This window comes from Falco punctatus, assembly GCF_963210335.1.
Source record: "Falco punctatus genome assembly, chromosome: 6".
In the NCBI taxonomy this organism is placed as follows: Eukaryota; Metazoa; Chordata; class Aves; order Falconiformes; family Falconidae; genus Falco; species Falco punctatus.
The window spans coordinates 83662433-83806611 of NC_137585.1; the positions used below are offsets into that span (position 1 = coordinate 83662433).

Here is a 144179-nt window from a genome sequence, read left to right on the forward strand (position 1 = left end):
TATTGTTTCATTAAACTGCCTTTATCTTGACCCACAAGGTTTTTTCCATCTTGTTTTCTCCCCTGCGATTCTGTTGAGGAGGGGAGTGATAGAGCAGCTTGATGGGCACCTGGTATCCAGCCAAGGTCAGCCCACCACACCAATATACAGACAGCTTCTCTTTCAGCACTTTGTGACTTTGCAGCTTGTAGTTTAAGGGCCCTTAGCGCAGCCTCCCTGTGGGGACAGACCAGATGAGAGAGCACAAAGCTTGGATGGAAATCCTTTGCTAGATGCCAACAAATAGCCAGGATTTGGTAGAAGATTTTAAATTTTTTTTACATTATATTTCGTCTGTATTGGCAGAAAAAGATTGTGGCTTTAACACCATCAAATGTGTGCAGGCACATTTACCTATAAACAGGCCAGAAGGCTCAGCCAAATATTCCTTCCTTCCTTCCTAGATGAGGTTGGGATGTAGAGGCAAGACAAGTGGCTGGAACATGCTGTTAGGCTGAAGGTCTGCAGGAAAGAGCATTTCCTCTCTTTTTATCATCCCTATTTATCTGTTTTAATCTTGGAGACAGAACAAAACAATGTAAGTTTCACAGGCATCCCTAGCCTATCCTGCACTTGCTGCATGTTTCTCTTTAGCATACTGAATGATTTTACACATTCACATCCTAAAATATGTAGGGAACAGCTCCCTCCCCTGCAAAATAGAAGGCACTGCTGCAAGGCATAGCTTGTACCTATTCCTTACGTGTTAAAGGGAAAATAAGCCTGTTTAATTGGATTACAGTAAATTGCACTTGCTGATCCACTTGTACACTATTTCCTGTATTCAGAGTATGAAATTTTGAATTATAGTCAGACATCTAGGTTGTAAATTCGTTTACAAATATAGTAAGATTCTTCAAGAAACACAATAGAAACAGCTCATTAAGGAAATTTTTTCCCTAAGAATAAACAAAATTTGCATTTCTCAGACTTCTCTTCTCTGATTGGAGGGCTTACACATTCTTCCAAATAAAAAGAAGGTAAAAGAAGCATCTGTTTCATAGTCAGCATGTAGACAGCATAGTAGTGTAAGAATTCAAATACTGCAAGAACTGAAGATACTGGCTCTGTTCATCTATCATAATTCTCTCAAAAACTATTTGGTATCCAAGGCTGTGAGAGCAATGTAAGGCTAGCATATACAGAGAGCAATTTTTTTCCTGAAAAAAAACTCAAAAGCCAAACCCCCACACACACTTTCCTGCAAGATCAGGACTCGATGATTTAGAATTAATTTTCATGAATTCTAACACATCATGTGTTTGCAAGAAAATGCATGAAGTAGTTTAACAGATTATGCATCCTCTGTAAGAGTTATGGCCTAAGAAGTAAATTAATGGGTTTACCAGAGATGAGAAGTGTTTTAGGTAATATTTTCTCCTTGCATTTGCTTAACTGCTATTTGGAAATATCCGTACTAATTGGGACTCCTGGGTGCAACAGCAACACGAATAATAAACACAATGTAAGCATTGATCAAAGTCCCCCTCTTCCCCTAGTGCTAAGATTAAAAGTATAAAATTACAAGAAACACTAGAATGGAGGTAAAAAACCTGAAGTAATATCTACAATAATAAGTGTTGTTATCCAGCAAATTTGTGAAGGTATTTTAATGCTCAGCAAAAGATGCCAAGAAAGATTCAGATCAGCAGGTGAGAAGATGCTGTTTCCAGAGATTTGCCAGTCAGAATACAGCAATTCTTTTTCTGTCTGTCCCTTTGGTCACAACATATTTCCCCATCTGTTTTTTTAAGGTATATCTGATCTTGGACACTGGTGCTGATATTATTAAACATAGCATTAAGTGTCCATTTCTCCTCCCACAGGCATTAGTTACACTATAACATCCCACAGCTAAATTCAGATCCCCAGTATGCAGTCTGGTATGGCCAAGAAAGTTTGTAAGGTTATTAGCAAAGCACTTACCTAAAACTACTCTAGTTCAGTTTTATTCTTGATCCAGGCTTAGTGCCTCATATTAGAGACCTTCCCGGAATGATGAAAATATAATCTTGAGCATACTTCACTGATATCTAGGGAAGTTTTGCCATTAGCTTCAAATAACACCAGGAGTAAGATCTTAAACAGTCAAAGCCCTGGTGTAAATGGGCAAGTTGAGCTGTGTGGCATGAAAGCCTGCTCACGCCAGAAGCAAAATGGTCCCCTTCTGGTGCAGAGTGGGTGGAATGAGTGAGACACTTGGATTTTAAAACTTAACAAAGTTTATGTGTTGACCTTAGTTAAAATTGACATTATCTTGTAAGTTTACAACATCCTATGTATTTTGCAGGCCAACAGTTGTAGAACTATTAACCTTTATAAAAAACACCTACTGATGAGTCCATTGTTTTTACTCCCACTAACATATTTCTTTTGATTCCAAAAGTATGATTGTAAAGAGGCATTTCTTTACCTTTAGAAATTTATACCTTGGCTCTCAAAACATCATCCTCAAGTTACACAAGTGGGAATTGAGTCTGCTTTATTGAAAACAGTTAATAAATGCCAATTTCAGACCCTTTTGCTTGATTTTCTAAAGAGAATCTTCACAGTGATTATATGCATCATTCTCAACATATGCTTAATAACAACTAATGTGCAACCCACTAGTACTAAAAAAGTAGATCCATTAATAGAAGCCATTAAAACTGTCCGTCAAATAGGAATGACAATCATTTTCCAGCACGTGATCTGCAAAATATCAAGGCACGTTTAGAGCAAAAGCAAACTACTAAGCTTCTTTGTTTTGACCATGATATATGGCACAAGATTCCTTGTGAAATCCTCACTCTGCAATTTATGGAGAAGTTGGCAAAAGGAAACTGAATATTTTAAGAACAATAAAATGATGGCGCTGAGCTAACTGGTTTCATCTCTACTCTCATTTCCATGAGAACTGGCTACTAGTCAGGGTGCAGGATACATCACTTTAGGCCTCCATCTGTCACTGCTGACATGTAACATTTTCTGACTTTTCTTTGCTTCCTGATGAATCGTCCCAGATGACAAAGATGCAATAGGAATTAAGATTGGACAAATTATTACTGGAATAAGAGAAGTAAACCTGGCAGAATTAGTGACGTGGAGTTCATGATGCACTTTCCTTTGTTTCCTTTTTGTTTTTTCATCCAGCAGGTGTTTTAAAACCTATAATTACTCTTTGGTGTTGCTGGTACTATTTTGGGCTGCACATCATATTTCTGGAGTCTAATTTGTTGGCCACAATAAGGGGCATAATCCTACTGAGGTTAATTATGTTGTCCCAATTTCTTTCAAATGGCACTCTGGCCCATAGCTGAGGAAAGTATGTAAATATATAAACATATATATATAACTTGCACTGCTGCATATCTGATCTTCCAAAGATATCCCTTTAGCAAAGACAAAATGGTGAGAATAGTTATTGACACAAGAAGCCAAACCCATTTTATAAGACATAGGAAGGCCTTTTTTAAGAAGATTGAATGGGTGGATGCACATTTGGTTTAATTACTGTTGAATAAATACGTTATAGTCCTGTAATAATAGTAATAATGACAGCAATATCTCGTTAAGAGTATTATCTTCTTTTATGTTAGAAGACCCAATGGTAAATTATAATGGAGTACGCTGAGACTTATGAGAAGCAGCTGAGGTCACTCGATTTGCTCACCTTGGAGAATAGAGGGCTGAGGGGTGACCCCATGGCAGTCTACAGCTTCCTCAAGGGGGGCAGCAGAGCAGGAGCTGCCGATCTCCTCTCTCTGGTGACCAGTGATAGGACAGAGCAAATGGAATGAAGCTAAGTCAGAGGAAGTTCACATTGGACATTAGGAGAAGTTTTTTTCACTGAGAGGGTGGTTGGTTGCTGGAAGAGGCTCCCCGGGGAAGCGGTCACAGCACCAAACCTGCCAGAGTTCAAGAAGTGTCTGGACAATGCTCTTAGTCATATGGTTTAGTGTTAAATAGTCCTGCGAGGAGGAGGGAGTTGGACTCAATCCTTATGGGTCCCTTCTATCTTGAGATATTCTATGGTTCTATGATTGTAAGAAAGTTGAGCTAAAGGAACAGTTGGTACACTCATCACAAGGTTAAAAGGGGAATTGTAAACTCTCAAACTTTTTCAGTTTTCCTCCAGATATAATTCCAAGACAATTTTAAGTCAATTAACTGTAAAAATCTGGCAAGATATAACCCTGTCTCTTCCATCTGACAAAAGCTGAGAAGGACTATAAGAAACAGTGCTGATCAATAATGTCCTTTGATGTTCTTTAGTGGTTTAGGGATGCGCTATGCCAGAGTTCATATTTCTAATTAGTCAAGAATAGCCTGGAAGTAGGAACTCTTAAGCCATTAACTGTGGGCACAAATCCCGCCAGGAGTTAAGCACTGGCAAGCTTTTGGTGAAATCCAGCCCTTCTTGAAATTGAAAGCAAAACACATCTATTGATTTCAGCAGCATCAACAATGTATTGACTCATCATTTACCAGTTCATCAGCCATTTTGTCCTCGACCTGTTTGCTTTTCTCATCCTTGATGCATCCAGTGTGAAATTCAGTTCCCATTTCATGCTAGAAAGGTGGCGTGACCAGCTGTTTTTTCAATATATAAGAGAAAAGCGTTGAGAGTTTCAACTGATGGCCTGAAACCATGGCTAAATTCATCTAGTATCTCCTGCAATGAGGTGGTGTGGCTGCGGTGGTGGGTTAACACCAGCCCTGGCTGTGAAGAAGTCTACATTGTTTGTGGTCTTTGGAACTGAAAAAAAGTTAAAACCAAAAGCAAATGGGTGACTTTAAGAATGGTGTCACCTCTGGTGCGTTGACTGAGAAATCATTCCCTGTGACACTGCACAGACTAAGGACCTTGTTGTACTGGGAATAAAGTGACTGGTGTGTCTGTGTCATGGCTGCATTCAACTAAAAGTTGTTGTCTTCTAGTTGCTGTTTATAGCAACATCCAGAAAGTCCCTACATTTTTCAAGGAAGAAGAGTGAAATGTGTTATAGATTTTTCACAGTCTTTACGCTAGGAAGAGTTATGTGCAACATTAAGCTTAAATTGATTTTCAGTGTTTAAGAACCAGCCTGAACAGTGGCTTTAATTAGTATTTGCAGTTATTTAAATAGCAATATTGAATGCCTGGGTTGCAACGGTTCCCATCTTGGTTAAGAATTATGTTTTCTTACGGAAACTCTTCCTGTGTTATATAAATTTGGGTTTATTATTTAAGCTGTGATAGTTTTGCCCAAGGACTCAGAAACAAACGATGAAAACAGAAGCTTAGCCACAGAAAAACCCATCTGCCATAAAACACATCTCGTCGGAACCATAAATCTATATTTATAGAGGGTTTAGATGTGCCATGATCCTTTGTTAATAAACTTGGTCTTTGGGTGTCTTTTCTATCAGGTTTGTGTAAAGCAGGCAGAAAACTAGCCTCAGTGGTACCTGTGGATCATCAGAAAATTCAAACCCACTCTAGTTTAAAACACAACTTCTTTCTCCATTGTCTGTAAAGAAGGTATTTTGAGACAGAAAAACTGCTGAGATGGTGCCTGGGAGGGCTGTGGGTCTCTATATTCACTCAAGAAAACACTCCCAGAGGATCTGGCACATGTTAAATGAACCAGTTGAACCAGAGAAGACAGACACCTGTCTCACACTGCCACTACTTTTACTTTTAGAAAATATTTGAACATGGCTATTACCTGCTTACTGCCTTTCAGAGTGGGGAAACAAGACAGATTTACAAATTCTTATGACAGACTTCTCACCTAACCCTTCAGCTTCTGAGTACTCAGTTTCCATTGAAGGCATGTGAAGTACAGGAGTGACAGCACCTTGCAAATGCACGTGAGAAAGAGTGTTCAGGGGCTGGGTACAGAGGAATAACACCAGGGATGTCACATGATTTCCTTATGTTGTGCTTACATTTATTTTCTGAATGAGTCATAGTTAGATATTTTTTTTTTCTCCTCTCCACAAATCATTATGGAATTATAATGGTAGAAAAGTGTAATTTCAGCCTCTGTGCTTTGAGTGATGGTACTCTAATTTGCGATCACTTAATTAAGGTCTGACATGGCTCAGCTATTCTTTACGCTTAGAGTGGCTGGCCATCTGGGCTTCACTAATAAATAAGCACTTTAATGGCTGAACTACTTAATAAACTTTCCGTGAGAGAAGAGGGAAATTAAGTCAGTTCTTTCATTATGAAAATATGCTGTGCCATCTAATTGTTCAAAAGCAGATGTCACTCAAATTCAGTTAAGCTGTTTAATGACCTGTGTGCTTGTTACTAACTTGACTGAAAGTTTGACACAGTTAAAGTAAATACAAATGGCTGATAAGATTTCAGCTTCTCACGTTTCTGCTTTTTGCCACTTCCCCAAAATATCCACTTCAATCTGTGGGGGTTTTCTTATGATACATGACAAATTTGCACTGTCTGGTCTGAAATCAGGGTTTATGCAAAATGTTAACAAACATATTTTTCTTATTTTCCCTTCCAAATATGTCATTTTGGTCTCATAAAGAATGTGCAATCATGAATGTTGGTGGTTAGATAGGCAGTAAAGCTCCTAAACAAGCCCTCTGTTTAGCGATTTAGCTTTTTTTTGTTTGTTGTTAGTGACAGATTGGGAGAGATATTAAGGCTACTTTTTCTCTGTAAACAATTTTTCTTAATATGCCAAGGTTTAGAACATGTTACTGAAATCTATATATAAGTTCCTCCTGGATTATTAATAAAAAGACATGCAATATTCACTGATTATTAAAATGTTATTCATCACTTCCGTTTTTATAATGTGCTTTCTTCTTCTCTGTTTCCCTCATCCTCCTGACTTTTAATTAGCTAATTATTGCATAGTAGTTATTACTTACAGAAAATTCAGAGTGGATTATCTCTGTTACAAACTTTAATCCACGCTGCAGATTTCACGACCACATACGCATTGTGGGGCTCACCCAGTCTTTCGCAACAGAAACATGAGGTTGTGTTGATCAGACGTAGGTCATCCTGGCTATGCAGTGGTGTAGACTTAATGACATTCTACACATGCTGTGCCTCCCACAGCAACATGTACATGCTAACTGATGCTGTGCTGCATAACTTAACCTGACAGTATCCACTGTCAAAATCCTTTTCTTGACCTTGCCATGGGCAGTAAGATACTTACAGTCAAAGCAAACACTGATGGGAAAGGTCTAGGCATAGCTAGTCCCTCCTGGAGATGGGAGAAGGACTAGATGGCCTTTTAAAGTCTGATTTTCCACTGGACCCTATACAAGCATCTATGTATTATAAGCAAATCAAGTTTTTCAGATGTGCTGATAATTCCAAAACAGTGACTTAAAAACAAATAGAAACACTAAAGTAAACCTTAAAGCAGATGCTGTGGATGGATAGCTTCCTGCCAAGGAGCAAGAAGCCTGTCCTGCAGACATTCATCTCAGCTCAAGGTTCTCCTGATTTCCAGACTCCATGATGGGAAGCAGATAACCTGAGAGCCCTGGAGGCCCAGAGCCATCCACATGGTGATGCAGCCCTAGAGCAATAGACCCTGAAAAACAAGACTCTTCAGCATCTGGTGCTGGGAGGCAGCTGACAAGCCTCCAGCTGAGCACTGTCTACATTCCGGCAGAAGGGTTTGAATAGGATGCATTTTTGCAAAACATTTGCATTTAGACTTAGTTGTCATTTTTCATTTTACAAAGCAATTTTTAACCTGCTTTTGCAACACCACAGCTCACTTTTTTGTTGGGTCAACAACCCACAGCAGCACTTTCTTTGTCCAGTTCTCTATCCTTGTGGGATTAAAGGGCTACCCGGAAAGCACTGCTTCACCCTCCAATTCTTAAATGCGTTTGTGTGTTTCAAAACATAGCCAAAGGTACTCTTTGAGTGAGGGCTTTGCCACATGGATTTTGAGGCCACTGTAACTGTATATTTTTTTTTAACTGGCTGTAAACAGTTTGGACTGGAACTCATTTAATTTGTGCTTTCCCATGTTCAGGAGTCATCCATTTGTGTTAGGAAGTAGGTACATTTATTTCTCTATCAATGTGTTAAAAGCAAACTTGTAATTGTGAGGGTTTTACAGTTCAGACATGCTAAAACCTGTGACATGGAAAATGTTTTAAGTTACTCTGGAGGAAAATACAGAATTATTTTTTTTTAATTTGGCAACATGAAAGAGCATAGCCAAACACAACTCGCTTGACAATGAAGTACCAGAGATTTGCTAGAAACCCTTCTGTACTGCTAGAAAATGCAACAAAATCAAGAGCAAGAAATCCAGTGGCTCCATCGCTGTATAATATTTTCCTTCACCTTCTCACCTCTGTGGCTATGGCCATCAGCTGCAATTCACACGGTTTTTTGGAGGTTGAATCACAAGCACATAAAATAGAGTGTTCTCTTTTCCTCCTTCACCAGTGCTTTCTTTATTTCATACAGTTAATAGTTCAGTGAGCTTCTCTGACATTTGGCTAATACAATCCTACTAGATTATTCTAGGGCAGAAATGCTTCTTAAGAAAGTTGCTTTTCTTTCCTTGGTTCTGTTCTTCTTACGTGGACTCGTCTGGGTGAAATCTCACTCTGCCTGCTTTGGAGTTCAGTGTAACAAGGGTCTTTTCCTAGGGCAAGGGTACCCACATCTTAAAAAAAGATAACGTTTTCTGCACTAAGTGCTGTAATTATTCAGCACAGGAATCAGTATTTTGCTTGGGGTATTTTATAGGAAAAGGTAAACGTGTCCTGCCAGTGCTCAGAGCTGAATTAAATCTATGTTGGCATGCTTTCTGAGCTTTGTCTGATAATTCGGTGTACTGACATATTCCTGTGGCTTTTGTCCAGCTCAGAGTAAGGGTGGTGTATAGCCTGTGAAGCACTGTAAAACACTGTGTTTTTTCAGTCTGAAGAGAAAGGCTGATATTACCAAAGAAAATTATTTTTGAAAACCACTCTGAATAGAGACAATTCTGAAACTTGAACAGCTCTCCAAACTTCCTCCAATGCAACAGATTTTATGAACTAACTACGAGTTAAAACAGAAAATAAGTACAAATACTTTGTGGTACACTACCCAAGGATTGCTCTGCCTCCTTGGTCTTTTTAGCTGCGGTTAAATGTCACTATACGCTCATCAGCATATCCAGTTTAAGAAGTTACCTCCACCATTTCTATTACTTATTCCCACTCCTTCTAAATTCTGGTAACTCAACTTTTTGTGTGACTGGTTCCACAGCTGCACTTGTGGAATAACATAAACTAAAGTTATCACTTTCTAACATTTCTTTTTAAGGAAATATTGGTTTAGGCCAAGACATTTAAAAATTATTTGGAGAGCTGCCATGTTCAAATCCAGAGGAGATTATAAACTTTTGGAGAAGGGATGAACACAGCTGGGTACAAATATAAATCTGGAGTGGATTTGCTGCAAATAAAATCATAGCTTGTGTGAAGAAAAAGATGCTTTCCCCTAATTAGTAATTCACCGTCATTTAAAAATCAAAATTTCTCATTTAAGCTCTTTCTTTATCAGGTTTTGATAAGTAAGAGCTGCCAGGCTCTTAATGGCCTCTGGAAGCAAGAAATAATCCAGCAGGTTCTGCTGATGAATGAACCCAAGACCTATTAAAAGATGAAACCTCTTTCTCTGCGTATTGTCAGGAGAGCCCTACCTAAATAAGAATAGGTAAGGAAAAAAAAAAAAAAAAAAAGTGTCACATTTTTTATTCAACAGTGAAGGAAAGTGCACAGATTTTCTAAGTGTTATTTTGTCTTCACTGTGAAGCAAAGGAGAGGAGATGAAGAGGTAGAAAGAAAGAAGATTCAATATGAAGAAGCTGGAAGTCAGACAACAAGGACTAGACTCAATAAATAACTTCAGCCCCTCAAGATTAGCCCTGTATAAATACTTGCACTCCCACAATCTCAACTCGAAACGATTCATGGGGGGTGCAGCACTTGCATCCAGCCAACGAGAACCAGGTTACATGTGACCTCCTGCTCTCCTAGTGCAGGACCAAAAGCATCCTAATCTCTGCTCTCTGGACTGTTTCTGGTTTTTATGTAACACTTGTCAATATAGATGTGTGCTCAGTGCTAAACTCCTTACTGAATTCAGCTGTAAAATATTTGTGTTCCTGTCTGCAGGTCAACTTTGAATACAAATGTTTTCTCTGAAATACAGTATCAGGATGCTGATGAGTCTCTAGCACAGCTTTGCTTTTGGCCTACAAAAGGAGTCTTTGTATTAGCCAAATTTTCTCTTTATGTTGGTGACAATTTTCAGAAGGCTCTTCTTCAGGTGTATTGTATGTATCTAAAGATATTGTAGAAATTAATTCAACAATGTCAGTGCTGAATCTCTTGCAAACATCTCTTATCATTAGGAGAAACACCTTAGCTGGTTATGATGTCATGAATGAGCAGCTGGGATGGTAGTGAAAGGTTTGCTGTAGGTTGAAACTTTGATTCTGAAAAGCAAAAACTTGATTTGATTTTGAAAAGTAAAACTTGAAGCTGCGTGTGTACTGGAACAGGACTTCAAGAGCACAGATGGCTTAGCAGGTAGCTGCTAAAGACATCGCAGGACATGGAGTTGCTGTGCAATAGCAAGGACAACGCAAGCAGAGTCTTTTCCTGCCTGGCATGCTCCATAATTTACATTCTTCTCACTATCCCAAATCTAAATACATCAATAGATAGATAGATGTTGATGCTTTCACTGGTGACAGCTTATACATGAGTTTAGAAACAACTGATAGAAGAGCAGAAGACAACAAATTAAAAAAACGTGCTGTTCCTCACACTCTTCCCTCTATATAAGTATGTCTGTAGCTGGGAAGCAAAAGCAGGATGAATATAAAGCAGCACAGGAATTGTTCCCTCAGTCTGCAGGGAGACAACCCAAAATAACAGTCCCAAGACATGTAAGCTGCACTCATTCTTCATTATGACAAGTTAATGAAAGCAATTTATGGTCATCCTCTTAATGACTTTACTGTTGATCAAATCACCTAAAAGGAGAAACCATGTTGTGAAAGTTTGCAAAGGAGGGCTTGGGAGCTTATGACCAGAGTAAAATGCAGGACTCCTCTTTTTGATGGCACCATGGACTTGATGGGGCTTAAGTGACTTATGAAGTTGCATCTTCTGAAAAAGTTGTATCTATGCAAAGCCTGCTGGTGTACAGGACCTTCCGCGGAGATACTAGAAAAAGCAGCAAGTGTTTTCAGGATCCAGTGGCAACATTTCAGGATGTTAGTGGTTGTGTCTGAGAGCAAACCAGCAAGCTGGATTCACAGTACTCAGATGAAATTTAGAGGGCTTAGCATCTAACATTAACTAAGCACTGTCAGCGTAGGATCCTTGAACCCGAGGATCCCACACTATCCTTCCCAGACTGGGGAGCGACTGCTACACTTCTACAAAACGAGTTCCCAGAGTGGAGCAGCATTTCAGAATGCAAACAGATAAACCAGGCACAAGGCAGCTCCATGGAGCTTGGTATTAAGCCCGGGCTGCCAGCTCCTCTTGCGTTCAGGTGCACCAATTCCATCCATGTTCTTGTTACAGATGAAGAAGCAATTTTAAATGAATTCCTGCAGGAGCCCTAAACCTATTCAATATATACACACAAGCTCCTTTTCCTCAAAGAGGTAGAATGTAATGGATGACTTAGCTGTCAAAGGAGTAATTCTGTTAGAATTTTTACCGTGTACCATATCAACACATAATAAACTAAAAGGTTTGAGATTTAAGAATTGTTTCCTATATTGGAAAGACTTGAACTCTAGCCTTTTGCCAATTAAATAAGTTTCAAAGTTCTTTTGCCTGTATCAGTATAATAACTATACTTTCCCATGATAGTTTTGGTAACTGTGCGACTCTAACAATCACAATCACGACAACTTTTCTGTGTGTTCACCTAAAGTTTTGTTTTTAAGGCCAAATGTCTAATTCGCAATCAGCAGGAGCACTCTGAAGCCAACAGTAAATCTTTGCTATGAAGTGCAATATGTTTAAGCCTTCATTCCATTACCTAGAAAGAGTCATATATTGTGGAATCTGATTCACATAGTTCAGCCTATCTGTTCAACCTAACTGCTTTGAAATTGCCTTAATTACACAAGGGATGAATAAGGCTCGTTGAGTTTAAGAAAGCAATAAGAAGACTCATCTCCATATTTCTAAAGATGAAATGTTAAAGATAGCGATCACTCATCAGAATTCAAAAAAGAGCTATGTCAATCTCAACTCAAACTCCAAGAGTTCTGGCATAAAAAAAAAGTGTTCAACTGGCTCAAGAATGAAAACCAACACTGGATACATTAGCTGAATTTTCAAAAATTGACTCCTGCCTCCCTTGGATGTGCAAAAAAAATGATCATGAAGTTGTAAAGATCCAGTTCCTACCCGTTGCAGCACTCTCCAGACTACCAAGCTGCAACAAGGTCTTTTACCATCTCTTACCAGCATACTCTTCATGCCAGTCCCTCTGCTGCCTTCTCTTAGTCTCACCTCATCCAGGGCATGTGTTCTCTCTTCTCTTGATTCTTCCTCAGCTGCTCTCTCTTCATTGACTCTCAACCACTTAACTTCACCAGCCACAGCTGCACCTTATCTACATCGGCCAACCCGCCGCCCCTGAAGCCAGCCCACAGTTCTATATGATCAATGCTAATTAACCCAGCTTTGTTCCTCTACACTTACCTACTTTTCATACTCACACAGCATTATGCACAATATAAAGACTGGTGTATAATCTCAGAAGGCAGGAGCTTTTTTTTAATTTCTTTTAGAAGTATTGTAATATACTTTAATCAGACCTGGTTTTCTGCATATACAATAGTTTTCCTGCTATAGTTTTAATACAGAGGGAAGATCTATTTCATACTTTGTGCATGATGCTCTGTTGCTTTGAACAAGCAAGGAGTTTGTTTCTTCAAATATTTGTGTTTCCTTCTGTCCTGGTTTTGGCTGGAATAGAGTTAATTTTCTTGGTGGCTGGTGCAGTGCTGTGTTTTGGATATGGTATGGGATCAGTGTGGTCTGGGACTTTCTGGTTTCTCAGGCCCTGCCAGCGAGAGGGCTGGAGGGGCACAGGGCCTGGGAGGGAACACAGTCAGGGCAGCTGAGCCAGACTAGCCAAAGGGATATTCCATACCATGGGACAACATGCTCGGTATATAAACTGGGGGGAGGTTTGCTGGGACCTGCCGATCATTGCTTGGGAACTGGCTGGGCATCAGTCAGCAGGCGGTGAGCAGCTGTATTGTGCGTTACTTGTTTTCTTTTCGCCCTTCTTTTTGGATTTCATTCCTCTCCCCCTTCTCCCTCCTTTTCATTATAACTGTTATTGTTACCATTACTATTATTCTTTTATTTTATTTGAATTATTAAATTGTTCTTATCTCAACCCTTGAGTTTTACATTCCTTTCTGATTGTCCTTCCCACCCCTCTGAGGGAGGGGGGAGTGAGAGCAGCTGCGTGGCACTTAGTTACTGGCTGGGGTTAAACTAAGATACCTTAGGAAAAGAAATAACTCACCAGCGTTTCAGAGCTCTGAATGAAAGCCTCTAACAAAGTCATTGAACAAAACCCTTGCCAGCTTTTCAAAAGACAAGCTGAACAGCTTCTCAGAAAAGTGCTTTTGAAAAACTAGTTACTTGCTGAAGTGGGGGATGAGCAGTGTTTGGAACCTTGGCTTGTAGCAAAGCTAGGAAAGGAAACTAAATCTCTTGTATTTGGTGAACTTCAAATGGGAAGACACCCCTTCTAGTAAAACGGGCACAATAACTGGCCTGTAGCAGCTATGCAAGTTTAATTGCACTGTTATCCTGACATCCTTTCTTTCACATCCCCCCCACTCATCTGTTTCATTTCTGTGTTGCATCCGATCATAAATGTGCACAATCATCTACAAGGACTGTCTCCATATGCCTGCCTGCGCGGGGGTACACACATGATTCCCAAATCTGGCTGTGGTCCCTGGCTTGACTGGCTTAAAAATGATGGTCTCAGCTAAGTTTGAAGTATGACCACAGCCAATTCAAACAGTGCTCTATCACTAGGCTGATGCAGGTAAAAAAAAAAAAAAAAAAAGGGGGGGGGTGGCAAGTAAAAATCTTACTTCCCAAATAGTATTGTATCTAACACATTTTTCTTTCACAGCTGTGATTGTTTACTTCAGATAGCAGCAGTCACTTCAGATACTGGGGAATAGCTTCACCTACCCGCTTGCTTTATTCAGCCGTCCTGAATGAATATCTGTACTTGTACACCTTAAAGCTTCTTCAGTTTCACAATGCTCTTTGTATATCACATGACTGCAAAAGATAATACCTGAATAAATGTGCTGAACTGTCCACACGAAAGGCACTGCCCCAAGAAATACTGCATAGGTTTTGACTTTGGATTTTGCCTAGGTGGACACATGGGTAGACAAATTTATGAGCCTATGGTAAAACTTTCAAAACAAAAATGATGTCATATTCTTGTTGGACAGTACTGCAAAAGGCTTACTAGGATTGTGTCTGTGCTTGTCTCTTTTCTTCTCTAAAGACAATTTTCAGTCATCATCCTCAATTTAGGTACCTTTACAGTGGGTTTCCCTTTGAAAGCATCTTGATGTGACCAGAACAATAAGGGTAAAGAAGAAAAGCTTAAACATCTTCCAGATACATGCTGAAGAGATTCCCATTACAGAATAAAGGGATGAGTAAAAAGCTCATGCTAGAGGGTTTGTCATGAAGATCTTACATGGAAAGCATTTATATAACATCTGAAAATAAGAATAAAATTCAGATTAAGATAATTCTGTGAATAATTTCCCAATTCCTTCTTTTAGAATCATAGAATCATTTAAGTTTGAAAAGAACCTTAAGCTTATCAAGTCCAACCATTAACCCAGCACTGCCAAGTCGTCCACTAAACCGTGTCCCTAAGCACCACATCTACACCTCTTTTTAATACCTCCAAGAATGGCAACTCCACCAGGTCCCTGGTCAGCCTCTTCCAATGCTTGACCACCCTTTTCCATGAAGACATTTCTCCTAATATCCAGTCTAAACCTCCCCTCAATCAACTTGCAGCCATTTCCTCTTATCCTGTCACTTGTTACTTGGGAGAAGAGACCGATGCCCACCTCACCATAACCTCCTTTCAGGCAGTTGTAGAGAGCAGTAAGGTCTCTTCTCAGCCTTGTTTTGGTTTGGGTTTTTTTTTCTTTTTTTTTTTTTTTTTTTCCTCCAGGCTAAACAACCCCAGTTCCCTCAGCCGCTCCCCATAACACTTGTGCTCCAGACCCTTCCCCAGCCCCGTTGCCGGTCTCTGGACACGCTGCAGCCCCTCTGTGTCCCTCTTGCAGTGAGGGGCCCAGAGCTGAACACAGGGTTTGAGGTGCGGCATCACCAGTGCCCAGTACAGGGAGATGATCACTTCCCCTGTCCTGCTGGCCACACTATCTCTGACACAAGCCCGGATGCTGTTGGCCTTCTGGGCCACCTGGGCACACTGCTGGCTCATGTTCAGCCGGCTGTCGACTGACATCCCCAGGTCCTTTTCCTCCAGTCAGCTTTCCAGCCTTTTCACACATATTATAAGTGAAACAACACTTTCTTTCAGTAAGTACATACACCTCTGGGGGCTGCAGTAGTTCCAGTACCATTAACAGAAGAGATGTGTTAATCATTTGCTCAATTATTCGAAGCCCTTTCCATCCACTTGTTTGTCACTTAAACTAGATGAGTTAATGGATAATAGTACCACTGCCTGGAGCTCAGCTGGGTAGAAGTGGCAACAGCTTGTCTAATTTCTAAGGTGTTGATTTAGCCTTAAAAATATTGCTCTGGTTCTGCACTATACAAGACAGATGGGTTATTTGTACAGTCAGGTCTTAAGTGTTAAATTGTTCTCTTAAAATGCCCGAGTCCTCCCTCTGTTGCCAACTACCATTTAAACTGTGTGCATCTAGTTCAGGGAAGGATATACTCTTAAGTATTTAATTATGTTTTTCAGATAGCTGGGTACAGAAGGGTGGAAGGAATACTGCGCATTTCTGTTCCACATTATTTCTGCTCTTAACTTGGGAAATTGAGCTATTTGTGGATCATAACCAAACTTATTTGTGTTTACCAAAACCTCACATCTCATCAAGAGGCTGGCTCTGCTCCATCAGTGAACAGATTCAAATTTTTGGATTAACAGCTTTTCACGTTATTTATTATGCTGTCAATTTTTATGCTGTTGTCTTTAACTAGAATCAAGACATCTCAGCCATCAAGGGCAAGACATCAGTGTCTTAGTGTGCATGAGCCTGATCCTGTGCCTGCAAAATCAGGCCTCATACGGTGTGTCCATGCCCCGGTGCTAGCGGTGGGGCTGGGGTGGCCTATGTGAGGGGGGGCCGGGGCTGCCCCAGGCCGGGCACAGCCGGTTCCAGCCGGTTCCAGCCCACCCACCACAGGGCACCGCTGGGCACCGCGGCCATGGCGCCTCAGGGAGAACAAAGTTAAGAAAGGGCAAAACACGGCATGGCAGTGAGGAGTGAGGGAAAAAAGTGTGAGGAACAGCCCTGCGACACCAGGTGTGATAAGAAGGAGGGGAAGAAGCCGTTGGAGGAGACCATGGCAGAGAGATTATCCTCACTGCAGACTACGTTGGACCCTACACCGCAGCAGGCAGATAGTTCCTGAAGGATCTGTGGCCTGTGGAGAGCCCACGCTGGAACAGGCTCCTAGTGGAAACTGCAGCCCATGAGAAGGACCCACATGGGAGCGGGTTTATCCCAAAGGTCTGGAGCCACACCGGAGCAGGGGCAGAGTGTGAGAAGGAAGCAGCAGCAGAGAGAATCTGCTATGGACTGACCACAGCTCCCATCCCTCATCTCCCTGTGCCGCTCAGGAGGGGAGGGGGTTGAGGAGCCGGGAATGGAGGACTGAAGTTGAGCCTGGGAAGAAGAGCGTGGGATGAAGTTTTAGTTTTTGTCTTTGTTTCTCATCATCCAACTCTATTTTTAATTAGCAACAAATCAAATTAATTTTTCCCAAGTCAAGGCTGCTTTGCCCATAATAAGTAATGTCCCTGTCTTTACTTTGGCCCATGAGCTTTTCCATCTTTTTTTCTCCCCTGTTCTGCTGAGGAGGGGGAGTGAGAGAGCAGCTGGGGGGGGCTTGCAGCCAGCCAAAGTCGAACCACCACAGCCAGGCAAGGGAATGGGACCTCCCCGCCCCTTCCACTGTGACAGCAGCACAGGTGTAAAGGTGTGGAAATTCATACAGGTGCAGATTTGGGTACTCTGTATGCAAAGGTGAATAATCCTCTTCTTTCCTAATCTGGTTAAAAAAAAAAAGCCTCATGTCATCAGAGCAGGGAGGCTGGGCCATCAGGAAATCTCACTGTCTAAATCAAATAACTCTGTCTCATTTTCCACCCACCTCTCCAATCTCCATCAAGCAACAGTGTCAGTCAGACTGCTGTGCTGTTTGCAGGTGCCTTTGCACTTGCTGTCAGTACTATGCCCCTACACCTCATGCACATCTACCACTCCAACTACAAGAAGCTTGAGAAGCTTTGATAGTTTTTTAGTTAAAAAGGGTAACTGCAGTGTAGTGTGAAACAGTGGGGAAACACTTGTTCTTTCAGCCAGGACAGTATGCTGGCAGAGAGGAAGCACTGGTCCGTTCCTGGCTTGAAATAAATTTGTTAAGAAAATACATCTAAGTCATAACATTGTTGGGCCTGAGTTTCACTTGTCTGCAGTGAGAATGCTGCCTGTAGCCCATGCCCCTACTCCAGTCTGCAACGACATATGGTGGGACACTGGGTGGGCTTATTGAAAATATATCTATTACCACTGATCCCATCTGTTACAGCACCTAGTTCTCTACAGTCTTCTAAAAAAAAAGCGTATCAACATTCAAACAGTGCCAATTGGCAATTGTTTTCCTCTACTCTCTATGCAAAGATTAGAAAAGTAATTTTTTAACTAAGGAAATTGGTTAAAAGTAATTTTCTAACCAAGAAGAAATTTCTTTTACAACCAAATAAACGCTGGAAGTAAGCACAAATTATAAAGGAGGAATTAAAGGGCTGTTTTGCTACAGTACCACCTGGCATTATGCATACTCATCCGTACGTGTTTTGCAACTGTGCAGACACAGCTATTGTAATCTGTGATTTAATCTGCTGCTTCTATTTTGAACTTGCCAGTGTTCTCTTTTTGATTAAGACCAACTGCTGCATTTTTTTAATATTCAAGATTCATGAAAGAATTTGAGGAAAAGCAGCAAAGTACTGGCATGTTTTATAAAAAACGGTGTTTTGCACTAAGGAGGTGCAAACATTCTTATCTTTTGATAAGAAAGGCACTGACACTCAAAGCTGGTTAGATGATTTATTTAGAATGGAAATCAGAGAAAAGGTGACAGTAATTTTATGTCCCTCTTGAAGCTGGGATGCAGCTAGCACACAGCACAGCTCTTTACACACTCCTGACCACTAAGTTATGCTTAGTCACAATTCTCACTGGTCCTTACAAGTCTTGCCCCTATTTAAAGGTACGGTGTTCTTTTTTTTCACCACCATGTTCTGTGGGGAGGAGGCCTCGTTAGTAGGGGGCTCTCTTTGCTTGAGGATGGATCTTTTAGTACGACAATCATGATGGTTCACACGTAGTTCCAGTAATTTTCTGTTTAGTCTCATTAACAATTTGGTTCTCCTAGAGTGCACCTTGCTGTACCCCAGCTTAACATATTTATGGTGTCTGTTCCCTCTCCCAAGGCCATGTTTTGTTAACTGTTTGTAAGGATTTAACTAACATCCTCTGTGTGTAAAATTCTATGGTTTTCACTATAGATATTTACTTTATTTTTTCCCTCTTTTTTTTTTCTTTTTTAAAGTAAATAATGCTTATATTAGAAGCATGCTGCACAGCGTTCTGGGCAATGGTGGGGTTCACCAGCTCTGTGTTCACTGGCACTTAGGAACAGATTCATCAGTCACTGACAGCTGTCAAGTTTGGAATCTGTGTTCAGTTTTGATGAGAACCCTGGATAGTGTGTTCCAATACTCTTATCTCCATGAAGGTATGGTTCCCAAAGTACATACGTTATTTGAAGGGCACAAGCTAAGGCACTATACCTAGAATTATATGTATTGAATACATGCAAATTATTTATGCATTTATTTTTTTATATATATATACACACACCTTGATTAGTTATGCTATTGTATAAAGCAGTTGCATGGTATTCATGGTACTGATAAATACACATGAGTAAGCATGGATTACTCTGTTGGTAAGCACTCACAGGCTATTCGGAGTACACATGAGAAGGCAGCAAACACACAGATCTCTAACCCCTCAGTGATAGTCTTCCAGCTGCCTCACTACAGATAGGAAAGACTGCATGGAGGAGTTGTAAATGAATATTAGCGACATTTCTTATCACCTGATGTGTTCAGGATAGCCTCTAAGTGATGGTGTTTCTATGCTGACATAGAGGCTTAGACTTCAGTTCCAGTAAAATAAGGTGGAAAATCCAAAGGTTGGTTGGACTGGATTGGGAACGTAAGTATACTGATTATGAGGAAAAATGCCTGAAGAATGAAACTCTCAAGGAAGTCAGGTTAATCTGCAGTACAAAAAAAAAAAAAAAAAGCCTCTTCTGAGGTCTCTGCTCTATTTAAGCAAGTAGTTTTGCTACACTTTTTTATTTACTATTTGGTTTAAGTTCAGACCAGAATTCTTTACCAAAGCTGAATTACCAAAACTAGAATATACCACTGTCACACTTTTCCTTGTGTCAGTTTCAATTGGAATTGATTTCTAGTTCTGATTTGCTTTGTTGCACATGCTCTTGACAGTTTTTGGTACAGCTCTATGATTTCCTGACACATATGAGCCGATGACCTCAATATTTAAAATGAAGCTTGAGTACCTTTGCCATAGCCACTAAGAAAAGAGTTAAGAATTCCCTGCTCCATCACATCAGATCTTTGCCCAGACTGAAAATTAGGTCAAACACATTCACATTTTTCCAGACCTTACAGAAGAGGTAAATGAGCTTTGAAAACTATGGCTATTTTTACAATATCTTGGTGAGCTTGCTGTGAAAAGGTACACTTACACTGTATCATTTCATAATATTGTCATTGCCAGAACAAATAAAATAATAATCACAGAACTAATTAAGTTTGAAAATACCCGTAAGATCAAGTCCAGCCATTAACCCAGCACTGCCAAGTCCACCACTAAACCATGTCCCTAAGCACCACATCTACACCTCTTTTTAATACCTCCAGGGATAGTGATTCCACCACCTCCCTGGTCAGCCTCTTCCAATGCTTGACCACCCTTTTCCATGAAGACATTTCTCCTAAGATCCAGCCTAAACCTCCCCTCAATCAACTTGCAGCCATTTCCTCTCATCCTGTCACTTGTTACTTGGGAAAAGAAACTGACACCTCGCTACAACCTCCTTTCAGGTATCAGTACAGAGTAGTAAGGTCCCCCCCGAGTCTCCTTTTTTTCAGGCTAAACACCCCCAGTTCCCTCAGCTGCTCCCCATAACACTTGTGCTCCAGACCCTTCCCCAGCCCCGTTGCCGGTCTCTGGACACGCTGCAGCCCCTCTGTGTCCCTCTTGCAGTGAGGGGCCCAGAGCTGAACACAGGGTTTGAGGTGCGGCATCACCAGTGCCCAGTACAGGGAGATGATCACTTCCCCTGTCCTGCTGGCCACACTGTCTCTGACACAAGCCAGGATGCTGCTGGCCTTCTGGGCCACCTGGGCACACTGCTGGCTCATGTTCATCTGGTTGTCAACCAGCACCCCCAGGTCCTTTTCCTCCAGGCACTTTCCAGCCACTCTGCCCCAAGCCTGTAGCGCTGTGTGGGGTTGGTGTGACCCAAGTGGAGGACTCAGCAGTGAATCTTGTCAAACCCTCTACAACTGACCAGAGCCCTTCGGTCCAGCCTGTCCAGATCCCTCTTGACATGCAGAATCGAACTCCACAACTCGAGGAAGAGTTATAAAGCAGGTATGTTTATTGCAGCGCTGGGTGCAAGGGGGATCGCTCCTCCTAACTTGCACACCATCTCAACAAGCTGACGGCTATTTATTGTACAAAGTCATGCATATACATAAGGTTTCCGAAAATTCAGAATGTCAAGATAATACATGCCCCCTGGGCTGGTTTTAAGCTATATCTGCATGATCCCTGGGGGGGGGGTTTCCACCCTTCTCGGGGTGGGGGCCATTTGAGTAGAAGGTTGCTGATCTCCCACTACCACCATTACTCCACCCTGGTTTGTTTTCTTTTAGGAGTTAGCACAACCTTGTCAGAAGGCTCCTTATTTACATTCTTGTTGAGCTCATCTACATCATCGGTGCTAACCGTCCCTTCTGGAAGTGCTAAGCTCCCACCCTTTGCTCTTTCTGGGGTGTTAATGTCCTGTTACCTATACAGCTTGTGTCTGCAGCGGAGTTTCAGGTTTTTCACTGTATCACTCCACAGAGCCTTCCTGCCCTCAACTTGGTGTCATCTGCAAACTTAGAGAGGGTACACTCCATCCCCTTGGCCAGATCACTGATAAAGATATTAAAGTGAACTGGCCCCAATGATCTGATGTGAGCAGGCCCTGGCACTCGGTGGAGTGCAAGAGTGCATCTAATTAATGAAGAATGTTGTCATCTTGCCAGGGTTTGTTTTCTTTTTTTTTTTTTTTCCCCCACAGTTTCAAACACACAAACATACTGACCCCCCTCAGTTCAGATAGAAACAATTTCCAGTAACTGGATCCAGTGGAAGTAGACTTGTTTAGAATCAGAATTGTAAATTAGTGGTCTAGTTAATCTGTTATATACAGACGAATACTATTCAAAAGGTTATTAACTAGACTGGAAGACTATTCAAAAGGTTATTAACTATCAAATCATATAATCATGGCAGTCAACACATTTGAATCCAGATTTTTGAGTTACAATATCTGATTTTTAGAAGTGCAGTTAGATATTTAAGGGGCTTTCCTCATTCCTAACTGTCCTTTCATGTGTAACTTCTGACCTTTCCCATCTCTTTCGACAAAGCTTTTCCACCTTTCTTTTCTGCTGCTTTTTCCTACAAGAAGGACCCAAGCAGCAGAAAATTGCTAACAAATGCATTTAATGACCTGCAGGGGAAAAGCAATTTTTCACCCTTCTCCTTACTTTTAATGCTAGTTGATTTACCCTCCACAAAACACAGCAAATAGTAGAAGCGCAAAGTAATTGTCTCCCTTTAAGATGACTGTAACTTTACGAGCAGTGAGACCTTACACACATCACTATACGTACTAGGACACCCATGCACAACGAGAAACCAAAGGGCAGCATGTCAAGACGATCTGTGACTTCTCTTTATACTGTGGGTTTACCTCAGAGTCAATCAATGCAACTACTTTTTTTTTTAATGCGATTTTGCACCTTTAGCATGGTAAATGGCGATAGAAGAGTGTCCTTCGAGATGGAACATCGTATCAACGTGTGCCAGAATAACAGCATTAAACACTGCTGCCAGGTGCAAGCCCCTTACCCATCCCCCTATTCAACACAATAAAACACCGCTCTGGTAATACACATCCCTCCTGTGACTGATTGTATTTGTCATTTGAAACATTGCTTCAGAGGGGCTTTGAGTTGCTTAAGGGGTCATTTGTAGACAGAAGGAAGAAATAATGTCTGTACTTCATTGTGTCCAATCAATAGATTTCAGCGTTCATTTACGCCACTCTTTTAGTCACAAAATTCAAGCAGTATTTCTAAATTGCCGTCATTCAGAGAATTCCTTTCAGCAAGTAACACCTGCATAATTCAAAGCCACCTGATAGCCAGTCTTTGAAATAAATACAGACTCAATTATAAAGGTGTAGGCTTGTACTCACAACTATTTTAACAGTGGTAGTCCACAGGCTGTATGCACACAGAAGGTTAAGGACAAATTCATGCTCAAAGGTTTGCATGCAATAGAACAGTTTTGAGGCAAAAAAATTATTTTTTCCTCTCTAATGCATATTTCTACATAAGACACGTTTACTCCTAGTTTACTTGCAAGACCTCAAATTATAGGCAGTATCTACTAAATGCAGATTTATTCCTAGACTTTCTATTTGCTCAGTTTATGCAAATAGTAGCATTGCAGCAGTTTTATGGAGTTACCCCTGTGTGCATATATCATAGCTGTAGCAGGAAACAACAAAAATCCCCACGTTGCGGCACTGATCTGGCATGAAGTCCATCTGTAGCTTTACCACAAATATAAACTCATTAATTATAGCATAATTCTGCTCAACGTTTTTCAAGCACTTTTGATGCAAACATCTGATGGATACTTCCACAAACCATCGTTCTCACTGGGAATTTCGTGTACAGAAAATGCCGTGAACAGGACCTGCAGCAAAATGTCTTGTAGACTCTCTACCATCGCATCCTGCCTTTGCTACTGTCCTCTGAAACTGTTCCTTCCTTCTTTCATCTTCTGCTGAATTCCCTTGTTCTCAACTCTTAACATTCACTGTTCAGTACAGCTTGGAATAATGTGTATTTAAAGTTAATTCTTATTTCCATTTTTTTTGTCTCCTGCACTGCAGATTTTCTGCGGTGTCCCCACTCCATTTGAAGAACTTACTTGAACATACATGTTTGCTTAATATTTTCACAACTCCATTTCAATTGGCCTTGCCCCTTACTGCAGCTCTGGCCCATTTCACATATTAATGGAATGGCTTTGGCCAAGAAGTGACCCAATGTGAATAAATTCCTGTCATATAAACCACTGTGGCAGTGTTATCCGCTATCAACATAAACTCTCTTCCTTCTGGTGCAAACCTGAGCCTGTGGGCTCTGCTACTCTTCTTTGCCAATCCCAGGTCCTGCTGCTCAGTAACCGAAGGATTAGTATTAAGCAAAGCATGTCACAGTCTTGTCTGTAAATCTCTTCATGCTGTTACAGCAAAAGCTGATGAGAAAGTTCAATCACCACTGAACAGCAGGCCACCTATCAGGATTACCTCCTTGTTTCTGCAGTGTATGTTATTTACATTGTGTCTTTTCAACTGGTGTGTCAAGATCGTAAGGCATCCAAGAATTTAAATTCAACAGACTTTTGAGAAACCTCCGATCTTAAGTTTTTAAACACCCTTAAAAGAAGGGCTTCAATAAGCCCATTCATACAAGCACGCCTGAAAACTCTATTCCACATCTATTTTTTCTCATCTTTTTTTTTTCCCCAAAAACTTTTTTTTTATTACAATTTTGCCACTTTTATGCACTTACCTGTGTTGTGTAACTGAAGGAGGGGGTTGGTGTGTTCATGTTCCCTTACTGTTCTTTTATAGTTTTATTTTCCCTCACCGCTCCTCCTTTACAATCAGACACAACTATTTGCCCTTGCCTGTGGTGAACGTTGCTGTGTGCTGTACACTTGCACACTTCACACTCCATGCATGTTTGCCATTTAGCCAACATTTCTAGTAAGAAGCTGATGTTTTGATGCAGTTACCCTGTATGCTGGGATGTATGTGGATGGAGGAAGATGAGACACCAGGAAAACATCCCTGGAGTTTTCATTGGACCTGGTCTACCATTGTTTCAAATTAAATGTCTTTAAATACATTATGATCTAATTCAGTAATTTTTTAAACTATTAGAATAGACATTTGACCTTTTATTAATATTTTAGAAACTTAAATCACATACTTGGTCAAGAAACTGACCGAGGAAAACATGACTTTTGTTTCTATTAAGGAAATGATTATTTCTATTACTACATAAATATTATTTCTAATTTCTTCTATCTTCTATATACTGTTTTAGCTTGTAATGGCTAAAAGTCATTGCCGCCTGGGATACTCAGCTTTCAGAAACTGGAGTCACTTGGTGCTGTAAGTTTAGGACGCAGCAATCTTGAGTTTTCCATCCATTAGTCAGCTATTCCCAGGCCTCAGCGTTTACCAGGGTAAGTAACTAAAGGTGTGATCCTGTCCTCATGACTTCCATTGCTCCATATAAAGGCTGCCAGTGAGACACAGACGTTTTCGACTGTGCACTAATGCTTTCCTGTACAGTGATCGTTAGTATTGCCAAACACATAATCTTTAATTATTGATTTAAATTATTTCTATGAACTATATTCAGAAACAGAATCAAACTTGGATGTTTCAATCCATCAAACTACACAAACATTCATTTGGAGCATATTATTGGATGAAGGTTACTGACAAAATTTTCAGTATCTTATGAACTAGGAACTAAAAGTCAAGTAGAAGAAAACCTCAGTATTTGGAAAAATCTTTACTAACAATTTTAATACAACATTCAATAATAAAATAAAATCAAGTGACACATACGCAGAGTTTTTTGACAGGGACCTCAGAGAAGGGATGTGGTGAAATTGATCTAACTTACACGAAAGTTCAAAACAACAACTTACTTAGAAAAAATGTACAATATCAGAGTTGTTACAAAAAAATCCAAAAATAAAAACATTTCCTTCCAATGTTTTCATATACTACATACAAGAAATGCAAAAAAGATTGCCTTCAGCTAAATCTGTTTGTATATGGCCAGTGTCTGAAGTTTTATAATATTCATTCTGTAACTTGTTCAACTGTTTTTTGTTTATGCATTTGTTCACAGATTCAGGCAAGCTTTCATAAGCCAGTACTGCTGACTCATAAACTGCTCATCCAATTCCAAAGTGTTCCCCCCCGCCCCCCCTTTTAAAAGGAAATATCCACTAACCACTTTTAATATTGATTCTCCCTATACATCAATCAATAAAGAACAATCTCCTGGTTTATGACATATAAACTCAGAATAACTTTTTAGAACACCAGAAAGTTATCAAAGATATTTAGAAGAAATTTTAAGTGACAGAATGCATAACATACTAAACAGCCCTGAGAAATTAAGAAATAAAATGTCATCTACCATCAAAATAATAATCTACTTGCAAGTATTCCATCTTGCTTCTGAGCTTCCTTAAAAAACAGCTGTTGTAAATATTAAGTAATTTTGCTCTGATGGAAAGCATTTGATTTGACAGGGATTTCTACATTAATTATCCTTGGAGAAACATGTCCTGAATTTGTCCTGTAGACTTCTGAATGAAGAATAAAATCGAGTAATTTTCCTAACTCCAGCAGTATTTTCAAGCCATGGTATCACTAGATCAGTTTTGTATCTCTAAATTTAGTCACACAATCTGGTTACGTAAAACAGAAAAGGCAGATCTGGGCAGTGTAATCTGACAGCAATTGTAGCCAGATACGTGAAAGCCCTTAAAAACAGAGACCCAGCTAATAAATGTGCTAACAACTTTGGTATCCAGTAAGTCCCCCCTAAAAATTATTATGATCTAGTGAATGTCAATATTAATTTTACAATTTTACACTACCTTACTTTCATGGCTTGACTTTAATTTTAGTGATTATCATAACTCCATCAAAATCCACAGTAAATGGTACACATAGCAGTTACTTCAGTGTGATTAACAGGAAGGATTCTGTCTAAATGTACATATCGGTGCAAAATCAAAGAAGTCTCTAAACACAGACAACCCCCCTAACTGGCCAAGAACAAAGAGGAACATATGCTTGCACAAAGTAATCCAAGATGAAGTTTACTAAAGAGTTCCTTTTTCCTACCTCTGCTGGCTGAAGTTGTTTATTTTAATAAGGAAATGGACAAAGCAACATCATTCTGACTGTATTTTCTGAGTAAAAATCACCAGTTCAGAGTAACATTCACTGCCTTTTTGAAGGACAGATGGATACTAGATTGCTTCCACCTGCCTGAGCCAAGCAGCCTCCAGGGAAAAAGCTTAGCACCTCCACCCGCACTCAGATCATAAGGCTGTACGCCAGGAAAGCAGTAAATACATCAAAGCAACTAAAACTTCATACATACATGTTGAATTCCTAAGAAGGGAACAAAGATTTTTTTTAATACAGTCTGCTCCCCAAAACCTCTAAAATTGGTTTCTCACTGGGTCACTTCCGATACGCAACACATCACTATATAACATCTCCAGCAACTGTAGTGTCAAAAATTTGGTAATAAACTTTATGTTCCGTCGTATCTCTGACATTATAGGACTTGATGAAGCAATCCAGCCATGGCAAGTCATCTACAAACAAAACCCAAATTATTGTTTATATATAGGGGAGAAGTAGAACTTCACAACAGTTAGTAGCAAGAAAAATGAATTACTGATTTTGGAATTCCAATTTGTATCTTAAAATTTCCCACACAGTCTGAAATGGTGTTCAGTGGCAATCTTCCAAGCCTCACCCTCCCTGCCCTAGCACTTCCCCCACCCCCCAAAACACCTGGTACCCATAGTTGTACCACAATAGCACACACAAGGACTTTCCAAAAAATAAACCCTCATCTCCATGTGTCTCAAGGAGACAATTTCATTGATCTCGAAGGAAACATCCTTTACACCCTTTACAATAGGTATAAGCATGGTAAGGACTCCAGCAGGGTTGCGGTGGTCACTGACAGCTGTGCACTTAGAGGGAGCATGCTCCAGAGATCAGAGCTGTAGCAGAGACACGTAGCTACTGTCTGCCACAACAGAAATATTGAACAAGCTTTTGCTCAATTTCCATGGATGTTTCCTGAAGCAAGGGATGCTCTAAATCCACATGTGCATTCAAAAGTAGAATCTCTCCCAAAGCATGTGCTACACCCCAAATTCCCTTCCAATTTTCCCCTAACGTGCTCTGGCATTCAGTACAAGGGTGTTGTGGTTAACTTCCATATGAATACAAATGGCATGTTAGTGCCTGCATAGTGTAGACTGTATTCACATATCGCTGCGTGCTACATGAGAATTTACTGAACCATTACTCTTCTTTCTCAAAAGGGAGTTCTGCTATTAAAGAAATGTATCAAAATACATATCAAAATTTGAACTCTCCTTACAGACTCCCGCATTTCTCTGTTCTGAGAAACATGCTGCCCATGTGTAAGTCAAACTCTAAGACTCTGCATATGCAATAGCAGATTAAAAGACCCTTTTCCCTTCCCACCCCCCCCCCTTTTGAAATAACGGCAAGCTGACCTAGTTTTCTTCCTGGAGGACAGAGCATATTCATAGTCATCTGCATCTTCTGCTGAAGAAAATTATTAGTTAAAATTTCAGAGGCGGGAATTTGGAAAAACTTTTCCTGGAAGAGAACAGAAAAGTATGAGCTGTTGGAAGAGGGGTAAAAAAAGTCATTAGCCAGAACCCTGACTGCACGTTCTTTTATCGTTTAAGGAACTTAGAATTATCCAGATAGGTAATGAAAGAGAAGAATATTATTTCTAAAACCATTCAGGTACAGAAAAAGCCCAAACTGTTGGAAAAAATTAAGTCTGTACTTCAGTACCGCTGAGTATTCAGGGACTACAGCCACCTGGAAAGCACACGTGTAGGCCTGTATAGATAACTGGCAGATATTCCTCATAAACCTCCAGAACCAGGCAATGTTATGGCTGGAGAGGATGGTCAGTCCTCCTCAACAATACCTATAAAACTTTTAGATTTTTTCCCTTCATGACTTTTCCGATAAACAGGAGAGGAAAGAAAAAGAACTGAGCATTCCTACGAAAGTGCAACTGGAAGCTAGTGCAAAGCTGCACTTTAAAATAGCCCAGTTTCTTCTCAGGTGGTGCTGAAGGACCCGAGTTTAGGCTTGGAAGGTGTTGGCTCGTCTGTGAAGTACAACCAGCAGGAACACCAGCAGCTGGCACTTCAGATGAAATTGTGTTGCTTTTCCTGCAGCTAAGCTGTAGTACTAAGCAGTGTCTGATAGGAATCTGAGCTACCCTGAAGCAGAGATTTTTGGAATTCTGCATCAGGAGATGATTTAAAATCTTTTCCTCCACTTTCCCTTTGCAGTTTAATTTCTTGATATAAAAAGGAGAAAGGACAGTAGAAGAAGATGACTAGGTGAAATGGGGATTGCAATCTTGGACCTCTTTTGCTGCTAATACACAATAAAAAAAGCACACTTACGTTTTTTCCAAAATAATTTTTACTTACAGTGTTGAAATCAAATGAGGAAAAGTATTCCTTTCTAAGTTTGATTTCAAAGTCATTTAGTACAATGGTGGAAATATGCAGATATATACACATTAAATAGCACTGCTGTGGGGAAAAAATCCCACTAAATTGTTTCTCTGTCCCATTTTGGACAAAGTTGCAACACGTAAGTGCCACTACAATATTTTCCACTTGGATAGATAGATTATTCCAACTGTGTATTGTGAGATCCTGACATTCCAGCTGTGAACTGCTGGAATAACAAAACACATAAATGCACTTACAGCAGGACAAATGGTATAATGTAACAGTGATCTATTTTAGATTATAATTATCTTCTCTACCAAGTTCTCGCTTTTTTATTATTTTCCTGTTTTGAAATGATGGACATACCATCTCAAAATTTAGGCTAGTAACTAAAATGGATGTGTGCATGTGTGTGTAAAAGACAAAACAAAACTCCAAAAGGTAAAACAAGAGGAAAAAAACCCATAAAGTACATTGCAACAGATATTTCTACTGCACACAGAAATACATGTAAAAGTAAATTTACTGAAGAGGATGCTAAATATATACAATTAATCGCCAGCCCTACATTGGTGATGTAGGAAGCAATGACCAGTTCATCAGTCAGAAATCCTCCACCTTCATCACCACAAAAATTCTTAGTTAAACCATCTTTGTGTATCACACTGCTAGTGTAATAATAAAGGAATGATTTAGAGTAAAAATGAAAGAAATAAAAAAAAAACCTTAAGAGTAGTTTACTGTTAAAATGGGAGATGTCCAAAGTGGATTCTGCAGGGGATTGTTCCAAGTCTGGTGATTTTGAGAACTTCTCATTAATAACATGCTTTACAGAGTAGCAAATAGGCCCACTACATTTACAGATAAAACCAAGCTAGGGGAACTGAAACCATACAGAATTAAAGACTTAGAATGATTTTTTTATAAACTTGAAACTCATAGGACAAAAACACCCCAATACCCCCACTTTCCACCAGATACATGTATGAACACTGCTTTTAAGCAAGCCAAATCAACCGCTCAAACAAAGAACGAAGAGTAGTTTCCTAAAGCCAAGGCTCTGCTCAGAGATGAAGGGATTATACCATGAATCAGTAAGCAAGAAATTAAGCAATGACCATACTAGTTTACATATAGAAGCGTTATCTGCCAGTGCCTTGTGCTCGGGTACTGTTTTAGCACTTCAAGGAAGAAGTTCTTTTGGATTCTTCTCAGGTGGCCCACACCAGAGAGGATGGCCAGAGTTTTTGAAAAACTCTGGTATGGGAAAAAAAACAACTGATATGAAAAAAACCTCTGATACAGAAGAAGATAGAACGAACAGTGTTTTCTTAGCCTTCAGAAGGCAAAAGCATTACACAGTGTGTAGTGACAGGAAAACCATCTGTTCTTCAGTGTCTCAGGTCGCAGGAATGCTCTTAAGCTGCTCCAGAGAAAACTGAAGATAGGTTAATTCTAAGGTTAGCAAAATAGTTGAATAAACTACTTCTGAAATCAAAGACAAATATCTATATAGCTGAGTCCTGCCTAGGTTCACGGGAAGGAAGGCGTCTTCTACCTTATGGTCATATAAAACAAAAATCAAGAATAACTGAATGGATGGATTCTACTGAGAGTTAAACAAACAGGTAATAAGATTTTGAATTAATTCAGAAGTTACCTGCATTAATCCTGAAACACTCCCATCATTCACACAGCATTCAGGCTACCCAATTTAACATTGCCAGTAAAAGAGAAATTCAGCCATGGCAATATATAGAAGTCTATAGAAATACCAAATAATCTATCTACAAGCTTCAGTTTTGTCTTTATGCTTTGATATTCTACACACCGATATTTTATTGAAAAATTACATTCTGTGCATCTTCATTTATGGACAGTACCAATAACATTACAGCAGTTATCTGCAGTGTTTTGTGGGGACAGTTACACAGAATGAGTATTTCTGTACATACATTTGCTATTTTAAAAACAAATAAAATTAAATCCCACATAATCTGCAGAGTCTACCTTAACCTAGATTTACTTACATAATCAAATAGGTATGCGTTTAGTGCTCCTGTTCCATCAACCAGCGTAAACTTCATAATAAAAACATACTGGAGCGGTTTAATACCTAAAACTAAAGAAAAAAAAAATTGGTCTTTCGTAGAGTGAATATGCAAGACAAACCGTAACAACTCAAGCTGACAATATCCTTCTTTTAATGGTAACTGACTTTGAATACTGTAATTAGGAGTATAAATTGAGAGTCCAAAAAAACCCAGAGGCTCTTAATAGCAAAACATGGTTTGTATTTTGAGCGTGTTGCAATTTCCCTACAAATATTTTAATAGATGAGTCTATAAAAATGCGGGAAGATTTTAAGTACTTATTCTCATCCTAGCAAAATAAATGCTAGCATTTGCTTAGATCTTTGATCCTATCTTTGTAGGATCCTCCTACTCCTTTTATCCATAGAAGATTAAAGCAGACTTGCTCTTAATCCAGTGATAATAAGATAGCATTCCACCTGAAAACATATCTTCTTAGGAATACAATTTGTTTCATATGATGTGGTAAAAGCTACCAGGCAAAGCCTTATTCAGAAACACTTTGCTGGCAGTTCTGAAAATATTTCAGCATAAGTACATGACTACAGTAAATTCTTCTTGCTGGATGCAGTAACTGTTATGCTGCAAACATAAAATACCTTAGATATACAAAGTTACTGCAACTCTGCATCAGATGACAGAAAGCATTTAACAAGTATAATTTTCATTTTGAGAATTAATTGAAAAATAGATGTCAGTCACAGGTGCTGTATCACTGCCAGTTATGTATTACTTTACATTTATTTAATAGAATTATGACCTTTTAAGAGAACCACTGTATTGCTCCAAGATTTTTCTTTTATAAAATCCTTACCAAGCTTAGAGATTACTAGATATTCCAATTTAGTATGCTAAACATGAACTGATGAACATGAAAATATTCTCTTTCCTTAATGTGTGATGAAGTTTTAAGCTCCATTTTAACTCCAGCATTTCAATGTGCTGACAACAAAGTAACTCAAGGAACACACAAGGCATGGAACACATGTGTATGTTATGGAATAATTCCTTTCATTTGAGTATTACTTCTTGCAGAGTCTCTGGAATATGCTGAGCATTGATAAGGCTTACAGAAGATAAAAGTTTAACTTGTTCTAGCCATTACATAAGACACTCTTTAGTTCAGGTCAGAAAACCTGTACTTCTAAAAAGGAAAAGCAAGATTAACTTCTAAGATTGCAACCATATACACAGTTTTAAAATGGCATCTGCAATCAAAAATTCATATCACTAGTAACACCTATTGTAGTACAGATGTTATGTATGGTAGAAAAAATATTCAACATAAAATCCTTTAATTCATACTGCAATGGTTTCAAAAGTAAACGTTATCTCAGCTGGTAAAAGGTGAACTTACAGCTTTATACTCAAGCACAACCATGATTATGTGCTTTCTGTACAAAATTGCAACCCGGAAACTAAACTATCTCATATGAACACTTTAGAATCAAGGCACAACACTATTTCAGGACAATATCATGGCCGCTGACCTTGTGCTATTTCACTTGGTTCCCATGACGGTTGTTGTTCCGCTGCAATGGAACTTAGATTCTTGATAGGCTTTGGACTTGAACACTGCTTGCACCTAGCATTTAAAACAAGAAACTGAGACTAATCAAACATTGATTTATTTATACTAGAAGCTTTCTGCACAGAAAAAAATATAATTCTGATTTTCTTACTCAGAGGGAGTGCAAAAGTATTTCTATTGCTGTTTAAAATAACTATTTTACCAGATACACAAGCTTTGGACCACAGCAAAACCCTTAAATGCTGCTTTTGAATTATCCCTGAGAAGAAATAATATCCTTTTGGTCTGGAAAAACCACCTCAGTGAATAGAAAGGAGGAAAACCCATACATCAAATCAAGGCTGAGAGTTGGGGTTGCCAGCCTGAAGAACAGAAGGCTCCGGGGAGACCTCACTGTGGGCTTTCAATATATATGAAAGGGGCTTACAAGAAAGATGGAGACAGACTTTTTACCAGGGCCCACAGTGACATGACAAGGGGCAATGGTTTTAAACTAAAAGAGGGTCATTTAGATTGTATACAGAAGGCAGAAATTCTTCATGACTAGAGTGATAAGACACTAGAGCAGGTTGACCAGCGAAGCTGTGGCTGCCCCATCCCTGGAAGTGTTCAAGGCCAGGCTGGATGGGGCTTTGAGCAACCTGGTCTAGTGGGAAGTGTCCCTGCCTATGGCTGGTGATCTTTAAGGTCCCTTCCAACCCCAAACCATGATATGATTCTAAGATCACTACATTGCTAAACTTACATTCATATGCCACTGCTAAACATATATTCATATGTTACTACTTTGTTGTTTAGCAATACAACATCCCACTTTGTAAAAGCAGGAATGAATCTGAACTTTCAGCACACTAAAACCTCAATAGGGTTAGAAGAGAAATTTGGCTTTATCTATGTTAGCAAATTATTAACTATGAGTTATTAAAACAATCTCTTTCATTCCTGGTGTATATACACCAGTAATTATAAATCTTGCATGTGACAGTAAGAAAATGCTGCAAGTAGATGAAAATCAGTACTGAAGAATTGTTTTCAAAGTTGTTCTCGTTTGCCTCAAGGAATAAAATTACAGAACAACTATCTTTTCCAAACTAGGCTTCTGTGCTAGTTAAAAGTTAAAAATTAAAATACACATTTATTATCTTTTAGAATTACATGCAAAATGTGTAATAAAAATCAATAGCACTAGCTGCTCAAGTGATACAAAGGCAAGTTCAATGAAGTTACTGTCTTTAAAAAAAAAAACAACACACAAACTCCAGTAAAGTAACTTAGCTGTGAATTTTGGTTTTTATATGCAAATATGTGTGTGTTTAGTTTTTTATCTATATATACGAATATACATGCATATGCACACACATATGAATATTTATACTGGTATTCAGGTTCATTTCTATACCAAAATTACTTTGCTTTTCATTCTACTAGAAAATCTTTTTTAGACTTTGCTATGTATATGCTATTGATTAAAAAGCACATGTAACAAAGCTCTGAAATGTCAACATCCTTGTAAGGTTCCTTCCTAAATATCCTATAAACAATCATGGAATATCTTATAGAGCACTGGCTTTTACAATACAGCCATTTAAACAGAGAATGATATCAGAAGGTGAGTTGTATGTAGCAGGAGAAATATATGGATTATGAAAGTGCAAGGGGAAATACTTTGTACTGGTTAAGATCTAATCCCAGTAGGAATACCCATATATTGCCTTTATTTAAAAAAGCTGTGGATAACCAGATCTGCAATGGTCAAAACATCGTATGACAAAGAGAAATCATTATCTGTATTCATCTTATCAGGCCTTTACAGGAAACTTTAAGGTTCATGTGAAATGAGGTATTTCTGCACAGAAATTTTTTTACTGCCTCCAGGACTGAAGCAGTGCACCACAGTGCTCTGCTTGAACTTACCAGGACTGCTGAGAGGGCAGACCCAGTAAGCTTGCATGAAGTAGACTGACATTTCTGAGCTTAGTTAACTGCATGCTGCTATACAGTACTGGGAGAACATACCGCTGCTAGCTCTCACTAAGCAGGAAGAGTGTATTGCATAGAATAGCACATATAGTACACCTATACACACACAAAAAAAGTGTGTACCGTATTCTGCAGCCTTGGAACTGTGGAATTCAGAAACCTGTTCAAGTTTTCTCTATAGTGACTGACATTCACAAATAGGTAAGGCACTTTGTAGTGTGGCGGAGCCCAATAAATGGCAAATTGTGAGGAAAGGCTGTCCAAAATTCCTTACTGTTCCAAAACCCAAGCTTTCCCAACACTAGGAATGATTTCCCAATACTAGGAATAGAGAGAATGAGATGTGGATTGACAGCTTGAAATTATTTTCTGGGTCTCTATTTAAATATTATCTGCGTACAAAAAAATGCAGCGTACAGTTTTAACAGGTGTTTTGACTGTAGTCTAATAAGACAGACCAGAAAATGGAAGATCTGGACTAAAAGAGGAAGATTTAGGCATTCTGCAGACTAAAGAGACTCATATGTACACTTCTGTCTCTGTAGTATATTGCCCTACCCACACACAGGCAAGATGGAACCTGGGGTGCTGTGTAATTAAGGGTGTAAGATTTACAGAGCAAGATGAAGTCCAGATGTGGTTGAGTCCTTTCATATGAGGCAGCAGTATGGCATTTCATCCCTGATCTCAGTGCCGCGATCACGTTATGTGTTTTGCATCAAACAATCTTTGGGTAAGTTATCCCTTGAGTAGTGCGATTTGAATTACTGAAGAAAATGGTATCTATCTATTACTGCAACTACTAAAATATCAAAAATTAGTCTTAACCTACCCATAATAACTTATGTTCCCTTGTAAAAGAAAAGGGGCTGAAAGATCTAATAATTCAAGATCATCTTCTGTGGATCTCACAGGAATGACACATTTAAATCTTTTTGTAAGCTTCCGGACTTCTTTTAGTTTTCCACCTATTTAAAACAGAAAAACATGATTTTTTTCCAACTGTCAACAAGAATAAATTGAACAACTTGCATTTCTTGGCTGATTAGATGATGATTTCAGGATCTTCAAAAAAATGTTGAGACCCACTATTTAAAACTGAAAAAATGGTCCACAACCTTCTCACCCTTAGTCAACGACAGACTTAAAGAATCAAAGATGGACATTTAACAGAGCAGATGCTTTGGTATCTTCTCAGTTAGCATCACTTCCACTCAATTTTTCCTATGATATTACTAGCAATTTTCTTGGGGGTGGGGGGAGAGAAAAAAAAACTGCATTTTTGCAGTTGCTCCTAAGTGTTTTTTCAGCTTATAGGTGGCAAAAATCTATGCAACTTGTGTTGCAGAGGTAACTAGAGAAGAAAATAAATTTTATGAAATTGGATTATTACTGGTGATGAAAAAGTACACAACAGCATGAAACCTTCTCAATGAACTTTCAGTAAAAAAAAACCCAACACCAAACAAAAGACCAAGAACAGAGGCACAGATATTTGAAATGGCTTCCCTAAGGGTTAGAAAACAAAGGTCCTCCAAACACAGTGACACAGATAAAGCTTCTCATATACATTCGAGCTCTCATTCAAGAGATTTACACATAAAATTCAGGATAGTTTTAACAAACATTGCTAAAAGGTCTCTAGAATTTAAACTTTGCTGTAATATGGAGTTATACTGAACAAATGTATTCTGGCTTCTAAGACACTGGGGTAAACCACAGAGAATTATCAGGGGCTGACAATTATATGAATCCCAGTGATTTCATGTACAAATGATGAGGATATGCAAGGAGCATTAATCTACTTGTTAACCGTAACATTTCGCTCTTCAGTTCAACTAATCTGTAGCAATGGTTATAGAGTCCCGTCACTCCCTTAGAGAGTCACTTACAATTCTGTCCGTTACCCGAGTATTTCCTCAATTCCACCCGAATAGATGCCAAACACCCGAAAAGAAGTCCTTGTTTCAGCATAATGATTATGGGGAAGAATAAAGTATTGTGTTGTAGAAGAGCAAATTGCTTGTGGTTAACGAACACGTAGAATCCAGACCATGTCTAATAAATAATGGGTTTGGCCTTTGAGGGTTGTCTGTATCTGGAAAAGCGCTCTGAAGATTTCTAGGGAGACTTCAAAATCTCCACCTCCAAAACTTAAAGATAAAAATTAAACCAGCATGTAGCTTTGGCAAGGTCCATGATCAATATTCTGGGAACAAAGTGCTAAAACACTCAGCAAGTCTCTTCCTTGTGCACCAACATAAAGCACATATATCCACATACACACATAACTTAGCTGCTGGCACTTCAGTATCTGAAAAAAGATTTACCAAGATATATTGTTCAGTTATTTTAGGGAAATAGATTATTTTGTCTTTTGTTTTCGTAAAACTAAGGTTAGATTGAAAAACAAACAATCCAGTTTGGAACATGTCAGAAATAAAGCAGCTATCAGAACTAGCTGAATATAAAACAAAGCAGAAAACAGAAGGGGTTTTGTCATGTGGTCCTTCATGCTAGGATCAATGACTTACATTTGCTTATTCACATCACTACTTGAGCACAATTGAAGATTTTGGTTTAAACTCAGAAAGTACTAGATGCATTTATTAATTTTATTTAAAATATTCTTTATTAGTAGTCTTGCTATATTACTTTGTTTAAAGTTCAGTGGCTACTTCTCTTCCCTGAGGAAATGTGATAAAAACCAAACCAAAACCCCCTCATACTCCAAGAAGCTCTATTAATATGATACAACACTGACATCCAGAGGCTGACAAAATTAATTGTAGGTTTCTGTTATCAGAAGCCTTCCAAAACTCTTCCACATCCGTGCCAATACTAAAACAAGTGCTTTTAGAAGACTCAAAGTTTCAAAATAGAACTGAAAAATCAGTAAGCATGACTAGAAAAAACAAAACATATTCAGATGCTAACTTTAGCAGACTCAACAATAAACTTATTGGTATATTTTTAAAATAGACAGAGGCATCTTACAAGACCTTCAGAGATAACTTTTTCATGTTTCCATGCTTCAGTTCCAGCTGAGTTGTTCTTTTCTTTCAAGATGCCTTTATGATCATCACAACTTACATTGAATATAACCACTGCATATCTTAAAATTGTAGATACTCAGAGAGGACACTGTATCATAAGAAGTGGTATATTTGCAGTTTATCTTACCTTCTATCATAAGCAAGGTGTCTTCAGGATGCTGAAGCATTTCATCATGCCTTACAAAATGTATAGTTATTTTCCTTTGGTTTTGGTCTTGTGTAGTCCATGTTACAGAATCATACCAGGATGTATTGTGTAATTCCGGGTTTGAGGCAGTAAGAGCAGAGTCTTGTAAAATAAAGTCAAAGCTATCTCCATCTGGAACTTCTTGCCTAAAACCATTTCCAAAATGAGCAAGTAAATTCTCACAGTTTCTCCTTAGGCAATCTAGCAACTAGGACAACAGTACTCCCAATAAATATTAAAATATCATGAGAGTTAAAGTGTATACAGGAAAAAGTAACTTTGTTGTTGTATCAGTTTAAACATTTAGACTTGTATAGCAAATTATGAAAAGATTCATTAATTTCCATGTAAATAAATATACTAAGTAATCTAATCTCACCTAGGAGCAGAGGCAGCTCAATGGCTTCATCCACACATAAAGTAAATTAATGGAAAAACAAATACATCTGCTTTATGTGATTTCAGTTGGACTTCAATTGGGCCTTAAAAGGGCTACACAACTGTACACCATGTCAGTAGAGCAAAAAGATCACATAAGCTCATATAATTTCAAGTTTTATGTCCTAGCCTATTCTATTCCACATATTGAGGGGGGTGGGGGGGGGTGGGGAGGGGGAAGAAGAAAGGGTAGGAGCAGAATAGCTTCACATATATACTGTAAAGGGAAAATCTGCAACTCTGCACCATGCGGCTTCTCTTCTGTCCTGCTCTCCTAAGCAAGACAGAATTTGCTGCCTTCAGGTGGAATATGAACCATGACAAAAAGGCTAATGAAAAAAAAAAAGGCAAAAGCCTGGGCTTTTGTAAAACACTGAAAGAAAGTAGGTGCCAAGCTTCAGAGTGGAATTGAAGAATGAACATCAACTCCTGCAGATTATTCTGACCGTTTCACTTCCAAACCCACGAGCAGCTGCTTCCACCAGCGAATAGAACAATTCCTGTTTATGAAACCCAACTTTGATATTCTTCTGCCATGACTGTAGAACTGGCACACAAGAAGTCTTCCTCAACCTGAACTCTGACTTCATGAACACAGTGCTGTTCATATGAAATCTTTCCACATGTGTTCCTGCTGGATTTCTACGTTAAATGCAAACACAATGGACCTAACATAACAGGTCGACTTTCCAGATATAGCCATTAAACTCTTCCAGCCTCTACAGCCTGCCTGTAGGTTTTCTGCAGAGGCAGGAATGGAACTAATTGGTTTTGAACTAAGCTACACACAAGGGCTAAGACTTCTGTAATGTGGGTATATGAATAAAACTACATTCATGTATATCAATATGTTGCTACTCACAGAGAAGCTTCCAGGCAAAGTCTAAAAACCAAAAACACTTCTCTCACAAGGATTCTATACCCCAAGCATTATATGGATCTTACTGCATAAAGTGTTAAAGCAGCAAACTTGCACAAACTTTGTCCAGTCAGGCTCTTCAGCATACGCTAAAACATTGAACAACTTTGTCTGCCACAGCAGGAAATGTAGGAGAGAAGGATGCCCCTAACTCACTGTTTCCTTTATGGGCCTCTTCACTCACCCAATCTAGGCTGCAGTACAGCTTCACTGATTCCTTTCACCTGATACACACAGTTGAGAAAAGAAGCTAAAGTTCTGGGAAAGCACTACAAGTACTCCCATCATTGCAGCAGGACAGTGGTAGTAGTAGTAGTAAACTACTAACTAAAGCCCCTAATTCTGTGGTAAAGAGAAGGCAGCAACGTGTGAAACAGGAAGAGACTCAAATGAACAGAAATAAAAACATTAATAAGTCAAGTATACATAAAAAGGCTATAGTACTCATGGAAAACTGTTGGGATAAAAATAAAGCCCATAAGGGAACAAACAAAATTCTATCAATTGTATCTGCTTATTACTATACAGGATTGGCAGATATATCAAAATGACAAAAAAGGCCAAAACAGTTGGTAATTATCTCCTTTTTATACTTGGTAATAAAACCCATGTTCTTGTATGTTGTGAAGATGATGAAGCACTTCCTCTTACACTGGCAACCAAAAGAATGTTATAACATCTGATAAGGACCAATACAGTTAATGCTGCAAGAGTGGCACTTTGCATGCAAAAGCTGTAAGGGAAACAGAGTAGGGGCATTTTCTTCTGTCATGTTTATATCTATTAAATCTTGATTGTGCAAACAATTTCAAAAGGCTAGGAGAATGCTAACTAGCCATCATTTAAAGAAAGCAATAGTTTACACTAGTAACAATAAAGCTGTTTGCTTGGGACAGATGATAGGCTAAGTCAGACCAAAAAAAGTGATACAGGATTCCAATGATCATGAATAGCACTGTGAGGCATGTCACTCTAGTTTAATCAAAAATAGGCCATTTCAAGCAAACCTTCCTTCATGTTTGGATTAATATCCATCAGAAGTGCTATACAATTATTTGACTAAGCATTATTTGATACAATGACAAAAGGCATTAAAGGGGAAATAACAATGATATAAAGATCAGTGAACCAACTCAGGTTAAAAAAAATATGTATCAAAAATACCAAGATGAATGGTGTTTCCCTGACGTTTCTGGATCCAGAAAAGATGCCTTCTCTGGAAGATACAATTTAGTCAAAGATATTTCACTCATTTACTTGGAGACTATCACATCTTTTTGCATATTCTATTTTTAAACTGCAATACAGAAACAGGTACTTAAATGCAAACAACAAATGGGAAAAACTGCACTGATAAATTTGAAAATAAAGTAAAATTATTGTTTAGAAAGCACTCAAATGATTCTGTAAATCAAACTGATTTGATGATTTAAAATTTTCCTACTATAGCCAGTGATTTTCAAATCTCTGCTTAAAACTAAATATGTTTACATTCAGCTTATTTTACACAAAAAAAAGATGAAAATACACTGACAATCAAGGCATGCCAAAACTTATAGAACAATTCCTAATTTCTTTAATTGTGTGAAACACTTACAATGAGTTGCAATTGGAACAATGAAGTTTAAGAGACTGATAGAGCTCCTGGGGTTTGTAATTTTTCAGCTTTGCTCTAATACGGTACTGTTGAGGAGCCGTGCTGTTCAGAATAGTTTTCAGTTCTGTGTTACTAAAATGCTGATGATCTGTTAATACTGCAAAGTAACAACAGAAAAAAAATATCCATGCATACCTATTAAACACCATAGTATCTGGAATACAGGAAGCAGTCACTGCAGTTATACATTCTCCCTTAATTCCTAGCTCCTCTTCCCTTCCCAGTTGCAGCCTCAATTTTATCAATACATGTTAGTACAGTCTTTAAGATAAACCACAATGGGCTGTGGAAGCATGGTGTACCTCAGGGTACAGAAATTCAACGTGTAGAGAAAACCCAAATGAAAGCAGAATATATAGATATGCTTGATTCCTTTAAAAACAGAACAAACCCAATGCCCATTTATAACTTATACTTTCACCACGAGGTCAAAATGTTTCCTACCTGTAACAGGTAACTGCTGATATATCTGTAAATGTGATTCAAGATCTAAAATCAAGAAGAATTTCCTGATTATTTTCCTTCTTTATCATGTGGACACAAAAAAAACAGATAGATACGCATATAGATAAACACATAAAACCAAAACCTGAACAAAAGGAAAATGGAAATCCCAATAACACATGAAAACAATATAGCAAAAGGAAAAAGCAAAGTAAGCGGGAGACAAACATTAGATAGATATCAAGACAGACAGATAAATATCAAGAGTTAATACATTTGAGGAGAAATTAGCGTATAATTAAATAGCAATGCTCATAAAAATTAACACTTTTCAAATGTATTCTGTGAATGACACTGTTGACAAACTGTATCCATACCCCTGTAATCCTTCTGGACAAGAGCAAAAATACGTTATTCTAAACCCAATATTGACTGCCTGGTCCCTCCTCTGAACTGCTTCTACTACACATACACAGTTCAAAAATTATGTGCAAACTTCTTTCTAAACTTGCAGTGTTATGGTCTAGATATGAAGTATTTATTTATTCTTGACTTCTGCACCCTTTTAGAAATATCCTGTCACACTATATTAATAATGGCTAAATAACAAGATCTTAAAAGCTAGAAGCCGAGTACATCCAACCAGCTTTAGACTTCAATTCATCTTTAGTTATTGTTATTCTGGGCTAAAAATACCTTTCAAAGAATAGTATGGGATCTGTAGAACTGTTTATATGACTATTTTTCCATGTGCTGCACCTTGCAACTCTGCCACTGACACAACTTTGCATCTAACGGCTTTAGAAAGGCTCCTCAGCTGCAGCTGTTAAGTACTGTTTCAAGTGCCTGTCTCAAAGGAATCCCCCCTTAAATGGAGGAAGTTGCATTACTCTGCTTTATGATCCAATATAGTATGCTTAAGAACACCATCTCTGTTTAATAATTTATTCACTACCTCCTATGAAAGTATTTTTCCATGTATATGAAAGGCTTCTGCCTGTGAAACAGAAGGATAAGGTAATGTCAATTTCCAGTTGAATAATCCAAAAGAATTCTCCAAGGCTTTGCATGCGAAAGTAACATTCTACACTTAAAGAAGCAGTAACTTCACCTTAACTTGACCATGTATGTTGGAAGAAAAAACGAATCAGCTTTCAATTACTCTTACCTATAGTGTCGTTAGAAGTGCTGTCCGATTCCACTGAAGACACGCTTTCCGTATTCTGACTGTCTGACAGATGCACAGATTCTAAGAAACTAAAGATAAATTACTAAGTATTTTATAACCTAGAGAAATCTTTCATACATATAAACACATATACATGAGACTATACATACAGTTATGATAAACAGTAGGTTCATAATACACAGGTATAATGTTCAGATGTAGATTTTCCGGCAGAAACATAAAACTCAAATTGAGCCAGAAGTTGAAGGAGCGTATAGTATCAATGCAGATGACACATTCCTTTCCAAATCACTTCCGGAACTTTAAACACAATATAGTGCCAAAAGAAACCTGTACTACTGCAAACAGAACTCCTGATGAACATGCGCTTTGGTTACTTAACCTTTCCCAAATGAAAAGAAGGGAGAGTTTCTGATCTTCAGAAGGAGAGGCACACAACTCAGAAGGACTACAAGGATATTGTGAGGTTATGCAGGAAGAAAATTAGAACTTAATATATTAATTTATTAGTAATTAATTAGTAATAAGAAATTAATTAGAACCAACTAGAACTTAATCTGGCTACTGCTGTAAAAGATGATAAAACTGTTTTACAAATACATTAACAACAAAAGGAGGGCTAAGGAGAATCTCCACCCTTTACTGGATGTGGAGGGAAACCCAGTGACAAGGGATGAGGAAAAGGCTGAGGTACTTAATGCCTTCTTTACCTCAGTCTTTAATAGCAAGACCAGTTTCCTCTGGGTACCCAGACACCTGAGCTGGAAAGACAGGGACGGGGAGTAGAACGAAACCCCCATAATCCAAGGGGAAATGGTCAGTGACCTGCCACACCACCCAGACACACACAAGTCTATGGAGCCAGACAGGATCCACCCAATTGTACTGATGGAGCTGGCAGGAGCGCTCACCAAGCCACATCCCAGTCATCTGCCAGCAGCCCCGGCTAACCAGGGAGATCCCAGTTGGCTGGAGGTTAGCCAATGTGATGCCCATCTACAAGAAGGACCAGAAGGAGGATCTGGGGAACTACAGGCCTGTCAGCCTGACCTCAGTGCAAAGGAAGGTTATGGAGCAGGTCACCCTGAGCGCCATCATGTAGCACGTGCAGGGCAACCAGGGGATCAGGCCCAGCCAGCATGGGGTCGTGAAAGGCAGGTCCTGACTGACAAACCTGATCTCCTTCTATGACAAGGTGACCCACTCAGCAGATGAGGGAAAGGCTGTGGATGTTATCTACTTTTAGCACAGCTTAACCTTTGACACCATTTCCCACAGCATTCTCCTGGAGAAACTGGCTGCTCGTGGCTTGGATGGGCATATGCTTCACTGGGTAAATAACTGTCTGGAAGGTCAAGCTGAAAGAGTGGTGGTCAATGGAGTTAAATCCAGTTGGAAGATGGTCATAAGCGGTGTTCCCCAGGGCTCAGTGTTGGGGCCCGTCCTGCCTGAACTCTTTATCCATGGTCTGGACGAGGGGATTGAGTGCACACTCAGTAAGTTTGCAGATGACACTAAACTGGATGGCAGTGTTGATGTGCTTGAGGGCAGGAAGGTATTTGCAGAGGGATCTGGGCAGGCTGCATCGATGGGCCAAGGCCCAGCGTACGAGGTTCAACAAGGAGAAGCGCCGAGTCCTGCACATGGGTCACAACAACAATGCCATGCAACAATACAGGCTTGGGGCAGAGCGGCTGGAAAGCTGCCTGGTGGAAAAGGACCTGGGGATGTCAGTTGACAACTGCTCGAATATTGAGCCAGCAGTGTGCCCAGGTGGCCAAGAAGGCCAACAGCATCCAGGTTTGTATCAGAGATAGTGTGGCCAGCAGGATGGGGGAAGAGATTGTCCCCTGTACTTGTCACTGGTGAGGCTGCACCTCGAATACTGTGTTCAGTTCTGGGCCGCTCACTACAATGAAGACACTGAGGAGCTGGAGCGTGTCCAGAGAAGGGCAACAAAGCTGGGGAAGGGTCTGGAGCACAAGTCTTATGTGGAGCGGCTGAGGGAACTGGGGTTGTTTAGTCTGGAGTAAAAAAAACAGAAGGCTGAGAAGATACTGTACCATGCTCTACAACGGCCTGAAAGAGGAGCTTATAGTGAGGTGGACCATCAGTCTCTTCTCTCAAGTAAGACACAACAGGATAAGAGGAAATGGCCTTGAGTTGTGTTAGGGGAGGTTTAGACTGGATCTTAGGAGAAATGTCTTCATGGAAAAGGGTGGTCAAGCATTGGAAGAGGCTGCCCAGGGAGGTGGTGGAATCACTATCCCTGGAGGTAGTAAACAGAGGTGTAGATGTGGTGCTTAGGGACATGGTTTAGTGGACGACTTGGTAGTGCTGGGCTAATGGTTGTACTTGATGATCTTATGGGTCCTTTCCAACCTAAATCATTCTGTGATTCCTTATGTATATAATGCAGTTCAGTAAAGCATTTATACTGTATGGTTCATTTTGAATACCCTTAAGTCTCACCATTTCCAAGTAACGTATAAGCACATGCTCAGAATTTGCTCAATTTGCTTAACCATAGCTTTTATCTTTAAAAGGTCACATGCACTATAAAAAAGAATAAGGATGTTAATGTGTCCTAGCCTTATTATTACAGTACTTCAAAATAGAACTCTTAATCCCTACTGAATTTTAAATTGAAAAAATTAGCCTTTGTTTACGTATCCTCTGGAATACTTAGTCTTCATCTGGTACTAAAGACATATTATGTTCCGGAGTTTCTGGTTCTTACATACATTTATAATTCTAAACTGTACAGGTGTTACAAATAACTGTCAAATTTAGCGTAGAGTTCCTCTAGGAAAGAACTCTACATATAAAACTTACTCTTTTAGTTCCTTAACGTCAGGGTTACTTTCTGGCAAGACTCCTATTCCTCGACCATAACAGGTGCCACCATGAAGATGAAATTCTATATGAGAGACATCAGCAGCAGCACTTGCTTGTTTCGTATGAATACTGTAAATTCTCAGAAAATTTCCAATCTTAAAGAAAAAAAAAAAGAAAAGAATAACACGAAGTTAGCTATTTACCTGGAAAATGCTAGGCCTTGTAAAACTTCTCCCCTGTTTTCACTGAATCACAGAATAGATGAAGTTGTCAGGGATATCTGGAGATTGCCTAGTGCAACCGTCATATGCACAGTAGTCACCTAGAAAAAATTTATTAGGGCTGTCTCCAGGTGAGTTTTGAATATTTTCAAAGATACTCCAAAACCTCTCGGCATGATCTTTATCAGACAACATTACTGGCAGTGAAGGCCGATTCAGAACCAGCATAAGCCTTCTCAGTAAATCTGATTCTCAAGCAGTCCTCAGAAGACAGATCAAACAAGGCAATTATTCCTTTCCTGAGGGTACAATTTGTCTTCTATATTTACAATACAGCCCTCCAGAGACTGACATGCTGTGATTTGTCCATGTATGATCGCACTCAGCAATTGACCTCATGACCATCATCATGCATAACATTATCTATTTATTTATACACGCAAACACATTTTTTTATCATATCTTAGTCTTACATTGCAGATAAAATTTTTTTCAGCACCAGGACCACAGGCAAGAAATGTTAGAAATTCAAAGATTTTGGCACTGTTCCTAACTTAGATTTTCTCCTCAGGTACATGGAGAACATGCTTCTTGTTCTGCTTAGAATTATTTTGTGTTCTTTGGAATGGTTTTATGAAGGTACATGAATAGACTTAGGCTAACTTATAGAAGTACCTGTTAAGAAAGCAGTTAGAGTGCTGAACATCAAACACATCTTTGTAACTTTGCTTTTATTTCAAAATACCACTCCCATCATCCCTCACCCCCTCCAAAAAAACAAAACCAAGGTTCTAAAAGTAGATCATCTGGAGACTTAATTATATAGTTAATTTTCCTATGTTTTAATGGCCTTTAAACCAAATTAAAAAAGTATATATTTGGGTGACAGTTAAAGTATAACCTAAGATCCAACTGACAGATGGCAAGCTACACATTCATTAACCTAGATTTATGTTCACTTTGAGTGTCTTTTAAAAAGCCCTATGTAAAAGATGAAAGTATTTTAAATTGACTTCAATTAATATTAATATTACAGTAGCCAATCAGTTAAGTCTTATTTCAGCTTCAGCTCCTGCTTTAACCAGTAGAAACCTAACAAGTATTCCTATTAGACTGTATTGTCCAGGTCTTAGTATGACACTTAGAAATGTATGCATAAATGCAGATAGAGCAGCATCCCACTTCTAGAATCTGCCTACATATCAAGGAACAGACTATGACTATACATTACTGGTATCGAACTGCTTTTTTAAACAATCACACATTAAAAAAGCATATTTTCAAATTCAGGCACCAGGGACATAAAAAGCACACTTCAGTTTGCACCTGTTTTGATTGTGGCATGTGGCTTTCACCAGATCTTTAATTGATCTGCACCATTAGGGGGCTGCTCATTTTGTCCATTCAAAGAATATTAACAGGACAGCTTGTGCATTTAGATAGCAGATAAGAGGCTTATCTGGAGGCTTTTTTTTTTTTTTTTTTTTTTCTTTTTTTCCTTTTCTTTTTTCTTTCCAGATGCTAAATTTCACTTACGTTAAATATCCAAAAATGCAAGAGACAGATATTATATAACTAATTTAATGACTATGACAAATGCTTTTGGAGAATTTTTGTGAAAGTTCTTAGTTCTAAGTTCTGCTTATCTAAAAATCTTATGTCAATCTAGTAGTGCCAAGTGACTTTTTTTAACTTTCAAGAGTGACTTGTTTATAAGCAGGAAAAAAATCAATTATAATTGAAGAATTTCTTTCTTTAAAAAAAAAGTATGAGAAAAAGTATTTACTAACTGTACAAACACAAAACATTAAATGTAAGAGAGGAGAGCCCAGAAACCAAGAATATAAAATGCTGGTTTTGCCTTCTAAACTTCTGTCCTAAAATTCATGCAGAAGTCAACCAAATTATGTATTTTAGCACAACACTAAACTTCCCCAAGATTTATAATCACCATAAAAATGCTATATATGCATTTTATTAGATCCTTTTTCTGAAAATGTTAGTATTTTATATATTTTAATATAAATGAGAACTATACAAAAGGGATGTATTATCATCATCATCGCCAAACACTGAAAAAGTTTGGAAGGTTGTGAATGTCAACACAGACCACCAGACCTGACCGTGCACACAAAGTGCAATTTCCGTGAAGTCCTTTGGGGGGCAGCATTGCTTACAGTTAACAGTGGCAAGCAAAGGTAGGTGTTGCTGCTAAAAATGTTACTGTGTTTCTGTTGCTTACAGCATGCCTGCAGATCCAGCACACTTTATATACCTGAGAGGAAATGATAATCTACATTAATGTAAACACCATGATTTACAGAGCCATCGCTAAAATTAGTACAAAACCAACTCCTTACTTGACTTTACAGCAGTTCTGGTTATGAACTACCCTACCTCATTTAGAGCAAGTTCGTTTAAAATGAAATTAAAGCAGTAAGAAAACATTTCTTGCAGTAATATAAAATACACTAATACCCTAATTAAAATACAACTATTTTAAAAATACATATTGAGGCTAAAAGGAATTAAAATTAAGAAGTCATGTATGCAGTTCTCTGTAACACTGGCCTACTAAAACAACATTTTAATGTAGCAAATTCTCGTGTTTATTTCAAAACAAAGAGTCACATTTAAGATGCTGATAAATTTGGAATGGTCACTTATCATGGCAGTTAAATATTCATGTTTGGCCAGAAAGACACTCATGACAAGAGGCTGTTATCTACAGCTATCACTTAAAATCATCAGTACTAATTTTTATGCCTATTTTATGGTTGACTGTATTCAGCGAGATTTTTGTCATCATTTTATCGTATCAATAGTCTAATTTTACTGAGGAAGTTGTGCACAACTTTTTGCAAATGAGAGGAAGCATATACACAGCATTTGGGTGTGGTCCCTTGCAATAAAAAAAATACTAACTGAAATCCACTGAAAGGTTTGGAGGACTTGGGGGTGGGATGGGTGGGGGGTGTTCCTGCCCCCCTCTTTTTAATGAGTAAAGACAGAAGTGGGGAAAATGCCACTGACAAGTCAAAGGAATGCCATCCAGGCCTGAAGAACATGATGCTAGATATTACAGCTATGTAACTCAAGTTGCAGGTTGGAAATGTGACTCAGACACTAGAAAAGCAGGCAAGGCTTCCTAGTCCAAAATACTACCAAAAAAGACATGACACCGTATACAGCGTGTGGAACAGCTGAAAATATTCAAAATCTGCATCTGAAGATGCATAACACAAAGCAAGTACTGTGAAACTACAGACTAGGTAGGGCTTGTATGTATGCTCAAGGTTAATTGTTTCAGTTGTGCTATCCAGAAAACACATGACAACAAGGTTTAATATGATCAGTTTTGTAAGAGGAACGCACAGTTCTGTATATGCAAAGAATGACAGTACATAAGGAAATTGGACAGCCGGACTCCTACTGTGCACTGACTGCTCACCTTGATGGTTACCATCTACCAAAATGCCCCAGATGGAGAAACGCATGTCACAGACCTATTCCCAAGTCACACGACAAGGTCAGTGAAGCCTGAGAGTCTCTGGAAAAGCTGTACTAAGAAATGCTGAAGAATAATGAACTACAATGGAAATCTACTTCAGAGATGAGATTTCTGAAAACTCTGTTCTGTTAAGGCAGCAAATGCTGAAAAGCCACTATCTTGCCCAGCAGGAAAGGGAGGCCAGTAAATACAGGGGACAAAAATTCTACTTACAATATTAACTGCAGTGTACCTCCAATATTACTGAAGTTCTTTCCATTGAAAATTTTAAGTATTTTTTGACTGTATCAGAAAATGGGATAAAATGCTCATATCTTCCAGCGTTCTCTGGACAGACAAACCAAACAAGGAGGTTTAAAAACTCTTGTGGTAATATCCCCAACATTGTACTTGAGGATTTGCTAAAAATTTACTGTAAGACATTACCCACATTCTCTAGACTGTAATGCTTACTCAGAGCTTCCTTGACGGAACATGTGCCTACAGATACAATTTTAAAGTAAGAACAAATATTTCAGTTTTATTTTCAATCTGCCCTTCTTGGTATCAAGGCTGTGTAAAACAAATTGTTCCTACATAAAACATCATTTCAGAGCTGCAAACGTCATTGCAAATGGTACACAACATTGGAGAGTGTAACCTAAAAAATTCCATAATAATTTCCAACAAAAAAGGCAATTCTAAGCTACTGTGAAATGCAGAAGAGATAGCTGAAAAATACTGCACTTTTATTGTTTCCGAAACCATGACCTGGCAAAACATCTAGTCTGGTTTCTGTCCACACTGTCATCATGTTCGCCCTTGGGAAGGTACACATGCATACACTACACGCTCTCCAGCTTCACACTTCTACATAAATGATTTAAAAAAAAATATCTTTGCATAACAAGACCCTGAACTAAATCAAATATTATACAGAATAATAGAGTACTTTAATTATATTTTCTTATGACGTGACACAATTTCCAACAGTATTTAAAAACAAACTTTTTATTAAACCTTTCATTTTAGGAAAAGTCCCTCAAAATTCTATCATCCTTATTCTATGAAATAAAATTAATTGCACGTATCGTAACCTCAACTTCCTAAATTTTCCTGAAGTTTAATTGTTAGGGTATCAGCACTTTTTCTTCAATATCTCAGCTAAAAAGCTGTTTTCAAAAATGATCGACCTTAAAACTTTTACAGCCTTCATGAGTGTAACTAACTGCAATTTTGGACATGGCCAGAAGGACAAAAAACAATTCATGTTGCTATGTAAGTCAAACCTGGTTTCTTAACACATTTCTTTGACATTAGATCTTCTGCTACATGAGTGCAGTATCCAACAGATGCTTTACAGGTAAGAAAGGGCTTATAGGAAGGCAAAAAAACCTGGTAACCGATGAAGGCATTCTCACATATACACACATGTTCACTAGGAATTCCTGAATCAAAGTGGGAGAGTAATAAAAGGAATATCATCAGCTACTTGAGGAAATATGTTTTGTTATTATTAGTGTTATAATATCTAATATTAAAATATTTCCCCCTTGATTTTCAAAACATATTGCTTCATTGGAACATCCTCAGTTATTTATGTCAACAGACTTTACCAGTTAACAAAAGAAAAGTTCTGGAAGAGAACCTGTAAGTAATGAAATACTTCTGTAAGTTTTCTTATGATTTCTTACACAAAGGCAAGTTATTTTGCTATCTGTCATTTACTTATGGACAGGTATTAATATATCAAATTGATTTCATGTCTGCTGATAGCTTCAGCCTGACAAATGGCTATCACTTATCTTTATTTTCTGGTAAACACCTTCTTAAAAAAATGATGCTTGGTTATAGAGGGCAAGGCATAAACCGAAAGAAATATTCTTCGCTCATTTACTGTATTCAGAAGCAAGATGGCAGTATTGCCGAAGATCAAATGTTTAATTATGTTGTTTTCTCTATCTAAGCATAATCAACATTACTGACCCACTAAATGAAGACTGCACTTCAAATTGCAGGAGTTTATAGAACAGAAAATCTTTTATTGACTTCAGAATTACGATCCTTTAACGGGACTACAAGTTTAACCCCAATTTATACAATTTAATTAATTCTAAACTACAGAATACATTTTTTGTGCATTATTATCACAGGATTATATATATTACAGTGTCTGGAAATAACTTAATTGAAATAACTTTTTTTCATGGCAATTTTAGGGTAATGAGGCCTGTGTGTTGAAGGATTTTTGCATTCAGATTAAAGGTATGGGGAAATACAGGGAAAGATAAAGAGGAATATTTGAAACTAATTAACAGCAGAACCAAACTTATACCTTCTCTAAAATAAGTTCTAAGCAGAAAATAGGCCACAAAAGTCAGAAATACCAAATTGTGCATTACCTTGAGTGATTTTGCCAGTTGTACATGGTTATCATAGACTAGAATGTCCACTGTTAGATTTCGCAGCTGTTGAAGAAGAACTTTATCTCCTTCCAGGTCTTTTGCTTCCACAGGCACCTTCCATGTTGGGTAGGGGCATTTTGTGCCATCCCATACCTGAAATGCAAATAAACTATTTCAATACGTTCAGAATACTTTAGATTGAGATTTTAAATAATGTTTATTTTTTTAACAAATTTGTTGTTTGATTAAAAACTGGTAACAATAAGAAATGTTAATTGGAGTCTCAGTCTTAAAGTTCTTGAATTACTTATATTAATTTTATGGAGTTTTTAAAAATTACTATTCCTCAAAAAAATAATAATAAAAATCAGCACTAGCAAAACCTCAGCTGTTTATTCAGCTGTTACAACTATTAGGTATCACCACATGCAGAACTGTCTATATTAAATATTTTAATCCTGCTATAGGCTTTTTTTAACTATTCCAGCTATAGTGTATGAACACTGAGTACACAGCATGTACTCCTTAATTACTGATTATTTGCTGTATGCTGATATACTGCTAGTTACCCAGAATGTACTAAAAAACATCAGCAAACATACTTAATAATGAGGATTTAAAAAACTGTTTGCCTAAAGCTAAGTTCTTGATACACTTAAGTACTGAAATATCAGTAGTCATTTTTGAGCCATCAAAGTTACTGTGAAAAATTAACTTTACCAACAGACTCAGCACTTCAGAACCGATGTCTTACTACTGAAACCAAACATTAAGATTTCAGTGATAACTGCTTAAGGCATATTCTGTAAACTATGGTGTCCTGTGTTCATGAAAACACACTCTTCTCAAAGACAACAAAAATAATGATCTAAAATACTGGCCACAGAAAAAGAAAAATCCAGAGCAATTTGGGCTGTAAGACTAAAAAGGTGCATTTCATAGGATTTCAAGCTGTTGTGGTTTAACCCCAGCCAGCAACGAAGTACCACGCAGCCACTTGCTCGCTCCCTGCCTCCCCCATTGGGACAGGGATGAGAATCAGGCAAAAAAAGATAAAAGCCATAGGTGGAGATAAGAACAGTTTAATAACTGAAATAAAGTAATATACTACTAATAATAATTAATAATTGTAATGGAAAGGGACATAACAAAAAGAGAAAGAAAAAAACTCAAGGGGAAAAAAAAACCCCAAACAAGGAAGTGATGCACAATACAACTGGGAGCAATACCCTGCCCCCCCAGTTAACTAACCCCAGTATATATATATGCTGATAACGACATCATACGGTATGGAATATGGCTTTGGTCAGTTTGGGTCAGCTGTCCTGGCAGTGTCCCCTTCCCAACTTCTCGTGCCCCTCCAGCCCTCTTGCTGGCAAGGCATGAGAAGCTGGAAAGTCCTTGACTTACTAGAAGCACTCAGCAACAACTAGAAACTTCAATGGGTTAGCAATATTCTTCTCATCCTAAATCCAAAACACAGCACTGTACCAGCTATAGGAGGAAAATTAACTCTGTCCCAGCCAAAACCAGGACACATGCATATAGGTTCAATAGAAGCTAATTTTCAGATAGTTTGTGATATCAAGGCCCATTTGTCTCATGAGTTAGGTATTGCAGAAAGGGAATAAAAAAAAGGGAAAAAAAAAAGACACCAAAGCTTAATTTTTTAAAGGGTTTCTACTCCTTATGCTTAACTGCTGTGGATCAAAGGACCCACAGGAAAAGATCTAAGAATCAAAGCCGTGTGTAAATACACTGAGAATAACTCATGGCTGAAATACTCATCCCAAATCAAGAGATAAAAGGGAAAACTGTCCATAGTGAAAAATCACCCATAACATCAAATTAATGTTCCCAAGTAAGTGTGTATTCTGAAGGACCCAGATAATGAGGCGGTACATGTTGTCAAAGATTAAAAAAAAAGAAAACCTATTATCTTCTGATCCTGTACCATGAAATACTTAAAACCACCTTTCAGAGAGAGGTTGCTCATTGCTTGAATTATCAAACCTTTTCCAGAACTGAGCTTGAGAAACATAGTTTTAGTGCATATTATGAATTTAGTCACTTTGACAAAATAAAGAACCTTAAGTATGTCAAATTTCCTATTATTTTTCAACTGGCTTTACCTGGGACACTTTGGAAGTTCTACACTGAAGAGATGGATCTGACAAATGGACCAAAAGAAACCTGAATGCTCCCTCCCAGATACAAGGAAGACTACATAGCTTTAAAACATCCTTCACCAGAAGAACTACTGGGGTTTGCGTCAGGGCACCTTTTGGAGGAATTTGTAAGCCAGTAAGCTTTATTTACAAAAAAAATTAAAAACTCCCCCACAAAGAGTAGTTTATTTTTTACTTGCACAAATATGAAAACAGATCAAGCTCTCTACCTCAGGAACTTGCCAGCTTCACTTTAATTAAATTACTGATGAAAACAGAAGCCCTGGTTTACAAAACCAACATGATTAAATTAATTCTGGGTAAGAAACAGCAAATCATTCCATTACTAGTCATGAACAGACTGGAGCTAAGGAATAGTTAGTGGCAACCTTTCATTGCCATTGTCGGCAAAACTCTGAAAGGGAAGAGACACAATGAACGCTGTTTCTCTCTTCAGCAGAGTATGCTAATTGTATGAAATAGCTTAACACAGACAACATAGGAGGAAAGAAAAGAATAATAGCAGAAGTCTTATGAAAAGTTAAATGACAGACTAGTTTCTAGTAAGAATTTTTTTAGTCTCCATCAGTTTCAATAGCAAAATTCTCAGAAAATGGTAAGTGATACTATCTTTATGCCATGTCAGCCTTAGGTGCTGTGCATATCACAATTAATTTATCAGGTATATTATTAAAAGTTATGCTATGGGTGAAGCACAAAATCACCAAAATTCATTTCAGTTGTCTTTGAAGCAAAGCCCACTGATCTCAACACTTAAAATACTCATTATATTTTAAAGTATAATCAGCCATTAATATAACTTGATATACTTGGAATGACATAATAAATTATTGTGAAACATATAACCAAACTAATATAATAATATTTAATGTTCACTCAATTGAACTGGTATTGAATTTAGGCTTTTTTTGGTTTGTTTAGTGAATCAACCAAACAGAGATATGTCTACAATTTTTTAAATTCTCTCTTCTATGAAGACCAACATTTGATATAAGAAAGGGATTTTGCCATGCTTGAAAAAAGGGAAAAAAATAGAAACAGCACACCAATATAAGCTGCCATTTTTAAGCTTGTCTGATACATTTTAATACAGATTTAATTAATTAATATCTTATACTACTAAAAACCAATATACTCTCAAAAGAATTGCATATCAGAAAAACTGAGCTACTGGTATTTGATTCCAAACTTTTACCTTCCTAAGTCTATCTTAGGTCTTCCTCTTCTGAAGTCATTATCTTTACTGTACAAAACTGAAAAAATTGACTTCAGATCTTCCAACACAGAAAAGAATGTAAAGAAATATTAACAATTTAAGAAAGCAGTTGTCTGTCATTGCAAAGGGTCCTTCGGTGCTCAACATATACTTATTAATGAACAACGTAATTAGACTCCACAGAGTTCTGAAATTTTAGTGGGTCTCATTTGACATCTATTTCACAAGGGGTAATTTAATGAAAGTATTTGTAAAAGCTGCAAAGCATATTACAGGATGATACAAGGTTTGTTTCTGTGTAGTGCATGTATCGTTTTGCACAAGAAAAATCTTTGCTGTGTTAGTGAAGGATTAATGCAGCGTGCTCTTTCTAAAACTGTTGTAACAATATAGCTTAATACAGTAGAACCAATAAATAATTTTATGAAGTCATAAAATGGAAAGTAACAGGCTGTTCATCACTCACATTTTAACAATCACCTTATAAAAGGAAGAAAAAGAAATACAGAGGATGTCAGAATAACACCAGACTGATACATTCCAAGCCAAAACCAGGAAAATTATTCAGACCTTTTCATTTAGCAGACGTTAAGTATCACCCTTGGAAAGTACTCCCCTGTTGCGTGGCTCTTTGCATTTTGTACTTTCACTGAGCACTGATTCCCGAAGTGCTTAAATATAACTAAAAGAAGCTACCTAAAAATCCATCAGGATAGACAACATAATCCATTCATTACTTTTCTAGATAGTGCTACTTACTACATTAATTATACCCAGCAGATCTAGAAAAAAAGAGCACTACTCGGTGCTAACTATAAAACAAGGTTAGTATTTAAAACAGTATTTTTCAACTTCAAGAAGTCTTGCGATATTTTTGTATAAATGTTTGTGAATTCATGATCCATACCAATGCCATCTTACAAAATCTTTCTGAAGAAATTAATCAGATGAACAACTAAAGAGAACTGGCATTTCTCGTTTTCATAAAAATAAAATGGTCAAAGATCATAAATTTACTTAACCATTAAATATTTATCTATGTAACATTATTTAAATAAATGAATAGGTCTGTTTTACTGAAAATACAATCACAATGTCTTAATAAATAAATCTAAGATTTTTTTAAAAAATAAATCTACCTTTAGAAGAAAGGAAGATCCATCTACTTGTGCTTTTCCTACCAGCTGGCAAGTGAGATCAAAGAACAGCATTGGCTGAACACCAGACAATTTTGCTGCTGGTCCAGAGATGGAAAGATTACTGGCTGCCCAGACACGTAGTTGTTCTATTATTTTCAGTTCTTCATCCATGAAAGTGTAAGCTTTGCTAGAGGCTCGAGGAACTACTGGAGCTCCTACATTTCCATCAAATGTCAAGGATGAAAATCCCACACTGGTAATTCCCTGCATCTGTCCGTTGTATTCCCTGATCTGTAACAAAATATGAAGAAAAAAATAGTTGCACTGTATCAAAACATACATACACTTTTGCTTTATCATGTGCATGAAGAATGGACGATTGAGCACTTGTTCCTAGTCCTATTAGAAGAGCAAAGTCAAAATATATATAAAAAAAGAAACATTAACAAGAAAACAAAGTGAATGAGCAGAAAACAATCACAGAATCACAGAATGGTTTGGGTTGGAAGGGACCTTAAAGATCACCCAATTCCAACCCCCCTGCCATGGGCAGGGACACCTTCCACTAGACCAGGTTGCTCAAAGCCCCATCCAGCCTGGCCTTGAACACTGCCAGGGATGGGGCAGCCACAGCTTCTCTGGGCAACCTGTGCCAGTGTCTCACCAGCCTCACAGTAAAGAATTTCTTCCTTTCATCCAAACTAAATCTACCCTCTCTCAGTTTCAAGCCATTACCCCTTGTCCTCTCACTGCATGCCCTTGCCAAAAGTCCCTCTCCAGCTTTCTTGTAGGTTCCCTTTAGGCACTGGAAAGCTGCTATGAGGTCTCCTTGGAGCCTTCTCCAGGCTGAACAACTGTCTCAGCCTGTCTTCACAAGAGAGGTGCTCCAGCCCTCTGATCATCTTCATGGCCCTCTTCTGGGCTCACTCCAACAGGTCCCTGTCCTCCTCCTGTTGGGGGCCCCACAGCTGAACGCAGTACTCCAGGTGGGGTCTCATGAGAGTGGAGTAGAGGGGGAGGATCGCCTCCCTCGATGTGCTGGTCATGTTTCTTTTGATGCAGCCCAGGATTCAGCTGGCTTTCTGGGCCATGAGTGCACATCACCGGGCCATGTTGACCTTCATGTCAACCTACACCCCCAGGTCTTTCTCCCCAGGGCTGCTCTCAATCCATTCTCTGCCCAGCCTGTGTTTGTGCTTGGGGTTGCCCCGATCCAGGTGCAGGACCTTGCACTTGGCCTGGTTGAACTTCATAACATTCACATGGGCCCACCTTTTTAGCCTATCAAGGCCCTTCTGGATGGCATCCCTTCCCCCCAGCATGGCGACTACACCACACAGCTTGGTGTCATCTGTAAACTTGCTAAGGGTGCTCTCAGTCCCACTGTCCATGTTGCCAACAAAGATGCTGAACAGCACTGGTCCCCAGTACAGACCCCTGAGGAATGCTACCTGTCACTAGCCTCCACTTGGACATTGAGCCATTGATCACAACTCTGAGTGCAATCATCCAGCCAATTGCTTATCCACTGGTCCACCTGTGAAATCCAGTTTTGACACAAGGATGTCATGTGGGACAACACTGAATGCTTTTCACAAGACCAGGTAGATGGCAGCAGTTGCTATTCTCTCATTGACCAACACTGTAGCCCTGCCACAGAAGGCCACCAAATCTGCCAGGCGCAATTTGCCCTTAGTGGAGCTGGGCTGGCTGTCACCTATCACATCCGTATTTTCCATGTGCCTCAGCATAGCTTCCAGGAGGATCTGCCCCATGATCTTGCCAGGTACCAAGGTGAGACTGACTGGGCTGTAGTTCCCTGGGTCTACCTTATTTCCATTTTAAAAATGGGCATTACGTTTCCCCTTTACCAGTCAGTGGGAATTCACTGGATGGCTGCTTCTCAAATATGATGTATAGTGGCTTCGCCACTTCATCTGCCAATTCCCTCACAACCAGCAGACGCATCTCATCAGGTCCCATGGACTTGGCCAGCTTCAGGCTCCTACCACAATTTTTTTTTTTTTTTTTGAAGAGGCAGACTAATACCTACCTGTAACTATAAAGCATCACTGCAGAATATTAAGAGTATTTTATCCACAAATGTCAAAATGTTCATGCGGGGTACACATCAGGATTGCTTTTACAGATTGGGAAACTGAGGCATGAGAGAAATTAATTTTTAAGGATCATGCAGCAGATCGACTGCAGAGCAGAGTTATGGATTCCTGTTTCTGACTCTCACAATAGCCCCACTTCCAAGTATTATGGAATTCAAAAAGAAAATATCAGTTCTAGGAGGTATTTTTTTTTCTATAAAGCAAACAGTCACCAGCTTTCATCCTTTGAATTATGAATACAGCTTTCACTATTACTCTTACGTCTACTGCCCTGCACATTGCAGGTCCCCTGTATCAATCCGATTTAGCTTTGTATCTGCTACTATATAAAGCAGTGTTCAGTCTGAAGCATTCCTTCAAGGATCTAGTCTAGTTTTACTGTTCCCTGCATTCCATAAATGTATACCAAAACCTTGCATGACTCATTATCCAGAAATCTCAAACCAGCTGCTTCGATTCATCTCTTTTTTTAATTAAGATTTGTTTACCAAATAAAGCAACAGGACTTGTGAATATAGCATTTGTGAGAGAATCTAGTTTAGGATTCCCAGGTGCTCAATTTTCAAATGGTTGAAAATCTTAATGATATACAAACGCAGAATCTGAAAGATGTGACAGAAGTTCTAAACAGCAGCGATTTTTACCAAAATAATGCCAATGATTTAGGCCTACATTTTATAAACACACTGAAATTTAAAAAGCAAATTAAATATTCCTTGGAAATTCATAAACAAGCAGTTCAATCTTGGTGACAGGAACTCCTTTAATCCTACTTTGACATAACACATAAATGTATCAATTCACAATGTAGTTTTTCTTCACTTGTAACACTGAAAAGCTTTAGTCTTTTAACCTTTAGGTTTAAACATAAAAATACAAGAAAAGCCAATGGGAAAATCAGGAAAAGACAGAGTTTCTTAATTAACTATGCCCATTACCCATAAACTGAAAAAAAAAATATTCCGCTATAAGACGTTATCCAATATAACCACACAGATTGACTTTAGTTGCTGCCACTGGCATTATATTCCATAGTTTCTCAAATAGGTAACAACCAGAGGGAAGGAAAACTCTCATCACTTTTACTCATTCATCCACTATCAAAAGATAACTCCAAGCATATTTTAAAGTATCATCTGACATGTCAAATGTTTCTCAAAGCATTTTGATTTCCATTTTACCTACTTATTTCTTCACTAATTCTTTTAAATAATCATCAAAATCTTTTTACTTTTTTTTTTTTTTTACTAAAAATTCTGTCCTAGATCTCTAGCCTGCTCAGGAAACCAGTTCAAGAAACTACTTTGTCTCCCTGGGTTTCCACTAATATTTCATCAGACTGTTTTCCCTCCTTTCCCTTTATGTCATGTTTTGGGCATTCATGAAGCTGTGTTTGAACATACTGTACTTTCGGCATCTCCTAGTACCTCGTTTACAGTATCTGAAATCAGCCTTACTGTAGGGAAAGGCAGTTATAAAATAACAAAAGAAATAAGTAAGAAGGTAAACCTGAAACATCAAGATAAGAAAATTACCAGTGATCTTGAAGGAAACCTATATGTATAGGTAAGTGGAGAAGCCACTGAGTGGTCTCCCAGGTAAACAGCATTCAACAATATTATTTAGTGAAGGACAGAACAGGACAGGACAAGTAAATGTAGAATGGGTTACGGAACAACGTATTTCATAGCTGGAAAATTACTTATGTCAGACCCATAGAACAGATGACAGTTGACAGAAATTCTCCAGGCTTGTCCTTTGAAAACAAATCATTGCTAAAGCGATAAGGAATCACTAGAGTATAAAATGAACAAAACCTATGGGCAAATGTTTCATTATTGCACTGTAAGTAGATCTGACCAAGTTAAGCGCTGATACTGTAAACTAGTTATATTTTCCACACACAAATGATTTTGAAATTGAATTAAACTTAGGGAAAAGAGGAATCTGAGACTTTTGTATGACAATTCCCCTTCAGTAGTTTTTTGTGTCATTTCTAAAGGCATTGGGGACTTTATAAAAAAATGGGGGTGGTGGGAGGAGGGGAAACAGGGAAGGGGGGCAGATGGTTATCACTTTAAGAATTCCCTGAGAATTTTAAATAAATTCAATAAATAATGGTTGCTAAACAAAAATATCTTTCTGGGACAAAAGTCAAGCAGACACCATGTATCTGGCTTGTTCTAAGCAGGCAAGTTAATTCCAATACATACTGTGGGAGTCTTTGGCATAGTTTTTATAAACTAAAGAACAAAAGCTGAAATATCACCTCAACAAACTACCTGGACAATAAACTCTGTTTTCTGTAGGGTACAAGTCCATCCTGAATGTGCTCATTGAAAATAAGCTAATCTTGAAATGTTTATAAATAGATGTACAGCAATCTAAACCACCTGAATTTTATTTTTTTTTTTAACTGAAGGTAGTGTTATTCACCTCACTCAATGGAAAAGTGCAACAGTAAGTAGTGTATAAAGCTGAAATAGTAGCATCTCCCAGGTAGTTTTCCACCAAAATTGACTGTTGTATTGCAGAAGCAAAGGATTTACAAAACCACTGCAGTCACAGATCGCCTTTTTAGAATATATCTCTAAAAAAAAGCCTTGATACTAAACTAATGTACATGTTCTTATAAGGCAGAATTCCCAAAATAAATTTAACCATTGATTTGTGGAAGTATCAGGAATTTAAGATAATATTTTGAAACATGAGTACATTTAGCTTAAACTCCATTATTATTTATACATATAAAATTATTTTAAGACATCAAATTGTGTTGTTTGGTTTTTGTTTGTTTTGTGGTTTTTTTTCTTTTTTTAGGTTGATTTATTGCATCATCTGAAATGCACTTCTATTCCAATTTGGGTTTAAATTCAGCTGAAGACCTCTTGTAAAGTATCTTTTACCTAAGCAGATGTCCAAAACTTATGATCCCTGTGATTCATGGCTGCCAACAAAGTAAGAGAAGATCAATGTTCACATAAGCCTTGAAAAATTCCAAGCACAGAGGTTCCAGAGCCTTCCCCCTCCCCCCCCCAGGTAACCTCTTTCAATAATGCATTGCTCTCTTAGTCCACAACCATCCTTGGAAACATTCCTTTTGCGATACTAAGTCTTACCACCTCTAGATCTATAAGGTTCCCTAGCAGTGATTACTAAACATTTTTACTGTACTGAATGTTTAAAAAGATCTGTAGGAACTTGGGGAAAATACCTACACATGGTTTATATTTCCAGTGAAACTCCATCAAAAACCTAGGCAGTAACTTGGTATAGTGGGGAAAAAAAAACCAAAAACCCACAAACAGAATACACTAGATGCCACACACTCCTCCAATTTGTTCTTATAAATGATAGCTATGAAAAAGCGTATTTCTAGGAGACTGAAAAAAAAAATCCTTATGCTAGGGGATGGGCGTTCCAAGTCATAAATGGATGTCCTTCAATTCTCCCCACTCACGACCTTACAGAAAGTTTTAGAGACAGATCGCTGCACTTTAACTTGAAAAATGGTCCAGAATAGCTGGAGCAGATACTTGACTGTATGAAAAACACATACACATAAAACACAGGTTTTCCATTGTGTCAAGACAAAAGATTACACAGGTATTTAATTTATTTCCTTGGATTCATTCTTTTCTATTTTTGGCTGCACAGGTAGCCAACACAGAACTATATGGTATCTAAGAGCCACTGGTCCAAGACAGCACAGGTTTCAAACTTGTCTGAAGTGAACCACAGAGCATTGAAAACTTGGAAACACTCCGTAAGTATTCAAGCAGTGATGGCTTATAAACAAAAGCTGCTTTTCCTTTTAACGTATTACTTTATCAGTGGTTCTGACCTTTTAAATAAGAAACAAAGCAGAAGCAGCTTGATAAGGTGTCTTGTAAAGAAGTTATGTGTATATGCCTCAAACTAGCTGAAAAAAGTCCCAAAAGAATTGTCCTGAAGTCTTTTAGGCTATGAATGGCCTCAACAATTCCATTTCTAAATGGCCTTTCTATTAAATGGGAGTTTCGCCTTTGTGTTATGGACTTCCTAGAGAAAAATCAAAGTCCTAATTTATGATGATTTGTCCATCTGAGACTGTAGCCACTGAATACAATACTCTGTACGCTCACATCACCTACAAGGATGTCAATAAGTAATCCCCTTAATTTTTCCCTGTTCCACTGCTGCTGAAACTTTTGAGCTTTATTAGGAATTGCACAGGGCTAAAAGAAGAGGCTAAAAGTTACAGTAAGACCTTTGGAGATGCTTTTCACCAGCCCTGTCCAGACTTGACAACATGAGAATCATTTCAGCCCTACAATCTGGAAACCTACATTTTTAAAACTAACCTGAAAACAGGAAATGCTTGCTTTCCGTTCTGAGTGTCATGCAGTGCATGAGGGTGGGATGGGAGGCTAAAAAAACCCCATCATGAACACTGAAGACCTACTTCAAGCTAAAATAAAGCTGCAGATCAAGCACTGGAATGATATACACATCCCACGCAAACAAATACTCCAATATAAAAAAAATATTAATATGAGTCATTACAATTGTTACTAATTTAATAACTTATTACTCAAAAATATGCTAGGCAACTGACCCTGAGCCTTACCACCATATCAGATCCAGAGATTAATTTCTTTGTAAAAAGTTTGATGATTGTCACTGATGCCATTTACATGAAAAAAGTTTCCTGTCAAAAAGCACATGAATGCATTTGGTATATTTCCTTATATTTTGTAAATGTTTTCTGACATGAAGTAAAACAGTCTAAACAAGTCTGGCTAGTATAGTATTCTGATTATGTTTTCCTGTATTTTAATAATGTAATCCTACTGTACATGTACCTCCAGCTCCATGAACAGCGAGGTAATAATGAAAGAGAAGCAGTTTGAAGTAACTTAGTACATATTCTCTCTCCTTATATAAAACTATTTTGAGCACATTTTAATATAACAAAAAGAAAACCGAACTACAAAAACTATCTGCAGGCATATTCCAAAAGAACGTTAACAAGGCTAGTCATATGAAATTTAAATGAATTTTTTGAAGATATGAAAGATACACCTAGATATTAGGACCATAAGTTAGAGCTTATCCTCTACTGTTCTTGAGAACTACTGTCTCTGCAAAATAAGATTGTCAGAAAAGTCTGCAGCAATGGAAATAAACAGGCTAAAGAAGAAAATGAGCAATACATTGTACATTTCATTTACCAGTTCACCTGAACATATTATAACTATTTTGTGGGAAAAAAATGTATGCAAAAAGTGTATTTACTTAAACCAGCTGCAATAATGTCGGGTTTGACAATAATTTAAAAAAAACAGCAGGCACTGTGATACTATTTTAGAAACATTCCTCAGAGGAAGTGGCACAGTATATTTGAGAAAATTCCAGTAAAGTAAAAAAATACTATTTTGGAGTATTTCCTACAGATTTAAGACATGACCAGGCAACTTGACCAAAAGTACTCAAATGAAAATTTTAGAAAACATATGTGCAAAACTCTAAGACTTCACATTATTGACTGTAGGTAGTGATATTTTACTCCGTATTTTTTTACATTATCTACTATAGGACAAATAATTGGGTTTTGAATTCCATCAAAACTTCTAAATGAGTTCCACGCCTTACGTGATTTTTGAAGGGAAGCTAAAAGCTATAGCAATGATATTTCCAAGAAAAACACTGGTTTCTCTGTGTTAAAAAGAATCTTGTTTCTGAAACTTCTGCAACTGTTTACAAAAAAAAAAAATTGCTTCCACTCTTCAGAACAAAGAACGTGAGAACACAGTTGCAGCACCGCAGACAATACTACAAAGGATGTCAAAGAACATAAAAAGTCTCAAACTAACTTTGGCCAAGTTTACTTATTTGGACCACATTTACTTAGAGGACACTAAGAGTCTGGCAGCTAAATTCTGCTGAAGTTTGATGTTGACTCAGTACGTTCTATATCTAAGTTCCAGGCTTTCCCCTCTCATCCTTATCAACGTGACAGCTATGGCCAGAGCTGCCTAGGAGTAAAGTGAGCAGATGCTCCTGTGTGTCTCTCTCAATGCCTTCCATATTGCACCAAGTAGAAAGAAAAGAGAAAGAATCCACTTTCATGGGTCAAACCGGATCAAACTAAAGGAGGGAATACACAGAGACAAGGGAACCACTAGCGAACTGCTCCTAGAAACAATGGCAGGCTGGTTTAAAGGTCAGAATAAGTAACCTAGTGGAACAAATGCTCTGTTAAGTATTACAAGGTTAAGGAGAGTGATGCACAAAAAGTGAGACAGGACAGAACTAGTAAGGATAACAAAAAAAAAAAAAGGACTGTAATTGATCCTTCTATGTTTTTATGAAGCCATGTTCCATATGCTTGATATTCAGATTCCCATTCCTCTGTGGACAGGCAAACAGCTTAGAAACTCACTAGCAAAACATACGTCTTATACTTGTCAACTGACGGACCTATGGAGGGAATAACCATCTATACCATGGCTATAAAGTATATATACAGTACTTTTGCTCAAAGAAGCAACATGTTTATATTGAAATCTAAAGAGTTTGAACCAGATGAGTATGCAAGGAATTCGTTGTTTCTTGCTGGTTTTCTCCATTTTGTTATTCTAAAGACGTAGGATGCCACATCTAATTGCAAAGCCTAACCATTAAACTTATAAACCACAATTATTCCAAAGTTAGTAGATGACACAGTTACTGTTGTCTGTGCAAACAGTTCAATTAATGGTGTATTTATGATACCCTATTCTGTTACTCTATTTTTCTACAGGACATCTTCCTATGCAGTATATGACTTAAGTAGTACAGTGGTGATGAATTGGTGCTGTGTAACAAAGAAGCTGTCATCTTGAAGACTCCTGCTTCATTTGTTACAGTGACTGGAGCCTGTACATGGAAGAAGTTGAGGGACAAAAGTAAGAGAATAGTATCAAGTTTACAATGACAAAAAGCTACAGAATTAAGACTTTGCTACAGAGATTGCATTATGCTGAGTAAGTCATACAAGTAAAGATTATACTGAGAGGTCACTCCTTTGGTCTTCACTCTCCAAGTGTTCTACAAGAGTCACACAGCTCTATAAAGCTGTGCATTTGGGAGACAGACCCATCAAAATACATCCTAGACAGTGATTATACCACACAACTCAAGTATGCTGAACAAGATAAATCAGAATGTGCTTCACTTTTCTCCAATTCTCAAACATGAAAATGGAAATCAAATACCCATTCACTTCACTAGGAGTGAAGAAATAAATTCTTGTTTGTGAAACACTCAGTGGTAATAAGGAATACTTGAGAAAAGCCAACGAGGAAATTAACAATTCCGTCATCATGACAGCATCTGAATAATAGACAAAAGGCAGAACACATGCCAAAACTCCCAAGTCAAGTGAGGATAAAACACTGCAGATTTAGTCAGTACAGCAGGTTGTCTCTTCTCTCTTTTTAACAGCTTAAACATTAGGAATTAAGTCTAAGATATTAAGAGCATCCACAGTGAATAAAAAAAAAGTTCCAAGTAAACTCTATTTGAGATAACTCCTTCTTTGCCATGAAGATAGAGGGATGCTAGACAGATCACAAGTCTAGCTTTTACACTGGGGAGTGGTGGGATCCCCCCCCAATGTCACCTCTGCAGAGCACTGACTGTGGTTGAAGGCCCAAATACAGTACTGCAAATCACTAAGTACTATTCATTCATGAGAAATCATTATAAGAAGTCATAAAAATGCAATTCAAGAAATATTAATAGAAATTTAATTAAAACTGGATAATCCTTCAGTTCTGTTACTAAGACACTTAAAATTTTCATTCTTTGCAACAAATACTGAGTGAATAAAATTAGTCTCTATCCAGAGTAAGCCCAACAGAATCCTTTCCATTATGTTATTAGCTCTGAACCACGCCAACGCCTGTGTTACTATGAAGAGAAGTTATTCATTAGCAGCTGAGGACATAGCTGGGAGTAGTCATTTTTAAAATGCATTTGCTATCAATATCAACTTCTTGGAAGTCTCTCAAAAGCATATCTGGGAGAGGGAAATGTGAATATATGCTGTTAAGGACTGTGTATATCTGTCCTCACTGGTAAGCACATGTGAGACTATGGCCTCTGCTACCCTCAATTGCTTTCCATTCAGCAACCTAAGAGAAGGTGCTAAGGCCTGAAGACAAAATAGAGTGAAGGAATAACTGCAGACAGTGTAATTAGAACTCTAACTAGAGTTGTTTTTTTCTTTTAATTGAAAATCACGTTGCACAGGATTCCCACATGCTATGCTGGTTGTAGGTGAAAGGAAGAGATCACCTCCCTCCCAGTTTACTCCCAGCAGTTGGCACCAGGCTTCTATGTCAGATCTTTACCTGCTCAGATCAGATACAGGAACTTGCAAAGTAACTTTGTTAGCCTAGGGTAGTCAAAACATTCCCATCCAGAAAAAGACAGTTTAGTGACTCTAGATCATTCTAACTTTTAAAGTAATTAAACAAGCTGTCAGCTTATGCATCTGAGGAGATATTGACCATGAGCAACTGAAGGTCAGTTAGGGCTAGAAACCACTTAAAACAGCTCAGCTGTGATGAAAAAAACTTAAGTGTATGTGCGGAGGGAATTAACAGACCCTCCTTGAAACTGAAACATCATCTTGGAGAACAATGAGGTACCAATTAATAAGAATTTTAGAACGATCTCCTGAAAAATGATGCCAAGTCAGAAGAATGGTGAGGTTCCTTCCATGTGCTATATCAATAGCTTTCCTGAGTAAATTAAAATTAAAGATTGTCTCAGCTTCACTCTTTATATTATGTTTGCATAGAAGAGGGTACACGCAACACTTCCCTAACAGTGGTCTCATTTGGTTTTTTAACCTGTACTTCCCACACCTTTGAAAAATTGCATGTCTGTGATAGGTTAATACTGGATTTTTTCTATTATTTTCTTTCATTCAGGCTCTTTCTACTGTCTCCTTTTTCACACATGTATTATAAAGTATGTAGTTTTGCTTCAGAAGCAATAAACATGTTTCTACCTCCATATATTTTCAGAAATGAATATATCTGTGTAATGCTCATCCTGCTGTTTTCAGACAGATTTAAGATTTAGCAAAAGACTTTCACACCTGAAGTCAAATCAATGAACTTCCAAGCCTAACACAACCACATCTCAGGTACTGATTAGCAATACAAGCTTCAAAATCTAAATATAGTTTAATTCCACTCTAATTATAAAGATGACCTTACAGAAGCTTTATACTAACCCGGAACAGGTTATCTAAGTTCTCTCTCAACTGTAAATACCTTTAAGAATAGCTGAAGACTGTTTCTGAATCTTAATAAGTTCTTTCTTAATTATCTCAGTGGTACCAATCTCAATTACTGGATAAATCTTACCCCTTTTGCATTTATTGTCATAGGTTTTTTTTCTTTGTTCTCCTGCTACAGCGTATCAAAGTGTACATGCTCAGTAACTCCTGATCTTTATCCTTTCATCACCCTTTTGTACAATCCTAAATTTCCTAGATGTCTCAAGAGTGTTTAAATGGGCAAACTGGTTTGTTTTTTTTTTTTTTTCAGCTGTCCTCTTTCTGGACATTCACTCATTTCTGCTATAATTGTTTTAAGCAAAACAAAAATATGTAATTGTGTTATCTTGCAAATTAATACACAGCATGGTAAAATCATGTCTTTGGTTCTATTCTGCACATTTCAAGTATGGTCCAGCATTACAAGACTTGCATTCAGTCTCTGTAGTGTGGCTCCTCTTCCCTATACAGTTGCAACAGGCACAAGACAAAACATCCTATCTATCTATATCTCACCAAAGCTATAAGCACTATTTCCTTCATGACCTTTGATAGAGATAAATATGGGGTAAGGCAGGGAAACATGAAAGCAGCATCTAGAGCATACTGCATACTAACAACCCCAGACAGATTACATTTACTTGAGTAACTCTTGATCCAGCTGCTCCACAATGACAGCTCTAAAGTAATCCTTCAATTCTATTAGTTTGAAGAGGAATAAATTGTACACATTTATGTCAGTTAAATTCTGTTTATCTAGCAGTATTACCATGTGATTTCTGTCACCTACTTTAAAAAATAGAGTTGTCATAGCCACATCTAACACTTTTAAAGCGATGTATCAGCTTAGCACTCTGTTGTTGTTTAAAAATATTTGATTGTTTACTTCCAGTTTTGGAAATAAACCACAACCATAGCCATCTTATCAATCAACTGCTTTATCCAATGTCGCCATATGTTAATTTCAGTACATGAAGAATTAAATTATTCCTACATTTCTCTCACTGCCAAAAAGCAAGCACAGAAACCCTCCACATCCTAGTACCTACCTTTATTCTATGAAATCGAACAATATCTCCAACTTTGTAAATTTTTGGTAGTGAATCTAGATTTCCATTAAAAAGAGTGCACGTTAACTTCTCATTTGATGGGTCCACAAGTGTTACAACTGAGCAATAATCTGTAAAATATAAAAGTGTTTGAATGAATAATAGGCATTATGGTATTATTAATACACAGGTATTAAACTTGGCATGAACAACGACATGGCCTATTTTTTTCTGCTACGAACTATGTAACTCCTCCAATTTAGTTACAGGACCAAAACAACTGAAGTGTGGCCCATCTTGCTGATAATTAGCCCAAATAATGGAAAATGAAATGGGTGATTAAGCACAGGTCTGTGATCCAGGAACACACAAAACTACTACTTCTATCTGCAACAGGAATACTATTTTTCAGGTTTCAATTACTTCCTTTATGAAATGAGGAGCACATGTACTATCTTGTACAATCCTTTTCTAAGATTTACTTTTGCACTGTCTTCTGAAGAGGTAATGAGTTCTGTAACTACTAAAAGCAAATTAAAGAATAAATTACTTCTCTTTCACTTCAACAAAATGTGCAAGATTATATACTGCAGGCATACAGTCCCACAGTGGTAGTTAAAAAGTATAGTAAGAATCTGACATGTCCTTTTGAAATTAAACTTCATTAACAGAATTTCACTTCTATTAATGATCTAAAAAGTAAACTCAAAGATACAAATATGACAAAGCAAACCAGCCCAGAATAGAGCAGTATTTGCAGATGACAGAAATGAAACCTGTCATTTTCCATTTCAGCTTACAGAAGCATGTGTGCTCAGATACCTTACAAACGTAAAAAGGAATGAGTACAGTTGCTCTTTCACAGGGTGCTAGCTGGTTAACCTGCCTGAGAGCTATACAAATACGCAGTATCAGCATGGCTGTATGTTTAGAACCTCAGGCATCCACATATCTTGTCCTACTTGCTTTTAATCAAGACTACAGTGTTTATTTTTTTGGCTACTTACTGTGCTAGATTTACTGAAACTTACAGCTCAGGCCTGGACTACAACTTTTTCAGCAGATGAGTAGAGCGATAACTTTTATAACCTTTTATTTTTACCTTGATGACAGCCTTTATACATTTACAAACACAACATTTTGGCTTTTCAAAAGAGTTAGCAAGATCCTCAAGCAAAACCCACAATTTTTAAGCATTAACTGTTGAATACTGTTAATTTAAAGTTTGAACTCTTGCAATGGTGAACTCTGTTGGTTTTCAGTTTGAGCATACCACTCAAATGTCAGAATGAGAAAGCACAAAACCAGTATTCGTAAGAGTGGCAAAATTATTTTGTACTTTTCCATACTGGTGTAACACTGATTTACTATCTCTCTTAGCATTTTCCTGTACTCTGAAAAGAGTGGAAATATCTAAACTGTTTGCAGCGCGCACAGTGCTTTCAGACCAGAATACTGAATAAAATAGTTTTGTTACTATTCATTCTGACTGAAAAAAGCATAAAAGACTACATCTGAATTACCCAAAGCGCTTGGGCAATTCTCCAGTCTTTCAATGCCATTTACTTTTAACTCACATTTTTACTGTCACAGTCCTATCTTAAGAATGTAAGTTTTCACTGTAAAAGTCTGTTTATTCATACTGCTGAACTGCATATAAAATACAGACACACTGTTTAGAAGCAGGAACAGTTCCTCTGTGTACAGAAACCATTTACACCTGCTATAATCTTACTATTATGGACCCTTATTTGAATTAAAAGTTCTTTGCCAATTTTTGTTACATTTGGTAACAGCCAACAACAGAATCTCAGCAATGTAAAAAGAAAGTAGTTGTAACTCTTAGAAAGACTTGCACGAAGACTTAGATCCATTCTCTTTATGTATCAAAAATGAGAACACTCTTCAAGATAGAAAACTCTCTAAACAGAGTAACACACAAAGACATCATAATTCAGCAGGCATCAAGTCAACACTAAAGAACTATGAATGAATAAGCCCGTTTATGAATTCTATTGCTAATATTCAAACAAACTACAGAAACTACCTGTACAAAAATGAAATCTGAACAACTGACCAGAAGCTTCTTGTTTGGCAGTGTGAGCTTTCTCAATTTCTATAATGATGAAATTAAACTCTGGAAGACTACAAATGAAATCCAAGGTTAAAGGAACTGTGGCTTGTGGGTAAGCCCATGCCAGCCACAGCAGATATGCACACATAAGGATGGAGGAACACACATCAGAGCAGAGGACAACACTAAGAACAAGGGTACGGGGCTGGGGGAAGAGTAAGGAAGAAGGAGCAATAGCAAGAAACTGCTATGCACTAAACCAAATCCCCTGCACCCCCAAAAAGACACAACAACAACAACAGGAGTGGAGACTAGGAAGGGGGAAGGAAAAGTGTCTGGAGTAAAGCTGAGCCTGGGAGAAGTGGACAAAAGGTGTTTTCCCTAGGTGTTTAGATGTTTCTCAATACCTGAACCAGTTATTAAGTGTTTATGTTAACTGGCAAGGAATTAAGTTCCCCAAGTCAAATCTGTTTTGTCCATGACAGACCTTTTCAACTCTCAAAAATAAAACCCCAAACAAAAAAGCAACAAATCCAAACAAATCAAAACCCCCAACTTCCCTTAGCTATAATTCCGTGAGGCAGTCAGTGACAATGACACTAAACCAGAGTTTACATATCTGGGAAGTGAACAAAGGTTTCATAGTGCTAAGACAAAGTTAGTAAAATCTCCATCATGCATTTTATAAAGATACAGACAAATTTTTGCCACACAGCTTTGAAAGAGAATACTATCAGTCTACAACGGACAGTTTTACTTTATATAAAAACTACAGGAATGCAGTCAAAAGAAGACAATCTATGAACAGACTCCCCAAACACGAAGACAGATAGATTAACATACATAATTGTATGTGCACTGCCTATTCCTTCCAAAAAAAAAATTGTTCTGCCATTTTCAGCAAATACACCTTTGATTTTCACTATCACTTAAACTTCAAAGTTTAAATTCTCTACTCTTGAGTGGCTGAAGTATTGAAAGAAGAAATGCAATAAATGCTTGCTAAGAAAAAGAAAACTACTTTTCCTACAGATACAGAAGTATTTCTAGAAAACCCCTACTCTTCCTCCTCCAAGACTTTTACACAGACTCAATAATGATAAATTCTCATCTATTGCACTCAGAAGTTGCTAAGCATCATTCTTTGCATGCTCCCACCAAAGGCACATGGTCAAGTACCATATAGCACCTATCCTAACATTCTATGCTAGGATAAGCAGATATAAAGAAAGTTGCAACAGTGGCTGACAAAACTGCAAGTATTTATACTGTAATATGAGGATGGATTGTTGTATTTCTTTGAATAAGAAATATGAAATATTTTTGGTTAGAGGTTAACTTAACAGTTCAGCTGCAAAGTGACATGAGCAAAATGAGCAATTAAGAAGAAAACCCCACATGGCTCAAAGATTTACAATCCTTTGAGGATACAGGGTAACATGTTACAGTGCATTGATAAAATCCAACTTAGGAATGAAGTGAATAATGAAAATGATCCACATTAAAATTGTGGTTACTCTTTGATGCTGTGATTATATAACCTCATCACCTTCACACATGTGCAGCTGCCTGCTTAAGGGAGAAAAAGAGAACACACTCCCTCCATTTGCTGTGCAATCAGCATACTCAAATGACTAATAATCATCCTACTCAAAGTAATATAAAATATTATACTTGCTTTATACAGTTCGAACACCTACGTAAGTTCAGTTTCTGCGATTTTAGACTTCCATTCTTAACTATCATCTCAAAACATCACTTCTACATTAAAATTAATTAAAATAGAGTTCTTCAAGAACAAAGCATAAAGACCAGTTTTCTTCCAAAGAAATCCTTATCCAGCAAGTCCTTTTCGAAGGTTAAAACCAAAAAGCCATGCATCTTTCCTTCTCCAGCTGGAATGTGAAAATTGCCATCTGCTTTCCATAGCAGCATAGCAGTTCAGTGATCAAATTCACTTTTCTGCACAAATAATGAATTCAACTCTAAACAGAATTGCTGAATTTAAATAATATCCCAGTGCTATAGGAAATGATATAATAAATGGCATTGGTCAAGCTTTTGATTTTTCATAAAATACTTTCCAATGAAGCAAAATCCCTCAAGCTAAAAAAAACATTTACATATTGTAGTCAAACAATTTTCCTTTACTAGGTAAGTTTACTTCACTGATTAACTTCTCTTAAAGAAGGGAAACTTTACCACTGGCAATATTTACTTGTAACAAACTGTCTTAAAAATATTACACTTACACACTGGATTTACAGTTGAACTTTATTACTATGAAAGAATGTTTTCACTTTCATACTAGATTGACTCAGTAAAAGCATTGGGTTTAGGCTTATACTACACAGAACTCCAAACTATACCTATGGGTTTTTTTAATATATGGATTATTATGAAGGGGTATTCCCACTCAGGCTTAACATCATGTTAAGGACTGCCAGCAATGGACACCTGTCTAATTATGCTTGTAACACCTCAGAACTGGTGTTTATGAAAAAAAAAGCAGAGAAAAGCAATGTTTGGTTTAACGAAAGTACAGTGATGCAACTGTCCACACGCTTCTTGCATCTTTCAGACTAGTTCTTAACTGTTCTTTAGAAATACAATTACCTTACCTTGTTACTTAGTTTATTTCATCTCATATAAACCCCACAACTATTTGATGAAGCAGCTTTTAGAAAATAAATTTATGCAACAAAGGGAAATCATTAATATTGCACAGACTATCTTAAACCTAGTCAAATTCCAGGTCAAGATCAGTGCAAGGTTACATTAACTACATGGAGAACACTGATCTCCTCCAAGCTTCTAGGTCTTGACTTTAAATAGTCTGAAATACGCATGTTTTGTAGCCCTGCAACAGTCATTGAAAAGCTGAAGTTTCCTCCAGTGTGATGACAGTTTAGGTTCATTTTTCAGGTTATAGCTTTCTTTTTATAAATGCCATAGCATTTCCACTCTTTTATGGACTGTTACATCACTCATTAGCATGCTCAGAAAGTCAGCATCTCTCCACAGTGTACAGATGTATTAAAAAAACAAACCCATACACAAACCCCACAGATTCTTACTTTTTATTTCAGTCACTGTAAGAAAACCTGAACTGCTACAAAAGCTTTCCAGATTAGTAGTTACTGATGTTGTAGGAAGCCATTTAGCACTTACTGATAAAACATTTATTTTAGTTTTATTGAGGACTTCAGCAGTTCCTAACAAATGTGTTTGTATAAATTTTTAAGGTAGAAAGCATCGATTTAGTTATGAATCTCCTTTTGGGCAATCATATATGCACTCCTGACTAACATTTCAGTAGAAAACCCACTATCCTGAATCAATAACTTCCTCCTGCAAAGAGAGAAAAATGTTTTTGGCAATGTTGTTGGCAATGAGGGATGCTAATTAGACATTGCCTTCTGTTTCTTATATTTCAATACACACACAAAAACAGAGGGAGATTATTGTAGGAAATTCTCTCTTCAAAACTACACCAAACACCAATGTTTTCAAGAATTACTGAGGCCATTCAATACACAGGTGTCTTTGTACTAAACCCAAGCAGTTGAACCAGCTAATTTACCAAGTATGTTCAACAAAACACAGGAAGGAAAACAATGCAAATATACACACACTCTTATACAAACACATATACTGCCAAAACCTAAAACAAAACCTTTAAGAATCAAACTGAAGATGCTTTACTACAGCTTGTTATTTCTAACATGCAATGCACCTAAGAGATACATTGAGTAACTACCAAAAGCATCTGGCTGAACAGATGCTTTAATGCCATTACTTGTAACTTGTAGATCAAAGTGACTGTCCTAAGATTTCTTTCTGTTAACTATTTATTCAACTGTTTATTTTTAAAAAAAAATTATTTATCTTCATTATTAAATGATAGGAAACAGCAATTATTTTAAAAAAAGAAACACAAACTCCACTGAACAGAAAGGAAAGAACATTAATCTCATTTTTAGGCTCCAGAAACAAAATCACTATCTTTACCTCTGCAAACCTTTATTCTGTTCTGCAAAATTTAAATTCATCCTCAAAAAACCAAAATGGAACTCAATACTTTAAAGACCAAAACTACTGCAGATTTAACTATAAGCCTGCTTCCTCACAATTAGACCATCAGTTACCACAACAGTCTGGTTTGTTTTGCACTCTAAAGCTGGTTTGCTATTACTTAAGAAAATTTGACTATTTTAATCAAAGTTGCCCACATGCTATAAAGTAATTTTTTTTTTCAGCTACATAGTTTTAAAAAAATTCTGGACTGAGAATTTTGATGAACTTGGCTCAAGATCAAATAAAAACTGAAAATAAAAATAAAATTTAGGGCTTAAAAATATCTTGAGGAATCTGATTGTTGGTTCTTAAACTGTATTTTGGGCATGTAGAACTGCAGACCTGGAAATGTTCAAGTTTTTAGAAGTGTACTTTCTGAAAATGCTACCCTTTATTAATTTGATTCTAAGAAGTATTTCATTAAAATAGTTGTCATTCACATGCATGTCTAGGTAAGCTGAAATGAGACTTTAATTCAACATCTGACATTATTATACTGCATATATCTAAGGGAACAAGCTAGGTGGAGGCTTCCCCAGGAGAACAGGATTTTACTCTCATGACATCTTGTGAACTAGCAGCAAGGATTCTTCATGCCATAATTCTTCCCTGCACTATGGAAAACAGTGACTAATATCTGCAGAAAAAAAAAAAAAAAAAAAAAAAGACTTGGGGAAGCAGCAGCATCACACTGTAATGTCCCAAAACCTTCATGGTCAAGCACATAACGTCTGTAATTGGAACTATAAAGACAGATGCATTTACTGTTTTTACTCAGGCTAAGTACTTGAGATGTCCTTGTTGGGCTTAAGGGAGGGGAGGAGGTGGTGAGAATCACCTTTGCTAAAAAATATAAAATACCTAAGACTCTTAAATTATTCAGGAAGGAAACTTACAATATAATTCTGAACACCTGCAACAGACCTTCCAGAAGACAGAAACCCCTCTGTCTGTTGTACCAAGCAGGACCTGAAGTACTTCCTTGGATGGTTTTCAGAACACATGAAATTCTCATGTATAGATATTCCAAACTACACATGCTGAGCTGAAGCATGCTTGGTTAAAACAACTTTATCTGGAATAAATAATAATTTATGATCATACTGAAAACTCGTTTCATGCATTAGTGTTTTAACATTCATCTAATGCAATAATTGTCATCAAAATTATGAACGTTTATAGATTATATAAACTGACAAGGATAACTTGGGTACCACTTGCTTTCATGGGAACACAGTGCAAAGCTTTAGCCTTAAGCTTTAATACATGTAACAATGAGTAATATCCCCTATCTAGGGGCATATCTATACAGTGAATAGACACCCATACAGATTAAGTACAGTGGCTCCACTGCCCATGCTTCCAGCAGGTACCAGTTTAAAGCTGTATGATTCTATTAACACAGTGTCAGAAAGAGAATGTATTAGTGCAGGATTGTGCCAGATCTAATGCGACTACAGAACCTCCTCACGACCCGTTTCATGCCCTAGCATTTCAGAGCAATCATTAAGTATTTTGCATCCTCTCAAGCAGACATAACTCTGGATTGTGTAAAAAAACCAAAAACCTAACACTGAAATATTTAACCGAGTGTGAATATTTTTATGTCAATCAACTTTACCAAATCAATGACATCTGTTTAGGAGATTTTCATGATACAGTAGCAAGTGAATCATAACTATCCTCATAAAAAAGAAACTTTTCAAAATTGTGTCCATTATCTTCATTGATAAATTGTTGTGCTTGGGCTTTTTTTTTATATTACCAAAGGAAAATATATAAGGAAGATATATTAGAAAATTATTAATGATATTTAGGCAAGGACTATTGTTAAGTAAATGATCCTCTATTTAATTTCTACTACTTATGAAACTGAAGTCATTATCTGTCAAATAACTCAGTTGCAAAAATCTGTCCTAGTTGTTTCAGAGACATATTATCCTGACAGTTTATTTAACTTTTTTGGTTTTACATATCTGGAAAGAATGGCTGTCTTGATAATTTCCAGCAATTGGTGCTTATCTAAGTAAGATATTCAAAGTCCACAGGTCCCCAGAGTCTTGTTAAAGCAGCTGGACAAATCGCAAATCTAGACCATGCGATCCTTCAAGAATGTCCTGCCGTGATTTACTCAAAGAGTAAAAATAGTACTTTCTACATTTTATTAACTTCCTTCCTACCCTTTTAGTGGTCAACAGTGTGAACAAAGGAAACAAAAGCTTTAAAAGATTTGTGGGGTTTGTTTTGTTTATTTCTTTTAAGCCTGAGTTTTGAACCTGCAATATTTTTCAAGAGGAAAGTACCTCCATTCACGGCTGGCAATATTCTGAATTATTATAGACAAAGCTAATCTTTTCAGTTCCTTATAAACACAGCTAAGAAATCTATTACAATTGCAGGCTGAGAGTATCAGTCAGTGAGAGCTCAATTTTTCAAATAAATATATATATGTATTTATGTATCTATATATTATATAGATATTGTAAGACTGATAGCATTTGAACAGGTCTAGCATAAGCAATCACCATACAGCAACACAAAATGAAGATTTTGAGAAGCTCACTACAGTGGACAGATATTGTTTGGCAGATTATGCAGAAAACATCAAAAAGTCAATCAAAATTAAAATAATTTAACTTTTTTATGTTAAAAACAAAACACTTATCTGCTCTATATAGTGACCTTTATAACAAAGTCTTTAGCAGATTTAGTGGCGTGTCAAGCAGGAAAGTATCACTAATGAGAACTCCCACCCAAAAGAAGTGTTTTGTAAACTTTTAAATTTACTTATTCTATTTGAGAAACCATGAAGACTATGTGTTACTATTGTTTGTCTTTTTAAGATAAAGAGATTTTTCATTCCCCTGGAGATTTTTATCTTCAAAGGAAATTTGTTTCTCAAGATCCTTTCTGCAGATTTATACTCATTTCATTATAACCCAAAGAACAGGAATGTTTGAAAAACCCAGAGAGTCCTAGCATATATGCTGGGGTGGCCTTGGTGGGTTGTGTGGTGCCCATCCAGCTGCTCTCTCACTCTGCCTCCTCAACAGGACAGGGGAGAAAATAAGGTGGAAAAGCTTGTGGGTTGAGATAAAGACAGGGAGATCCCTCACCAGTTACCATCGCAGGCAAAACAGACTCAACTTGGGGAAGATTAATTTAATTTACTACCAGTAAATATAGGGTAGAATGGTGTAAAAGACTAAAACACCTTTCCCCCCCCAACTCCTTCCTCCCAGGCTCAACTTCACTTCTTCATTCCTAACATCTCTACCTCCCCTCTTCCCTAGAACAGTGCAGGGGGGATGAGGAATGGGGAGTTGTGGTCAGTCCATAACAGATCCTCTTCTCTCATGCTCCTTCCGTCCTTACACGCTTTTTCTGTAGAACAATCTGCTCATCTGAGGTCTGCTCCAGCACCTGGATGACTTCCTCCCCTCCTGTTTCCCTGACCTTGGTGTCACAGGGTTGTTTCTCACATTTTTCCTCCTCACTTCTCAGTGCCATGCCGTGTCTTGCCCTTTCTTCACTTGGTTTTCCCAGAGGCACTGCTACCTTGACCAAGGGGCTCAGCCAGGCCCTGTGACAGGTGGGCTGGAACCAGCTGTGCTGGGCCCAGGGCAGCCCCAGCCACTCCTCCTGGAGGCCAATCCCCAGGGCACCCACACACAGCACAGTTTGCTTTCCCATTTTCAAACCTTTTTCATGCCTGGCAGCCCCAAATCCTTCTCCTTAAGCCCCCAGCAACCTGACACTACCCATTCACTAGTATCTGGGAATCTATCTCTGACCTTTGAAAAGCTCCTTCTGGAATCTTTCTTTCAATTAATATGTTATAGATATTAAGTATTGCCTAAGTATTAACTGTAGCTAAATCACATAACAGTTCCAAAAGTATTCAGTTCTAGGGGTAGAATAATTTTTATTACTATTACTTGTAAGCTAGCACTGTAACTTGATTTGCTATACACAGAGGAAACATGCACACACTTAATTTAGTATTTTATGAATGGCTGCATTTCTAACTAGAGAGCAGAACACTTTTCTGTTTCCAGACTAAATGCACTGAGTTCCTGCAAACACTTTCATTTACTGTTATTCCTCATTTACATCTAGGAATATCTGTTGTGTTGTAACATTTCTAATGAAAACCAACTGGAAAACTGTAGTCTTCCACTTTTACTGGGTTACAGTATTAAAAAACAATTATTTTCTGAAAAAAGTGACAACCAACTTTGACACAGCCTTCTCTTAACAGCTACCATTTGCTTTTTCCTATATAAAACACTCAAAACAATATATAATCTTAAAGATTTGCAGTTTATTGTTTAGAAAAATAACTTTAGTGTACTAATGACTAAGTTAACATTAATTTTATCCTACTCTACACAGTCTCAAAAGGAAAAAGACCAAACATGCTATATTTGCTATAAAAACAGATGGACCATTACTGGCTTAGTTCCCAACTTAATGACTACATCTATTTTTCAAATGTTAATGTTTAAATTAGATTATCCCATATTCTTCAGACTTGTTTTTTGTTTATGTTTTAGAGTTATTTTGGGAACACTATTGCCTTTTCAACACTAAGAATGCACAGTAGAAAGGTTTTCTAAGAACAAGCCTTGTCACCTTCTATAACAAACAAAAACAGGAACATACATTTTGACAACTAACTGTATGGGAAGCACAGAACTGCTCTCCTGCAGACATCAGGGCACTGAGCCCTAATGCTGCAGATATATTCTTTCTTCTGTTGACAGGGCCAACAGTATGTAAAAACACTGCTGAACTCCCTGCTGCAAGGAATTCATTAGCTGCAAGCTATTCATTAGCTTGTGGACCTAGTTAATTTCATATATTCTTGAAAATTCCTATGTTACTTTGCATAACTATGACTACTGACGGGGCCGGTGGCTGCCTTTAGTACAGCTGACACCTGGTGTACTACAGCCCAGAGAGCAGCACACACGTCTTGTCTTTTCTGTGGGCAAGTGTTAGACCACACTTTAGCTACAAGTGAGAGCAAAGATTTCCTGTCAATAGGATCTTTCAAACCAGTATACCTGCTTAGCTAGAAGAATACTATGTGCACCAAACAGAAGTAATTAGCATAGCCACAATACAGATTATATCAGTACAGTTCATTTGAACATACTGAAAGTAGTACACATGTATTTGTACAGACCTCCCAGACGTTTCTCCTACACTCTAAACTGATTCAAACAAAGGGTGAAGATTGCTTGGTATTCAAAAAGTGAAGCCATTAGTTGAATCTTAGCTGGACTTGGAACTTTTTTCAAGTGTGCCACCATGTTTGCACACCTTTTGGCTATTTCATTTTTGTTTCAAGCTACCCAACAGTAAGCAAAGCTCATTCTGGAAGCCATGGTACTGCAGCTATAGTACTGTGCTCTCACAAAGGCATTTAATGCCTTGCGTGCATCACCTTTCAGACTGCTGCTGGCAAGTTTTTGAGCAAGTAAGATCACACAGATCTGTTTGAAAAGATTTTGCAAACAAGCCACTAATTCTTGGTTCTGATTTAATGTTCACTTCTTAAATTTTGGTATTTAGAAGCCAAATTCATGGCTATTGACATTGTTCAAGAAACTTGCATGCATAATTAACACCATAAAAATCAGTCACCATCCTAATTATTCTTTTTTGTTTGATTAGAAATACATATAGAAGAGGAAACCCTCCCTGAACTTTAAAATGCACAGTAACTTTATAACAAGCATAAAATACTTTGATTAATTCTGAATCAAATAAGAAACTCTACTGCTTAATTGAATTTAGCAGGGATGTCACCTAGCTGTATACTTACTAAGCACCTAGTGAAATGGTATGATCTTCTAGCAAAACCAACACAATCAGTAAGTGTTCATCTCTCAGAAAAAATTCAGTTGTTGCACAGCTTCTCCAAATAACAAATATGCTGGCACCACATAAGCAGTTCATAAAATTCATTGTCAAAATCTCAAGGAAGAATTGCACATACTTACACAATAAACCTTTCCCACAAGGACAGGTGCAGGGCTTTTGCACTTTTTTGGGTTTTTTTTTGTTTTGGGTTTTTTTTTTTTTTCTCTCTCCACAGGTCAATTTCTCTGTTTTCTACTGATAGTATTAGCTTCATAAACACTTTCTTAATTTGCTATGTCCACCAGTCTGCCTAAAGTGACCCTGATATCCTTTACCTATTTGTTGTTCTGTTTTCTTGAGGTTAACTGAGAACTGTGGTCAAAGGATCACCTGAACTTGTTGTTCTGGCTGATTTTTAATAAACATCGTAAGAACAGTTCTGTTTGAAGGAAGAGTTTTATATTTCTTGAATATAGTACGTACCAGTTCCTTTGCTTACATATGGAGGCTTGAAGAATTTCACAATGCCATACAAATTCACTATAGTTCCATCTTTAAGATGATTCAGAGGAGTATACACATATTTTGGTGCAACAGACTGGAAAGGCATGATAAAATTAGGGAAGAGAAGAAAAAATTGTTGAAATATTCACCCATAGTTTTGTCTTTTAACATTATATACCCTCAGATATGATTTAATCCTAAAAAGAAAAAAGGTTATCTTTTTCTTCCTTATTCACTTTAGACTCTCTAAAGATACATACATATGTATTTTCACACCTAATAAAGCACACAAGACTTACTTTCATTTTTTTGAGAAATCTTCCTTAAAATAATGTCCATATAAGTTTCAATACACGAAATAGGTGAATAGAAGTAATTATAAGAATGATGGACAGTGATTTTTTACTGATTGATTTTAACATGTCCATGCAAAGGGTTTTTCAAAGTATATGCATAAATAATTTTATAAGTACTATTGACAGTGTCACTGCACAGATCACTGTCTCAGGGGCTGGTGGTTTACCTCTCACAGCCATTGTGTAAGTCTTCTCATTAAAACAGCATTTCTTGGAGGATTAAAGAAATTGAGGACTACCTTCTACTGTTTAAGGACTACTATCCTTTCACCTTAAGGTTACATTATATGCTGATTGGTCTCTTTTAAAGAATACAAACTCTGCAAAACAGACTGAAAACTGGTTTCCAATTACTATACTGAGGGGTGGGGAGAAAAAAGAAGTGTCCTCCCAAATTAATACAAAGCCAAGCTGTAGCATCTTTAGTACTAAACCTTTAACCTTATGATAAAGAATAATAAAATTTCATACACCAGTTTCTATGCCTTTAATATACTATTTCCTGTAAATTTTTAATTTAGACACAAAGGTTTGTTCTAAATGTTAATCAAAAGATAAGTTAAGACTAGTACATGAAGTCTGATTATAAATCAGAGGAAGATTCATATTTACATTTTTGTAAAGCACATGATCTTTAGAATGACCATTACCTTTCTGGTTTATCTCTCTCAAACCAACATACAGCCTAGTTTGAGATCAAAATGATAACTACACTGCAATTACAGAAAAGTATTACTTTTTCATATTTTCTTCTGTTTTCCAGACATATTATTTGCAAAATTTAAAATCAAATAAAATAACTGCTGCGATGAGAGTATGGAAGTGTAATAGGCAGGAAAGAAAAAGAATTCCATCCAGACATTCTTATTTACATGTAGTTCGTCTCCCACAGTTTAAAATCATCCCAAATATAAACTCACCACAGATGCAGTTTCTGAAGCAGCATTTTTTTTTTGTTTAGGATAAATCTGAGGAGAAAAAATAACAAACTTGCTGATTACAAAATTGAAGACACTGCATTTGATAACTCTAAAGCAAATATAACACCATAAGCAAATATAAAACAGCATTACAGGCTCTTTTGCTATGTGAATCACTTCTGAAACTAGTACAATTTTATCCTACAAAGAAAACAGTATTTACTCTGATTACACTCAGACAAAAGCTACTTTAAGTAACACATATTTTCTAAAGCAGAAGTGCAGTATAACTCAGGTCACATTAACAGTTAGCATTTGAAAGTTGGAGGCCACAACTTTAGAAATAATCACTTAACAGAGAACTTTATGTTTTGTACATGTCAAAGCTTAGAGCAGATCTGCTTTCAGTGACTTGTTACTCTGCTTTGGGGGGAAATATAAAAAAGAAAAAGAAAGGTTCAAGTCAAAATCACCAGAATGGGATAAGTTCTATTTAAAGGTAGCTCCTAAGTTTTTAGAGCCATACTTATAAGCCAGACCTACCCTCAGCATAACATACTTTAAATATCTCAAATCTCCACGATTAGTTAATGCCAACACATACTCGCCCTATAGTGAGAAACACAGGGCAGAGCTCAGCTGCCATCCTGATGTAACACCACTGCCTATCTACCGGACACAGGGTCCCATGTCACAGCTGTGCATTGCCTCAGCAGTGCAGACTCCTGCAAGGGATTTGGTTTTGCTCTCCACCCTCAACTGCATTCCTGAAGCTAGTTTTACTTCCATTTATTATTTTAAATAGTCAAGTGGAACAGTTATAATTGAGAAAGTGAAGCACAACAAACTCAGATAATTTGTATTAATTTTAAGCATTCAATGAGCATGTCAGTAAATTAAGTGCCACAAGCTCCACTGTGTGGTCCATGGCGAGATAGACATTCCGTGAGCTGCACATCTTTCTTGGGATTAGACTGTATGCCATGAGGTCCTGCCAATACTCAACTGTGTACACCTCATGTAGTGCCTAAAATTTAGGTACATTCAGTTTAGACACATTTACTCAGACTCAGGGCACAGTTTTGCTATTATCTTCAGTGAAACATACTTCTTATATCTGTATGTCATTGTTATCAATAAAAAATGTCATGAAACAGTCTGCACTACAATTTTAATTGATTTTGTTTCTCATTGAGCTGCATGCCAAACTTTAATTATCTATAGAGGTAAATTTGGGGGGGGGGGGGGAAGAAGTGCCTTTCTGAAATAAAAAAAATATATTTTCTTAAATTTAAAATTATTTTCAGACAATTTTACAGAAAAAAGTTCACACCTTGATAATGGCACAGAATGCATTTTAGTAAAACACTTTTCTATATGCTTTTGCTTTTAATTTTTCATAATTATTTCTAAGTTTGTTTCAAAATCTGATGGATGGGCTCAAAGGAATCACCATATAGTATAATGCTTTATTGTTCTCCAGTGAAGGTGCCCTTTCCTTTTCACTGACTACAGAATAGTTTACAGCATTGTCACTGAGAGTTCAGTTCAATACTATCATCCTCCTTCTTAACAGTAGTAAACAATTACAGTCATCGAAAACATGCAACACACTCTCACCAGATGCCCATAACTATTGTAATAACTTTCGTAACAAATATTAGAAATATCCCACTGAGGCATCCAACAAAGTTTTTGAAAACTTAAGCTTCATTCCACACCCAGACACTCTCACTGCTCCCCATGGAGGGGCTATGACAGTTTTCCAAATGCAAAATATCCTAAATACTTTGATATTTAAACTTTTGTAATTTTAAAGTCCTATAACTTTTAAAATACCTATTTAGGCTTAAAAAGATTAGCAAATGTTTCTTGAAGCAAAGACACAGTGCCTACAACAGCCATGCACTGCTGATGCATTACCACACATAGAAGCAGCAGAGGAAGAACAGGGTACCTCCACTCTCATATCTCAAAGATGGAAGCACGTAAGATGAACTGTACTGATGCAAGAGTAGCACAAAAGAACAAATATTTTCCTCAGAAAAAAGGCTGTAACTCTTTCAAAAATTAACAATCTAGGAATCCCTATATTTCAAAGGCAAAGTATAATGATGTGAGTTAAAACAATACAAACTCATAGACCAGAAAAAAACTAAGAATTATAAACTCAAGACCACTCCTGCTCCCTCTACCTTGTCTGCATTTCCACACTGTGTCATGCATGAGAATGATTTAAACCATTCTCCAGGTTTCAATAGTCCTCTAGGGATCTATGTAAAGCCAACTAAGGTCAAGTTTCTGCGCTCAATAAGTAGAAATTTACTGGGGATGTCCAAGATAATTTGGATCTTGCATGGTTTGGGTTATTATAAAACTGTATGAAGACACACAGAGATGTGTCCTGATTGTTTCCTGATAAACATGCTAAAATAATCTAATGTATCAGATCCTAATAGATTTTATTGCTTTTTCTACTGTAAAGGTATTTGGAAAAAAAAATTTTGGGTACTCACGTACATAAATGGCTGATCCATCTTCTTCAGATGCCTCCAGGTGGCAACAATGTCTACCATCCTCTGCTGCTGTAGGTGATTTTGCCAACTTAAATCCTGCTACTACAACTGTGTCCTATGGGAACAGGGTGATAAACAGATTATTACATAGTCTGTACCACATACTTTTAAGAGCATGTGATGTGAAATTTCACCCTAAAGTCTCAAGAAATTCAAGAAACAAAAAGCCTGAACAAATTCTCAACGCTGCCTTCAAGTTTCTCTATTTAGGTTTCCATCCACAGAATTCATATTTCCAACCAATGCCAGTGAGCATTTTTTTTTTCAATTTCTGCTAAATTTTTTGTGCTTTCGATGCTACTGTGACTGAATGCTAATTTTGAAAAGGGCTAGAGGGGAAGAGTCACACTGAATAAAACAAAAGCATAATTCCCCTTCCAAAATACTGAAGACTGACTCCTTTCTAAGTGTAACTAAGCTAGAAAAGGAATCAGACATCAGATCAGTAGTGACAAAACACTCTTTCCTCAGAACTTAGTTCTTACTGAGCTACAACTACATTTTGAAGAGATTCTACTTGTCGATATTTTCTGTTTTGGTCTTCCAAATTTCCTTCTTAAGGGTCAAACAGGTAGGTCAATCAATAGGTAGGTTTCTGGTAGCAAAAGAGACATTACAAACTTGTGTGGTGTCACTCCTGCAATTCTGGTACAGAAAGTAATTGCATTTGCAACTGTATTTTCACTTTGGTATAAAGTTCCTCAGACACCAACAAGAAAAGGATGATTTAAGGGGTAAATGATTTAAGCCCCTGAAGCAACTCACTGTTTTAGCAGCAAACTTACAATTTTTATATTTTTTTTTTAAGGGGAGGAAATAGAAAACATATTTAGGACGTAGAGATAGTAAGAAAGGTATCTGACCAAACAAAGATAATGCTGGAAAGTCTGATACAACATAAAGCTCATTTAAAATCGGTTCCTTTGGTACAAGAACTGTATAGCAGGGCTATGCCAGTGTGATCCATTCCAATAAACATGTTAGACTCGGAACCCTATTTCTATTTGACCTTCTACCAAAAGCACTTCCATAAGCTTTTACTGAATGACTTTCATTCACGTGTTTATTAGATTACAACAAATAAAAGGGTTTTCTGATTAAAGTTGACAGTTTTAGCTAAATATTGCACTATGATGGCTATTTTTTGCTATTTCAGCAATCTGACAATGCTACTCTAAATGATTTAAGATCCAAAACCTTAATGTTTTGTGCAATAAAGGCTACTAGCTTAAGTGGCAGTGATATATTTAGTTATTAAAGGATTTATATAATTACTGCAGAAAAAAAGTTTAATCACACAGTTTAATACAAAAGGAAACTATTTAGGACATGGCAATTTTCCGGTAGTGCTGTAAATGGGAGTACAATGTATATTTTGACTAAAAAACAACATGTAAGTCACCTTAGTGTAACCCATACTCAGAACTACATAAGTTAAAAGGGGTCTAAACAATTAGACCGCTCAGTATTTCTTGCGCCTGGAACACACCGCCCTACTAACGTATGTGACAGTCATTTCATTCCTTCCACACACAAACACAAGCTTCAGGAAACTCAGCTACTTTGCAGAAACCAGGTGTTAACATGTGTCCTTCCTTCCACTGTTGCTGATGCTACTCATGCAAATGTTCCTTCAACAGTGAAATCAACCTTCTGCTAAAAAGCTTGCCCTTCTATACATTATTCCCATTTCAGCATTTTATTAGATTGCAGGCTGAACAAGATTCTAGGACTTGGTTGCTGAGTCAGGATTGGAGCTCTGTACAGCTGACTTGCCTTGTTCTCCTGTGTCAGAAGGAACTTTAAAATTACAGACTCAAGCCTTTGTACAAGTTGCTAATAATGGAAACTTTTGTGAAGAGTAATAGATCACTGGTGACTACTTTCAAGTAATACGCAGTGCATTACATTTCATTCAAAAAACACCTGTGAAAGGACTGTGCAATTTCAATGAGGAAAAGACAACAGCACTAGCCTCAAAATCTAGTTTTATAGATAGAAAGAACAAGTATATTCTCCAGTCTGTTACAAATTCACGGTCAACTCTGACAGGCTGTGACTTGTAGATTTTTAACACAAAAAAACTTTACACAAGGTTTGCACACTGCTTTGAAATTTAATGCTATATTAGTCTTCAAAATAGATTAGTTTCAATTTGACCTTTTAGCTACAAAATTCTCTGATAAGTGGCTTGGGAATCAAAGTCATTTACATAAATTGGTGGATTTTCTTACCAACAGAAGAATATTACACTGCACACATATATACATATATAAAAACTATAAGATTCAACCAACATTTTGAAACAATAAAAACAAATCCTATTCCCCTCATTCAAATAAAAGAAATAAAGGAAAGACAGTATTTCCCCTGACACTTAATCTGTTACAAAACCAAAAGCCTCTCAGGAGACAAGAACAACATTGTTATTCACATTTTTTGGGAATAGCCTGCTCCTCCCTCCAAGCTCATTAGCTAAAGCTGTAACAGTATGGGAATTACAATATGAAAATCTACAAAACTGAAGTTTGAAACCGTAAGAAGCAAACAAAAATACTGGACCTTACTGAAGTAATTCTTTAATGGCTAAAACTTTGCCTTTTTAAAAAACATTAAATCTATTTCATAACTGCCAAATTGCAACTCTGCTAGTTTCAGAAATCATTGCGTTCCCTCACATTCAGATTCTTCCACAATTAAAACCTCGCTTGAGACACACGGAAAGTACTACAAAGGTTCTACTGGGGAAGACTGAACACTGGTTTTAGTGTACTCTGGCTGTCTAAGGGTTGTCCTCTGTGTGCTGTGGTTTCCTACCCAGCTCTTTAGTACTGATCTTTATCTTCTAATTGCCACTCAGAGCCTTGCTCAATATTATTATCAGGACAATATAGCCAATTTGTTCTTCAAATTTAAAATTGATTCTCCAATTTGTATATTTAGAAATAAGTTCAGGAACTACCCATTCTGGGCTCACTGTCAAAATTCTGTGGAACCAAAAAATTTGTATAAAGACTGTCACTCTTATTTTATACATATTTGATGGATGTAAAAGATTTTTCTGCCCTAAACAGACTTGTTTTGCTGATCTTCCAGGCATGTTTCTCTCTTTACCATGGTATATGACAAACACTGAAATAAGGCTTTGATTCATAGCAGAATCCAATGTAAAACTGACCTGCACACCTTACCACTCAGCCCAAAAACCCCGTGTTGTTCCCTCAAGTTCACACTTATCAAAGGGCTGAAAAGGGCCACACACCAATTTTAACATAAATTAAAAGCACAATCTCTAAAGGGGTTCTACTAAAAGGATCTAGGTAATTTTTATTCTTGATAGCTAAATCAATTTGAAAGAATTCAATCTGTGAAATCCTTCATTCACAATCATGAGGTGTTGCTGACTTTTCCTTCATATAACCTATGCTAGTTGGAGAAGATACTTGATGTAAATAGAAAAAGATGCCCTATAGAATTTTCTTTTTTGCTCTCAAAGATGTATTTAATAGATCACATACTACAGAAAATGTATACTTCCCAAGACCTACCACCATGCCATCTGTCAGAGCAAGCACCTTTTGCTGGAAAATATTTCTTAGACTCAGTGATTTCTCCAAAATCAAAGTTTTAACCCATTCTGTTCGTGGCACAAGGTTGACCAACTGCTGATGGAAGCCATACAGTAAATTATGCCAGAAAAGATTCCCCAAAGTACAAGGAATCACATTGCTAAGCAAGACTTCTGAAGTATTTTACTGATTCATAAAAAATACAGTAAGCTATTTAAATATTTAATATTAATTACTGTTAATATTATTTCTCATTATTAATATTAATTTAATAAAATACATTATGTGACTGGAAATAAGGCAAACTAAGAGTAACACAGAGACAGAAGGGTCTACAAAGATATAAGCCAGAATCCTTCATTTCCACGGGAAGTTTTCACCAATACATGATCTTGCAATTTATTTTTTTTTAAAATGCTGCACTAGGTCACAACTATAACTTCAAAAAACTTTCTTCAACTATTCACTAAACATTTATTAAAGTGGTTTTTTAGCCTTGCTTTTTAGAGAGATAAATGTCACTGTCATGTCAGTCTGTCCTACATGTTCTGTACTTTCCAAACCTCTTACTGACTTCACCTAAAATGTGAAAAATGATAAAAATTTCAAAGTTACACCTCTGTTGGGAAAAACATAAGGATAAACAACTTTTTCTTAGCTGAGATACTCTTCTTCACCCATTTGAAGAGGCAGCCAGTGTATGTCACCTGCTCTTTGAGGATTGTCTACATGACAAAAGTAATATTTAAACATTTAGTTCCTTCTCTCTATCTGCATATACTCATGAAATCCATGTTAATTTAGTCAGATTAACAATGCTGAAAACATAGGGATTCAAAAGTTATCATGTGAATATTTCTAAGCACATAGTTATAGAAAAACTGTAATATAGGTCACTATACATTATATAAATACCTCAGCTCTAATTTTAGGTGTAATTCTTGAAATTAGCAGCTTTGGTCCCATTTATTTCATGAACTGATTCATGCATCCTTAAAATCAGTAAGATTCAGGGTGCAAGCTACTATCCAGAAACAGAAAGATCCCTCTCAAGGAATATAAATAGATATTTTTTTTTTCCCCTCTCCCCATCCCACACGCCACCCCTCTCTTAAAGCTGGGAAATAAGCAAGTCATTATTTAATCTTAGGTAGAATTACATAAAAAGCATACACAAGTCTCTGAACTGAAAGTAAAATGTTCCACAGATTCAGAGCAACTTGAACTTTAAGTGATATTTGCCCTAAGGTCTGCTATAATTTTTACCCTTTCTCAATATACAGATCACCAGAGCTGAGGTGTACTAGTTTGAGCTGAAAAACCCTGACAGAATCCTAAGCCATTGTTTTTCCGTACTTGACAAAGCCCTTAACCTTTGTGCATAACAAATATTTCTAAGAATATCAAAACAAAGCTCTATTTTCTTCACTAAATAACTTCCCATCTTTTTAATGAAGAAAGACTTTTTACCAAGGCTTGTAAATGGCTTTAAACTGAAAGAGGCTAGGTTTAGATTGGACATAAGGTAGAAATTCTTTACATTAAGGGTGGTAAGACACTGAGACACTGGAACAAGTCGCCCAAGGAAGTTGTGGATGCCCTGTGATTGGAAGCGTTCAAAATCAGGTTGGATAGTGTTTTGGAGAACCTGATGTTGTGAAAGATGTCCCTGGCTATGACAGGTGGGTTGGAACTGAACGATCTTTAAAGGTTCCTTCCAGCCCAAAACATAGTATGATTTAGTATGAATTTATATTGCAAATGAAAAAGCACTAACACAAGCTAATAACGTATTGTATACTAATTTTAATTTTATATCTGGCTAATATTGAAGTGTCAGCAAACTGACAGGCAATCTCATAAAAAATACTGAAGTAACTGTTTGCAGCTTGTTCTCCTTTAGTTGCAACACACTGTCTCACAAACTCGTAGGTTGACTTGCCAATGTCCTTTACCCAGAAGCTAAAAAAAAACCCCAAGCTTTTATCTCTGCCAAAGGAAGACACCAGCACCCAGCCAATTAAAAAAAACGTGTACATAGTTTTGATTATTTTTTTAAAGCTTTTAGTATAACTGAATCAATTTAATCCTACAATCTATCTTACCTAATGGCAATAAACATTCAAATTATGAACATAAATATCATCCATATTCATGATCCTTTACTTGCTAAGTAAAGAGCATTGACAAAAAGAATTGCTTTATTTCAATATTATTGTTAGAAAGAATTTACATAAGCAAATACTTTTTGGGTGGGTATTTTTCTAGTTCATATTTATAGATTTCAGTTGACTGAATAGACTATTTCTGATTTTCATATATAAAGACAAGAAGTCAACATACATCTGTGGAAAACAATTCCTAAGGCAAGAAAAAAATATCTTACCCCAGACTGTATAATTTTCGCACAATCCACTGCCATTTTTCCATATATTAAAATATTGATGCTGTTGATCCGTGAACACAAGTTATCCAAATCTAGAGAAAGAAAAGCAGAAGCAATTCCAGTCACCATACCTTCTCCAAGACAAAACAGCAATGGAAAGGGATTTCCAAAATAAGTTACTCTACAGCATAACACTTTTCATTCCGATTAATCTACAAATAGAAAATCCTTTCAAATAGTTATCCAACTTCTTTTATGTGATAACTATAGGTATATCAAGCAGAATATTCTTCATTAAGAGGACCTATTAAAATGTGTACATTAAACAGAACTGACAAAGCCTTCCACTTGGCCAATTCAGTGTATAGTGTGAGAGAGGAAATACTATCCAGTCACATTTGATTTTTTACATGAACACAAATCATATTTTAGAACTATATAAACTGGAGATGTTCCAGGACACAGACAAATAAAGAGCCTTCCAGGAGGACTGAAGCAGAAATTACATTATTATTCTAAGAGTTTTCTACTTTTTACTGTTTCAAAAGCAACACTGATTATTTAGATGTGCAAACCTATTTTTTGAGGCTGTGGAGAATGTGCAGGAAATCTCATCCCTCCTGAACAGTCACATGAAATTTGGAAGACTCAAAGAAGGTTTGCCTCCCTCTTTGGGAATCCTGAAGCCAGTAGGGAAACTGACTCAGGTCCGATCAATTTCATTCAGCTCTGCTAACACCAGTTACAAGCAGCATCACCAGGTAGGATCTGCAGCCCCCAGGCTGGTGTTCAGACACAGTCACAGAATTTGTAGAGTTAGGAAAGCTCAGAGGGAGCCAGTAATGTTTCTCTAACCAGTGTAAGCAGCTGAGAAGGAAACGGAAAAGAACGGAAATCTTGAATTCAGCTGACTCCTGACTAATGAACTTTTGGACTTAAAAGGGACTACTGTTTTTTACTATAATTTATTACATGATGAACAACTTAAGAAACGGAATTTCACCTGATTAGTCAGGTATTCTAATATAAGTAGACATATTGTAAGACTTATGTGCTTACATTAAAACAGAATGAAATACAAATATTTTGCTGCTAATCAACATACCAACCTATATTAAATGCACACTTACATAGTAAGCATGCATTTTTCTTATTCCTTCCTTATGATAAGCAGTTTAAAGATACACTATTAAAGCTGTACATATAGCTAATGCATTTCCAGGGCAGTATGTTAAAATATTCTGCAATGAGAACTCTACTGAAATATAAAGACTCTATTCTTCCCATTAACTTAACTGGCATAAGTTTAAAGTAATCTTGTTTCTGTAGAAAATGAACACTTAAAGTTTTTTTAAATATAACATTTTACTGAACACAAAAATAAGCAGGTACTAGTGATGTAATAGCATGAGGTCTAAAAAAGTGTCAAGTAGTTCAACAAAATAAATCTAAAATGTATATTTAAATATAGTACCTTGAAGAACAATCTTCAAAAAGTCAGTCCCATCTCCAAGTTTCACTAATGGGTGGGAAAGAACAACTATTCCCTAAAAAGTAAAATAAAAAAACAAACAAAACCAACTGTGAATTGTGAACTAAGACTACACACTTACTGGAACACTGATAATAGCCGAAACAGCAGTAAGCTAAATAAAGGTAGAACTAAAGTGCAAATTACCATCTGAATTCTTTAAAAAAACATGAATAAAACCTGATAAAGACTGCACTGAAGAGCAATATTCTTGAGCTTTAACAAAGGAAATATGACATGTCGACACTACTTAGATGCTATGACTAGATGACAAGCTTAGACTAAACAATGGAATAGTAGCTATGGAAGTACCTTTACTAGTTACAATAACAGCACAAAGGCTACAGTTTTAGCACAAAACCTGAAAGACAGCTAAAACGGTAGGGTGATCAAAATCTTAAAAGATACAGCACTTTCTCAAAAAATGTTGGCAAAGGATTACAACAAGTATCAAAACAAAATCACAGTCAAGGAATAAAAGATGTATATGAAGCTGAATAATCTGTGAAAAATAAACTGTACAGCTGAGAGAACAGTATTACAAAGTTTTGAAACTGTAGTGACTCATTAATTTGTCAGCAATACAAACACTCTAAAAGCTGCAAAGGTTCTGTTAATTAGGTAAAAATACTCTATAGTGAAGTTGAAGTTACAAGAAGCAAAAATCACAGACCAGCAACTTCAGTGATGTTAACATCCCTTTGGAATAAATGTGTTTTGAAAGAAAGACCTCTCATCTAAAAAAGGTTCTCCTTTTAACAGTAGCAAAAACATTAGTCAATTGTATTCTTCCACAGCATGGCAGGTAAAGCACTGTATCCTTCTCAAGGATAAAACCACAGAAACTTCTTCAATAAAGAAAAACAAAAAAAATTAAAACAGACTCTATATAAAAGTGTTTAGAGAACTACACAAACATCACAGGAAAAAGTCAAAGGTTTCTTGTAATGAGATAGCAGGGGCAATCTTTCTATAAATGCACAAAAGCAACTTTAAGAGGACAGTCAGGTAAATCATAATGATTTCAAAGTACATACTCAGTGGGTAGCTTGTTTAATATAGTCGTAAACGTTTCTTAAGCCAAAGTAGGATTATACACACAGTAGCAAATTGTTACTGTAGAGAATTTTTACAGTAAATTTAGTTCTACAACATGTTAGTTGAGGAGAAACCCAAATCAAATTCAAGAATTTTACTGTTATAAAGAAATACTAAAACTTCACAAAACAACCTTTTTCAACCCAAAGTATATTTTATTACACTAAAAAATCGCCATGTTGAATTAGATTTAACATGTACCATATTGTTTTATTGCTTTTGAGACAGCAGTGCTTCAAGACCAAACCAAAAGTCAAAAATCTATGACCATATGTTTTTAACAGGTAAGTTCCTACTTTTCACAGGAAAGACTAATGAGTTCTGTAAGGAGACTAAAGTATCAAGTACTTACTTTAACAATTAGCATCTGCAAAATTATGCCAAAACAGCACAGATTTAACTGCTCAGAGACAAATTTTGTCTTTAAGCAGCAAAGGTATTTATTTCGTGCAATGTTGGGGAGCTAGCTGATTCGCACCGGACAAAGTAGCTCCAAAGTTTTCAGTGAAAAGTTAGGTATTTCATACAGTTTTCCTGAGAGGTTACATCTTTACATACATATTCATTTGATTTTGACATCCAATCATTCTATTCATAATAGGTGGGATCTAGGTGGAGAAAACCTTTCAACTTTCTTTGTTCAACGATTTCCTGACTCCTGGTCTCCTTATCTCCTTCAGGTGCCCACCTGATCTTTTCTAAGTATTCAGAGTACATTCCTTTAACATCCAGTGGTACATTCCTAACTTGTCAGTGGAACCTTTTCTTATTATTCAGAGTACATTCCCTTCTCAATACAAACAGACCATCACCTAGAGCGTTGTACCAAACTCATCCTGACTAATCTTTTTAAGACCTTGCTCTGTTTCAAAAATAACATCTGAGATCTGTCTATGAATACTTGCAGAAAGATCTGCCACTTGTTTTCCATATTACAACTTTGTATAATATTTAAATATTATATATAATTGCTCTTGATGAGATTGTACGCCTTGAACTGTACTCACAGATAAATAAAATACTACAGAATTTTTCTTGTAATAACGTCCTTGTAACGAAACAAAGTCACCTCAGGAACAGTCTGTATTTATACATACATTTTTTTCTTACTAAAGAAATTTCAGTCTGTACAAGCCTGCTATTTAAAGGCAGAATACATTGATGAGACTGCTTTCTGACCTTTTTTACTCATTATTTTTTCTTTTACCTTCCAGTACCCTTCCAATGAGTTTTCAAATTCTGGGACTACATTCTTTGTTATAATAGTCTGGCCCCACTACTTTCTTCTGTATCCCAAATGACGTACGGAATTAAACTCTATAACTCGAAAGTTATAAAGTAGGTATGTTTATTGCGCGCAGATGCACGGGGGATCGCTCCTCCACAAGCGTGCATGCCCGAAGTGATGAACCATCTCACATTTATACAATAAAACAAATGAATATTCAATTAACGCCTATACATATTCGTTACCTTACTCTCGCTTCGTATGTTAATTAGCTTATCAGTCCTTTGCCTGGAATGTGGTGGTCTTGCAGGTTTGTAGGTGATTCATGCCCTTGTGACCATCCGATCTTCTCCAGCAAGACTTAGCACTCCCTTCCTCTAGATAACATTGGAATGTCTCTCATCCTTTTCTCATCCTTTTTATAAATAGCCCCTCTGTTAGAGGAAGAAGGATAGGTGTCTCCTCAAAGCTGTGTGACTAAGTGACCAGACACCATACCCACATTCCTTGAGCAGACATATACAATCACAACCGATGTCCATTGTCCCTATTTCACACTATTTCTCCATATCACAAAGACGTATGCTCTAGGTCTCTTTCTCAGCAGAAATACTACCCACTGCTTTCTCAACATGCCTTAAACTCTTGGGCTCCAAATTCCAACAAAATCTACTTTAGCAAAACCTGCTCAAATTCACTTTCCCCCCACAAATCCTGCACTGTTTATTGAGCTCATAGAGAAACCAACCCCTCCCCATTCATTAAGCCACTTAGACTTAGTCTCAGACTGACCACGTGCAATTCCTTTATTGAATCTGACTCTTTCCTTGCTGCAGCCTCATTCCTCAGTCTGGTCTAACAGCTGACTTGGCAGCTGATTTTCAGGTTTGGTTCAGCTTTGCCATAGCAAAAGCCAGAGGATGATGAAGTAATGGGAGAAGGTATCAAGCTCAGTTAATGGTCATCGTGACTAAGGATGTATAGATGTTGCTCATGCTGTGTTCCCACAAATTTAAATTAAAATTTGTATTGTTCAGAGAGATGCCAGGAAACAAAACAGTTTCAGAATAATGAAAGGACTGAGGCATACAAGCCAGACAGCAGCATCCTAGATGCTTTCTGTTGTTTTTTCCCGTAACACACTTCATGAAAATCCTCCTCTCCCCTTCCTCCCTCCTCAAAGCAGGACCTGATCCCTATTTTGGCAGGTCTACTGACAGTGTGCTGTGCCACTGCTAAGATAACCTAACATCAGTGCATTCTAAGGTTTGCTTCAAGCTCAGCCTGCAGAACTGGATTTTCCTACACATTTAATGATGCATTAGCACAGCTTTATCAGCTGTCCCATTGCACTGAGCTCATATCAAGCCGTTTTAGTCACCTACTAATCCGTGTCAGCAGCAGCATGATGTTCTTTCAATATAAGGCAGAAGTCTGAGAAAGATTCCATACACCTTCTCTTTCCACAATTGGCTATAACACCATGTATGCTTTAAAACATAGTCTGGTAACAATTGTTCTGCTTTCCTAATGGAAACATTTATTTTTGCAGAAACATCTTCTAATATATAATACATTTTTGTCTACTTCATCATTTCCTTTGTGAACAAGAACCCCTGTTTTTCCATGTCAGGGGTGCTTGCAGACACAGCTTTTAAAAGCAGGAAAACCTGTATGTCCTACAGGTGAATGGGGACAGAAAACTACACCCTGAGGAACAGAACCCTCATTTACTAGCAGCATTGGTTTATTGAGGTTTCCATTTTGTTCTCTTACAAGACCTAAGGTAAGCTGGATCATTCTCAATCAAATCACCTCCTATCAGGCCCTGCTTCCAAAAAGGGCAGCTTTGTTTTTTGTTTTACCTGATTATGCTACTCCTGGCATCTCTTTGACACCGTAACAAACCAGTTCAGAGAGGAGAGCAGCAGCAAACTACCCTCTCTTCATCAATATGGACAGCCTTCTGCCACTTAATTTCTCATGAATGGACTCAATCACAGGGTCAGGTAAGCACTAGAACTGGAACTGCAAATATACAGCTGGGGAAGCAAAAGTTTTTTTGATACAGAAAATGACTAGGCCAGTTCAGCTCATATTATTTAAAATATTTGTGCCATTTTTTAAGGATGCAAACCACCTAAGGTTTTATACTGAATGTTTGCTTTATTTATTTGTTTGTTTTCTCTTTTTTTTTTTTTTTTTCCTGTAACAGCCTGAAGGCAAGTCTGGGATGATATCGATTTCCTGCCACTTAAGCACCACAGATGATTAAAAGTATTTCAGAACCATTCACAGAAAAAATTGAACAGGTTAAAAAAGAAAACTCTCAAGAAGTGACACCACATTTAACAGAGTATATTTGTTTTAGGGAAGAAAAATTATTTCTGCACTTCACTAGTACCCTAGGTTTGTACTTCTAATCTTAAATATATTTGGGACTACTGTGAAGTATAAATGCACACTTGGTAATGGCAAAGAAACTAACTGTGTCTTGGTGCAGGTAGCTGCCACAGAGTCCTCTTCCTAACACCGGATATTGCATTCCTTCACACAAGAAAGGAAAACTGCTTTAGAAGTCATTATCTGAAATCTGATCTTTAAATCTGGTAAGGATGGTAGTGTTTATTACTTATTTAATATCAAAATACCACCCCTACAATCCCTCCATTTTCAGCACAGCTTTCTGTATATTAATGTGGTTTTAAACAGGTCCACAGTTTAGAAAACAAGAAAAAACCCACTCTTCTAAAATTTAAAGTGTGCCAGTGTAAAAGGAAGGGGCAGAACTATGAATCAACAAAGTCAATAGCAACATGCAATGAAGTACAACAGGGTCATAGTTTTGCATTGCTTAAAGATATGCAACAGATGCACACAAAGAAACACAACTGCAGCAAATCACCAACCGAGCTGGAATATGGAGCTCCCTTATAATTATAGCAGGAGCTATTTCAAAGCCAAAACTCTTTTATTACTAACTTACCTGAAAGTATTTGTTTGTATGATCAAAGCCTTCTTGCAAATGTTCCAAATCCTCCTGCTGCAGATGGCTTGGCAACGAGGTTTCAGATTCTCCTTTAACAGTCCTCAGCAACTGAACAGGCATAGCTGCTTTATCTAAACAAAAGTGATAAATAGACTCCTGAAGCTACATCTCTTGTTCAAGTTAAGAGTTACCAGAAGTTGCAATTTCCTCAGAAAGGGGAGTATTTATCTAATTCATAATAAGAAAGCCTAATTACGTAGGACAAAAAAATCTTCAGAGGGACTGTCCTCATCTCTTATTACCATGAATAGCAGGAACAGAGAAAGTAACATTTCCCTGGCAATAGACAGCCATCCAAATTATTCTGCAAACATTCCAAACGCTGCAAATGGTAACAAAATGTTACTTTATATACAAATGCAAAGGGTAGTGTAAACAATGTGAATACTTCACATACAGAAATGTACATTAAAAACCAAGCAGGGACTTTGAATGACCCAGTCCCAGCACAGGTCATGGATAAACAGTCTCTATATTCAGGTGTTTCCCTGTAAGATAATCTGATTGCATCAAAGTAAAACATCTGTCATTTTAACTTACAATGAACAAAATACACCTATGTACAGATTAAAAAACTGATCAATGTAATAAAGAACAGAAGATGGGCATCTACAAGTCAGCTTTTTTTCTTAACATTTAAAAGCAGTAATAGCAAAACCAACTCTGGTTCCTTAAGCTACTGTACCTAGGCAAGAAAGTATTCATTTAAAAGCAAAATACATTCTATCAAGTCTGATAAATATCATCTCAAATAGGAAAAAATTATCACCTGACTTGTGGGTCTTATTTTAGATTGTAACTTAGCCTTTGAAAACCAGTCCTCGTCTACTCCAAAACGCAAAGCGGCCCCAAGAATTCAGGAGAATAACAAGGCCATGCATCTTCACTGCTTACATTATAAAGTAGGGGATTATATATTGTAAGCCAACAAGCAACTTGTTTCTCTGTAACTTCCTCTCCGGTGTACATGAAATAAGGAGGCCTTATTACAACATTCAGAAGACACAGCGGCTCCAGGAGGCACCTTTACTTAAAATGCCATAGATTCTGAGCAACAAGCATAGCTTACTACAAGAAAAAAATCCTACAATATGTTTGAAGGACTTTATTTATACTTGTCCTTCTCACTTGCAGTTCCACAGTTTAAACACACACAGACACGAATTAGGCTGCCAGGTATGATCTGGAGTGTATGTACAAGAAATAAGGAAAGCTTTCAGGTTCCCAGTGTTTTGCTTTCTGTGTGAACTGATTAAAATAATTAGCATTTCCTTTTAGGTGTAGCAGAACCCAGATACAAGCTCTAAAAGCCCAGCAATTTCAGTGTTTAAGACAAAGCACAAATCCAAAGGCTTGTGCACTTACAGAATCAGACAATGGCTCTGCAAAGAGGTTTAAAGACTAATTTTTGACCTTTGCACTGCAAAATAGACATGACAAACGGATCAAGTCGACCTCCTGTTAGAACTGGGAATCACTTCACTGTACATTCTGAATATACAAGTTACTGAATTCTTTTGAGCAAGGAGAATCTCTAGGATTCAGTGATAACCAACTGAACTTTGACAGATGGTAACAAATCAGAAGAAAACTCATTTCACTAGTAATGGAACGATGTTCTATAAATCTCATAGATCTGAGGACACATAGGAACAAGTAATACAAGGAAAATAGGGTAATGACAGTCAGAATTAACATCTCTGGGTTTTGTCTCCCAGATCAAGATAAACAAGCATTCTTCTGGAAGAGGACAAAGAGATCACAAAGCAAGACTTCTCCCTATTGTCTTTTTCTGATTAAAAACTCCATCATACTAGTCTTCCATGTCCAGATGCCTAAAACATTAAATTGTTATTTCTTTCAGTAAAAATTAATCAAGATACATTTAAAAGAAAAAAATAACAAAAAATATCAAACTGAGTCCCTAATAGCACCCTAAATTATAAATAAAATGCAAGACATGCTTTACCACTTTTAGTTCATACTGCCAAAATTCCAAAATATAAGTGATTATTAACAATGGAACTCAATTGTAACAGCTGCAAGCCCTTAATCTTGTAAAAACACAAGGCTAAAAAAAAAATCAGCATATTCATATTCTCCATCTTGACTCCTGAACTGACTTCACAAAGGAGGAAGTCAAAATTAGATCTGTTTTTGTTATAGTTTGATGTCATCGTAGTACATCCATCCAGTGTGCAGCACAGCAAATAATTAACACCCCTTTGCCTGAATTACTCAGATCCACCCAACAATTGAGCCTTTGCTCAAACCCAGGACACACACTACTGGGTCCTGTCTCTATCTCTTGCTACAACAAATGAACTGTTCCTCTGTACCCTCCTCTAGAACACAACTTTTCTTCAAGCCCTAATGAGAGATTAGCTTTGAGGCAGAGAAGCAAAGAAAACATAAGTAGTAAGGTGTAAATTGGAAAGATTACTCCCATCTCTACAACCAAGAAATACTTCAGTGACACATAAAAATTATATAAAGAGGATTAATGTCATGTCAGGAAAAGCAAGGTGTAGTGGTCAGAGGCATGAGGAGATTCCTCATCTATCAAAGCAGATGTGACTTGCAGAGAAATGTGTAAAGTAATTCTCCAAATCAGAGAATAAAACACACTATTGTGTGGAGCTCTGGAGGAAACCTCACCAAAGTTTCATAAAGAATAAGGAATAGCCAAAAGCATCAGCATCTTATTGATGTGATTAGTCAAAATGATATCTTTAGATATCAGTAGATATCTGAAGCCCCTGTAAACACAAATACTAGTCAGCTCAGTATTTGGGCCAATTGTGCAGAAGTTAAAACAATTATGAAATAGATAATGGCTCACTCTAGATGTACACACATATAGACATACAGCCATATGCTCTTTATATAGTTTATGTGAAATTTTCTCATTAAAATGAACATTTACACCATTGAACAACACACAAAGTACAAAACTACAACAAACTCAATCTGCCATCTTTGGTCGTAATGATTTAAAGAATCACTTTACCAATATACAAGTGAGTGGAGGTTATCTTTATTCGGCAGTGCTGGGAGCATGGGGGATTGCTCCACCAAAGTCACGCACACCGAGGGAATCTTTCAGCCCTCTCTTTATACAAGTCACTCATGTCTATTCATTAACTTTCCGGGAAGTCATTAACGTATCTCGCACAACATTCCCTATGTCACCTATTCAAGGATTTAGTACATCTTCAAGTTAACAATATTAACCTATCTTGTGTCTGGACAATTAGCACACTCCCTATGTCACCCATTCAAGGCTTTAGTACATCCTCAAGTTAACAGTAAGGGTCTCCTCAGACAAACACGAGCAGATCGTTCTTTAAATAAATCGTATATGGCCCATTATTCAGTACAGCAGTCTTAATGAAATCCAGACTACTCGTGAAGACCGAAGTCTGTAGTCTAGAATTTTTGTAATAGTCTAAACTTGTAACTTGTCATTTCCTTGAGAATTCTTAGGAGAAAACGCCATGCCATATAACTAAAACAGGAGGAAAAAACCAAGTCAGCAGCGTAACACATCTTACTCTCTTAGCTGCAAGGCTTTAGCTTGCTGTTGCTGCAGATCTTCAGGCACTTATCTTCTGGAAATAAGTCCTAAGTTATTCTAATTCTTAATACACAGCTGGTACTTCTTTCATTAGAAATTTTAGTTTTAAAACAAGCCAACAAAAAACAAAGAACCGAAACAAAATATCTTTTATTAGTTTCAGATTAAAATTCAGTAATCTGATAGCGTGCTAAAGTGGCCACAATCAAATGTTACCTGAGGAAACCCGATTCTTACGCTGCCATTACCTCAGCAACACTTCCCCTCTAGAAAGCGGCGACGGCGCGCAAGCCGCGCGGAGCTGAGGGAGGCAGGGCTGCGGCGCGCACGCGAACTGAGACCGCCTCAGCGCGCCAACCCCGCCACCGCCAGGGGCCCAGGCCCTTAAAACTAGGAGTTTATATGTATTATCACAAGCGTATTGACAGCAATTGATTTTCAGTACACTCAGCGTCAACGAAGAAGAAGCGAAAAAGAATTTTTAACTCTTAAAGCACCGTGCTTTTCAAAGTGGGGATTCGAGGGCCGCAGCAGAGCGGCGCGAAGGGCAGCGCGGGGGGGCGGAGGCGCCCGGCAGCCGCAGGTCTCACAGCGGAAGGTAAAGCCCAGCAAAGCACCGGGGCGGCACAGGGCAACGGGGTCCCCTCTTCCGCCGCCACCCGCCCGCTCCCCTCTGCCCTACGGAAGGGGCAGAGCACCCCACCGCGCCCTGCCCGCCGGCACCGCGGAGGGCGGCCCGCGACCTCGCCGGTACCTGTCTCACGGCGCGGGCAGAGAACGCACGGCCCAGCAGCCGCCTCCACGCTTTTACGCCTACGCTTACGCGGCCGCGGCCCACCGCGCATGCCCAGCCGTGCTCGCTCATGCGCGCGGCGGCGCCGCCCGCCCGCCTCGGGTGGGCTCCGCCAGGGGGCGGGGCGAGCGCGCGCGCTGCCCTCAGCGGGGCGGCAGAGGGGAAGGCGGGGGAAGCGCGGTGTCATGTCCGGCCTGGCCGTGTGCTCTGCGGCGGGGTGGCGAGGCTCGCCAGCGGTCGTGTCGGTGCGGGCCTGCTTGCAGGTGCTGTGCCGGCCCTGGGGGCGGCTTTCTCCCCTCCCGCCCTTCGCCGGGCCTTCCCCCGCCTCCGGTCGGGCTGCGGGCGGGCTGGGCAAGCGCCGAGGCGGTGCCGCCTCCCAGGCCTCTGCGGGGGGGCGCCGTCGGTAGCCGGGAAAATGTGGATGCTGGGAGCCGGCTCAGGCACGCTTAAGCTGTCGCCTGCAGAAAGTTAAAAGACATGGCGGGGAGGAAAGCCCAGCTGCTTGCTGGTATTTGTTTGCTGTGTAAATGGCAGGAGGCATCAGGCCAGGCTTTGAGCACGAGCAATTGTCATTGTCAAAGACAAGGGGGTACCTTCATGCTTGCTGATGTTTGGGTGCTGCAAGTTCACACGTGCAAAGATCCCGTTTGCAGTGCTTGAGGATCCAAAATTACAGCATAACGCGTGGCTGAACATCGCTGCAACAAGGCAGCTTCTTTAGATCCTGCAGGTTTCTCTCCTAGGTACCTAAGAGACACATCATCTGCCGGACTCTGGTCGCTCTCTCCCCTTTCTCATCTCTGCAGTCCTGAATATCTGGGACAGCTTTCCTTTTCTTCTTTCTCATCACTCAGTAACTTTTAAAAAGTCCCACTGGAAATAATTTTCTCCTTTCTCTCCTTTAAAACTTTTCCTTCACAACCCTCTCCCTATTTTGGAGCTGTTTTAGTTAAGTCTCTGAAGTGTTTTAGTTACACTTGAATTCAAGTTCGGTTCAAAAATTGGAACTTAAATCTGTCCATGTTCAGAAAGCCTCTGGAGGGGGATTCACTGACATTTATGTATTGTACTCATTTTCATTGTTGACAACCTTTTCTGGAACAGGTTTCTTTTCTTTGGTCATCACTGTTCTCAATAAATTTTAACCCTATACCTTCCATTGAGTATTAATGTAGCAGACTTTTTTTATAAACAAAAATACTAAGTTGTTGGGTTTGTTTTTTTTATAGAGGTGTGGTAAAAATAGCCCACAGTCAGAGCTAAGGTGGAACTGGGAATTTAAGCACACATGGTTACCTGGAGGTCTAATGATCTGGTCATCTGAAGCAAAGTAGATGGGCTGAGAAAGTTGGTGTCACTTGCCCATGTCCTTAGTGTCCATCAAAAGGCTGGGTGAAATCAGCCGTATTTTTAGACTAAGTTCTGTCAAGTAAGCATTTCTGGCGGAACATTGTCTATCCTTTCTTATGAGCTCTATTTTTAAATCTGTATTTTGAAAACTACAGTTTTGATCACAATTAAAAAATTATCAGCAAAAATAGTTGATAAAGCAGTGAAGGATACAATCAGGAGTGAAGCACTTTTAGAGCTCCTTATCATTGTATAATAATAATTAAAAAAACCCTAAAAATCAAAACTCTGGAAAATTTGAGAGAGTGCAAAGTGAGGGAATTCTGCTTTAATCCACTGATGCACTTCTCTTTTCTGTTCTATTTCCTTTGTCCTGTCTGTAAAAGATCTGCTTAACAATTATAGTTATGCTGAAGTGAAATAATGAAAAGCTTATACGTTATAGAAGAATTCAATTAAAATCATTTGGTAACAGCAAGTTATGCTCCTGAGTAATTTAAATGAGTACTTGATCTTCTCATCTTCTATCTTTTACTGCTTCTGTTCCCAGCTACCTTTTCTAAATTTACTATTAAATTATTTTATAAAGTCATCTCAAACCTAGAGGAATTTGAGTTTTGTATGGACTGTCCTTTATATAATCAAAAGAGAATATTGAAGTAGAAGCTGTATATAAGCAGAATTTTGATAAAATAAAATCCCAGTTTTATGTGTTGACAGAGCAATCGTTGGGTCTGTCAGAAATTGAGTCTGAAATGTGGTTTTCTTTGCTTTCTAATACTGGTTTTTGTTTTGTTTTGTTCTGTTTTTTTTAATTATAGTCAGCTTCCTCTTCAGCGATTTTTTTTTTCTGAGAAATTATCCAGTTTCTGCCAGTAGAATTTTACAGTCAATATGAGAAGTTAAATGAGCAATGTATTGAATTACATCACATCAGAAGGTGTTTTTTAATATTCCAGTAAGTGTGTACTGTATGTGCTCATGCTACTTGCAGTAATCTTGAAATGTGCTGCAATTTATATGTATCATAGTAGAATATAATACCTTGGCAGACGAAAAAAACAAAAATTAAAAAACACCCCCCCCCCCAAAAAACAGAATTCTTTTCTTAACATTGGTTTGCTGTTAGGCTATCAATAAATAATTTTTAAAGTTTTCACTATTAAGTGAAAGTACATTAAAAAAACCCCCAAATATGACAGCCTTATTTCTTTAACTTTTGTTTTGAAATCGGAGGATTGCAAAAAGGGTCCACAGGTAACAGTTGCCCATGTTCCTAAGCCGTGTAAGAATTCTTGAAAGCCCCAAATACAACTGAAATTCTGATCCCACTGAAAATAATGAATATTTTCCATTCACTTCAGCCAGACCAAAATTTTCCCCTATATACATCAAAAATATATGTAACATAAGACATTGAATCAAAGCTTTCAGAAACAGAAACCTTATATATTAAATCAATACCTAGTTACAGGGGCTCCTGAAGACTGTCCTTCTAATGAGGCAGGAAACTAAATAGGGACTCAGGAAACTAACCTCAAGCTCATGTTTGGTTTTACTTTTTTTTTTTTTCCCAAATTTTTGGAGCCATTTGAAAATACCGGGCAAGATTTTCACATGTGTTTTGACAAACACATTGAAATTGCAGTTGAGTCCATAAGCAATATTGAAAATTCTGTCTCTCCAACCTTATTTTTCTCTGGAATCTTAGTAAACAATAGCAAGAGAATTGTCCTGTAGGAATACAGTCTTTCTCCATGAGCAGCTCTATCGGTATGATGTTTTACAAGTTCAGCATGAGACATTCCACAAGCTGCTGATATAACGTTAAGTGTGAACTACACAGTCAGATTCTAAATAATACAGCTCTCAAAAATGATCAGCTTTGATTGCATTTGAGAGCTATTTGTAAAACTATTTCCAAATACCTCCTCAGCTAAAGGCAGCCCTTTTCTACTTCTTTAATCTTGCTTTGATGACAGTACTTGCTTTTTTAGTAGACTTTTATGGATACAGGCCAAATTCAGTCAGTTATGGGCAGAGATCCTTTGTGGCACACCTGAAACGATGTGTTCTTGTTAGAGTTGATAAGCTGATAAAACCTAAAAATTTACTAAAATTACTGAAATTGTTACACTATAAATTTTTAATAATTTTCTAGATTATTTCCATGAGGTTTTTCTATCACTGGTGGCAAACTTGAAATGCAGAGGCCAGAATTAGTCTTTTGAAATAAGTATATATGAAATATTAAAGTAATTCTTCATTATTTGTATTATATTTGTGGTTTATGTAATTGAAGCTCACTTACGTAGATACAGCTTTTATGGATGTAAAAATAAATAGAACATACATTTAATAAGTATTTAACTATGATAATTTAAGAAGAAAGATTTTAACCTTTTATTAGACCAAACTGTATCGGTTATAAGTTGTACAAGTTATATGATAGCAGTGGAACACTTTCATGGACTATTGCTGGTATTTCAGTCGCTCACTCACAGACCAGATTCATGACTGGCTCCGTGACCAGAAGCCATCAAGTTTAAATAGCAGTGGGTGAAGAAAGACTTATTCTGGGCAGAAGACAATCTTCTCCTCTGTTTAGGGGTTAATGAAAAGGAATGGGAGAGGATCCAGGGAAAAGTAAGAGAGAGAGTGTAGGTAAGGGAGTGAAGAACGTCCCCACTATTCTAGCGACGTCTCTGCTTGTGGCAATACTGTGGTTCAGCAACTGTAAAATATGTCTGAAAATCTCCCAAGTTTTCTTGTGAAAGGAGGTGATATAAGATACATGGAATCTCTCACAAAAGAACAGTTCTTGTGCCTGCTGGTTGCTTCAAAAGTTGGTGGGGTTTTGAGCATAAGGCAGATGTTAATAGAATATAAAGAGTTATTACTGTCAGTGTAAATTTTGGAACTTGACTCAAAGGTGGTTGAAGTCAATGCTAATCTTTCAATTGGTTTCAAGTGTTTCCTGTTAATTGAATCATCACAGATACTGCAGATTAGATTTTTGTTTGCCAGTACTAGATCTGCTTCTTTGTTTAAAATGAGACTTTTTTTTTTCTAAATTTAATACCCTCATTAACTATGCTTGCTCTGTGGTTGCGGTCTTAGCTAATTTGCTTAGCAATAGGATTTTATTTTCTAATAAGGCAGCTACCCAAAAGCCTTCTGTAGAAATGAACAATAATGGATATTTGTTATCTCCTTGTGTAATAGTTTTTCTATATTTTAAATGAAATGCCTCATAGCTCTAAAAATGTTGACGTATTGGTCTTGCTTCATAGCTCTAAGAATGATTAAATATTGTTCTTTATTTTAAAATCTCAACTGCCTGAGTAGCTGTAGGAGTTTGTGCTTCCTTCACTGATGCTTATAAGCTTATACCAGCTAAGAAGGCTACTGCAAAAATGAATCGAACGTATATAATTTCCCAAGGAGTTGATGTGTTACTGTGGCACATATTCTGGGAGTAAGATAATGAAAAGAAACCCCAACACTTCAGAAGTGCTGGATCTTTTGTCGCAAACATAGGAATAAAAACGGGAATATCTTAAGAGACTTGTACAAGAGTAGTACAGCATTCATAGGTACAAAGTAATTAAAACCAAAATGGCATCACTGAGGTGCTTAGTCTTTTAAGTGCTTGCACTTAATGTGGGAGCATTTGTTTGTATGTCCATTCACTGCATGTGAATTTTGCTAAGTGTGCTTTAGTTGTAGACAACTGCAGACAGGAACCTAGGCACGTATTTTAAAGGAAGTCATTAAAAGAGCTTATTAAAGGGTGCAGTTGTGTGAGGACAGATAAATAGAACTATTTCTACAACAGCTATTTAAGTATTACTTGTAAGACAGTAAATTTTTCTTACTCTTTTATTTTCATTAACTGAAGCAATTACTTTTCTATGATATGTACTAAAACCTGAGAAATTTTCTTTCTGATTTTTTAAATAGGATTATTTATGAACCAGTTTACTTGGAAAATTCAAGTTCTTCAGTTTCAGGAGTGAAAGTCTAACTGGTTGTTTTCACAGGCATCATTGTCCTCCCTGTGGAAATCTACAGGTGCCAGTATTAAATGGAATCCTTTTGTGTTTAACAGTGTGATGGCAAACAAAAACCAGCCCACTAGGCTTACAGTCAAAATACACTGAGACAATTAGAACTGGAGTTAATTTATAATGTAGTGAGATATTTACTTTGAAAGCAAAAAAAACATCAGGAAGAAAGAGACTTGGGAGGAGATGTTACTGGGAGGCGTATTAAGTTACTTATCTTTCACAAGCGTGATAATGGTGCCAGTTTTCTAGACATTACTGCATTCTCCAGCCTGGAGAAAACTTCAATACATAACATGAATTATACTTTAAGAAAAACCTGACTTTTTGTATATATCAAATACCCCAAAAGCAGAAAAAAACATTTGTTCTTTTTCTTGAAAAATCTTTAGCTCTTGGAGCTCAATTCTGATAATTCTATTTTCATGGACTGTAGTGGGATTATTCAAAATACCTATTTTTTTTGGTTGTTTTGTTTGGGTTTTTTACATTTAATTCTCACTTTAGCTTTGCATTAATTTTTTTTTAATTACATATTTCTTTTGGCTTTCAGTAAGATAAAGGGAAAATTAAATGACAATCAAAACTAGAGTAAAAAAAGGAGGGGAAAGACCTGTGGCTTAAATAGAATGACTTTATCACTGGACACGTTCATCTCCTAACCTGTGATATCCTGAATGTTTCCTAAGAGGTCCTTAATTCAGGTTTTAACTCAAAGGGCATTAAGTGGTTTTTGGTGCCCTGAAGCTGAAGCATCTGGCATCCAGTGCTCTTAAGCTCTTCAGCTTCAATGTCCTGTGAAAAATTGAACAGAAGTTGTTCTACCATGAATGACAGACCACCTTATTACAAAACTTGTATAACTTTGAAGATGTTTGTCTTTAGTCTTCCAAATATTTTCATCTGTTTATTTTCTTAGGCTAGGTGATTACTTTTGAAGCTTCTGTATAACAGAAAAAGCATTTTCCAAAACATGGTGAACATAAACAACTTTTTGTATTGGGGAACAGCTAAAATATTCGAACTGAGGCAAAATATGCCATTTGTGTTTTCACCATGACTGAATTGAAGAAGTGTCCTTCAGCAACTAAATAAAGGAAAAGCTTCTGACCTCTGTGATAGTACCTGGTATAACAGTTTAGTGATGATTTTGCACTCATCTTTGCTTCTAGAGTTTGCGTAACTGAAGAGTGCTTTTGATTTCATCTGTTACTGGCCACTTTTTTTGAGTGCACCTGTGTGGTATTCAATGTCTTACATTTTTGTGGACTTCAATGAGACTTAAATGGGAATTTTGCGGAAATAAAGATTCTTCAGCTGTGTTAAGACCTTAACAGACTGTTGAGCTCTTGGAAGGGACTGCATGAGCTCAATTTCCATAAAAGTGCCAGAAGAGATATTCAGGACCTCCAGAACTATAAGAATATGGTGATACGTTCTTACAGGCTTGGCAACGGTGGTGTTGCCATGGTCTCTAAAATACAGCACACCTGGGACACATGCTAATCTGAAGAAAGACTCTAAATAAATAGTATCATATACTGGAGGATGTTGATTCTTTGTTATACTACAAAAGTATTTTGTCAAATTGAAGCAAATGGTTTTAAAAAATAAGATGCAGTGAACAGGAACAAGCAAAAGATACGGCACTCTAAGCACAAATAGTCAACTGCATAGCATAAGGGTAAACAACAGGCTAAGCGGCAGTTCTTTAGAAAAAAAAATGAATCACAAGCTGATTGTGAGTCAGCCATGCCATTCTGTTCTGAAAAAGAACAAATGACATAAGTAACCTGTAAGATACATAAAATAACCTTTCTGATCAAGAGCTCTGATAAGCTGAAGTAATGTATTCAGTTTCTGTGATAAAACTTCAAGAAAAGCATAGGTCAGTTGGAGGGGTTCTGGAAGGACACCAGCAAGAATGATGAAAGGCTTAGGAAACGTGACCTCCAAAGATGGATTGAAAAACCCGGGGTTATTTAGCATAAAGCCAAGAGTATGGTTTTCTCATGTGGAGTCATGTGGTATATAAAAAATAGACGCAAAGAAGAAATAATTGCTTCTGTGTGTCCGTGATACATAGGATAATAAGCTTAAACTTCAAAATGAATTATTCTTACTTTTTTTTTCTGAAATCTGCATTACTGAATGGATTTTTTTGAATCAGGGTAATAGAATATTTAGTTTAACTATCTGATCTGTCTCAGAGTAGATGGATGGATAAGATAACATCTGAAGGTCACTTCAACTCTGTTTTCCTATGGTTTTATAAGATCTGCTATGAAACTTTTACTTTAAATTTATTCACTTTTTAAAGCTGTATTACTCTCAGACAGCATTATTCTAAGCTGTTGACATGAACCCAAAGCGATCACTAGCCAAGTATGGAAGTCTGTTCATATACAGACTGTGGAATAAATATTTACAACTTGTTGGTTTTTTGTGGCTTACTATATGTTCATTGTATTTGATTGGATGTGGTTAATACATGCTTTAAAGCTGTCATTCTGTTTTATTTCACACAATCTTGCATGATTGTTTACTGTCATATTTTCATGCCACATTAATTCTTTGGGGTTTTTTATATTGACAGCGTCTTTCAGTTGTGTGGTTTGTGTGTTTTAATATTTTTTTGTTTAGTTGTTGTCTTTTAGACAACTTGTAAAATCTAAGAAGTGCTAAGTGGTTTCAAAATAAACTTTAACATTTATGTGTTAATGTGATTAGTAGCAAAAAGGAATAAACATTGTAAACACTTCTCTGATATATCATAATTACATGTGCGTTCAACTGAATTGACTAAAATTAGGTGCTCAACCAAGCATCTAATTATTTTGAAAAATTGCAATTGCATGCTGCATTTGCACTGAATAGAGTCAAGGGTTCCTGATACTGATTTCTGCCTCTCTAAGAAAGCAGTCAAGCATGGAAGAGCGTAATAGCACACCAAATTTGGAGCTTGTACCTCTTGCTAGTACAATAGTCTTTTCTTAGAGGAGAGGGTCAGTTCAGTTGCATATGATTATTAACATTGATATAATTTGTAGCTGTCAGGAAGATGTCCAAGATGGCATTTTCTAAGAAAACAGGACATTTTTCCAAGACACATTAGGAAAAGTCATGTAGATCTTGTTTGTTTCAACCTTGGTGAATATGAGTATTTCTTTGCTAGTTCCACATGAATCTTTTGTGTGATTCTGTTCACAGGACATTACAATTGATCAAACACTACGTATATGAATATGTCTTCTCAAATGTGAAGCTGTCTCTGAAGAATGTACAACAGTGAGAACTGCAGGAGTTTTAGCTTCTCTGTAGCTTAAACAGCTGGCTTCTTCTAAACAAGGCTGATTTCTTTTGAAGAGTGGGGACTATTTGAAGAGGTCAGCAACATTACCAAAAAGGTAATTACCAAAGAAATCTGTGGTGGGTTGGCCCTGGCTGGCAGCCAAGCAGCCACCCAGCAGCTCATGCACTGTCCCCAACCTCACCATGACAGGGGGAAAAGTAGAACTCGAGCAAAATATCTCATGGGTCAAGATAAAGACAAGGAGGTCACTTACCAATTACTGTGGCAGGCAGGACAGACTTGACTTGGGGAAATTAATTCATTGCAAATTAATTTAAATATTACTCTTTCAGCTATTAAAAACCAAAACAAGAAAAAAGCTTTAAAAGATTTAGAAAAAACACACCACTCCTTTTCCCAGACTTAACTTTACATCAGGCACCTCTTCTCCCACTTTGTAATGGCTGCAGGTTATGCTCGGTGCCTTCAGTGAGGCAAGGAATGGCCATGGTTGAGGGGTGGTGGCGTTGCAGTCCGGACATAGTGGTTCCTTTTGTTGCTTCCTCTGTGCCCTTTCCCTCTACTGTTGCATGGGTCTTCCATGAGCTCTGTCCCTTTGGAAATACCTGCTCTGCCATGGAGCTCCTCCTGCCCTTCTGATCTCAGTGTTCTCTTGCTGTTTCCCTCTGATTCCTTACTCCTATCCCTGTTCCCTCATTCTCTCCATGTTCCCTCCTCCTCTCCCTGGAGTTTTCTGTCCTTTCTTAAATACATTTTCAAGAGACAGTACCGGCTTCACTGATAGTCTCAACTCTGGCTTGCAGTGGGTCCAGAGCCATCTGGAACTGTCTGCATCCAGCACAGTACAGTCTCTGACCTTCCACAGAGGCCACTTCTGCAGCTCCTCACTTACCAAAACCTTGACACACCAACACGGAAACTTTTATCTATATTGCTTTTTCAGACAGAAAATCCATATCCCATCATCACTTTTTAAGAACTGAATAGAATCATCAGAAATTTATGCTTTCATCACCTTTCATCATTCCTTTCTTATCAGCCTGCCTCACAGCTTTTAATTTAAACAAATAATATATTAAATGTGTATTTTATAGCTATTAGTCTGACTTATGTGTTCAACAGATATTGCTACGCATTGATAAAGATAATTTACCATTTGTATTGACATCCAGCTATAAATTTCTCTCAGGATGGGCAAATTTTATTGTTATTTATTAGGTTTATTACTGTAACAAGTAGGAGCTTTATCAGAAACTAGCACCACGTGGTCCTGAAGAGAACAACAGCCACTGACAGTGCTTTCAACTGGCAGAAGACAAGAGAAGGCCAGTGAGATAGTAAGGCCAGGCTGATGAGAGGCAGTTTTAGCACAGCAGCAAATTATGCATTGCCAAAGTCAGCAGCCCGGTTTCTTAGTGAGTCATCTGTCCATTTTCCTGTTGGTCTGACAGAAGCCAGTCTCCATGTGTGAGAAAAATATCGAGGGAAAATAAGCCAGAAGGCATGAACTGTGGTGGACAAGATTTTTTTAAAAAAAAGGTTCATAATGAACTGTGTAGGTCATTATCTTCATTGGAGAAATATCTAATAACCGTTCTAGAGGATTCAAATATCCCACAGCTAGTGTATTTGGCTAAGTGATATAGAAATAACAGATTTTTTTTTTTAAAAAAAAAAAAAGGTAACAAAGGACTGCAGTAGTGATTAAAGATAATTTCTTTGTACATCTCTTAAACTCTGAAAATGCCATCACTACCTAGTAACTCTGCCTTTTTTGTCATCTACCCTTCTTCATAGTAGATTCATTAAACTCTTGGGATCAGAATAAGAAAACAAGATGAGGGTTTCTCTCTGGCCATATAGAGAAGGCTTTCTACAGAGTTTTCTTAGGACAGTGGTGCTACACTTTGGCACACCTCACAAGTGGAAAGATGCAGAGATGACAATCATGAAGTTCATAGACAAGATAATAGCAAGACTGATTATTTGGTAGCCTGTTTACTACCACAATCTCACTTTAAACTTAATCACTGAAATATAGAGTGACTTCCCACATGATGCGCTGGCAAAACAAAATGTAACGCGCTGCTCAGAATATTAAAAATCTTCCTTTCTTATATTGATGTCAGGAATCAGATTGTTCTGGAAATGTTTATCAGGTGGTGCTGGTAAAATAGAAATTTTATCAGTAGCTCCTCAAATGATAACAGAACACAGCTTCCACTGATACCAACAGGTGCTGCGTGTAACCATCTGAGAATTGATGCGGACTCTTTGTAGAGTGGGATTGAAAAAATTAGTGGATATTTATAGAAAGTAATGAACAGTCCTTTTATGCATTATTTAACTGTCAGGCATATCTACATAGGAAACCAGAGAAAGATGGTACGAAGAACTGAAATGGAAAACGAGATAGAAAAGGAACAGGATAAGAAAAAAGAAGGCTATAAAAGCAATAAAAGACACATTTAACATTTTACTACCTCTCTAGACATCTAAAACTTGCTGTAAATGTATACCCTCTGCCTTAGGGCATGAACTAGGATGATTTAGAACTCTAAGAAAGGGGAGACTAACAATTAGGTCTTAGGTGTATTGGTAACTAAGGAGAACTATCCCTACAGTAGACTTTGAAGTTTTGTAAGGCTCCTGTAAAATCCAAAAGATGTCGGCTATTGGTGAGTCTTGTGAAACAAAGAGTTTATCAATTTATTAGGTGGGGCTATGAGTCTGACATAATGCTTTTTCTTTAAATCAGTGCAGTAATAATTATACTCTTTTTAAATACTGCTGAGATCTATTCACAATATTCCACAAAAATGGGAAACATCCTCAGAAAGTAAGAATCAGTAACTGCCATTGGCTGTTTTAACTGTAAGAACAGGAAAACAGTCTGGAAAAATAAGAACTCCTTCCAGAGAACACAAAACATAATCATTTGCTGGCTGTTACAGGTGACAAATAAAAATTAACCGCTCCTATTGGCTGCTGGAAGTGGTGGTGTCCTATAGCCTCGTATGTCTCTATCATATAAAAATGAGTTAATGTTTACCAAAATGGAGCCTCTCTCTGACACCTTCCCATGCTGCACATACTTTTCCTTTCCTGAACAGGTTGAATTTTCTGCAGAAACTTTCTACACGATCTTGGATTGTCACTGGGGATGCCTGGCTGTCTCCAGACCGTGACACGGATCCTCTCTGCAGTGGATCTGAGTAAGTGTCTGTTACTCTGTTGGTCCCTCTCTGTGCCCCACTTTTGGAGTCAGTTCAGTTTGTCCTCCAACCTCTGGGCTGTTTGGTTCTCCCTCTGGGGTTGTCTGCTCCATTCTGAAATCTGTCTAATTTGCTTGATACATGTATTATATATCCATAAAACTAGTCTTTCATAAGTATATGAATGTGAATGTACATTGTTGATAAATTTGCTTCACTAATGGCATTTCTAGTAACCTGTAGTAGTATATGCCTACATGGTTGTTGCTGCTATTGGTTGTTGATATTATATCAATTGTTGCTATACAATTAATTGTTGCTATACTATTGACTGCTACTATGAATTGTTATTATTATTGATTATTGATGCTGTGTTACTGATGGCTGATAATAATTTGTAATAGATTGATAACTGTATTTTATTTTTTTCTTTATGTCGTGGTTTAACCCTGGCTGGCAACCAAGCACCACACAGCTGCTTGCTTAGTCCCCCCACAGTGGGACGGCGGCGAGAATCAAAAGAGTAAAAGTGAGAAACCGTGAGGGTTTTCATAGACACAGTTTAATAGGTAAAGCAAAAACTGCATGTGCAAGCAAAGCAAACCAAGGAATTCATTCACCACTTCCTATAGGCAGGCAGGTCTTCAGCGATCTCCAGGAAAGCAGGACTCCAGCACATGTGATGGTTACTTAGGAAGGCAAATACTGTAATGTCAAATGTCCCCCCTTCCTTCTTCCCCCAGTTTACATACCCAGCATGACATCCTATGGTATGGAATACCTCTTTGGTTACTTCAGATCAGCTTTCCTGGCTGTGTTCCCTCCCAATTTCTTGTGCCTCTCCAGCCCTCCTTCTGGCAATGCCTAGGAAACTAAAAAGTCCTTGACTTAGTTACAAACACTACTCAGCAACAACCGAAAATGTCAGTGTGCTGTCAACATTGTTCTCACACCAAATCCAAAATACAGCACTGCACCAGCTACTAAGAAGAAAATTAACTCTTTCCCAGCTGAAACCAGGACACTTTATTAACCATAGGTATACTGGCTAATGGTACTTGTGGTAATCTGTAATCAAGTAGAGAAACTTAGAGGATAAAGCCTCCACATCCTTGTCTGTTACGGAACCCTAAGAACCCACAGTCACAATCTCTACATACCCACAGACTAGGTAGTCCTTTAGGTTGTGGCAGATGGATGGCTTAGAGGATGAGGGGAGAGCAGTTTATCTCAACTTTAGTAAGGCTATTGACTAGTTCTTATAACAGCTTGTCTCTGAGCCCAAGTTGGTGAAGTACAGGCTAGATAACTGGATAATGAAGTAGACTAAAGACTGGCTGAAGAGTTGTGCTCAAAGGGTTACAGTCATCAGGACAAAGTCCTGCTGGTGGAGAGCTGCTAGTGGTGTGCCCCAGGAGTTGATACTGGGGCCAATGCATCTTCATGAATGGCCAGACTGTTTTAATTTCATGCAAAAGTGTTGTGGAAGGAGAGACACACTTCACTCGTAAGAGACAGGCAGCAATATGTTTATTGGTATAAAACAGATTTAACAAAGTTTGATAGTAAATGTGACTTTTTAACAAGGTTTGATGGCAAGTATACTAGATTTCTTACTGCACAGAGGACAGGGTCAGACAGAACTGTCAGGGTGACTCATTGAGTCATGAGGTTCTAAACTGCTTCTCAGAGGGGAGTTTAGGTGTGGTTAGATCCAGACTTAGTCTCAGACATGGTCAACAATTTATATCTAAAGGATTGTATGTGCACCTTTATACCACCTAGCTAAGAATTTGAAGTTTAGCATGCTATTAGTCACTTACCGAGAATCTGTTGTGGCAAGGTATCTCTTAGCCTTGAGGAGTGACCTTGAGAGGTGTCCCTGCTCAAGGGGAGATCCTGGTGTGCAGCCCTCTGCCATGCAGGGCTGGGCTGTCCACTGTTTCTGGAGTAAGGTGATTGACTTACAGGCATATTTGCACACCAACTACAGAGGTTAGTTTCTTTCAAACTTGGCTTGAGTCACACCTTACCAAGCAGGTTGGTTTGGTGGGCACATTGTTCAAATTAGCCCTTGGCTATCACGTTGTTATGTGTCTCCCCTGAACCCACGTTGAGTTGGATACAGCCATCGCAAACAGATGCAGGCATTGCGGCTGCCACTGGTGGTTATCACTTGAGTATTGTTGTGGGAAATAAAGGCCAGGGGAGGAAGCACACCGCCACAAAACCTGGGAGGAGCGGCCTGCTAGTGCTACCTTCAGAGACACCTCAACAGGCTAGAGCAGTGGGCCAACAAGAACCCAGGAGACAAGCCGTTTTAGAGTAAATTCATACAAGGAGCCTCACTTGTGATCTCTGAAGGAGTCTGTGGAAGAGCCTGTCTCTCATCACTGGAGGAACCTGCATAATTTAGGCTCTTGCACCTGAAGTTACACTTCGTGAATATGCACCTTTTAAGAGGCCAGCTTGTAGAGCTGTAGTACATAAAATCAATGTGACAGGAAGGATATTTTCTGTCGTATGACAACCAGTTTTCAAGAAGTGGAACAGAGAGCTGAAATGACATAGGTTTCCTCACCATTGTCACTGTTTCATTCCTGAGTAGTGCTACCTGGTGCTTGTCCAAACAACATCCTGACAGCTTGTCAAAAGGCTCCTTGGAAATAGCTTTCACATGATTTACTACATCAAACAAGCTGTCTTTACATTCCAATTCAGGCTTGACAAATTTGTCAGTTTCTCCGGTCTTTTCACAGTTTGTAAAGTCAACATTTCTGTGAAGCAACCAATTCTGAGAGACCTGCAAGGAAGCCCCTGGTGATTGTTTCAAGTGTGACTAATTCAGAAAAAGTGTAAGATATTTTTAAATCTCAACGAAAGAAAGGAGCTCAGAAGGTAGCAGGAGGGCTTCATTAAAAATTATCTAACAACATCTGAGAGTTTGCTGTGCAGCAAAGATTTATTTTAGAAAATTCTCACTGGTTTAGGAAAACTCATTGCTTCCCTTGAGGAAGTATTTGATCCATATTTGTAAGCTCTTAGAATGTGTGTTATAAAAATGATGAGGATACAACCTTTAAGCACTTGGGTGAGCAAAAAACCCTGCTTATTTTGCTGGCTGGATAAACAACTTGAGTCCTGCATTCCTCAAATATTGTCATCCTTTTGAAGTTGTGCTTGCAAAGAAGTTTTCCACTTAATAGTTTTTGCTATTTTTATTTCCTTATTGCAGAGAAGAGCAGGATATTAAGATGTTACAATACATATGACAATAAAACAGGAAAAGGTACGTTAGAACTTAATAGGTCTCTCTGCTGCTTCCTTTTCATGTGATTTGTTATTTTAGTGAAATTGATTTTGTTTTGTTAAAACAGATGCCACAAGTTAAAAGAAGCAAAACTATCTAAATTACTAGGAGAAAAAAAAAGTGAAGAGGAAAAATAAAAATGCAAACATATAAAAGAATTCTGACTGTATGGAGTTCTAAGATGGAATTATGTTTAATTCATATCACTGTACATTATCAAATAATGTAGCCTATTCATAGTAGCAATTGCATGATGTGATGCAGAACATTTTTTTACTGTTTTCTGTACTGATTAAATCTCTTGCATGAAGTGGAGAGATTAGTTCAGCTTTTACAAAACTTCAAATTAGCTTTTTCTGAATAAAAATAGCAGGCTTTGAACAAAGACAATGCAGATCTGTTGCTTAGCAGAGCAACCTAATATGGCGTTGCTTCAGAGGACAAGAAGTGGTCTTTCGGTTCTGGCCAAAGCAGCAGGACTCTTTCATTTATTGGCAGAAGTATGAGCCTGAGATTAGTTGAATGTGTGGGCAGAGAAGTGTAATTGATATTCACAAAATCACAAAAGTTCTTGGAGGATTTATGGCACAAACAGGACTAGAAATGTGACTTCAATGTTTTATACAATTGCTTCTGCCTCACAGTCTCAGCACTAACCAGTGTGCTTGGCTCTGCTGTGGCAATTATATATCAAAGAACCCAGGGTAATACCAACCCCCTTTTGTTCTCGCTGCATGCATGCAAACATTACTTGAGGTAGTCTGATTTGTGCTGCTGCACCAGACATTTTCTCTGTCAGCAGAGAGAACTACCAAATTTGACAGATCAAACCACTCTTGCTCAATACACTTTTCTGGAAATCAATTTGACTATTTCACCTTGCAGGTTTGTAAATTCCCTGAACCTGATATTCCATCCTTGAAAAGTGCTTCAGAATATGAGGGTGTTTTTTTACTTTCTTTGGGTCCAAGACATTTGTCCCACCTACAATTTGTGAAGCACTTCCTCCACAAAGCCTTCAATAATTTCTTGTGCCTTGAGACAGTGTTCACTGTGTTAATCATCTGGAAACAGCTACAGGAGATGGTCATGTGTGAGTCTGGCCAACAAAAGTCATAATGTTCTCCTTAGAAGGAGTGTTTGGTAGTCTCCTGCAAAAAGTTTCCTCAGCCTGAGGTCATGATCTGTGCACTCAAAATACCTTCCAGAGGCTGGGCGTAATAGAACAGGTCAGCTGCAAGTCGCCAGTGCAGCTGCATAGTTCAAGGCAGTTTGGATTTGGTTGGAGCTGCATGGGAAGTTTAATTCGTCTAGTCCAGCTGTGCTCCTTGCATACATCTATTTGCTCACTTTACACCAACAGGCTTTACCTAGACAGGAGAAATATCCTGTTGCTGTTTGTTATTGTAGCTTGTACTTATTGTGGAGCCTGTTAATAACTACTGGTCATCAGTTCCATGTAGTCCAGCCTTGTCCATGTAAGGTTATGTTCTCCTGAACGGTGGAAAGTCCGCTGAAACAGCTTGAGAGTGCTCTGTCATCATGACACAGTGTGTTATTCTTGAAGAATGGCAGAGCTATAGACAATGTCAGAAATACATGACAAAAGGAACTTGTGCACTTCAGACATACTGTGTTTCACCTCTGTGCTGTGCTCTGTGGGTTGTTTCAATGAAAATGCAGCAGGTTCCCTTGCCAGGGGACTGTTAGCTGTAACTTGGGGCAGAAGAGCAATGTGTGAGATTAAGAGTGAGTAAGTAGACTTAGCATCAGATTAACCCAATGTAAAGACATGATGTAAAATTGAATCAGGATGAACAGACATAATGTTTGAAACTATAATGTATGCAGGAAGCCACAGGAACTGTTGTCACATATCATCGCTGTTACAACATCTATTATTTGTATGTTTATCTTATATATATCTAAAATTATATATATATATATATCAATCCTGATACTGGACAGAAGCTACTAGCTCTTTATGCAATGTGTAGTGCTGTTTCTGGGTGTTGGAACACAGCTGCCTATGCTAGTAAGCTTCCCACTTCTTAGCTAGTGTTTTTGGCATGATTTTTTCATCTGCCATAAGTAACTTACCCAAAGAATTCCTGAGCATGATGCTGGGGTTGGGAAGTTCCAGTGAGGGCTGCCAATAGACAGTTTGTGTGAAACGACACAATTTCCCAGGATAACAGCAATTACTAGTGTAGACACAGGCTTTTCTGTGCCAACTGATTGCAAGGCCCAGGAATACCCTCGGTAAATTTAATTTACAAGCATAATTCTCAGGTGTCTCATCATTCTTTTCTCTTCATTATGGAAATTCTTGATCTCCATAAAACTTCCTCTGATCTCTTACAACCCAGAGTTACTGAGACTGCATTCAGAAAAAAGTAAGTTGGGTCTTTCATACTTAGGAAACTGGCTGAAATGTTGATTAAGAAAATAACTCGAGATTTGTTTTATTGCTTCAAGCTACCATAAGTGTTATATGTCAGATGTTCAGACTTTTCTCTGCAACTACCTGTGTCTAGGAATTTAATATTTTTCCACCTTCTAAATCACAAGAATCCATACACTGAAGCTTTGAAAGAAAAATTGTCAATAGGTCTTCCTGTAAATGCACTATGCAACAAAACATCATAAAATCTACAAAGGGCATAAAATTAACTGCAGAAGTGTTTAAATGCATGCAGTAATTGATGTACTATATTATTTTAAACTTTCTGTTGTCATAGATGCAAGCATTTAATATTACTGACATAACTAATCCTTGTGAAATCAGTAGGATATCTCACAATGACTGATACTGAGAACCAACATTGGTAATTGCAACATCACATGTCGCTAAAATAAAGCTTTTTTTTTTTTTTTTATAAAACCTCCATAGTTAGATGTAACACAATTATTAAAAAATTCAGACATGTTCACGTCCAAAAAATAAATAAAAAAAAAACCTAAAGTCAACTGTCTTAAAAGGAAGTAGTGAATTTGGCTTCTCTCGTTCACTAAAAGTTCATATAAGAAAGAAAAAACTGTCACCTCAGAATTTTACCTGAGGTTTTTAACATGTAATTTATGGATTCTCATGCTCTAGAATTGTGATTTCCCTCAAGGGAAAACATCAGGATTTTATTAAGGATCAGAGAGATAAGTTATTATGAGTCCTTCTGGCTAGCCTTGTGTTTTCTTCTAATTATTTTTATTTTTTTTTAATTATACCAGATTTACTGATGTGGAAGTAATTCACAGGTGTTCAGAGAGATATGGATCCAGCTCACAACATCCAAAGATAAAGCTGACAACTAAAATAGAACCTATCTTTTTTTCCATGGGATGTTTAATTTTTAAAAAATCTGTGTAGCTGTATTAAATAATACTCAGACACTAAGCTAAGACCATGAATAACTATTTGAGCCCAAATAGCTTTCCTTGAGTTCTGGTGAATTATGCTTAAAGTCAGATTTCTGTTTCTGCTGTCCTGGTAAGCCTAGAGCCAGTTCAACTTGTCTTATGGATAAGAGCAGCTTGAGGTTCTCCAAATTTGCACAGTAAATCCACTATTCCAGCACTCAAGCTGTTTTGCCAATACTGAGGATGCTGTAGTGACTTTCTTTCACTGTTGGTAATATTGTTGTAGCCACAGCAGTATAAAGATAAATGAAATATAAGGTAAATGTAGAGTGGCAATAGTCAGATAGTTGAAAAAAGCGGCAGAACTGGAGGAAAGAGGATTCCTTTAAATGCTATTCCATTATTGGGCATTATTGGGCAAGTATTAGCATGTCTCTGCCATAGACTCAGGATAAGTTGAGGGAAGGGATAGAGAATGAAGAAAACCTGATAAACATGAAAATCTCACTATATAGTTTGAACTGTCTTGAATTTTTGTCAGGTGGAGATTCCCTCTACCACAATTATTTGCAGCGCTTCAGTGCTGTATGGATTTCAAGTGAAGCTGTTTATTCTGATCAGACCATTTTTTCAACTTGTTTGATAATCACATTTGAGAGAGACTCAGTGATATTTCTGAGAAAACTGCAATGAAAAATGATGATCCATCCCTGCCCTGATGATTCATCCCTGGATGGGACCCTGTTACTTATCAATTGTGTAATGGTCTTTCTCTTCCATTAATGAATTCAGTGAAGAATAAGAATTGATCAATTTTTGTTGATAAAATAACTTGATACTGCCAGTCATAAAATTATCCATTTCTTTTTAAAATCTGTCAAGAACATTTGATGCTATGACCTACTAGTGTTGACAGCTGCACATCCTGACTACACAGGGTATGCAAAGAAATAGCTTGGTGCAGCCTTCAAAAAAAACCAAAAACACCACAGTGATGGCAAAAACATCAATTACTTGAAATACCAAGTATTTTTTAATATACTATAATATATAATAAAATAATATTAGTAATTTATTAATTGTATTACAGATCAGAAAGCAAGGAGCTAGAATCAGAGAGCAAGAAGGTCTCTTTTAATCTATGCTTCCAGGGTTTTATTACTTTAACTAACACTAATCATGGGTGAAACAGGCAGGATGGGCAATGCTGTTGCATCAGCATGGAAATGTGAAATATATGGCTTCTGTACTTTCTACCTTCCCAGGAACCAGTTGGCACCATAATCCAAGCACTATTTTTCACAATACCAGGATCAATATTGAAAATGAGAGAAGTAATAAGCAGTTTTAATTCTTCCCATAAAGTCAGAACACCATATACCAAATAATAGATAGGCTCAACCATTGCCCTGTTTTCTGGAATGCTACTTATCCACAAGGACCTATTTAATTATTTCTTTGGTTTTATGGGTCTGTCTACAGTCATTTACTTTTCCTTCACAGTCGGTTACCCAAGGTAATTCTGACTCTAATGAGACTGGAATGTTTTGCTACAGAAGTAGGAGGATGGCTTAGAGGTCCTGCTGAGAGCATTTTCCTCTCACTAATAGCAAAAACCTCCTCTGCTGAGGCTCCTGAATCCTTTTGTGAAATAACCTTAGTGGCCTGACAAGCCCCACCTGGGACCCCCACCCACCGTTTCCATGTCCAGGAGCCCTGCTTCAGCTCAAGCCTGGCCCCTAGTCTTTACCTACTGTGCCTTTCTCCAACCCTGTCTACTGCTATTCCTGAGCTGTTGATTAGATTTCCTGGACTGATACTAGATGTGAGTTGTTACCTCTGCTTTATTTGGACTGTGAGTGGGACCCATTGTAACAGCCATCCCTGCCGTGCTCACCCTGCTCAGATACTGTGCATCTTTGCCCTGCTGGTGAGGACACGGTGATGCCTGTGCCGTACATAACCTCAGTTGTGCTTTGCCCTCTCTGTGGAGCAGCCTGCCTCTTGCTGCTCTCCAGCAATAGTTTTGGCAAGGAACCATAGTCTTGGGGACCTTTGTCAATTCAGTGGCTGTTCCAGTTTTGCAAAGCTAAATTCAACAGGTTACATGCCCTACAGCACCCTGGAAGATCTGCTCATACCTGTAGAGCATCTGGGTTCCCAGCACACAGCTCAAACACATCATGAAGGCTGAGGGGTCTGGACTGGGACACCTCCCAAATCCCACTTCTGTCATTTCATTTTAAGATGAAAACCCTACTGAATTCTCTTCCAATGGCCTATTATCCTGTGATTTATCATTACAAAATTATTTATGTTAACCACCAAACACCTCAAAAAGAGATATCTGTATCAAGTTAGCACCCACTAATATCCATGATAAATACCCATCTCTTCAATGGGAACATAAGCTAAAGTTTTGTGTGGCTTTGAAGACTTCATCTGTACTAGCAGTCATGTCATCTGTTAGTTTAGATGATCAACTGGATGTTAGTGGTAGCACAGAAAGGGCTGAAACAGAGTTTTCTGAATAATCTACCCTGGATCTGAAGAAGAACCTTAATTTAAATGAGATAAGTACAAGGGTGAATGTGTAAGTGTATCCTTTAACCAGACTGTCTTATGTGCAGCAATTTCTGTAGGATGACAAGCAAATTGCTTAGCATAAAATCTAAGCATGGAATCATCCTTCAACAGACCTATTTTTAAAAGATAAAATCAAACAGGCAAAGCTAATGGAAGGAGCTAGCAGACTTTAAGACAGGTGTTATTTTGCATTTATTTGTTGAAAGGCAAGAACAAATACGTCAATTTTGCACATCATCCTTTTGCTTTGATTATATTTTTGTATTTCAGCCCTTTTTGGTTTAAATACTTCAGCATCACTTCCATGTCATCATCATTCCTGTTTGCTGTTAGCTTAAATATCCTCCTTTGAGACAACGAACTGATAAGAAGTTCTGAAGTGAACCAATGATCCTAACCAGGCTGTATGGGAGAATGATTAATCATAACTAATAATTATATTTTGAGAGAAGTAGCTGTCCTCAGACTAAGGGCTGGAAATGTTGCACGACACTAATGTTGCTTGATTGTTGCTTTGTTTCTTAATTACCTCTGAAAAAATAGGCAAATCTTTCTTGTCAGGAAGCTCTCTCTCAGTGTAAGCAAATCGCACATGGGGGCCCACTTCACACAAAGCATGAGAATACAAAATTAGCATTTTAAACTCCATTCTTTAACCATTTTGTTATCATCTGTGCCTATTACACATTAAATTATTGCAGCTTCTGTTTAGAAATGTAGTAGTAACATTTAGGAATAAAATAAGTTAAAGATTCCATCATCTGGCTTATGAGGTCTAGCTAAAGCTTTAAATGTTATTTAAAGATACATTTTTATGACTTAATTTGATTTTTAATGTTATATTTTAGAACATTACCAATAATGCTGTCAGCCATTTTTATATGAGTAAATTACATAGGCTTGTGTTTTTTTCCTTTATTTTGTTCCTGATTCTTTTCTGTGAGTTTCAGCAATCAGCCTAAAATTCTCAGTCCAGATTTTCAGAGGGATCATGTTAAAAGAAGGCAGTGTTAGATTATAGGGGTTTTTTATTGTAAGAAATAGAAACTCTGACTCTGAACCTGATAGCATTGACTGAAAGCATCTCAAAAAATCAAACCACTGCAGTCCATTCCTTTCTTCTTGGTTGTTGTAAAGGAAAAAAAAAAAAACCCAAACAGATGCACAAGAATTTACATCTGCACAGGGAGGATATTTGAACAAGGAGAAATGTCTCAGCCTTGCCCTAATCCAATTAAGAAGTTTCAGTTTCCTGAAACTGTTGTTTCAGTTCCTGTTGCTCCTTAAAAATCTTTCCCAACCCATCTCATCCCAGCCCTATGGGGATGAGGATGGCTAGCTAGAAGGATTAGATTGCTTAAGTTTTTATTGTTGTGTGTCAGCATAGTTTTTCCTTTAGTAATGATGGAAGTTATTTTCTTAATTAAAATAATTAGAAAAAGAGAAGATTTTGAACATGACAATAATTTTAAATGTTTTGTTATTAACCAGTTGTAATTGCCCAGTTTGGGTACTTCAGTACAAGGGAAACACCAACAATCTGGAGAGAATCCAGTGGAGGGCCACTAAGGTGTTTGTGAACATAGGAAAAGGGGCTACAAAGCTGAATTTTAGACTAAGGGGTTCTTCCCTTACTGAAATGGGGTTAGAGATGATGGAGTTAGACTATTCCTGGAGGTGCACAAAAAAGTCTTCACAGTGAGGGCAGTTAAGCACAGGAACAATTTGCACAGGGAGGCTGCGGAATCTCAACTGGACAAGTCATTGAGCAACTTGCTCCAACCCTGGAAGTTAGCTCTGCGCCAGGGAGCAGCATGAGTGGGCTGCTCTGCAGAAGTTGCTCTCTGATCGTGCAGGGATGGGGTTAAGAAACTCAAGGCTGACCTGGAATTGAATCTAGCAAGGGATACGAAGGGCAAAAATAAAGGTTATGCAAGTTACAGGCTGAATAGGGAAGAGGAACTGCTGAAAAAGGGCGTGGAAAAGACCAAGGTATTCAGTGACTTCTTTGCTTCAGTCTTTACTGGTAAGACCAGCCTTCGGGAATCACAAGCCCCTAAGACCAGAGGAAGGTCTGGAACAAGGAAGATTTATTTCCCTTGGTGGAGGAAGGCTGTGTTAGGGAAAACTTAAACAAACTGAACATACAGAAATCCATGCAGCCTGATGGGCTGCAACCTCAAGTGCAGAGTCACTAGAAGCACAAGAAGATAAAGCATAAAAATGTCATCAGTTGTAGTCAGCATGGATTTATGAAAGGGAAATCATGCTTAACCAACCTGATGGCATTATACAATGAGGTGACTAGGCTGGTGGATAAGGGGAGAATGGTGGGTATTGTTTACCTTGACTTTAGTAAGGCTTTTGGCACTGTCTTCCATAACATCCTCATAGATTGGCTGACAAAACAGTCGTTATATAAATGGATTAAAAACTAGCCAAGCAGCCGGGCCCAGAGCATTGCACTCAGTGGCACAAAGTCCATTTGGAGGAAAGTCACTTGTGGTCTACCTCAGGGGCTTACACCGAGGCCAATATTACTTAACCTCTTCATTATGGCTTGGATGATGGGACAGAGTTAGCAAGTTTAAATATGACACAAACCTAGGAGAAATGGCTGATACACGAGATGGTTGTGTGGCCATTCAGGGGGACCTGGACTTGCTGGGCAATTGGGCTGAGAAAGTTCTTATAAAGTTCAATGAAGGGAAGCGCATCTTAAGCGGAATAAACCCATGTACCAACCAGTACAAACAGGGGCTGGCAAGCTGGAAAACAGCTCTGCAGAGGAAGACATTGGGGTCCTGGTGAACAGCAACAAGCTGCCCGTGAGCCAGTAGTGCACGCTGGTAACAAAAGTGGCCGACTGCATCCTGTACTGCATTAGTGTGGTGGGTTGGCCCCAGCTAGCAGCCAAGCTGCTTGCTCGTTCCTCCCATACACACACAGTGAGACCGGGGAGAAAAATAGGAAAAAAAAGAGTGAGAAACTCAAATAAAAATAAAGACAGGGAAACACTCACCCACTACTGTCATAGACAAAATGAACTTGACTTGGGAAATTTAAGTCAAAACATTTAATTACTGTATTGGGAAGTAAAGAAGACAAACGTTTAAACGCTTAAAGGAAACACCTTTTCTCCCTCTTTCCCATGTTCAACTTCACTCCAGACACCTCTCCTTCCCTTTTGCTAGTGTCCCACTCCCCTCAGTCCCTTCATTGAAGCAACAGGCATTAGAGGAGGTTGGGATCCCTACATAGTGGTTTCTTTCTGCAGCTACTTGTTTGTTACTTTTTTCCACTGTATTTTCCTTCTTAGTGGCTTCCTCTATGCTGGTAGTGGTCCTCCATGGGCTGCAGTCCCTTCAGAGGCACCAACAGCTTCACTGATGACCTCAGGTGTGTCCTGTGGTGGGTCTGGTGTGGAGCCAGCTGGAACCAGCTGCAAGTGACACAAAGGAGCCCCTTACCTCCTCCCACAGAGAGTACCCATGCAGCTCCCAAAACCTTTGGCATTTATACCCCAATACAGTTATGTAGTTAGGAAGAGTGTTGCCAGAAGGTTAGTGGAGGTGATCCTTCCCTTATACTCAGTAGTACTAAGGCCACAGCTGGACTACTGTGTCTAGTTCTGTGATCCCACGTATAAGACAGAGATGGACATAGTGGAGCAAGTACAGCACAGAGCCATGAAGATGGCTAAGGAACTGGAGCATCTCTCATATGAAGGAAGGCTGAAAGAGCTGGGACTATTCAGCCTGGACAAGATAAATCACAGGATGAATCTTATCAATGTCTGTAAATACCTGATGGGAGAGAAACAAAGACAGAGCTGGACTCTTCTTGGTGGTGCCCACTGACAGGACAAAAGGCAATGTGCACAGATTACTTCTCGCAGACCAATTTTTCCCTTGCAGACAGGGATCATAGTTCCACAGAACCCAAATGAGAAAAGGAGAGCATATCTGGTGATGGTAACCAAGTTCATCAAGAAGAGTGTAGTGACAAAACATATTTGAGGTCAAGGCAGAAGGTCCAGCCAACAAGGCCAGGATCACCACGATACAAGGCCATGCAGAGTGTGCCTACATTATAGCCTAAGGAAGGATGGAAAGCAAGGGCTTGAGGTTAAATGCAGCTTATGAGCCAATGTGCATGAAGTGCATGGTTTGAAAAGCTAGATGAGGCCTCTCAGTGCTCTTTTTAACCATTTAGTTGTCTTCACAGAAGTCTGAACCAGAGGTTCACAGCTGTGCTATATCATAGCTGACTTTGACACAGGCAGCTGATCCTTGGGCAGAGATGTTACAGATAACAACAGGTACAGAGTGGTAAGGGCAATTAGAGCTTTCTGGTGCACATATGTACCTGCTTGGAGGAGGCAATTGGACTAGATGATATCCAAAAATCCTTTCCAACCTGAATTATGTTATAATTCCATGACTGATAAGGCAAATCCTGTTACTTCTTCTTCAAATGGATTATTTATTTTTGTTAAAGTACATTCATAGTATGTCCTTGTTGATGACACTTTAGTTACTGGAAGACCAAAAGATGAAAAACAATGTGCCATTTCTGAGTGGTAAATTCTCCTCAGTTCTTGGAAGTGGAATCTGGGGTCTAGCAGATATGCCTTATAGACAATATACCTGAAAGGGCCAAGGCCATGTAATTAATTTGCTATTATCTTCAATGCAAGATCAATTAGAGCTAAAGCATTTTTAACAGTGGCTTGATTGACCGCTTAAAAACCTCTAGCGACGGAGACAACTGAGCTTACACTGGCAGTACTTCATCATCTTTATTATGAAGTGTTTCCTTACTGTCTACTTTAAATGTGTCTTGCTGCAGCTGAAGCCCATTGTTCCTATCCACTTTAGAAACAAAACAAATTACTTTTTCTTCTCAGCAGTGTTTTATGTATTTAAAAACTGCAAGTATGTCCGTTACTTCTTTTTTCTTTAGTTATTTTTAATCTGAGCAATCCTACACCCTTCAAACTCTTGCACATGTGGCATGTTTTGAGATATTCTTATTATTCTCCTCTCATCTTTTTTCTGGTCTGCATCTTTTTTTGAAGTGCAGTGCTCGAACTAGAACATCACACTATGGCTCAATTCTTTTCATGACTGAACAAACTGGAAAGCTTAATTCACATATTTTGGAAGTTTTACTTCTGTTTACTTGAAAAAGAGGTGCTAGAAATTGACAGTGAAGTAGCAGAAGCTTTCAAAAAAACACATTCATACTAAGTGGAATTGCAGAAAATAAGTCACTCAGCATGAACCAACGTTCGTGTGGTATATGTGTGTTCTTCCTAAAATAGCTATGTTTTCTATTTCTTGCTTTCTCACACATATATGTAGGATCATAGAATCACAGAGTTTTTTAGGTTGGAGATGACCTTTAAGATCATCAAGTCCAACAGTTAATCTAGCACTGCCAAGTCCACCACTAAACCGTGTCCCTAAGCACTGCATCTACACCTCTTTTTAATACCTCCAGGGATGGCAACTCAACCAGGTCCCTGGGCAGCCTCTTCCAATGCTTGACCACCCTTTTCCATGAAGACATTTCTCCTAATATCCAGTCTAAACCTCCCCTAACACAACTCGAGGCCATTTCCTCTTATCCTGTCGCTTGTTACTTGGAAGAAGAGACCAATGCCCACCTCACTATAACCTTCTTTCAGGTAGTTGGAGACCGTGGTAAGGTGTCTTCTCAGCCTCGGGTTTTTTGTTTGTTTTTTTTTTTTTTTTTTCTCCAGGCTAAACAACCCCAGTTCCCTCAGCCACTCCTCATAAGACTTGTGCTCCAGACCCTTCCCCAGCCCCGTTGCCCTTCTCTGGACATGCTCCAGCTCCTCAGTGTCTTCATTGTAGTGACAGGCCCAGAACTGAACACAGAGTTTGAGGTGCGGCATCACCAGTGCCCCGTACAGGGGGACGGTCACTTCCCTGGTCCTACTGGCCACGCTATGAACATAGGTCTCCAATACTGAAGACATACTCTAGACACTTTATCATCTCGACGAGACAGCTCAGTCTCTCCAGTTTTTGTACAACTATTCACTGGGCAATACTCCCCATCCCTGTTCACCAGCTCAGGGGTCTGTGTACCCAGAGGAAACTGGTCTTGCTGTTAAAGACTGAGGCAAAGAAGGCATTAAGTACCTCAGCCTTTTCCTCATCCTTTGTCACTATGCTTCCTTCCACGTCCAGTAAAGGATGGAGATTATTCTTAGCCCTCCTTTTGTTGCTAATGTATTTATAGAAACATTTTTTATCGTCTTTTACAGCACTAGCCAGATTAAGTTCTAGTTGGGCTTTGGCCCTTCTACTTTTCTTCCTGCATAACCTCACAATATCCTTGTAGTTCTTCTGAGTTGCCTGCCCCTCCTTCCAAAGGTCAGAAACATTCATTTTCTCTGAGTTCCAGCCAAAGCTCTCTGTTCAGCCAGGTCAGCCATCTTCCGTGCCAGCTCGTCTTTTGGCACATGGGGACGGCCTGATCCTGTGCCTTAAAGATTTCCTTCTTGAATACTGTCCAGCCTTCCTGGACTCCTTGGCCCTTCAGGACCACCTCCCAGGGGACTCTGTCAAGGCGTCTCCTAAAGAGGCCAGAGTGCGCTTTGTGTAAGTCCAAGGCAGCAGTTCTGCTGACTCCCCTCCTTACTTCTCTGGGAATCAAAAGCTCCATCATTCCACGATCACTATGCCCAACATGACCTCCAACCATCATATCACCCACTGGTCCTTCTCTGTTCACAAAGAGCAGGTCCAGCAGGGCATCTCCCCTGGCTGGCCCACTGACCAGCTGTGTCAGAATATTATCTTCCACATACTTCAGAAACCTCCAAAACTGTTTCCTCTCTATATGTGCACATACTACTAATTTATCTTGTATTTAGAGTTAGAATACATCATGTTCTCTTTAGTTATATTTATAATATAGATATCCACAGCAGGTATCCCATTGCCATCAAGGAAAAACACAAGAATAATTAATCTGATTTATTTTGAGATGCCTTTTCTAACATGAGACATACCACAATCTAGAACTCCCATTTTTTTCACCACTGTGTATAAAATGAATCTAAATTAATAGCTTACATATAAACAGTGAAGGAATTTACACATGGTCAGGTGCAGCCCATCTCCTATGCTTCTGATCATTTGCAGTACACAAGTAGCTAACTATAATACTTGCCCATAAAGATCAAGGAAATCAATAATCTTCTTTGCCCTGAAAATAGTATTTATTTGACTCGCAGGCCATTTAATAGCCATGCTACAATGCTGTTACTAGATGCTCTTTATTTTGAATGGCTTATGTAAGCTAGTATTGTTGCTGCTGTCTCAGGCCTCTTTCTCACATCTAAAATTCAAAAGACTTTTATGTGTACTGATTGATAGTTTCCTATTGATGCTGTAATATTTTTAATGTATACAAAAAGATGTAGGTCAAATTTTCTTTACATCCATATATTGCACAACATCATTCAGTCCTAAGATTTTTCTGTAAGATGTGAATAAGCAGTCCTAAGAACATGACATAATGTTCTGCTTTAAATCCTTTTCCCCTGGTGTTAGAAGTGTCTGGATAATTAGTGAAACAGGTTTTGAGCTTAGGTTAGTTATTTCATGCTACTTTATTAAACAAAAAGGTATTTTTTGAAATGACGGACAGCTTTTCTCTTAACATTTCTGTCTCTGTCATTGCAATTCCAAAATGAAGAGGCTTTCAATTGGTAGCTTGCATCCCCTCACCCTCAGTACAGCCGTTGCTGTTTGCCATCTTGCTGCCTTTCTCAGTAGTTTTGTCAATACCTTCCCTACCAAGTCTGTTAACAACCAACTGACTCTAAACAGCACAAAGTCAGAGGGGTTAATATTCTCTTTTGCATTCAGTAACACGTGCCTTACTATCTAGTACAACTGAAAGGCATAGAAACTGAACTATAAAGCATGGGCTACCAATAAAATACTGTCACCTTATACTTGCTACATATTCTTTCTCTTTGTAAGAGCTCATTTCTAAAACATTCTGCATGGAGGTTTGGTTTTTCTCAAACTTAATATCATTTCTGTCTTTTTAATTTAGTCCTCCTCAGTAACTACTGTATTTCATCATTTAACTTAGAAATTGGATGCCTTAGGGCTTGACTTTATCATGCACTAATAAAAAGAAAAGAAACAGACCTTTAAAAATAATTGCCAAAATAGAGTCTGTCAGCAAGCATTAGACTCAGCTGTGGCACTGTCTTGAAAAGGTTATTTTGCTTTAGAATACATTAAACTTTTATTAGCTTCACTTCAGGTAAACATGCAGTTGTTTACATATCTGCAAATTTGTATAGACACACTTGTAAATGTATTTAGAAAGGAGCATCGCATTCATAAATGTATACCTTCCTTATCTATGGTTTGAAAAATAAATAAATTGGCCAGGGGTAGAAAGGTAAGGCTTATGGGGAGCAGGACCCGTTTCCTTAACCTGTTTAATAAAATGTGCTACTTCTCATTTGATTTGTTTTGTCTTCCTTCTGCCTCAAACTCTTCCTCTCCACTAGCAATGCAGATTGGCTTAGGGGAGCAGTGTATGAAAGTAAAATGAATTCTGTCTTTCTTCATTCTTGCAAGTAAGAAAGGATGACTTAAACCCATAAGAAATGTCTCTGCTGTGATCAAAAGAGATTTGTGAAACTGAAGGTCTCAACAAACTCCGTTTTTAAAATCTTGCTAAGCCAATTCACAGGGCTTTCTTTGGCACCTAGGATGTTTTGTGGAATATGGACATTTACTGGACCATGCAACAGAGTTATTAAGAAAGTTTATTTTCCAGAACTGGTCAATTAATTTGATGTCAACATTTTGAACTTCAGAGCTCTTCAAGTCTGTGAACTTAGACTCCTACTTATGCACAGAAGTAGTCCAGTCTGGGGAAAGTGTCCAACTCACAGCCAAAGTCCCCAGATTAACCAGCGGACAGAGAGCCTCAGGGCATAGCAAACACAAAAAAGTGAATGAGAAATAACTGAATGCTCAAATGCAGTATAAGAAATCTGAGTTCCAGCCTGAGTTCTCAGGACTATTTAAATCTTCTGCATAATGTAAATGAATAAATAGTTATAGGATTTGAGACAGCATCAGTATTTAAAGTTGATTTTGGACCTGGAAACACATTCCTTCATGCTATTTTCCAGTGCTTGACTCAGTTTTATCTGCACTGTCACTTCTCCCTGTAACATTATTTATGTAGTGTTTCCTCAGCACTTTTATTTCTAGCTATCTTTAATAATAGATATCTTTCAGAAACTATGTTTTATTATTCTTGTCTGTCTGCTGCTTGTAAAATATGTTTTTTATGTCCTGTGGCAGTAATTGAGATTCTTCTGTTTTGTTCCTTGCAACATCGCACAAACTTTCTGAGCTTTTACTGCCCTCACCAATTTTTCCAAGTAGATTAGGTTTCATTCTATCAATGATTGTGTTGCTAGCACCTTTTTCCTATAAATTTTACCATTTTCCTCCTCTTGCAGTTCTCTTTCCTGTGTGTGTGATTGTCTGATTTTTCTTTTCCTTTGTACTGAAATCAGGCATGGACACTACAGGACTTTTTACAAGTTTCTTCACTAATTTAACATTTGTCTTAAAGTTTATCTTACCTATATATTTTCCCAGCTACTTACATAGATTTCATCAGTTGAGAGAGTTAATCCTTAAAAAAATACACCCAGTCCTAAGACAACCCCAGCTTTTCACACGATTGAACCACCTTTTCATTTCCATTATCCTGTCCTTACTTCTCTAGAAAAAAACTCCTTGGTCTGCACTTCTGTAAGCCTCTTGTGCAGATTTGTGTAATCCTCCATGCACCCTTCTCATGGGATACCTGGCAGTCATTCACTGCAGTGTAAAGGACAGTCAGGACACCTGTTGTACTTACCTTTCTCTTCAGCCCCTTCGTCTACAATACGTATTCTTGGTCATGGCAAGCAACAAGTAATATTAGAGCTATTGCAGTGACAGGCTGAAAAATTTCTAAATACAAAGTTTCACTCATGTAGATATGCTTCTGCCAAGTGTCAGTGTTCTTTCCATTTACAGATCTCCAACGTTAAATCCTTTTGGTTCTTGTATCTTTACTAAGTGACTTTTTAAGGGTTTTTTTGTTTACCTTTTCCATAGATTAGTATACATGTCATTTAAGACTGACAAGCTAAGCAACAGCTGTGGTTAAATGCCAGAAGTTTCATATACGTTCTCAGCTTTCAAGGCATGGTACTTCCCAGCAAAATTCCTAATCTTCAAATTGGAACAAGTCACTAATACTGTCACCTGTGACCAAACAAATCACCAGGAAACAGACAAGAATAATTATTTTGTGCCCAAGGAACAAAGCCTAGGTTCCTGTTCCCACTAGCAGTTGTTTCATTTAAGCACTTTGATATCTTTAAGGAATGTCCAAATTAATGTGACTAATAGAATAATTAAAATATTAACAATATTTTACATTGACATCTGCATTTGTATCTCCTAAGTAGTGTTCTTTATTTTATTCTTTAAATAAAAAATACCTGGAAGGTAGTTAAAGCTTACAGGGATTTCTTGAAATGAAATAGAAAAGCTATTTTTTGAATGATGTCTCTCTTTTAACATTAAGGCATATAGTGAAAATATCTCTGTGTCATAGCTTTACTTTTTCTTTAGTTTCTGTTACAATTTACTGCAAAAGGCTGGAGCGCACATGACATTATAAATGTACATGATCTGAGGCAGTGACAAACCCTCTCACATTCAGATGCTCATCATGTCTATGGACTAAAAGTATGCAGCATGTAAACACTGCAAAAAAGCATGCTTCTCTCCTTTAAATTATAATCTGTATTAAACTCATTGTGCCTGCATCACACGAGTACAAATAAACAATGCAACTTTGTAGAAAATACTAGTGCCAGAACATTATAATAAGTACAGTCTCCTCTGCTAAAGCAGTTAAAAGTAGTGGCATTGTTCTAATTGCAGGACGCTTTAGCCATTAAAAAGACTTATGAATTGTGCTCAGCCACCTCTGACCATCAGAGAGAAGGACTGCTGCTGGGGTGTCTGTCTGTTTGTATTTGTTAATACATAGCTATGCCATATCCACCGAAACCGTAGTAAGATCTCTCATGGCTCAGCAGGTAGAAGCTGACATTGATGTCACTTTGTTTATGTCAGCTGTATCCCTTTTAAAACTGTTGTGAATATGACCTAAGATAGGATTTTGAGTCAAACTGCAGGATTTTAGTTTGTTGAAGTGATTTACCCTATGCACACATAATTTGAGCAAATTAATGTTTTTGAAAGTGTACGTTGAGAAAAAGCTATTAATATAAGCGTTCACACTGTGCTCATCTGTGTGGTATGTCTGCTGCTTGCACAATGAGCAGGGAATAATAATTAAAAAAAAACAAAACCAAAAAGGAAAGAACTGATCAAAGAAGCTTCTTTCAGCTTCAACAGTGTGCATGCTGTTGTGTGTCTATGCCATCTAGTTTGCTTCCACTATCCCATGTCAACAGAAAAATATTTACTGTGTGTGATTTTTCTATGAAACAGAAGAATATATGAGATACGGTGCATGCCAGTTCTGCACTATATAGTATTATACCCCTTTGACACGCCTCAGACAAACTAAATGGAAACTGCACTTTTGTAGCTCAGGGCAGAATTTCAGAAGATAGGAGGCACCTCTTGACAACGTGAGGCTTGAAATATGCATGAACATTCTTCTGAGAGTCTTCAGTCTTGTGGAATTAACACAGTTCGTAGTTTAGTAGGTACATCAGGTTAACAGAGTAAGAAAAGATTTTCAGCCCTTGGTGTAGTCCCTCGCAGCAGCAAGCCTTCTACACATAGTGTGCAAGTAGGCACAGAAGGGGATAATAATATTATAACCAGTGGTTTTTGAAGTTCCAAAATATTAAAGAACACCCTTTCTCTGCAAATCTCATCCCAAGCGTTGCAAAGCCTCAGTTCTTGGACCTCTTCTTCCTCACTGTTGCCATAGCCATGACTCTGACACACTAAAAACCAAACTGGGAATTTCCAGACGTGTGATCATGAATCAATACAACTTGATCTTAACTGTCTGCTGTAACTACTCTAAATACTATGTAGATCAGGCACAGAAAGCAATACCTAACATACACTATCCAGTGGGTAACAAGAAAACATAACAGAAAAAGAAATTAATCATAATGTGTCACCATCTTTGCAGAACTGTGTTGACTGGTGCATTCATGCCAATAACATGACAAACATTTCACATTTCGTAGCCAAGAAACAGGTTTGTGGCATAGCTGTCACGTTCAAAAAAGTACTGTATCTCCTGGCTTCCTTTTTGGCAACAGTGCAAATGATTTGGCAGAGGGACTGGCATAAAGATAGCATCAGGATATCTCTGGGATGGTTTTGGAAAACACTGTCCAAGATAATTTCAAAAAAATCTTTTGGCTTACAAGTTGCATCTTTAATCTTCTGGTATAAATGTAAATATGTCTCAGATAGTGTTAGTCCCATTTAAGAGGATATTCTGTATAAAACTAGGTTAGAGAAAATGCAAGAAGCTTGTTTTGTGTTTGGCAGTAAGAACAAAGTACCTTGAACTACCATTACACACTGCTTGCTTACAGAAACGTGTGACACTTGAAAAAGATATCTGTTTTTTCTTAACAGCTAGAAATTGCTTGGAGGATTTAATGGCAGAATATATTAATTTTCTTTAATAGACCGTCAATAGATTTTTATTATACTTTGTACTTGCACTAATACTGATGTGAACTAAAGGGGAAATTGTGAGTTTAATTTTGGCTGGCTTACATTCCTGGAAGCAAGTATTTTAGCTTTGTCCATAATGATTATATAAAAGCTGGTACACCTTTAACAACAAAATATGCCACCTGCCCTCCTTCCAGAACCCAGATGCTGTTTAGCAGAATTCCTTACTATAAAGGTTACATGTTAAGAATCCGGGGCAGTATTTTTTAAATGAATTTGCTATAGTGACAAAGCAATGGGTATTGTTGATGAAGGACTGAGCACTTCCAAAATGGATGCTAGCATGAAAGCAGGTGGTTTGATATGTCATTGACAGCTAGCAAAAACGTTAATTAAAAAACATGTTATTTGTTGTTAACAGATTTGTGCATGTGAATTTTGTGGATAACCATTTTCTATCAGCCTGGAAAATGGTATAAAGCTAATTTCATTGGCACTTTAATAGGTCATGTCTCAACTAACTTTAGTTACATGAAAATTACGTGTTTAGTTTAAGGTGGTTGTCTAGACGGCTCTTTAGTCAGTGGAAGTATTTTCAGAGTGTGGGTCATTATATCCAGAAATAGATTTCTAATACAGAATGGGATTAATTTTTCTCTGGGTGTGCTCATTTCTCTCCACAGGTCAGAGAACAATGACAAGCCCAAACTACGCACATAGTTAAGTGAAATAAATCCTACCACTAAATGAATGAAACTCACATTTGGTTACACTGAAGGACAGGATGACATTTTAACTTAATTAACTCACCTTCCAAAATTAATTTGAATGTATATTGCCCCAAGATATTTATTCACCACAACCCCATATTTAAATTATTTAATGAATATGTATATATTGACCACTGAAAACAAAATTCTGTCCTGTGTTAAACAGAAAGTAGGATCCGCAACTGCTGTAAACTGACACTGCGTAATGATGGAGAAGAGATGCAGAACTTCTGCACTAGCACATAGCACATGCTGAGTAGTGTGCTCCCATTACTACTGTCAGGTGATGCAATCCAGTCCCATTAACTTCAAACCAGGTAATGTTTTAGCCATGGGAGACCATTCCATTATTCTCACTTTCACCACAGAAGAAAAAAGTCCATCGAAGTATACCCTAAATGATGTCATATTATACTCAGTCCTTTCCCAGTGAGAAGCAAAAGCTGAAAGAGCAGCAATGCTTTGAAACAGATGAGAACTGAGAAAAAATCTTGGCTAACAACACACCACTTTGTTTCAGGTCTCTTGATCCTTTGTATCCAGGAGATAAAGAAGGAAGACGGAAGAATCCCATTTTCTCTCCCTGGTTCCCGAGCCTACTCTGTCTGTGTACCAGAATTCACATAGCTTAGTTTAACCTTGGTCCTTAAATAATCTGTCCTTGTTTATAATAGGCCTTAAGAGTTTAACAGTCAGAAATTATGTTAGCATTGTAGTCTTCCAACATCTCTCCATATAAAGCAGGTACCCTGCAGAAAAATTAAGTAAAAGATGGCTATACAGTTATGTATCTACATGATACTGAGAAAATAGATGGAAAAGAATAGAAAATATGATCTTCTATAGCAACATCTATTGCAATTACCCTTAAATGAAACACTTCAAAATGCATTTATAACACACACGTGCTCCTGTATGGATTCTTTTATTCAAAATAACAACATGGAGTGGGGAGGGCTGATCACACTCGTGATATGCCATAGAACTTTAGAAGTTGTTACCTCATTCAGGTAATAAGGGATGTATTTTTTCTGCTATTACAAATGTTATATTCAGTCATGTTCTTTTCCTCTAACTGAAAATAAATTGACCTCGTCAGTTGGAGGAAAGGATAAAAAAAGAGACAGCAACAAGGCATTTCCCCCCTGTTAGCACCTCAAATCTGAAGGAAGAGCACTCAGTGCCCTCTGGCTCATTGCTCTGATTCTTGTTTTCCCACAGAGAAACACTGCAAGTAATTTTTATGTTGTCCTTCAAATAAGTATTTTGATTTTATGATGAAAATTACATAGCTCAGCATTTAGATGGCTCTTTCTTAAAAAATTTCCTAAAGCTAGATTTTGCACCCAGGGTTTATTGATTGCAGTACAGGTCATAAAGCTGAGACATTAGGACACACCAATCCATCCAAATCTATAGAATGAGCTTTGCAGGATTGCTCTAATTCTATCTGGGTTTTGCTTGCCTTTTTTTTTGTTATTGTTGTTGTTTTGGGGTTTGTGTGTGCGTGTATCTTTTGGTTTCTTGGTTGTTTTTTTTTTCCTCAGTAGATCGTATTTTACAGACTCTTCTGCCTCTGCCTGATGTGTCAAAATCCAGACACTATGTACTAATTGCTGTGATTATGACATTAAAAATCAAATTTCTGACTGCTCAGCTGCAGTGGGGTTAGCTCAGCAATCTCTAGTGGATGAAGGATACATAAAAAGTTTGAATACAGTGTCATATTTATTTCGTAAGTGTCACAGTCTTTCCTCATAATTAAATCCGTTGGGTATTCCTTTGTAAAAAATAGGCTTCACTTACAGTTAATCTTTATACATTTTTTGAACCAAAAGTAACATTGTTGATTACCTTTGACAGGCAGAGGAGGAGCTTTAAAAGTAAAATGTGGTGCTCATACCACCCCTTCCCTCCCCTTCCTGATCTTTTAAGTGGAATTTCTTGATCCTCATTACAACACGGCCCCACAGGGATGTTGGGTTGCGCATAATAATGAGGTCCGAGCAGTACTGTAGATAAATCTTGGAACAGAAAGAAAACAGGCTATATATGAAAAAGAGAAAACTCTGCTAGAAATGCATGCAGTGGGACAGTTTTGCTGCTGTTTGAAACCAGTGTATTTAAACAGATAGTCTTAGGATGAATAATTAAAAATTATAGGAGAGAAAATGTATTGACACAAACATATCCATGGATACCCTATAAACGAGATCTGTAGTAAAGAGAGAACTTTCATATTTATTTCTTTATATTTGAAATTGTGACAAAAATGAATGAGCAGAGGAAAGAACTTCAAGAACGATCAGAGCTAAGAGCAGTGTTGCTGGAACTGATCCAGATTCTGGCCTGCAGCTTTCTTCTTTTGACCTGCTTTCTTTTGTACAACAACTATGTAATAATTTTATTCCTACTTGAACTTCCGTAGTAAGACCAGTCTGAAATAATGAGAGAAGTATTTGAAAGCCTTCAACATAAGAACATAACAGATAACAGGGGGAGTTCAAGCTGGCTTCTTGCAGGAGTCTTGTCATACACTTCAGTAGGCATTGGAGCTGGCATAACTTAACTGAAGATGAGAGCATGTTTTTAAATGTTATCAGAGCTACATTAATTATATCTGTACTGTAGAGACATGCTCTGCTCAATTATTATGGTATGTCCGGCTGCATATTGGAATCTTGTGGCAATGCGCTTACTCTTTTATTTCAAAGTCAGTGGAGTTATTTTGAGGGTTCCTCCTGGGTAGCAGAGCAGCGTTTGACCCCTCACCGTCATTCTTCTTCTGGCTGTCAGCTCTCCCAGCAGCACGCCACACGGGTTGCAAACGGAGTCTGGCTAATAACTGTCCTACCGAGTTAATCAGTGGATGGCAGTGTGGAAATGCATTTCCTCTGTATTGTTTCATATTCCAGTGAGGGGGGGAAAAAAAAAAAAAAGGCATATACTGTTTGTATTACTGAAATGACAGGCATGGAGTGGAATTGTGTAAGTAGCTATGATTCTGTTCTTTTCTTCTAGTTATTAGAATGGAAAATAATATATATATGTCTGTATAGATATATACATATATTACATACTGAGGAGAGTCAGAGAGGACATGGAGAAAGGTCAGTGTAATTCAATTCCAGTAAGTTAAATTTAAGAAAAAAACGGAAGTGAACAAACGTATGCATACACACACACTGCTGAATGTCATCCTCTTCTGCACAGGACTGTGTGGTTGCACTATATAATCTGACGTCCGTATTTCTCCTTCCCCCAGCAAAGCCACCCTTGATAGGGCACACACAGAGAAATATACTGAAAGATGATCAGCTTAATATTTTGTTCTGTTTACACAAATCCACATGATTTCTGTGTTAGCTGTGTTAACCCTTTAACAACTGATTACACAAAAAGAAAAAACTAAGGAAAGGTGGTGAGGAAGCGGAGAAGGTTCTGTGAATGTGCTGCTGGCAATATATGGCTATACTGGCGCGTGGGCACTGGGCTCCCCATCACTGCATTAAGGCCCAGCACATGACCATTTATCTATACCTCTTGGAAAAGAGGCCATATTTGGAAAATGACTTTTGGTAGCTAATGAACTAGATGGGTTTACTAAAGTGATTTTGCCAAACAAAAGCAATCCCTTGACCTCAATACCCTGATTTATCTGGTAAGGTGAGTTCAGCAGAGGAACTCTATCTATTAGTTGTAGAATATCGTATTGTTTGATGTATACCAGATGGACCAAAATACTGTAGCATGGATTTGATATCAGAGAAATAGCAAAGTGAAGAACCTAACAGGGATAGGAAAGGGAATAGGATTACTGAAGTAAAAGAAATCGTACTTTTATAGAATAAAGTGACATTTAAATCATTATCATGTTTGCAAATATCATCTATTGTGGTATAAAGATAATGCAGTGCTCAGAAACATGTCCACTTCTTGCTTACCTACCATATTAATTTCCCATTGTTGGCTTGCTTCGTGTGGATTTTTTTTTCTTCCGATTAGTTTAGATGGCCATAGTGTGCTGTAGCCCTGACAGCGATGACATCAGAGATGCCTAGTAGCCAGAATTGTTAAGGGTTTATTCTACAGTTATCCAACACTTGCTGCACCTTTTTTATACCAGTTTGCTACTCTTAAGCAGAACAAACAAGTTTTTCTCACTTGTCTTGGTTTAACCCTGGCTGGTAGCTAAGTGCCATGCAGCTGCTCACTCACTCCCCCCTCACCCAGCGGGGTGGAAGGAGGATGTGAAAGGAATGTAAAACTTGAGGGTTGAGATAAGAATAGTTTAAACATTGAGATAAAATAAAACCAACAACAATAGTAGTAACAACAATAACAGTTATAAGGAGGGAGAAGGGGAGAGCATGGAAATCCAAAGGGGAAGGAGAAAAGAAAACAAGTGACGCACAATGCAGCTGCTCACCACCCGCTGACCCATGCCCAGCCAGTGCCCAGCAGTGATTAACCCACCCCAACCAACCAACCTCCCCCCAGTTTATATACCGAGCATGTTGTCCCATGGTATGGAATATCCCTTTGGCTAGTCTGGCTCAGCTGCCCTGACTGTGTTCCCTCCCAGGCCCTGTGCCCCTCCAGCCCTCTCGCTGGCAGGGCCTGAGAAACCAAAAAGTCCCCAGACGCACTGTTCCCAGACCAAACCCAAAACACAGCACTGCACCAGCCACCAAGAAGAAAATTAACTCTATCCCAGTCAATACTAGCACATCAGTGAACCTGTTTTTCCTTGGAAGAAGGTAATTTGATAGAAGTGGAGATTTTGTAAAAAGTCATGTTTTTAATGTACCTGTCCAATGATATATTTTAATCTGATATATCATTCCTGTTTCGACATTCACATTAATATTTTTGGAAGTACTTATTTTGATTTGAGAGACTGAGGTTTCCAGCTCAGCACAATTCAGTACTTCTTTTCTGAGTCTTATATCCCCACCCCAGTCCCCTGGCTTTCCTACAAAATGGAAAGGATTATCTGAAAACCAATACCAACTGGGCAGCAGAGCAACTGAGACACAAAAGCTAATTGCAAAATGCCCTGATCATGCCAAAAGAGTAAAAGTTATATGAAATACACTGCCAAGAATTATAAAAAAGTTAATTCTAGGGCAAGAAAGTATCACATAACTTGTCAGGGCCTGTCCCTGTCCCCAGGGATGCCAGGGATGTGCCCGATCCGCGGGGCTGGGGCTGCCACATGCTGCCCCCTTGGTTCACGCTGCTCCTGGCTGGGGGCAGGCAGGGCAGGACCCCACAGGCAGAGCCCGTCCTACTGCCAAATGGACCCTGGCTGCCTTGTCCTGCCCTGCCCACCCTGGGGACAACCAAACATTATAAACTCCTGTAGATCCTATTTAATTTTTAGCAAAACAAAAAGCTCAGGCATCATTATGATGCACCACTATGACATGAAGGAGCTTCATGTGCTGCTGGGCATGTCGCTTGACAAGCTGCAGGCACCTCTGATAGTGAAGAGTAGGACGATGCAGAGGAAAAGTCAGAAAATACAATGAGATTCAACAAGAATAATCCAGTCCAAGGATAAACATAGGGGAAATAACAACATTTTATAGTCAGGAAAGATAAGACTCAAGAGGAAAATCATCACAGTCTATAAACTGTTACTATCAAGGTAACAATAAAAATGGATGAAGCGAATTATGCTGTCTTAGAAGGTGGCATGACAAGAAGTGATGGCCTGAAGATAGGAAAGGAAAAGCTTAAGTTAGACATTAAGAAAAAGTCTTTAATGGCTAGAACAATTGGACAGTGTGTGAAATCACTGGGTGTGACAGTTAAGTCACCAGCACCATGGGGTATATTCGAGAAAAAAAAAAGTTGCTTTTAATGCTTCTGATAAAGAAGTGCAGCAGAAGGTGGAGTGACAGACCAGAAAATGAATTCACTTTTCTGAACTGAATTTGTGAGATTACGATTTTTTATAGATAACTCTCTCTGTATTTAGAAGAACTAGACTTGGGGATTGATTTTGAAAAAGAAATAACATTTTTATTTGCTATTGATTAAAGTCAGCTTTCATTTAGGACAAAGAATCTGATTTTATTGTTTTAAAACACATTTTGGAGAAAATATCTTTATATTAAGATTGCTGGCTCTAAATTCTTAGACTTAAGTAGCCAATTTCTTTAATAAGTCAAGGACCAGGCTATTGAATAGGAAGAAATGACAGACATGCTAAGAAATGCCTGCATTCTGTTTCTGCTGATGTAAGAAATCAAAATACAGATCATAATCATCTAGAGTAAACCACAGGACTGCAAGTTATGGGAATGAACTGGTTTTTTAATAAAGAAAAGTTGATGACTGTTCATGATTCTGGAGATACATAAAATAAATTTCCTGTTGGTGAATTTGGAAAGGCATAAAGTGAAATTGTGTATGCTCCTCAGAAATAGCAGCTGAGGACTTAATCGATTAGAAAAAAAAAAAGACTGGAAAAATCTTTTACAGAGCAGCTCGATTCCTACAATGTGGTGATGTTTGTGGCTGTTGCAGTGCCAATATTGCCAAAATTGGCTCTCGTTGTCTTAGCTTCTTTCCTTGCAAGGAGTTCTAGGGTTACACAGCTTTGTTTTCCTTTGATAATAATGCCCAACATTCTCATAGTCCCCAGGAAGTATGTAGGTTTTTGGATTTTTTCTCTTTCATTCCAGTCTTTTTCCAGCAGCCCAGTAGAAATCTTGGAAATTATTCATAACCATTTCAGTGGCCTGTGAGATCTAGTGCTTGAGTGCTGGTAAATCTTTAGACCCAAAATCTAATCGCTAATCTTGGATTTTTTTTGTACCTTACTTGAGGTAAATTAGGATTTTCTTTTTGAAGTACCAGCTGCAGCAATGTTTCAATATGAAAAATGAAATAAATAATGCAAATGCCTGTCTCCACTTTGTCAAGAGGCAAAATATAGTGATTCTGAAGTGCTTTTACAGTCCATATGTAGACTTCATACAGAACACATGTTTTCTGTCAAAGACCTATTTTGATCTTGGTAACAGACTAGTATTATGAGGAACTGAATTTGTGCTCTAAGGATGAGTGAATGCTCTGTGTGAAACGAATGGTTCTGGAGTGTCAGGATGTGTTTGGAGTTGGCCTGATACATATTACTGTAATGGCTGAATTGACTGTTCTAGATGTTAAAAAAAAAACAAAAACAGAACCAAGCAAGCGTAATGATAACT

The 144179-nt window shown here is 37.9% G+C and overlaps 1 protein-coding gene across 4 annotated transcripts; it reads right to left on the minus strand.

Moving 5' to 3' along the window:
- Positions 1–21769: 21769 nt before the first annotated feature.
- Positions 21770–113578, minus strand: POT1 (protection of telomeres 1). 4 transcript variants are annotated; one of them, XM_080393921.1, is made up of 20 exons: positions 102186–113575; positions 97792–97925; positions 92423–92495; positions 90949–91040; positions 84938–85048; positions 82418–82465; positions 81121–81235; positions 68616–68746; positions 56131–56421; positions 51584–51739; positions 45468–45625; positions 42612–42700; positions 41444–41488; positions 40940–41096; positions 37926–38131; positions 35575–35710; positions 32722–32816; positions 31169–31260; positions 28146–28251; positions 21770–27203 (listed from the first exon to the last, which is right to left on the minus strand). In XM_080393921.1, exons 1-20 carry the CDS (start codon positions 102409–102411, stop codon positions 27091–27093), a joined length of 2574 nt encoding a protein of 857 aa, XP_080250047.1. In that variant the 5' UTR covers positions 102412–113575; the 3' UTR covers positions 21770–27090. The 4 variants fall into 4 exon arrangements, 3 of the variants coding, with proteins under 3 accessions (XP_080250047.1, XP_080250048.1, XP_080250049.1); XM_080393922.1 differs by lacking the exon at positions 102186–113575 and adding an exon at positions 100513–102170; XM_080393923.1 differs by lacking the exon at positions 56131–56421 and having other exon boundaries at positions 102186–113576.
- Between the last annotated feature and the right edge of the window lie 30601 nt (positions 113579–144179).

Excerpts from the sequence above, each read along its gene's own strand:
- POT1 (XM_080393921.1), bottom strand. The coding sequence starts at position 102,411 with ATGACACCGCGCTTCCCCCGCCTTCCCCTCTGCCGCCCCGCTGAGGGC. Across the intron at positions 56,422-68,615 it reads TTCGATTTCATAGAATAAAG|ATCAGGGAATACAACGGACA; the intron begins GTAGGTACTAGG and ends ATTTTGTTACAG. Across the intron at positions 38,132-40,939 it reads TGTTCCAATTGCAACTCATT|GCAAGAAGTTCCAGATGGAG; the intron begins GTAAGTGTTTCA and ends AAATGGTTTTAG.